The sequence below is a fragment of the Phlebotomus argentipes genome, unplaced genomic scaffold (assembly GCF_947086385.1).
Source record: "Phlebotomus argentipes unplaced genomic scaffold, Phlebotomus argentipes genome assembly contig_10, whole genome shotgun sequence".
In the NCBI taxonomy this organism is placed as follows: domain Eukaryota; kingdom Metazoa; phylum Arthropoda; class Insecta; order Diptera; family Psychodidae; genus Phlebotomus; species Phlebotomus argentipes.
In genome coordinates this window covers 219362-362670 of record NW_026776141.1, presented here as the reverse complement: position 1 = coordinate 362670, position 143309 = coordinate 219362, and the positions used below count along the sequence as shown (strand labels likewise).

Genomic DNA, 143309 nt, shown 5'->3' with positions numbered 1-143309 from the left:
TTGCATTAATTCACAGTGAGTTTCTCTCTTCTAGATTTAAATTAGATTGAAAGAGATTCTATGTGGTAATTTCTGTCCTTTATATTCAAATGACTTTTAACTAATTTAGACATTTATTTCTTTTATTTTCTTGTTGCCTGCCTGATGCTTACAAAAATGTTGTACTGTCTCTGGATCTCATCATCCACAAAATTAAAAATAATATATAAAACTCTTCATCGACACGTCAAAATTCAATGTTGCTCAAAATTTTGTCGGATAAAATCAATCACCGCGTGAAATATTCATGTTAAATGTGTAAATGTTCTTTATTCTTATTGTGCAACACTCAATGAATTGCCGAAACACCACAAAACTTGTTATTATCACAAAAACAATTACCTCTGATTTCTTCTCAAAAAAAAATTTGTTTTTAAATAATTGGCATTTTTGCATGATGATTGTAATTTTTCGGAAACTTCTTTTATCATAAAATTGATTGGAAAAAATGTCTTGTGAAATTGATTGATGCAAAATTTATTTATTTTTCACTTTTTCTGAATTGGCACTATTTTTCCATGGTTTGATGGTTGATTTATAAATAATTTATTGGCAATGACACGAATTATGATCAACAATAACTACAAATGAAAAAAAAAAAATTGGTAATCTTTGGAATTGACATGCAATTAGAATGCTAGAGTGTTGTTTAAAACGCAGAGATCCTTTTCTGTGCCGACAACTAAAGATGCAAATAGTTCGGCAGGAATTGATGAACATCAGGTATTATCAATGAACCAGAAAATGAACCACAATCCAATGTAGTTTCTGTGTCACCTCTTAATCGCAATTGTTGTTTCTATCGCACTCTCTCATCGTCACTCCTTCTCTCGCATTCTTCTCCTTTATCTGCTCAGGAATGACGTTCAGGAGCTGGGATTTGCGTAGCCTGTGATTATCTTGGCAATTTTGCCATGTATTTCGACACTTATCGATACGAATTGCGTGCAATTCCAAAAAAAAAGTTTAAATCCACAGTCTAAGGACTAAGTAGTCCATATTACTTCACATCAGTTCTATTTTTCCCTAAAAAATGTGTTTAAAAAAGGAATTTTGATGCCCATCGCATCGATAAGTGTCGGTAATTGTCGATAACTTCAATCACTTTACCGCAAAAAAGCAAGTACAAGTAAAAATATTTCTTGAATTTTTTGAAATAAATCAAAATCAACAAAATTGTCTGATTTTAATGATTTTGAGTTCCCATTAGAAAGTTCTTGCAAAATGCTATAATTTTATTTAAAGTCAAAAATGGTGTTCCAAAGTTGTTGATGTTAATTTTTGTTGGTATTTCAGTAGTAAATTGTAATTAAATCCCAGCTCTACATTTTTTCATTGTCACTTCTTCTGTTCTTATGTCTGTCGGTAAAAATCATCTCCCTTTTTTCTTTGATTCACTCTTCTCATGTTCTTGTGTACTGTCTCTCTCTCTCTCTCAATTGGTATGAGCGATCCCAATATTTTCTGCATTCAAAATTTTTGGAGTAAATCTTCCTGTCCCCAAAATTCGATTGTTATATGAAATTCGCCACATTTTTTCACCATTTTTATCCTCTTGCTTGTAGGTGGAGATGATTGGGTGGCAAGTGATCGATGTGATTGCGCTAATGTGTTTTTGTGTGGTGCATTTTTCTAGGAGCGCGGATCGCGATCTTCCGTGTCGAATGAATCAAATGTCCTCCTGGATCCAGAAGTTCTTCCCGATCTCTCAACTCAGGCACTCGTGCTCACCGTTTTGGCCACGCTCGTCAAGTATTCCACCGATGAGGCCGAAACGAGGGTGCTTTATCAGTATTTGGCGGAGGGATCAGTTGTCTTTCCCAAAGTCTTTCCAGTCATGTGAGTATTATATTTGGCAATTGCAGATCTTTTGCAAATTTTGGACTGTTTCGCAGACATTCTCTCCTCGATCACAAGATCAACAGCGTCCTGTCGGGCTCTAGTGATCAGGTGGTGTTGATGGCTGTCCAGAGCATTATCCAAAACATGCTGGCCACTGAGGATCCATCACAGCAGCAGCTTCACTTCCTCCAGAGCTGTGGCTTTGGCGGTTTGTGGCGCTTCGCAGGACCTTTTACCAAAGTATCATCTTCATCTGTGTTATTGTGTTATGGTCTTTACTGAATCCTTTCCCACTCCTTTTGCAGTACACAATGATGGGAGAGTCTTCGGAGCTGTTTGTCAACTGCTTGGAGGCCATGGTGGAGACTTGTCTGCCCGTCGAGGAGACCACGCCGACCATCCCACCGCCTCGTCCATACAATCTCAGCTCAAGTTTGAGCAGCTTGACTCTGGGATCGCCCACGGACAAGGGTAAACTGCTCTTCGCCACTCCACGTTGACTCTATTCACATCTTCTGTCCTTTCAGCCTTCAATCTCAAGGCTTTCTCCTCGGAATCCCTGGACAATGATGGCTTTGCGGGCAGCGTGAGTTCCCTCAGGAGAGCGTCTTGCAGCAAAGCGCGCTCGGCAAAGCATCGACTGGCCGAAAGTCCGCCACATGGATTGGGCTAGAGATCGTAGAGATGTTTCTTGTTTTACTTACCGCGTATGTGGAGACGATTGATGTGATAAATGGATTTGAATGTGGAAGGGAATTGAACGTCCTAAGAAAATCAGGGAGAAGAGAAGGATACTGTTTTGACTTTATTATTTTTAGAGAGAGAGAGAATATCACTTACAAGTTCTGTTTCTATAATCTCTATTGATAGAAAAATATGTAGGCAAAAAGAAGCAGCGATTCTAGTACATTATTATAGATGTAATAATTGTGATTATGTATTTAATGAAAGGAAGTGAGAGGGATAGAGAGAGAGATTTATTGGGGAGTTTATTTAAGAAATGCAGAGATAAAAGCTTCATATACACATCAAATTTTATTAAGTGTGACTTTGTGGAAAATCATTAACAATTTGTTATTTGTTGTGTTTTTCTGTAAACATGTTTCACTGTATCATCTGTGACATCTCTTTGCATAGGTCCTTGAGAGTCTCTATATGAGGAATATTGAATAAAATTTATGGAAGTATTAAAATTTCGGAGTTTTGCAACTGTCGCAGTGTTATAACAGTTCTTGCAGTTTGAATTTCCCCCAAACAGTTGCCAGCGCCACTGCCAGACGGCGGCGAGCAGTGTCGTTGCGGTGTGTCAAATTTGCTGTGGAGAAAATTTTGCTGCGGAGTACTTTATTGTATTTTTGAGGCATTTCCGGGTGACGGAGAGTGGATACAGTGGACGAGATGGACAACAACAGCAACCACCCACCGGTGAGGGGTGGTTTTCGCGGCCGGGGGCCGTACAGAGGCTTCGATATGCGCGGCCGGTGAGTATCTCATGTCATGGCTCCCATCTTGGCGTCTGTCTAATCGGTGGCGTCTCTTTTTCTCCGCTCCGCAGTGGCCGGGGGCGCGGTATGGGACGCGGCGGGCCAATGGGCGGCCGCGGGATGCCGCCCATGATGCGAGGACGGGGCTTTATGCGAGGTCCACGCGGAATGGGGCTCGGGCCGCGCGGAATGGGCCCACCAAGGTCATCGCGTGGCATGGGCAGGAGTCAGGGCCCCGGCGGACCTCCAGGTACGAACGACGAGGACGCGGCGCCCAGGTGTCTCACCACGGTTTCGACCTTTGCAGGCTCGAACAATACGGCGGCGCCCGAGGATGGCTCACCCATCCAGACCACCACGTCCGCCGGCTCCGCGCGGGGCGGCTTCCCGCGGGGCCGTTTTATGCGCGGTCGTGGCTCTTTCGGCGGCCCCGGGGCCCCCAACAACACCACAATTCCCGGCACGGGACCCGATCCCAAGCCCTTCAACCGCTCAGACGGCGGTAAGCCGCGCGGCTACATGGGGCGCGGCGGCTTCAGGGGCGGCTTCAGCAGGCCCATGCGGGGCAGCAACCTGCTGACGCCCCAGGGCAATGGAAATGTGGCCCCCGTGCCGTCGCTAAAGCGCAACGGGCCTGGAGGCATGCCCGGGCCCAAGCGGGGGCGCTTTGACTCGGGCCCACCCGCGCGAGGCTTCGCCCCAAAGCCCAACTACGCCCAGTCAAATCCCTCGCACATGAACCAATACAGCCAACCGCAAGCGGCGCCCAAGTGAGTATGAAATCTGAGTGTTTGTTTTGCTTTCTTTTGCTTTTCTTGCTTTTGCTTCGCGTCCTGAGCTTTGAAGACGGGTGAAAAGAGTGATAAACAGCGCGATTCTTATCTGCAAGTGTCTCACAATGAGACAGCAGAAATTAACACACTTTAGAAATTTATCAATAAATCGCAGTCTTTGGGAAATTCTTTGTGGTAAATAATAGTTACTAATGTGAAAAGCCACAAATTATTATCTCTCCTCGCCTTTCAATGCATGAGCGACAAAGAGAGGAACATTTCGCCTGTTTCGAAAAGTCTTGCTCGACATCCATCTTGTGCGGAAATTAATTGAGATTATTATCATTTAATCAATATCACAGAGTGTTTCTCGTCTCAGCGCCAAAAAGAAGGTGATTTTGCCGAGATGAGAAGGAAGCAATGGCAATAAATACAAGCACAGACTTTAAGCTGAAATATCTGCCAATTAATTTGAAAGCCACTTTGAGATTTTGCTGCGATATTATTGCCTAAAAATAGCCCAACACATTCTGCGAATGGTGTTGATGATGAATTTCGATGGAATGAAGAACGTGCCTGAAGTTCCTTTAATATTCAACACTGGATTGTCGATGAATGAGAAATGATTAATATTTATGAGTGAGGGGGAAAAAAAGGTGGCAAAAGTGTGATATTTGAGAATATTTAGGTAGATGTTTAAGCGATTATTTATGGTAATTGCGAGTGTCTCGCCTAATCCGGACAATGTCGGGAAAATCCGCCTAATTGAGCTATTGGATGGAGTGTTTTTTCTTTCTTTCTTTGGCGCTTGATCATCATAAATCAATACTATTGAACGGCGGGCATTTTTGACAGTGATGATTAACGTGTGTTTATTTCACAGTCACCAGGGATATTCGGTGCACGATGGAAATCACCAGCAAGGCATGGATCCCTATGCGCAGTCTTATCAACAGGCTCCGCCGCAGAATTACAGCAACAACGGCTACGCCCAGACGGGCTACACTGATCCGAATGTGCAGAGCACAGGCTATGCTCAGACCACCGGATATGAGCAACACTATCCGGACTACAAGTGAGACTCTAAATCGCTTCTTGAGCAACAGATTTCCAACACTGACAAATTCCCCTTGATTTTGCAGCAATTCAAACACGTATGGCACGCAAGACAATCGGTATCAGTACAACAACACGCAGGACTACCAAAGCGGAGGCTATGGAACGACTACCGATGGCTACAATGCCGCTCCGCAAGATCCCTATCAGCAGTCTTCGTACGATGACAGAACATACAACACGAGTTATGGTGAGTTTGAAAGTGATTTCACTAAAGTTTTTGCTGACAAATCTCTTTCGTTTTCCTTCAGATACCACTGCATATAATCAGGGATCGTACCAAAATCACGCCACTGGCTATTACTAAAGGAGCCACTTTTTGGCCACAGCGAGACGATAGAGAGAAAATCATTGCTGAGAGAAGAGAATTTTACAGAGGACGCAAGAAAGGTAAGATAGTCATGTAAGCGAATACAAAAGAAAAGAGAGGAAGAAAAGGAGAAAAATAGGGATTAGTATAGAAGTTTACTGGTTAATATCTTGAGTATGAGAAAAAATAAAACTTACTGACAAACAAAGAAAAAAAAACAAATAAGAGGGATATAATAATGAGAACACATACATATTAATCAAAATAAAAAAAGAAAAGGGACTAAAAAGATGAAAATGAAAAGAAGAATTATTGAAAAAAGGCAGAAGTAATGGAAACTTTACAAATGAATAATAATTGAATTGAAATGATGTTGAAAATACTGCACGATTAAATTCTACTGAATTTTGTACTTTCCGTACAGTGAGTTTTTTTCGTTTTATCAATAAGATTATTGAGAAAGTTCTTTACAACAAAATTAAGGTTTTAACTTTGTGATCTCTATAATTATCAAGATTTTTTTTTCTTTAATAGCCAAGATGAAAAAGTGACTATCTTTCTATATCAAATTTCTTTAATGACCAAATTAATGTTTTTATTCACACGGACACAATTATTAGACCATTGAAAAGTATCTTCAAACAAGGAGAAAAAAAGAGTATGAAGAGAGAAAGATTAATAATAATAATAATAATTAACTAGATAATATTGAAGGAAATATTGAATGATAAATTGTTCTCCAAGTTTATTCACAATTTATATATTAAACGCAAGGATAACATTTTAGTAGGAATAGTGAAAGATGAAATAAAAGTGGAAAATAACTTAGAGTTTCACTACAAGATTCGGAGAACAATATTTTGCGCGGAAGAATCTTCGTGAGTTTGAAAAAAGAAATTAAAAAGAAAACAGGTAGAAAATGGCATGAAAAGAATTGCAAATCACATTTAGAAAGCTCTTCGTGATTGTCAAAAGATAGCAGATTGTGAGTAGTAAAAAAGTCCTTTTTTAGGCGCATTTTAGTGACAACCTTGACTTTAACCATCATTTGTAATAATTGTAATATTTACCTTTATTCACGAGTAATTTGTATGTTTATGAAATTCATATGTGTGTGTGTAGAAGATTATTGGACAGATGCACTATAGTTGCTAAATCCTACCTTATATATATATACTTACAGAATATTATTAGATTTTAGGGTTAGGATAATTTTTTTATCAAACAAAACAATGAAATCTTCAAATTCAATCCGCCGTGCACGATTTTGCACTGGTCAAAGACAGGAAAAAATGTAGGTTTTTGAATGCTTTCAAACAAAAATAGGCAAAAAGTTTATATAGCATTATAGACTCAAGGACTCTGTATGTGTGTGTATTTGTTAAAAAAATATATATTCTGTGGCATTGATAATTAAAATGATATTCTGAGAATTCTAAAAATGGCATTTGATGAAGCTGCTGGTGAAGAATTGAGAGAGAAAATATCTGTGAAATCAGAGAAAATAATGATGTGAATTCTAAAGTGTTTTCTTTTACAGACAAAAAAAGGCTGATGAAATAACAAAAAAGTATATTTTTCTTCAGATGTTTAATTTAAAGTGTGTGTTTTTTTCTTTTAAGATAAAAGATTGTCTGAAACGTTGAGCAAAATAGTTTATGATAAAAACGAAAATATAATAAACTTTATAGAATGATGAGAAGAAAGGAAGAAAACTTGATGAAATCCAACGACAACAAACTTTAAGTGACGAAGAATAATGTTTGTTTTATCATAAATTGTATTTGCAAGTTTTGGTGCATTCTTATCTTGAGCACACTTTTGAATTTATTATATGTGAGAAAAGTTCCTTTTTTCCTTTATAAATGTATATTTTTTATTGTTTCTTTTTATGATTTCAAAAGAGTTTTTAGTTATTTTACAACAACAACAAAAATTCCTACCATGGAAGGCTAATAATAATAATGTAAATGTTGAAAAAAAAAAACTAATGAAATTTATTTATTTCAGAAGGTATTGTACTAAGAGAAGAATATGGTTAGAGAACGACTGAAAGCAATCTTCTAAGAAGCTTTACAATATATATATATTCTCATATACAGAAAAACAACAAATTATTCTTTTTCAGAAATGACTAAGCAATTTTTGAATGAAATGTCGAGAGAAAGAAGTGACTTTTTTAAGAGAGGACGAAGCATAGTGTGATATTCACAGTGATTAGTGAAAAATAACAATGATAGTTAATTATATAATGTTTTATTTGTTGCGATTTCCAAGAAATTTCCAAACTAATTCGTTAACGAGAATGATTAGGACATTCAGCTGAATCTCATGATGATTTTTTTTCTTTTCTTTTTGCAATGGTTGAAGAAGGGGGAAGAAGAGACATAATAAAATTTATTATTTATTCATTTTTAATATCGAATTTGGCAGTGTTGGTAAGTTTTTGATTGGTCAGAAGAGAAGAGAGAAGAGATGTTTAGCGATGAAGAAGAATGAGAAGCGAGAAGGCTTTCTTACCTGTGTGAGAGGAGAGAGAAAAAAGAGAGGGAGAGAGAGAAAAGGGAGATTAAGAGAAGAGTTGAAAGTTGAAAACAGAACAACTCAAAACTATAGTGCACTAAAATGAAAAATAAACTGAGATGAGAGAAGAAATCTGATGAATCTCTCTCCAGACAATAATGAAATGGAGAGGAAAACAAGACGCAAGTAAATAAATAAGAAATCTGACAGAGAGATGATGAAGAAGGGTAAAGAAAAAAAAGATGAAGAAAAGAGGAGACTGAGAAGGGCAAAAAGAGCTCTCAAAATGAAATAAATCAACACTGAAAAGTTCAATTAAATCCACAAAAATTCCGGTAAGTTTAATTTTATTGAAATTGTGTTTTCTCTTAGTTTGTAAGGATTTTTCAACGCACCTCCAAAGAAAGGCAGAAGAGAGAAAAGCTGGTGGTTTTTCTCTTGTTTTTCTCGGTGAAAATAATGCAAAGATGCACGCCGAGAATGTTGGCGAGGGTGCTTGAGAAAATGACCTCGAAAAAAGTGATGTTGGCTTCGGATAAATTCACATAAATTGCTGCTGAACATGAAGATGATGATGATGATGTCGGAGCCAAAAGAGGAGAAAGATTCGTTTATAAAAATTGCAAATAATTGAGAAGATTCCGTAGGTGTCGATGGAGGATTTTGATAGGGAAAGGCAATCGAGATAATTTAATTTCTCTCTTTGGCACTTGATACAATTGAATAATGTCCGCACTTCCTCTTCTCAATTTCCACACAGCGAGCGAGAGAGAGGAATTCTTCCTTTTATGCATTATTTTATATATATTCTTGTTAACAATTTCTTAATGAAGTGAAATGTTTTCGATTCAGAACTGAGAAATTATGCAAATTTCTCTGATTTCTTCAAGGGCGGCACAAACAGGATGAAGAAATGAGAATGAGAGTGAAAAAGCAAAGGAAGAAACATGTAATAAAAATGTAGAAAGACTAAATTTTCAATTTGTTAATTTCTTAAAGCAAATCTTAAGTAGTTGAAAGTATCTTTTCACTGACTAAATAGCAAAACATTGAGATATAATCAATATAGTGAAAAATAGTAAAGAAAAATGAAATCCAAAGAATGTGACACTTTATTAAATGCAGAAAAAAGCCAACATCACTAATAGATATGAATACTAAAAAATACGTAATTTTCGTAAAATAATCCATTTTTGCTTTCATAAAAATTCCTCTGTATTAAATTTCTAGTGGCAAAACAGTGGGAAAAAGTAATAAAAGCTTCTCATGCAGGAAAAATAATAAAGGTATTGAGAAATATAAGAAAATTTCACACGTTTTTAACATTGAAAGGAAAATGCAATTGAAACTTTTCCAAACCAAAAAAAGCACCCAGAAAAGAAGCATGAGTGACAATCAGAAAGTAAATATATTGAAGAAATGATAGAAGAAAGTCTTGAATTATTTGTTAAACTTTCCATAAGGAAAAATTCGACTTTCCAAAGAGTAATAAAAGAAGCGAGAGAGATGGAAATATTCTATTGTGAGAATGAGAATATTTGAGGCCAAAACTTCTTGTATATACATATAATACGAATGTTTTCCACGTGGAAACTGTGCGCTGTGCAGTTTCCATCCATTTATTATGCATTTTCTAACATTGCGCTTTCTTCTCCTTTTTCTATATTCCTCCCCACTGACAGCGCCCGTCTTGAGATGCTGCTGAGGAGTGTCTGCAATCGCTGAGGACTCAACCTCCCGCGGAGGCGACCAGTGACACGACGAAGCAGATGGTCACAGAGACGTCTTGGTGAGCGTCCGAGGCGCAAATGAGACTCAGTGAGTGTAAATAAGAGATGAATGGAGAGAATTCAATTGAATTTTTCCGCTGAGAAATTGAATTTCGTGCCATTTTCACCAAATGTGACCTCATCAAGTATTCCAGCTCTTGCGGATATTGAAATTATCTCCCACTTCAATCAACAAAACTGCAAAACTGATACGGTCATTCATTTTGCCCATACAATGTCACTATCTGTGATTTCTTAGGCTGTGATAGAGAGAGAAAAAGCACTGAGACTTTTGCGGCATTTTGCCAATAATAAATTTTGCAATCAATTAAAACTCTGTGTGTGTGTATTAATAAATCATCTTTTAGATCATGTAAGCAAAAGCCAGTCATGGAAGTGCGCGCAAAATTGGCGCGAAAAGCTGATGGTGGAAAATTGTCGCCAGTGTTGGTAAATATTTACAAGATTATCGCACAGCCTCAACATGGGATTTAATTGCGAGACAAATCACAAACAAAACGCGAAAAGGCTCTCAATTGTCCACTCTGCGCGCCACCCACATTTTACGCCTCTCCACACGACAGACAGACATTTGCTGGCTGATGCTGAGATGCAATTTGCCGGGGAGAGAAACTTGGCGGCATTAATTGAAAATACAACACATTAAGTTTGCAGGGTGTTTTATTGAACACAAATTGAGAGCAGAAATCGTGTGATTTTCCGAGAATATTGGAGAAGAATTTCACACTGAAGAACCAAATTGTCACTCGCTGGATGGCGCGGCGCTGAGACCACTAATGAGGATGCGGAGTGTGATGCAAAATGATGGCATTTCAATTATTATAATGAATGTGTCTAGGAGAGAAAAACACACAGCCTCAGGTGGATTTGTTTTTCTCACTTTCCATCATTCAGCCAAGAGGATGGCAAGTAATCAATTGATTGTGCGAATTCTAACTTCTTTGAGGAATCTTAATGGTCTCAATTAAATAATTAAATATTGATTTTTTACATTGCAAAATAATTGAAACTTTTTTTTTTAATATTTAAATAAATTTTAATCATATTCAAATATTTTCAGAATATTTAATAAGAATTTAAATTTATATAGCAAAAATAGTTGTAAAATTTGGCACACTCTGGATTTGGACACATAAAATTAGGAGGAAATACAATCAGAACTTCAACATGTCTTTAAAGTTTAAAAAAATCGAATATTTAATTTTTTTGACATAATCAAAGGAAGAGATTGAATAATATCAAAGGTAAATGTCTGAAATCGCGAGTGACTTCCTCCTTGGCTTTTCTCGAAAGCTCAAAGAGAGAGCAATAAAGCTGTGAAACGTCACAAAGGGAGGAAAGAAAGAGGAGCGAATGTTAAGACCGTTAATAGTTCAAAATCCCACGTCTTAATTTGATGAGATTTATTGGATTTTGATAAACTTATTTCCTCTCAAACTCTGTTGTATAAGCCATTTAATGAGCTTTATTCTACTTTAACCGCTTTAACTAAGGCTTTAGAGCACAAAATGTTTGCTGTGTGGAATGTCTTTGTGCCACTGAATGGCCCCTTCGGCACCTCGCTTTTGCCCGGAGGCGGTGTAAAATTGTGGAGCTCGCCGAGAGCCGACAAGCAGATTCTCTTAACGATAATCCTCTTGAACAATTAAAAGCATTTTATTGATGGAAATTTCAAGAAAAAGTGTCCAAGACCGGCCAGAAATTCCCTCCGCGCCAGATCTGGCTCACCAATTACCGACCCCTCGATCGATATTTTTTGCACGTTTTCGCTGGAACGCGAGTGATTTTTTTGTTGTTGTTGTTGTTGTTGGCCGATATAAAATATGTCAACTGAAATATTAATTTCCTCCTCACTCTCCGAGTGAGTTTATCCGATTGGCGCGCACGGGGTGAAAAAAAAAATTGTGCAGTGTGGCTTGAGGAACTGTTAATATTTCAGAATCACTTGTTTATCCGAGAGGTTTATTTTTGGTACCAATGCGGCGTGTGTGGGGAAGGAAAGGTATATCATATTGAATAAATAAAATTATTAATGAATTTGTGAATATCTCGATGGCGCCGCTTTTTGCTCGCGCTCACCAAAATGCACATTGTCTTGTCATATGAATCAGTCATGGTGGATTTTTTCATCGTCGTCATCGTCGTGTATTTACCTTGTGTTTTTTCGGGAGGGGGCGACGATTATCACCGACGAAAATCAACATTCCGGATTCTCTCTGCTCACGTCTTTCATTTTATGCTGTACACAGAGATAAATATGTAATTTTATTTACTTTTCAAGTCATTAGAGAGATTCTTTTTCTCGTATTATGTTTTCTTGCCTTGTAATGCGATGTTTGTTAATGGGGTTTCTTCATTCAATCTGTTCTTCCTAATATGAAATCATTAATGCCCCTATCACAGTAATCTTTTTAGTGTCTCTTTTTGGGAAGTTCATTTTTCTTAAGACTGTGGAGGAAAATCCCAATGTTACTGAAAAATATTTAGAAGAGAGAGAAATGAATTGATTTTTGCTGTAATCAATTAAATATTCTTCTGCAGCAGAAGTTATTCGAAATGATTATCATATTTTGCTAAATTCTCAGAATGTTTCTTCCATATTTTATCTCATCGCATTTTTACGTAATTGAAATTTTTCTGTGAGATTTCTCGGAAAACTCCAATGCCTGTCTAATTGACAGATATTAAATGAATTTTGCCAGACATTCTATGAATGAAGTCATGCATTTTCGTCATATATTTGATATTGCAGGACTCTTCAGAGGAATTATGTGAGAAATGCATGAAAGTTTCAGAGATATTTTGCACATTTTAGTGGCTTTTTTGATCGCAAATGTGAGCGTTGCAGAATATTTGCGTGAAAGTTCAGCTTGTGAACTTCTTTACTACAACATGGAATATAATTGATAAAAGTTATCGTTGAATATTTCTCTGTGTCTCATGCAGATTCCTACGCTGTTGAGGGATGTTTTGCGGGCTTTACAGAGCGACGAAGAATTTGTAGGAATTTCGCCTTGCGCGAAGATGACACAAATTTCATATCAGCGAAAATTTTCAGCTTGAAAGAGTGCAATTTTCTCAGGGCAGAAGAAGAAAGTAGCTGACAAGGAGGAAAAGTCGCACAAAAGTCCCCAGGGAGAGCAGGAATATATGTAGGACTTTTCATCTGCAACTTTTGCAATTTGCTGTTGAATGTATAAATACTTTGTTTCTAATTTAATTAATTCCACGCCTGAGACAGTTTGCAATTTTTTATCGTGTTTTACTATTTACTCCGGAGCTTCTAATATAAGCCAAATTGAAATGTCGCCTCTGCACGTTGCTGAGTGAAACGACAGGATCTGTTGCTCTGAGCTCTCTCGTTGTTTCCTGGGTGAGGAAATTCATTGGCACACACATTTGGGGCGCACAACCCTTCCACATTTCGCCTTCGCTTGGGGATTAAGTGTGTAAATTTGGGTGTCTTTGGCATGGCTCAGAAGAACAATAATTTAATTATGTGCAAGACAACACACAAGGAGAAGTGCCTCAAAACGAGCTTCGCACACCCAGGACGCTGGGAAGACAACCTAATCCTAATTTAATGCTGCAGCACCGGAGACGTGAAGTGGCTCAGTGCCATTAATTCACCCGAAAAGCAATTAACGTTCATTTATCCTGCATGGGAATGAAGATGTAACGCCTGCATATTCCCTCTCGTCCTTGCGGAGAATATTCATCTGATATGGCGGGCGGCTTTTGACGAGTCATGAGCGGTATAATGACTAATTCAAATGATATAGTCATAAAAGCACACCCAAGAAAGGCAAAAAGTCGATTTATTGACACTTCCTGTCTCACATCCTCTTCTCTTGCCAGGATTTGCCTTTCGCTGTTCGGCGTGGGTTTTCGCGCAGCGACCTCGGAAGGCAATTTCAGTGTCTCGCCAAAGGGAAGCTCCTTGTTAAGTAATCTATACAAACTCTGCAGCGTGTTGAATAAACTTTGAGCTTCATTGCAACACCACATAATAACCTCTTTAATGGTGAATTGAGCAAAAACTATGTCTTCTTTTCATATTTATTGGCATCTAGTTGGAAAAATATGTTTTCCTGCGTGCGCTTGAAAACATCTCATAGCATTTTATTTTATATTGAGTGTCTTCAAAGCCTCCAATGTTGAATATATCGTCATTTTGGTGAGAAACACACCTGTCGCTGAACAACAGAGAATTGAAAGTTTCACCAGTTTGAAGAAAAGACTGGCTGAAGAGACATAAAACTTGGGATTATCCTCGGCACTCCTCCGGCAAATCCACACTTCAGCCATCCCTCCTCTGAGTGTGAGCGAAACCTCCGCAGCGGATCAGTGCAGGAGGATTTGAGTGGCAAATCCTCAGCTCTCCCGAAGTCATGAACCTGAGGACGGCGGAGCACTCACTCTCCGGCCACACATGACGCAATTGCTGGCGCGCGAGAGCGCGAGAGGAGAGCGGGAGGCAGAGAGACGTCACATGCCGGAGAATATCGCGTGGAAGAGTATGTCTCAATGGCAGTGCGGCGGCAACAATGAATGGATCTCTGTGTGCGTCCATCTGCTCACTCTCGCTCACTCTCGCCGGCCACGAGAGGCGGCGGCGACCGGTCTCGAGATCGCGCTCCTGCGTTGCCGCCTCGAGCCTCAGTCTTCGTTCGGCAGTGCTCTGAGTTGGTTGTGACCGCGCTTCGCTGTCGCGGAGTGTGACTTCTTGTGCTCCAAGAGTGTCTCTGTCTCTCTTCCTTTCCCTGGGATGCCGATGCTCTGCTAAGGGGGGAATTCAAGTGAAAAGTCCATCAAAAGTTTCCCCATAATCTTCAGTGCGCCACTTGTGAAACATTGAGTGGCGGAAAGCGCCCAATTTGACGCGACAAAATCGTGAATATTGACACAGAAATTTTGTCTTCTTATCCCGCTCCGAAAAGCGGAACAGTGACAATTCCATCAGTGGTGTGTTTGCCAGACAATCACAAATTCCAGTGGCCATCAAAAATTCATTCACCAATTCAGCGGATTTCATTACTAATTCACCCAAAGTGTCTCCAGCTGGAAGGTGCAAAAGGGGCAATTTTTGGCCAGCGAAACTGTGCGGAATTCTGGGTGTGTAATTTGTAAGTGGAGAATTTATATGTAAATAGAGTGTGTTGTAAAATGAAAAGAGATTAGATATCACCAACGATATGGCCACATTTGGTGAATTTTTTATGCCCATATCAACATTACGAGACTCACACTCAAGTGGGGACAACAGATGGTTATGAAAATTGCAAGATTTCGCGCTTCAATGAGGAAATGCCAGGATTTGAGACATGCAAAAATTCTCGAAACACTTCGTGACATGTGTGACAAGCGCAGATTTTTCCTTTCCTTCGTGCGAAAAGAGATTTTCTGCCGATGGGAAGTGTATTTTTGGCACATATGTGTATATTTTGGGATAGGTCATAAAAATGCAATAAATTGATTTTATTGTTTCAGAGGAAGAATTTTAAATGACTGGAGAAAATTAAAAAATCTCCATAATACATTGTAATCACATCACTATATTTCCAGCAATTTCCACAAATGAGCCAGTGAAATATTTAATTAATTTATAATGCAATATTTAAATGCTGCGCTTGAAAACAATAATTTCCCATTATGCGATGTTTAATGACCGAAATTACAAATTTATTTACATTTTATCGTCAAATTGATTTGATAAGAGTGGGTTTTCTGCATTTTCCAACACAATTTCGGGATGATTTTTCGTTATCTGTCTATTTTTAATTTTCGTGATAAAGATCACGCAATTGCGAGGAATGTTTGCACGATGAATCATGAGGTGTGCGTGTGTGCATTTGAGAGACAATATCAGAAGACTACCTCAAGTCTTCTGCTGCGGAGTCACGCTTTAGGGTTCATTGGGCAAAGTGCCCTTATTGGAAGGCCAGGACACTTAAGTGGTGTTTGTTCAGCAAACGGCAATATTTGCCCACCAAATTGAGCATGAAAGAGGAGGCAAAAGTTGCAGTCGCCCTCGAGAGGAGAGATCACTTGAATTTCACGGTGCGCTGTGCGGTCCAAAATCAATGGTGGAATCAATTGAATTATCTCTCATTGAGCTGGAGAAAATTGATCCGCAGAGAATTTATTAGTGTGGCTCCACAATTTCACCCTTCCAGGGTTCATTTAATCCCAGCCTGTGCAGTCCTTCCGCTTGACGGCCTCCTTTGGACCCCTTTGAGCACCGCCGGAACGACACAGAGGCACGTTCGGGGATGCCTTATTTATTGGTGCACTTAGGGAATTCCATATACCCCTTAAGATATCCAACCCCTTCGCCAGAGTACAATCGGACGCCGTAATTCACGGCATCCGAAGGAATCAATTGACCATTGTTCATTCCAATCACCATTCAGAGGCTGTCCCCAGTCGCCCCACACTCGATCGGCCATTCAAATGACACCCCAGCGCGCGCCCCAATCTGGGGCGGTGGGGGTGGGGATGCGGTTTCAATTTCATGAGTGAAATTCCAATTCCCTTCTTCCCTCTGGCATATTTTATTGCTGCCATTTGAATTTCACCGTCGCATCGAATATTTATGCGAGGGATGTACTTGAAAATCAATGGTTGCACAATTCTTCTGTCCCCACGTGTGCGCCCCTCGTCACGAGTGAAGCCCCAGAAAAAGGGTCACCATGGTGCAGAAGAGGAAGAGACTTCCTTCCTCCAGCACAAACACAGTCGGTGATTGGAAAACTTTTCAAAAAATACACACAATTTTTCCGGCACATTCTCACATTTCAATTGGAAAGGATGTATCTTCTTGGGCTTGTTTCCCATCCAGCAAAATTTGCACATTGATTGAAATATAAAACTGTGAGAGAAGAGAGAGAGAGATACAGAAATATCGTGAAATTGAAGATGCTATATTTGATTTACAGCGCATTCTCTCGGCCCATATTTTACTCAAATTTCTAATTGGTCGCTTCCCAAACATGGAACTCAACAAGAGAGCTCTTGTGTTTGTTTATTTAATTATTGGGAAGTATTTTCTGATACACTGCGTTTCATTATCATCTCAGCACCCAAGAGAAAGAGAGAACCGACGAGGCTTCTTGACTTGGGAAACCACACTCAAATTAATTAGTCAGCAACACTGATGTAATTCATGATAACTCAATCGCGGATAAATTAGATTAGACACTCTGCTCAAATTGTTGTAAACGACACACACGTGCAATGCTTATCGCCAAGGTGCAACCACGTTCTATTTCCTTTTTTGTGTGGTTGTGTGTGAAAAAAAAACCGTCAAATTGAGTAAGAGAAACACAACTTCACCCCCGAAAAACTTTGAAAAAGTGCTTTTTCATGATATTTTCCCAAGCAATTAATCCTATTTGAACTCGCAATTCGATGAAGTGCTCCAATAAAACTTTGCAGTTTCGATGGGAATTTTAAAATTCTACTCTCGAAGAGGGAAAATCTCAATTGAAAAAAAGAGAGCGCGGGTAATATTGCTGGAAAGCGCGCGGGCAAAGGGAATAAAAACGTAAACACGTACCAAGAGTAATTGAAAATCATTCTCTCAACCATACACTCGTCGGTGATTTTCTCTCTCTGACTCAAAGCGCTGCAATGTTGAGAAAAAGTTTTGTATGGAAGAATTTTTGCTGAATTATTCCGCGAGGGTCAATCATTGAACTCTTGCTCTATTTTCCATCCGAAATAATTGCCATTGATTATTCTGCACGAGAGTTGGAAGTCGTTCAGCTCACCGGGATGAATATGGATGGGCGCGCACAATGCGAGATTTGCCACGGAAGGCAGCATAGGAAATTGAATTAATGGCGCGAAACTAATCCAATGTGATCACTGTTTTTTTTTAACGGCCAAAGCGTGTCAAGATCTGATGCTTTGTTGGGGTGGAGACTCGATTGAAAATCATATAAGCTCGTGGTGACAATTTGCCGTGGGTTTGGGTGTCAGGCAGACAAACAGTGTGAAGAGACAACAATGGCATCTTATGTGGATCTTGATGGATTGGCGCGATAAACGAGATGAAAATGTAATGAAGATCATCGAGTGATTTACTGTGCTTCATTTCGTCTTTCACCTCAATAGCGCACAGTCATTTTCTCCGTCTTCCAATAACCACACTGAGTTCTTAATTAGATTTACCGTTCGACTATCTCTTCTCATTAGGTGTTAAATATATTGGGCCTCAATTTTAATTACCATCCCAGGAGAAGACACACAACAGCATTTTTCTCTCTGCCGGTGAGGAGTGTTTGTGTGATTATACGAATCACATCCCACTGCATTTGATGGTAATTTATTCCACTGCCCAAAAACGGACATAAAATCCAAGATTTATCTGTGATGAACCCTTTTCAGAAAAACCCACCACAGAATTCTATGAATATTTTCTGGGTGCGTTTCGGGAAGAAATTTCCACCCTCGCGCGCTGTGCAAACACCGGAGCAAAGATAAATATAATTCACATCGTATAAGGTTTTGTTTATGGGAAAATCAATGGGAAAGCCATAATTTGCATTATGTACTTTAGAGGCCAACGAAGGACAGTTGTTGAATAATGCATTCCAGCAAAAATAGGGTGGCATAAAGTCCGATTTTAAGCACATCAACCACATTCGAAATGCATTAAATTCGTCATGGAACATTTTATATGATTGCTCTATTTTTTCGCTGCCACGCGCTGCAATCGTGAAATTGCATTACTTTCCGCATGAAATTTTAATGGACGAATTAATGTGTTTGATGGTCCTGAAAATACTCTGTATAATTGGTCTCCAGTTACATTCTCTACATATAATGGAAAAGAATAGAGATCCGAATTGAATGAATATTAAATAATAAAAGGACTTTTTCACATTTCAAAGCATACAATTGGTTTAATTTTAATGTGTTGCAAAAATTGTTTACACTTTTGGGGTGAAAGAGTGAATTGTTGTATTTTAGTTGGTAGTTTTGTTAGTTAGTTTCGCAGCAAGTAACATTTCCTATTGTGTCATAGACGATTTTCCTACAATTTCAATATTCATGCAAATGACGGAAAATCCTACATATTGCGATAAAACTCTGCCATATTTCGTTATTCAGACCTTTTGCCGAAATTTGAGATTAAAAAAATATCCAGTGCAAAAGGGTGACTTTATTGCTTCTCCTGCAAGCCACGCAAAAGATCCGGGAGGGCAATATATATGTGTATTAATACTGAAAAGCGGGCAAAAAAGAGAACAACTTTACTGGGCGAAAGAGGATGAGTAAGAAAAAGGAGGTGAGACGAGTCTGTGGAGATCATTCATTGAATTTGTATGGATTTCAATGGAAAATGACCGTCAGACGCGATGTGCATTCAGAGGCTGGGCATTCAGTGTGGTGGCGAGACGGAAAAAATCGTATTTTGGTGGGATATTTCGGGACGAGACGGCCGAATTGCAGTGGCGAATGGAGGTTGGAGAGCGATGTTTGAGAATGTGCTCAAACACGGAGATGAAAAACATACTCATAAGACGACCTTAAAAGGTCGTCTCTCTTGAGGTCCTCCTTGCTCTCGTGCTCGCGCACAAAAGTCCATCTCTCTGCAGAGACGAGAGATGTGGTCAGGAAGGTAGAGACACCAAGCGAGCGAGCACAGATATGCTGAACATTGGGTGAGTCGCGCGAAATTGCATCGCGAGACGCCATGAAAAGTGCAGAGGAGAATCATAAAATTTCAAAGCGAAATTTTCTGCCTTCGCTCTCTCGTGGCGCGAAGAAGTGGAAGACAACTCTGGCACGGCGACATCGCACACAAAATAAACAATTCTCTGCAAATTTACTGAAATTTGAATTTTTTCCACACGGATTTTCTATGAGCACAGCAAACATTGCTCGGCTATTTTTAGCATCGCTAACAGGAACCAATTCATATTCCACATATTGCACATATTTCCAAACACTGCCGATATACTTGCAGAAACAATCAAGAGGCTTGTAATTTATTCAATTTTCGCCTGCATGATTAATGAGTCACCCCAATCTGTCTGCCTCTGGGCCCAGGAGTAATACGATAGCCAAAGCCAAAAGTCTGCAAAACCTCAAGTTAAACCGAAATATGTCCCCAACAATTTGCTGCAATACAAAACCCGACATGCTGTTGAGCAATATTCTCTCTCTCTCTCTCCGCCCCTCAAAAACTTTAACGTTTCCAGTGTTATTGCAATGCAAAGTCCGTGAAATCCTTCCGAGTCACGACAAAGTTGGAGAACTGCTGAAATCTCTGACCATGCATCAGAATAATCCGACAGAATTTATGGGAATGTTTTGAAGATGTTGTGTGTAAACGATGAAAATGTGTTTATGAAGAGGGATGAAATAAACAAACTCTCAGGGATCTAATCTATGATTATAGTGAGAATCTCTCATCGCTAGAGCACCTCAGAATCCCACTTTAGCCAGTTCTATCGCGTAAATTGTTTAAATTGAGCTGCCAGACGGAATGGATGGACAATTGAAGAGGCCTCAAAATTCGTCTCAAGCTGTAAATCAAAGCTTTTTGTGGTGCTGAGACTCAATGAGTCGTTAAATGAGTTGTTTATCATATCGTCATGTTGATTTATAAATATTTAGAGTCCTTCAAGCGTTTCAATCAAAAAAATATATATCTTCTGAAACACTTTTGGATATGCGAGGAATATTTTTTTATGATATGGCTTTTGAGTCTTCTTTTCTTCCTTTGAAATTTCATCTGACATTGACATTCCATCGAATTGCACAACAAAGAGCATTCTGGGCGATATAAAAAGACCTTTTTGAGAAAATGTTCTATGACAGTGGATTCCCAATAAGTCATTACGCTTCCCTGCATGTCTTCACCAGCCGAAGAATGGCACTTTTGCGAGCTCAAAAGCCGTGGAGGACAAAAGTCTGCTAGAGAGAAACTCCGTGTATATTTACTCTATGCGGCGTGCAAATAAATATGTCAATATTAGAATTTTTAATAAACCATCAGACGAGATGAACGAGGTGTGTGCGCCCGAGAGAGTGAGGAGTCGCACGAAGGAGCCAGTAAAACATACACGAGAATGATGATGTGATAGGGAGCGAATTAATGTGCAAATGCAAATTTGCCGCCATTCATACGTCAAGAATTCCACCATGCAAAATATTTATTTGCCACATGAGCTTTTGCAGAGCGCGAGGGTGGCCGGCGTGCGAGCCAAGCGATGTTTCGGGGGAATGAATGGCACACAAATTGGTACTCTTGCAAATTAATTCTGTCACTGTTGCACCATCAAATCGATCTGCTCTCTGCATCGTCGGACAAACACCCTCAATTTGATGGACATGCCGAGCCCCAAGGGAAATCGACGTGTTTTCGGGGCGAACACCATGTGAAATGGATGGTCTCTCTCCTCGAGGTGCATTTTCCCCTGTCCAGAGTTGCCAAGAGCGCAGATGTGTAATTGGGGAAGAAAATGCACCGCAAAGCGCCGCTACTTAATCTACAAAGTGATCAACTCTGCCGCGCAAATTGGTGAAACTTCCTGCGGCCTTTGATGCAACATCGCGATGACCAAAGTCGCATTTGCCCAGCAATTCTGTCTGCGCAAAGGTGCATTTGTTACGGTGAACGCGCGTGGAAACTGGTTCTTGCAGTCCACGCGGACTTGAAGATCGCGCGCGCGCGCGCGCGAAGACGCGGGCAAAGGAAGATCCTGAGTTGGGGTTCACACCTTGCCAATCGCTTCGTCACCCGCAAATCAAACACTGTGTCACACACATAACGTCAAACGATAAATTTCCGCTCACGAGATTTTGTATTCATGGCCAGAGATAAGCGCCTTTAAATTTAATAATTCCATTGACAATCGCGGATTTTTCTCGTCTGCCGAACTGTAAATTATGATTCTCTGCGGAGGAGATCATGGTTTTAGCATTGATTATTGATAATTGATTGTGGTTTGATGATAGAGACGCAAATGAACAGCTCTCTTGGTTGAACTATTGGCTAGTTTAGAGATTGGAGAGGAATTCATTAACTTTGACTGAGTTTCTTGCACGTGATTTAAGCGCACTTTAGACTGAAATTTATTGGCTGTTTTAAATGCAATAACATACCTTTTAGTTCGACAGCTAATCCCAGTTGGTATCCGGAAGTCAGCAATATAATTGGCAAATAAACCACATCAATGGTCACAATTGGGATTTAGCATAAGAATAGAGCCCAATCAACGGCATCAAAGGTGTGTGTTTGACGATTAAATGAGCATAAATTCAATTGTTGACTGAAAGCACATTTCCAGCGCCACACACAGACTGAAATCAATAATCATTACTGTCGTGTAATCAATTGAGAGTGATTGAGTGTTATTTGAATCCTTGGGAAGTCATTTGCAATGGAAATGTACACTATCGAATGCGTTTCATTAATTGAAAAATTTGCTTTTATAGTAAATATTTGTTCACTTGAACTTCGCGTCCACTTGCGATATTCTCCATTCGCCATTTGTTGTGCGACACATTTTTCACCGTTTTTCTATTAATCTTTTGTCCATGCAATCAATTTCATGTCACACACTGTCAACTAATGAATCAATTTCAATTGATGCTTTTCATGGGGATTAATTGATGATAAATTGCTCTCTTCTACAATGGCGATGAGGCGATCAATGGAGGCAATTTTGCCGTGCTTTTCACATAAATGCCGCTTTCCTTGGATTGGGGCTTCATGTGTGCGAACTCCAGTTCTGGAGGTGCAGAATTAATTTATTTGCCTTTTTATTGGTTTTCGTTTCGGCACCAGAGAACCAGTTTAATGAAATTTAATTGTTACATACAACACTCTTTATAGAAGAATCATTTCTCCGACCGTTCACTGAGAGTTTCTTGGCTTTGCCGTCGCACTTTGGAAATCCCTTTTAAGTTGGCAATTTAATGAACAAAGCAAAAGTTGCGGAAGAAATTCAATTAGACTAATAGGAAAATTCCTTGGCGATGAATTTTCCCAATATAAATTTCAAATAAATCAACAAATTGAGGAACCATTCATGCTCCTTTCAATTTATTCCTTTTTCATAGTCGCTTACAAAGTCAGAGGGAAGATCATTTTCGCTTTTATCAACACACGCAGAAATTTATAAATAACATATTTTTGTGCATAAACCATCATGTGGAGGGAGAAAAGTTGGAAAATTTCCCTACACGTCAACTTTGTTGCTCCTTCCCTATAATTTTTCCGAGTGAGAAAATGTCTTGCGAAGAAGCGCACAAGCTGAAGATGTCAGGAACAATGTGGGAATGACTTTTGAACGTGACTTTCCAGCGGAATTGATAATGAGAAATGTGATTTTGAACTTGTCAAGCCGTTTTTTGTTCCCCAGCAACTTTGCGGTTGCTGACTTCCTCGTCTTTTAGCGAAAAGTGTTGCAAATGTACACAAATTTTAAGTCACGCAGATTAGAATCTTAGCACATAATTGTAATAAATTTCATAGGAGTTGCTTACATTGTGAAGATTTTGACGCACACGCATCTTTTGATCTAGAAAATCCCCGAAGAGGAAGAAAAACATTCCTGTTCTTGATGTCTAATTCCAAACACCTCCAAGAGTCGGTAATAGTGAAGTTTTTGGTTGAGCAGGAAAAGAAGAAGTGACCAAGGAGGAATATGTCGGATATAAATTAAAGCGCCTTTTGTATTTTATGAACTACATATATAAGAGAGCCCGTCTTGGGCAAAAAGTTCACTTGAGTGATTTTCCGCGGCGGAATCGAGAGACAATGCCGCCTTGCGAGCGGGGGGAAAAAATAGAACAAAGCAGCATGAAGTGGCACGATCGAGCTGATTGCTGGCCAGGGCAGATGAGACCGTGAGGGAGAGTGTGATCTTGAGAGTCGTGGGCCGTTGCCCAAGACTCGCCGGAAGATGTGGGCATCGGCAGAATGGCTCTTTTGCTATTGAGAAACACCACAGCAATTTTATTCTTTCCTGTGTGCTGTCCGCAGCATCTCTTTGTGATCAAACGCACACACAAATTCTCGCTTTATAAGTCGTGTAAGTTAATTTACGATTCCTATTTATTGGTGAGACACTCTCGGCTCTGGAGCGTCAGAGTGTCTCGCTTGTCTTGCCACTCTCACCAATTAAATTCTCAATGGATTCACCAGAGGAACAACAATAGCAATTTCATTGAGCTTCATCAACACTCTCGTCCGGAAGGCTCGGGTGAATTATTGAGGATTGACCCAGCTCGAGAGATTGATGTGAAGAGGAGAAAGGAAGGGGCATGTCATTGAGAACTTTGCTTCGCATTTTTTTCGCAATATTCCAACTGTTTCCTGTGCGAATTCCTAGTGTTTTTTTTCCCCTACAAACCTCTTTTGGATTCTGTTGCCTCATGAGCAATATGCAAAGATGGTGTGTGGAAATATTGCATGGAGAGGAAATTCCAGGCGATTGCAGATAAGATGATTTGTACCACAGTAGCTATATGATTGGCCTCTGTGATAGTGGATTGTTTGTGCCGCAAATTGAGGTAGTTCCCTTCGCGTGAGCCTCATGAAGTATTCACTCGTGTCTGTGCGTCCAGTTCCACCTGGAGGTCTTTCACGATTTGTGGTGGCGATTTCGGGGTTGCTGGCGAGAGGGTGTGGGAGTCTCTTGCCGCGGGATAATCGCGCAAATGCACCCATAAATGATCTGGTCACGAAGTGCTCCAAACATCCTTTTTCCACCTCCGTGGGTGCTCTTACCTCAATTGCTCTCCACGAAATGAGATAATACAAGTGAGATATAACGAGACAGAGATGAATATAAATGCCCCATCCGAGAGTTCTTCTGGTCCAAAAGATGCAATCGATTTTTTTTTCCTTCCTCCAACCCATAAGACACTCGAATGTTGTTCCACCCGAGGCGGAATCTCCGGCAAGGCTCCGCAATGCCGTGTCGGAGGGTCTAGGAGAGAGAGAGAGAGTGTGAGGAGCTTAGAATGGTTGAGAGACACCTGGCCGCTAATGGGGGTTTTGAGGTGTTCGCGGAGGCGGTTCCGGGCCTCCAAAGATGGTGACATACAAAACGATTTGTGGGATGAATTAATGCCGAAGTCCGTTAAAATCTCTCTCTCTTTCTCCATCTATCTTGTCTCACAAACTCACTCCCAATCAATCTCAGTTCAAATGTTTATAGACTCTCTTCCTCGGCAATTTAACGCCCTTCATTCCGTCAGACCGATGAGCAACCGAAGAAGATAAATAAACCAACACACAACAGAATTTATCCGGCGCGGAAGACAATCCAAATAGCGTCCGAAAAGTGTGAATGACGCCTCAATGGATTTGTACAATTTCATTCATAAAGAGTCACACTCTTCTTGGGTGTTAAAGTTTCTTAGACAGACATATAATGTGAGTGGGTGAAGAAACACTTTGCCATCGCAGGTAATCCAACAGCAGCTGCTCGGCGGTTTCTCGATTTCTGGGTGAGGCTCCGATCATCCGGAAACAAAGGCAAACTGGGTGATGTTATCAGGATTAACTGCCTTTTTCCACGCACAGCAAATATTTCACATTATTACCATAAATTCTGCACAATGCGAAGGTGCAACACAATAATTTCTTCATACAATGCAAGGGGAAACTCATGATGGCAGTGTTTGTAGAATGCAATGGTGGGAATAATGGTGACAAATTGTAAAGAAATTGTGTATCATTGCAACAGATGTGCTTTAGTGCCACAATTCCGCCGTAATCGTTTAATATTTGAAATCAATGCTCGCTCGTTTCAATATTGGTTTTCACTTAATCTGCCAATGACATCTGAATCGATGACAATTTAATCTCCCTGACAAATTATTAGATTAGCGCTGACTTAAGTGGGATTAAAACTAGTCTGAAATTCTGTGCACAATCACAAAAAATATGTACTTTAAACGTGAATATTTTCTTAAATTCAATACCCTCAATATCGGATCGAAATTTATGAGTCATTCAAAGTTTCCTGTTCATTTCCGTTCATGTTTTTGCGCAGATTGTCATAAATTGAGAGGTAAAATTGCTACCCAAAGTGATCCTGATCTTCATCAATTTGTACTCAATGTTCGATTCTTCGGTAATTGGATTATCTTGAGCAAATGCTCTTTAAAGTTATTACAGCATTTTCCTTTAAGCTCTCTTGAGCGTCCCTCTGGAAATTCCTTGTAAAGCCCGAGTTGCCGTGCATTTTCAGCTGAAAATTCCAACTAAACGAGAAGTGAGGTAAACACAAGCTACATTTGTTGGACATGGAGTGTTGTGTAAAAGTGGAGAAAAATGAAAGCACCACATTTTCATGTGGTCACGCAATTGATGCCATGAAATTCCTCCACTCTCGTTCGACCAAATGGATTTTTGCAGCAGTGGAAAGAGCAAAAACCCGTGCACAACATTTACCCTGGGTTAATTATTTAATTCTGCACCAACAAATTTGAAATAGAACAAAACCCAGGATGTTTTTCTCACTTTTGCACTGCAAAAATCCCATCAATCTTCTTGGTTGGGGGTGAATTGGTGCATGTTCGCTAATGATTGTGTTGTCTGCTTGCTTGTCTGGGCTGAGATGTCTTCTAATGGAAAATTCAATAGAGACTCTCTCTCTCTCTCTCTCTCTCTTTCCCACGCGAGTGGCTTTCAATACCATTCTCCACCCTCCGCTCCCAATCGTGAAGGAGTGAAAAATTGGAGCGAAAAGAGTGAGGAAAAGAAATTCTCTCCACTTCATGGAATTTCCTTGATGAAAATTCCTCTCAACACATTTATTGGCTAATATTTACAGAACACTATGAAATCTACGTCGAACATTTTCAGATAATATTGTACAATTTGAATGATAAATTCCAGAGATTATTTATTCCACTGAGCGCGCACACTTTTCCACGAGTGATTGAGAAGGAAGAATGGATGCCTAATTCCGATGTGATTGATGACTGGGTGCCTGTGAAATTTGTCCGTGGGCGAGAGAACGAGAGGGAATCCATGATTCTGGGCTTTTTTCCTTCCGCGCCAAATCAATGAACAATAAATCAATAGTAGCCACCAAAGCGGGTGTGACTGAGTTCGGCGATGAAATGCTACATTTAAATTTCTCTGTGACGCATTTAATTGACCACCGCACACGAGAGGGTGTGGAAAATCGCCAAACTATCCCGGTCACTTTGCCCTGTGTGAAAGTTCAGCTCCGGGGTGAGTTGGCAGAATTAATTTAACCATCAATCCTGACCCGAAGCCAGAGGGAGAGTGAGAGAGCGAGATCACCTTCCCAGTCACTTGCAGACGTCATTGACCCAGCCTGACCTTACGTCTCCCGCACATTTGGTAGATTTTCGGTGGTGAACCTTCAGTCTTTCACACGTAACGTGTGGGTTTAACAATTCACAATTAATTTTCGTGCAGAGCGCAAAAGCTCTCCACAAAATTCGAGTGATTGACAAACATTCAAATGATACACAGAGTATAATGTATATTGTTTCACGTCAAAAGCAACATCAGAAAATGCTTTTGTGATAGAGAGAGTTTAAGGACCTTTTGGAGTCCATCAAGTCTGACACAGAAACGCTTGCAAGTGAGCTTTGTTGTTTTCCTGAAAATTGTAATTCTACACTCACTTTTCTTCTCACAAAGCTCTTAACTCTTACACATTAGGAAGATCTTCTTTTCATCACCACTCGGCACAGATTGTGGAACTCATTTGTAGCTAATGCTACAACGGGATGTCAGTGGAATTTTTAATTATGCTGAGTGTGGAGGATTACTTGAAGTGGTCTTCGTGTTAAACTGATTTTAAATGATAGCAGTAATAATAGTAATCAGATAATAACAATTCTCGGGGTTCGTTCTTTTCTTCCACAATGAAATGAGAACTGGTTTCAATCCTCCGGCTATGTTGGAGGTTCAGTGAAGCGTTTTGCAAAAGGTCTCATTATCGATCAAAGAGTGTATACTTATGCTGTTTGTTGTCAGAGAATTCCAATATTGTGAAATTCATCGTTATTAGGGTTATTAGTGTTCAAGGAGGAAAAGAATATGGCATTTGCATAAAGAATAATGAATAGAAAGCACTAAAAATTCAACATTCTTTCGACGATTTCCTCAATTATTCCATCTGAGAATGACTAATTTTCTTGCGTTGAGCGTCTTCGGGGTAATTTTGTGTTAAATTACTTCATCTAAATGCATAAGATGTCTTAATCTGTTCTCCCAAACACTCTTTTCAACTTAGCACACACTCTCAGCCTATCAATTACCATAGATTTTCACCATAATCAAACCACTGAGTGACATTTCTCAAGTCTAATTTTAACATTGAGCTTTTCACAAATTTAATAATTCACTTCGTGAGGATATTTTGGTTTCAGCTTTCCATTAAAGGATAATGTTATTCAAAAATATACGCAAACCTTCGCGATATTTATCCACCGAAAATGGAAGTGAAGCTTTTCCAGTTGTTTTATAAATAGAAATTCCCACGATACCATGTCAATTTGAAGTCTCTTGCTGAAAACATATAGTGAAAAGAGTGATTTATTCCAAATTAAATTTGTGCTCTTTTTTTTGTTTGTCTTTTTTTGTCAGCCAAATTGCAAGCATTTCGCTGAATATAATTGAGGTTAAACCTGTTGGATTTTCCCCCAATGAAAACTATTTAGAATTCCCGAGACGCAGAATTTCCTCGCAATTGTTATATATTTGGTGGAAAAGCTGCCGGGAAAAAGCACAAGTTTGAAATTCATACCTGGAAGTTGTACATAAAAATTAATTTTCAGCTTATGCCTCTCACACTCTCACATTTTTCTCTCTCTCTCTCACACACAGGCCGAGGCGCTAAGCGAATTTTCAACTTTCCCGAAAAAAGGCAGCGGCGAGGAAGAGGAGCGTCCTTTCACCCACTCCAAGGCGGTGTCCTCGAGCTGAATTGGTGGGTGGCATGAGGTGGAGAATGTGGTGCGCCGTTGGAGGGTTTTTTGCAATTTTATTAAAATTGCTGTAAAAGACGAGGAAGCTGCCAACAAAGGCGCGAATACACAAGAGCCACCAGGAGAACCTTACTTTCTCACTTATTAACTTTCCAACATAGCGTGGAATTTCCATCTCAACCCATTCTGGGCAACTATTTTCCGTGACGTAATTAAGTAGACAAAGTGGAGGCATATGCAAGAGACTACCATCCGTGAGACACCGAATAATTCATATAGTCAGCAACTTTCGTAAGTAAGAACTGAGTTGATGGTATCTTAGTTTTGCTGTTAGTCTGCAAACATCGCTCAGCAGTGAGATTGGTCGATTGGAAAGTCGTTTTTCATATGGAGTTTATGAAAAATCTATAATATTTTGCAAAGCATATCACAACTTCTGGTCATTTCATTTTCACCGCGATGTATGATAAATTACCAAGCTATTATCGCACTTGGAATAGTGATAAACGCCATAAAGACACTACCAGTGAGGAAAAATACTTGAAATTCATGAGATATCGCGGTTACGAAAAGATTTGCTCTCTCAGTGTGGGATTTTGTAAAACCGCACTTATTCAAAATGTTGCGACTTTTTGCTTTTTCAGTACAAATAAACACTTTTCTGGACACGTAAAACTTTTTGACCACTTTGAATTTAATGCTTTGCATTTGCACAACGCGCTGACTTTACTGAATTTCGAATAAACGAACATCGTTTTGAACGATGAAACGGTTAATCAGCTGACATCACGCCCCGGAATACATTACGAGCTCTCCTCAACTGTTGCAATCTCTTCTAGATAAGCACTCCAGTGACTTCCTTTCAACTCTGCCGGCAATTTGTCAGAAGGGACGTAAAACTGCTTGCCTGGTGAGGAGACGCCTTTTGTGCTCTCCTTCAATATATCGTGGCGAAAGTGGGTGAACTCCATCACGAGATTATTGGCCTCATTTCGTCAGCACGATGAAAATGCACTGGAATTAGTGTTGCGCTCAAGGAGAGAGGTTCTTGTGCTCTCGCGAGGCCACAAAAGCCACCCAACCCCTAAGGTGGTGGTTGTAAAAGTTAAGGAGAGAACATTGTGAGGTGCGGAAGTGACAATTTCGCAATGATGACACGCAAAATTGCAACATTTCTAGTCTTAGTCATTGTGGCGTTCATGCCAATTGGCGAAATATGCGCCGAGTCGCGGGACATTCTTCACGGGCGCACGAGACATCGTGGCGTCCTTGCGACGTCGCCGGGCAGTCGTGTGAAGAAGAGCGGCAATTCCGGCAGCACTTCATCGTATCCGGACTCGCCGCTCAGTGCATTCCTGCCGCCGATATCGCGGGAGCGCAAGCCCAACATAATTCTCATCCTCACGGACGATCAGGATGTCGAATTGGGTGAGTTGCCGAGAAGTCAGCGTCAATCTGGCCATAAATCCTGTACTGCGCCACTCATTTTGCAGGCTCGCTCAATTTCATGCCAAGAACGCTGAGACTCCTACGTGATGGAGGCGCCGAGTTCCGGCACGCATACACCACGACGCCCATGTGCTGCCCGGCCAGGTCCTCCCTCCTCACCGGCATGTACGTCCACAATCACATGGTGTTCACCAACAACGACAACTGCTCCAGCACCATGTGGCAGTCCACCCACGAGACCAAGTCCTTCGCCACGTACCTCTCCAACGCCGGATACAGGACGGGTAAGAGCTGAGGGTCAAATTGCAGAAAAGGTTCCTCTATATATGGCTTTCAGCCATTTCAGCTTGATTTCATCGTTCGCGAAATCTTGGCAACATTCATTTCCTAATGCGCAGCATGAGCACATATTTTGTGCTTGAACGTGACACTTGAAGGGAAATTAGACAGTCAATATCTCTTCCTTGAAAAGGGGGATTATTTTCCGCCTTGTGATGTATAAAATTTTAACGTGGGAGAGGAAAATTCAGGTGCAAAAAAGAATCAATCCTTCAGGAAAAAGTTTTTCCATCGAGAGCTTTTTGGTTCACCGAGAGCTTTAAAGTTTTTCCCATCCAATCCATTAATCTCAGTTTGCAAAGCATCCTTCGAAAGTTTTATTTTCTTTGGCGTCTTCATGATAAAGCTTTGGGAAAAAAAACTTAATTGCGCTGTTTTACAAAATGCTTTTCGCTCTCCTTGATGAGCAATCTTCAATTAATATATTGGATGGAAATTGAGTGTTTTAAACTTCATGGGGAGGATTTAATTTTCTTTCACTCTTCCATTATCATTAATCACGATGCAACAGTTAGTTAATTGGTTCGTAAAGGGGGTTTTGTACATGATTAAATGGTTTCACTTTCTGTGGGTGAAAAATTAAAGTTTGTGTGGAAAAATAGATTATTATGACGGTGTTTGTTGAGAAATTGCGAAAACATTGGACGCATAAAAAGGGATTTGTGGCGGAAAGAATGAGTGAATCGATAACCATTTGAGAAAATTTACACAGTTTTTCATCCTCTCTGAGTTGTTTTTCCCCGGCTTTAGGGCTCCACCTCTCTCCGCTGTCAGATCAACAAGTCTTACCACGGAGTGATTCATGAGAGGTTGGATGGAGTGGTTGAGGAAATTCATTACAATACCCGAGCATTGTCTGTCATTTTTCATTTCTGCCTCCCTCACAGGATATTTCGGTAAATATTTGAATAAGTACAACGGCTCGTACATACCACCTGGCTGGCGCGAGTGGGGCGGTCTCATCATGAATTCCAAATACTACAATTACAGCATCAACATGAACGGCCAAAAGATCAAGCACGGATTCGATTATGCTAAGGTAAATATATCGCCTTTCCGCTGGAGTGCCATTAATTTTTCACCACTGTTGCACGTGCAAGAAACCAAACTCTTCCTTTTCTCTCTCACCCTCCGGTCGCTAAAAGGATTACTACCCGGACCTGATAGCGAACGACTCAATAGCCTTCCTCAGACAGTCGAAGCAGCAGAATCAGAGGAAGCCAGTGCTGCTCACAATGAGCTTCCCAGCTCCTCATGGTCCAGAGGACTCTGCGCCACAATACAGCCATCTATTCTTCAACGTCACCACGCATCAGTGAGTACAATTCACATGGTTGGGAAGCCAATTCTTGGATTTCCTTTAAACACTTTCCTGCTCCTTTTGGCTCCTCAATTTATTGCATAGCCTGAAAATTGTAGCACAAAAGTTCTTCTCTTGACCACAGAATTTCCAAAATTCAGTCTCGAATGTCAATTGGAGCTCTTCTCATCGGAGAGCTTTGTCTGTCTTGCCAAGTGATTTCCATTTACCACCTTTAACCCAAGCCCTTTAACATGAAACATTCCTTAAAATTCTTTGGGGGGAATTTCCATAAAATCGTGTTTTTGTCTGAGCTTCTGGTGCTTTATTCAAATTGTGTGCTGAGGAGTCTGGAAAATGGTTACAGGAAAATGTTCCCCATGTGAGTCTGGAACGGAGAGGTGAAAAGGTCTTTGGGAGACATTGTCAGATGGAAATTGGGAAATTCACATGAAATTCTGGGCCATGATTCATGTGTGAAGACGGAAATGTAAGTGCTGAATAGTTGAGAAACCATTAAAAAATATGACATTTCTCCGAATGCCTTCCTTCTCAACTCATGTTGGGGCGTTTCTGTGGGAGCACCACATGTTTCGTCACATTGCCTCAGGTGCTCTCTCAACCCCCATTCCGAAAGAGTCTTTGGTGGTGAATTTATAGGAGAAGTTTGTGGCACGAAAATGTGCAGGAATGACGATTAATTCGCTCCAAATGGGACAATTAGAGTCACTCTGTCGTTCACTTAATACCATTAGCAAGTGTGCAGGAGTTTTCCTCGCATTTAAGGAGCAGAGTCTTTCGTCTCTCACTTTTTGCCGACAGCATCACACCCAGACCGACGTTCTTGTCATTCACACCATCACAAGGGTGAAAGAGTTCAATAAATACCGCAAAGTGGAAAATTCTCTGTGAAACTTTCCAAAGTCTGGTTTGAGGTATTTTATAAGCGCTTTTTTGGTCAATTTTCTCCATTTTCTCACCAAAAAGTTGAGTGACTTTCCCAAGTCTGGGAGGGGAAGTGAATTGTTCGTCGACAATTGTCAGAAAATAAATTGAAAAGGACTTTTAAAACTGGCAAAACAATCAATATAATATAGATTGATTGTATTGCGGCTAAATATGGAAAGAAGAGAATTTCTTTTCGTTAACAATGAGACGCAAATTTCAGAAATGAATCACTTTTCCCATGACAACCTGAAAAATTTTCCTGTGATGTTGAGTATAAAATCCATTTGTAGTAAATGTCTTTGAAGAGTGTGCTTCAAAGGAGGAAGAAATTGTGGTTCTGCAGAGGAAATCCCAAAGTAATACTTCCTTGATGATCATCATTACAATAGAGATTATGCCGATGATGAAAAGCGTGTGGTTAAAAAAAAAAGCCGCATCTGACGAGTTTCATTGTCAGTTTTGAGCATCTTCCCTCCCAGTCTTCACTTGATGCGCCAATTAAGGAGTATTTCCGTGTAATAAATTGTTGATTTGCGTCTGGCTGAGTGTGTGTGTTTGTGTTTTATATGGGAAAATCGACTCTCAGTCTCGCTCTTGCATGACTTTTTTTCTTCACCCTCCACAGCCCAGAACCATGTTAATTCAATCAGTGAAGAAGTTGACAATCGTCGCAATGAGGTTGATTCATCTCTTTTCCTGAATTGCTCTCGCTGACTCTCTGGCATCATCACCCAGTCTAAGAATGGCAGAGTGATTGCCAGTGGTTTTTTCTTCTCCCTTCGCATCCACCGCACATTTTCCAGTTCTGTCCCATGACCGTGTATGGAAAGTCCATCAATATGTATGTAATTCACGTTCATCAATGGTTTTTATGTTGCCGTTTTATACGCCACAGTGATTCATTTCATTGAATTTGTGGTGGGAAAAAGGCGAGGAAGACATGCGTCTGCCGGTCTCACTGGGATTCTATGGCGTTTTGTGCTGGACACAAAAGAACAAGCCAACCACTCTTGTTTAATTTATTTAACCAAGTTGATGAGTGGAAGTTTAATCTTCGCCGCTAGATTTTCTCATTGGATCTTCTTTGCGTTGGAAATTCACTTTACCCACTAATCTATATATTGATATATCCATAAAATCCACTATCTATAGCACATTCAATTCTGTGCTACACTATGAAATCACCTAACAGTTTCCCACCGTTCCACATAAAATGTAGTGTTAAGATTTTACGCCACAACAAAGTGTTCTTGTTCTTCCATTTATACGTCCCAATTTCACCCTCAAACTCACACCCCAGGAACAGTCGTGAGACGTGACTTGAGACAGAAGGGTCTTCCACCTCGAGGCTCTGTGCTAATGACCACTGATAAAAAATTAAGGACTCCCCACGCGAACTCCCGTATCCAGAGGCGCAATTCCCAAATTGCCACGTGGAGAGAGTCTTGGTGCAAAACTCCCTGTCTGCCTCCCAATTGACCCATTCCGCTGCCAATGGGGTGTTCAAATGGGAAATGTCTGTGACTGGAACCCTTGTCGACCCCAAAATTACTATTTTCGGTAGATGGAATTCTCGTTAAATATCTCACCATTTGCCTCCCAAGGCGTCTTCGGGCAAGATGAAGTGGTCTCAAGGTGGATTTTTATTGGAATCAATTGTGGGATTGTGTGAGCTTTGTCGAAGCAATAATAGAGTAAAAGGGCATTTATGGGATGGTGAATAAAAAAAGAAACACATAGTGAGAAAATCCCGCAAGTCAGACACAATTGAAACTTCCATTCTCCTTCCATTTCCTTTGCATTTCACAACACTCGTCCCTGTTTCTCCCGCCCTTGTCCGCTTCTGAATGTGGCGCACAATGAGGAGGAACATGCTCCAAATGCACAACTTCGCATCTTCCGGCCTGGCGAGGCGAAAGCTTTCACTCCACATGTTGGGGTAATTACAGTGTCACATTTCCAAGGGTATTTATGGCACATGGAGGAAATGTGTCTGAGTCCCCAGTGCTCCTTTGTAACAGCATTGCCCTCAGACTCTCCCTGATTAGTTGAGTTGGCGGAATTTTTACTAGGACTGCGCGCTCTCCTTGGATGACTCCATTCCTCAAGAGTCATCCCTCGGGAGACTCCCTTGGCGATGCGCTGCATTCATTTGCATATACCGCTGTTGCTCTTCATTGTGTGTTTGTGTCATTTGGAGGGAATTGGAAAGAATTTGTAGTGAAATTTCATTAAAAGCCAAGAATAAAAGTTTTATTCTATCCCTTGGGAAAACCTGTAAGTTTTTCTGTGTGAATTTTCTTCCTTTTTGCGACACGCAAGTTGAATTTGTCATCAAATTTTGTCGGGGTGAAAAAGTCGGGAGTCACGCGAATTCTATAAGAATTCCCGGAATGTCTGGCAAATGGGGGAAATTCCTGAGGGAAAATTGAGTCGATTTGTCCTCATTATTGAACCATCAGTCACACACATTTGAGGAAAAGGCGCGACGCTGAAAGATATGCCAACGCACATTTGAGAAGTCATCTCACAAGAGGAAATGCAATAAATTGAGATAATCGTATCGGATTCATCGAGCTACTGCTCGACAGAATTCGATTTACATAATGATTGAGCATCTCCCCATTGACTGCGTCGCACAGTATGTTAATTGTGAATGAAACTCTAACGAAGTCACAACGATAATGGAGTTTAAAAGGCAAAATTCACTCGATTGAACACCTACGAGACACTCTCGAGGAATTCATTCACATCCCCAACTCGACAGAAGAGAGCTGTTGTGCATCTCCAGCCAAGACATTTGTCACTTGTAAATTCAGGGGTTGCAGAAAGTCACTTATCATTTATCGAATGCTTCCCTGAATGATAAAACAGATGAGTTTTTGAACAATTCCATGGATAAATAAAGTGGAGAGAGAAGCATTCATTTCAATTTGGGGATGACATCTATGCATTTGTGAAGGAGGAAGCTAGTCGAAAGGACGATGAATCAACATTTTGCACAGCACAAATTGCAGATTAAGATACCATACAATTGACTCTTGTGCCAATCTATCGTATATTCAAGTCAAGAGAGTGGAGAGTCAATCATGTGGAAAATTGCATATTGGCAATTGTAGGAACATCGGATCAAACTCTGATACTCATGAAAACGCCATCAGTTTCATTAGGTAGTCAGTGGAGGGAAAATTCATCACATTTGCAAAAAGAGCTGAAAGAGGTCAAAGACTGATGAAATTCCATTGTATCTTATTTATTCAATATCGATTCACATTAAACCATCGTTATTGCCATAAGAATGTAATCAGAAGTTCAATTGCTTCACACAGTATTCACACACACATTACACTATAATTAGATAAAAATAAATAACGACGGATTCATTGTACGGAGTGAGAAAATTCTAATTCAGTCGCTTTCTCAGCTCTAAGCTAGACTTCGACTAGAGTGGCAACCTTGATAATATATGCTTCGCAGGAATTTCTCTTCTCAAGACATTGTTTTTTCATCACGTTCCTGTGGTGTTTACAATTTGTCATGATATGCAAAACAAAAATAAAAAATCAACTTTAAGTACTGAAAATTATGGCAAGATAAAAAACTTATCGTGCTGCTTTTGGGGCCATGCAATGGTGTGGGAAATTATCGCGTTTGAGAAGTGAACATCTGGAAGTGCTTCTTGAGATTCAATTGAGATGTAAAACAGGGCAATTAGCCGCGCAATGGTTTCAGCATTTCATGTTAATGCCGATATGTTGCCGTGCGATGTCTCACGCGAGTTGCACGCGACTCTTTCTCAGCACTTCCACTTGAATCTTATGTCGCCATCTCTCGACGGTGAAATCAATGTGGTGGTTTGAAAGAGTTGTTCTCTAACGGATGTATTTCTTTCAACATTGCAGCACTCCAGCTTATGACCATGCACCCAATCCGGACAAACAGTGGATTCTGCGAGTGACTCAGCAAATGGAGCCTGTTCATCGACGCTTCACGGATCTCCTGATGACCAAGCGTCTGCAGACGCTCCAGAGTGTCGATGTGGCGGTTGAGAGAGTGTACAATGAACTGAAGAACTTGGGAGAGTTGGACAATACCTACATTATCTACACTTCTGACCACGGATACCATTTGGGGCAGTTTGGATTGATTAAGGGCAAAAGCTTCCCGTTTGAATTTGACGTGAGAGTTCCCTTCCTAATGCGAGGACCAGGGATTGAGCCGGCCACTGTGTAAGCATAGCTACGCAATTACTTGATTGAATCACTGAGAAATATTCCCAATTTCTAGGGTCGATGAGATTGTTCTCAACATTGATTTGGCACCAACATTCCTCGATATTGGAGGTGTTTCAACGCCACCTCACATGGATGGAAAGAGCTTCCTGCCACTCTTGCTGCACCGGCACAGGAAGGAGATCAAAGAAAAGTGGCCAGACACATTCCTCATTGAAAGCTCCGGACGCAGAGAGACTCCTGAACAACTTGCCGAAGCGAAAGCAGCAAGAATTGCTGCTGCGGCTGCGATGAAGAACAGAGGAAGGGAGATTTCGCTTAAGCCCGGAACCTGGACTACAGATTCTGTGTTGAAGGGGCAGAAGGAAATCATCACGGATCATCACAGAGATTTCCTGGATTTCGGATCTCATGAGTTTGATGATGAGGAGGAGGAAGATGGTAAGCAAGTAAAAGACTACTTTGTAAGGGTTTTACCATCTCAAATCTTTCTAGACATTGAAGATAAGCTGGAAGATGAAGAAATCCTGGCTAGGTTTATTGACAACGACGAGACTCGTAAGAATTTCCGAAAGAATGATTTCAGATCTTTTCTTGATTGAATTTCCTCTTTCACAGCACAACATGATCAATTGGATAACAATTTGCCCGTTGCGCCGTTCATATCGAAAATAGCTCGATTGAATTCTGAATGCTCAGATCCAAATCTGCACAAAGACTGCGTTCCTGGACAAAAGTGGAGGTGCGTCAATGAGGATGGCAGATGGAGGAAACACAAGTGCAAATTCCATGTAAGACGATTAAAAGCTCTTAAGGGCCAAACATTACGAGTCTGATCTGATTGTCTCCTTCAGATGCAGTGGCAGAATCACTTGGCGGAAATGAATCGCATCGCAGCGAGTCAGAACAAGAGGAACTGTGCTTGTTTCGTTCCCAATGGTGTCGTCTATACGAAATTGAAGGCCAATCATCCGACTAGCAAGGAATTCCATCAGACCAGAAAGAGGTTTGCCATCGAAATCCATATTTTCAAGCCTCAATTGTAATGAATATTGTTGGTATTTGCAGGAGTCCTCATTTCCAGCGACACAAGAGATCCATTGATGAGCAATATGTGGAGAAAGTTCCTGATGTCATGAAGAAATTGATTAGGATGTCGCGAAGTGTGTCAGAAATACAAGAATCTCTTAGCAAAGCTCCGGAAAGTCACCGGAGAATTAAGCGTGATGAGTCTATAGATCACATCAGTTCTGTGATTGAGGACATCCAGAAGAATCTCGACAAGCTTGAGGCGAGTCTCTTGGAAGAGAATGAAAGCATACGAGCAATGAACCAAACTGCCCAGAGTGCGAAGAAAGTGGCTGCAAAGTGCTTCATAGAGAATAATGGGAAGGTGAATTGCTCGGATATCATTTATGAGGATGAGAAGAGCTGGAGGAAGAGTCGAGTGCAGATTGATCTGCTGATTAAGGTGCTGAAGAAGCAGATTAACGATCTGAGGGACATTAAGAAGCATCTGAAGGAGCACAGACCATTCAGCGTGAAGGATTATGAGGAGTTTGATCCGATTTCCGGTGAGGATGATTTAAAGTCCTATGATTACTCCAAATTTAACTCCGGGGAGAAATTCTCAAAGCATCGCCACAATAAATCACACCATGTGCATCACAGTTTGGGTCATGAATTCCGCCGAAGGCCTCACTTCCGCAAGGAGAAGGTGTCCAAAGAGGTTGAGGAGGACGAGGAGCAGGGTCCTCTGATAGATATGGCTTGGTACACGACGGAGCGCAATGAAATCCCTCCGGAGAGCAGTGTGGATTCCTCCAGTTCGACAGTTCCTCACCTGGAGTCCACAACAAGACATCACAGACATCGTGGTCATCACAGCAGAGGACGAAATTCCACCAGGAAGCACAAAACGGAGGCGTCTTCAGCTGAGGCTACCTCTACTGTTGGAGGACGCAGGAGAACTACACCAAAGATTGCATCAACTACTCAGAGACCTGAAAGCACCACCCAGAGCACTTCGCAGGATTTCCATGTGGATTACGAGGAAGAGATGAGTCACATTCCCATCTTCTATGTGGGCAGTGATTCCAGTACAACAGAGAAAACTGACACGACTCCAGAGGAGAGTTCCTCCAGCACCACGACAATCTCAGACTCGACATCGACTTTCAGAGAAGAGTCCATCGTTCCCAGTTCAACAACGACAAAGCCTGAGGGAAAGATTCATCGACATCACCATAATCATCACAGCAATCGCTCTCACGCTCAAGAGTCCTCGACTTGGGGCAAAAGAGTGGAGGCTGGAAGTGCGGCTGAATGCTACTGCGATGACAATGTTGAGGAAAAGTGAGCCTAAAATAGTGTTAGAATAAGTAATAAACATTTCATCATCTTGTCATACTTTTCCAGCGCTCCGGATGAGAAGGAAATCGCCCGAGAGACAAGGAGGAAGCTCAAGGAGGAGCGTCAGAGGAAGAAGGAGCGAAAGCGCAACAAGAAGGCTCGGCTGGAGAAGGAGTGTCTCTCCGAGAAGATGAATTGCTTCAGTCATGATAACGATCATTGGCGAACGGCGCCTTTCTGGAATGATCAGCCCTTCTGCTTCTGCATGAATGCCAACAACAACACCTACTCCTGCTTGAGGACAGTCAATCCAACGAAGAACATTCTCTACTGCGAATTCACCACCGGAGAGATCACTTACTACAACCTCAGAATTGGTTAGAGATGAGCAAAAAGAAGGAGAATTAGAATGAGAATTTCAATTGCATTCTTCCAGATCCATTCGAGACGCAGAATCGAGCGTCGAGTCTCAGTGCGGAGGAGAAAGTTCAGCTGCACGATACTCTAGAGCGTCTCAAGGGATGTCGTGGAAAAAGTTGCACTCTCCCAAGGCAACACTCGCCAGCGCTGAGTGATTCCGGTTTTCAATCGACGTCTCGGTCAACAAAAAGGAGAGTTTCCCACTCAGGCAAGTTTTGAAGTGTGCATCAATAAAATTCCGCAAGTATCAACTTGAGTGCGTGTACTTCTTCACAGGTTTGCCCTCGTTACCGGACTATGAAGAAGTTGGCCAGAGAAGACGAACCAAAGGACACAACAACAAGTAATTCCTTGAAACTGCTCTCAATTTCCCGTAAGAACACATTTCTAATTTCCTCTGTTTTTTCGTTCAAGAAGAAATGTGAAACGAAGAACCTGGATTCACCCGGATTCTCCACACGCAAGAAGTCGCTCAAGGCGTCGCCCGTGGAGCTTTGACGATCTCTACAATTGAGCATCGAGGACATAACATTCATAGCATCACACGAATAAATTCAGATAAAAGAAAAAAATACACACACATACACGCAAAATATTGCATAATAGATCGTATACTAAAAACATAGAGAAATCTATTGAGAGATAAATTTCCCTTTTATCCGTGATTTTTTAGCATTATTTATTATGAATCTTTAGTTAGGCAATTTACTTTTCAATTTTTTGATATGACTTTGATTAATTGCGACTTTGCTGTGGTACTTTTGACAGTTCCAGAAACGCTTAATCGAAATTGTACGAAGAAAAAGAAATACTTTTTAGGCTTCTGTGAAATATTGATGAACGTTTTGAAAATAAGAGAAAAAAAAACATATTGTAGTCAAATTCTCGAGATTAGCGTGTAAGATTTATCAAGAGTAAAAATATTAAAGGCTAAAAGTAAATATAAAGTATTTAAAGAAAATTTATTTAAATATACTTCAATAATAGCGCCTAATTGTAATTCGTTTGTTGACTCTTTCTTTTGTATCATTTTACTCAGTTTTCTTGTATTGAAAAGGCAATCGAAGGATGAATTTGTAAACACTTAAGCGGAATATACTCACTATTAATGTCATAATAAAGTAAGATATAGAGAACAAAAGTATCTGTAATATTGCACATCCAGAATAGTGATTGAGGAGGACATAAAAACGATAAAGAATAATGGAACGATTTTTTTCTCTCTCTCACTATCCACTTCCTCTCGTTCAATTTCCTGCCCATTTTCACGTGAGCTGCTCTCTTTCGGCGACAATTATTTCCGCGACAATCGAGACGAAAGTGATAATTTTCATATCAGCTTGTCCGTGTGTGTCGCGCACTCTTTTTTCTAGGTTGCGGTCAAATAATCTCACCTAGAGCCACTTTGTCTCACTCCCAAGAAAATTGTATTTGTAGGTTTGTGGCACGAAAACCACCACACTCAAGATTGATGCCACGTTATCACTGCACTTTGCGCCAAGAACATCGGGAAAGTGAGTTGGGAAAGCAAATTAGAGGCGATTATCACGCCTATGTATTGTGATTTTTCTTTCTGTAGCGTCACAAAAACTCGCCATTGCAGTGCGATATGCTGCAGTCTATTGACTTTTCTTAAATATATTTTTTACAATTGAAAAGCAAAACACGTCTTCTATAAATGGCTCATAGAATACACAGCCAAGTTCAACAGTTTTTTTTCTTTCCTTTATTCTCCTTACATTATGTGCATATATGTAGAATATGTGTGAGAAAGAGCAATTTACTATTTATCACTGATTGTAGTTGCTGCTCAAAATAGCCACGCATAGCAACTATGTACATATATATCCAATATCTTTCTAAAATGTCTTCAGTTGAGAACACAAATTGAATTTTGACCACAAAATCAGATTACAACATTTCATTTGTACTGTAAAATCTCACTCTTATCGCACACTGCATGAGGTTTTTCGTAAGTTTCTCTTTTTTTTCGGCATCTTTATCAGTGACACCACAAATTGGTTTCCTCTCGCAACAACCTCACCCATCAGCAAAATGCGGTGATTTCGTGAGAGTCGCGCTCTCGCGGCGATATGAGGCGTCAACGAACAGAATGTGAAAAAAATAGTGCGTGAAATGTGACTATTGAACTTGTCATTGTCTCAAAAGAACATTTTTTTCTTTCATTCTTCTTTGACTCCCAAACAACGCGCGCGCGAGCAAAACAGATTCAAATCTATCGACATGATGTCTGAACGAGAGCTGCGCGGAGAGAAAGAGAAAAAAATGAATTCGCGCTGAAAAGGAATAAAAATGAGTTGGAAAAAGTGTTTCACAATCAGACACCGTAAAGGTGACTCGTTGCTCAGCGTGGGTTTAGCGGATTTTTCGGCTAGACAATTTTTTGTCGAGGCCAAAAAACAAGAGAGGGAAAGAGAGACGCTGAAGTGAGAGAGAATGATGCCATAGACGATCCCCAGTTCGGTCCACTGAGCGAAATCCTTTTGGCGATTCGAGCGCATCCAGAGAAAAAGTCTTTCTTATACACTTCACTTTCGCGCCTCTTCTGCAACCCAGTGGCCCAGAAATTGGTGTATAGGAACTTGTCGCTGCACATCGCGGCGATTAGCATACTGATGTCACATTGATTGATTGAATAATTGTGAGTAGATTGCGCAAGAAGTCCCACTGGAGAATAAGAAGTATAGAAACACATGTGGGTGTATTTTCATTGTGAGGAATGCCATTAATAATTAAATCATCAAATGGAGCTGTGTGACAAAGAAGTGAGATTGGTAATTGCATGCAAAGTGTCACAGGCTCTTTTTTTGTCTAATCACTGGAATAAACAGCTTTTTGTGAATCTTCATTAATTCAAACATATTGAATCGTTATTCAGCAGAACTGACAACAAGAATTGAAGGATTGGTAGTTGCCTTAAATATACTTCTCGGTTTTTTTCTGCAGTCAAGTGATTTTTAATCAGACTTCCTGGTACATTTTCTTCGAGTGTTAATGAGAATTCGTTCATTACATCTGTCTGCTATATTTTCAATATGAAATGATACATTTTTAACTTTGTTCACAAAACTGTCATCAACTTTCTGCACTCAATTCTACGAATTAATTAAAAAATATTTAATTAGCTTCGTATTGTATCATCTTGTAATTGAGCTCTCGGGTTTTACATTTACTTTTGACAATTTCCTGGAAAACATGCACATTTTGCCGTATGAAAAATACCACGTTTAATTAAAATGTAAGTGTATTGATACAAAGTAATCCTTTCTGTGCATTTTAGGTTTTCAGCGATATACTTTGAATTTTATGTCAATTCATTTTAATTTAAAAATAAATTACAACGTGTGAGACAAGTAATTCCAAATTAAAATCTTAATTGTCAGGCACAATTATCTCCTTCGCAAAACATGCAAATAACACAAGTAACCAGGAGATTTATATCAGAGTGATTTTCGTGCGTGATCACCTGAAAATGCATGTGTTAATTAAGCAAAATGTGCAGATCGAGAGTGAAACTGTGCATTAATGTCATAAAATTGACAATTTGCATCTAAATGAGTCACTTAAAAATAAATATAAGAATTACATTAAAACCAAGCGCAAGAGTGTAACATTGACGCACGAAATTATCAACCACGAATTTTCACAATGTTGATTTAATGCTCTTTATATTCCTTTACTGAAATTTCATTTGTGCATGTTTTCACGTATTCTGATAAATCGCATAAAAGTGATCGTTTTCTCGCTGGTTTCTTGGGCAATTTGTGCCAAATACTTCACATGTCTGGGAAGATAAATCAGTGCAATTATTCCATGTATAACGTCGAATTATCATTTATATTTTCGGGTAAAACTTTCTCATGTGCCGGTGAATTATTTATTTCTTTCACTTATTCTATTCCAACTAGCGACTCGCAATTTCAATTGCAAATAGAACCTCTTTCTAAAATCCTAATTGAATAGTCAACTAAAAACACGGAGGAAGTCTCCAAAGAAATAAATTGGGAGCAATGCCATGGAAGGAAATTCCTGATGGGAAAACGGCACAAAATTGGGCTCCCTCTTTTCCGCCTCTTTTCTCCGTCGCTCTTCTATTCTAATTTATCTGTTGAATAGCCGAATGGAATGGAGTGTAATGAAAAGTGATGTTGACCATTCGGAAGCACACGGGTGAGCATGTGTGTGTGTGTGTTGGGTGGGGTGGGGTGGGAGATAGTGAAGTAAAATTGAGTGATTATGTAAAATTCCAATTTGCATATTAATTCATTGGCTCTCGCACACACACAAGTGCGTGGCGAGTTGCGCCTGAGACCTCGAAGGCCCACATTCTGGAGCAGAGAGTGAGGCGCAATAGACACGTGCAGATCGTACGTCGCGAGTTGCTTCGTGCGCCGCAGCAACTCCCATCCCAAGATCTAGGTTCGAAGTACACAAAGGAAGGGCCGTGTGGTGCAAGTGCTTCTCGGCACCAACACACCAATCTGCCCATGGAGGAGTTTTCTTTGTGCGGCTCCTCTGCGCCCCATCGTGCGCCCGTGAAGGGACAAAGAGCGTGTGTTGGATCCCGAAGGAAGAGCGACTCTTCCCCAGCAACTCGCACTGAATTGCGCAAAACCCCCCGAAAAAAAACCGTATAGTTGTGAAATTTCGAAAGTTTTCTCCGCGCTCAGCTATATAGAAATAATAATGAAAGTTTGGAAAGAGAGATATTTTTGTCTATTTTTGGCCCGTGAGTCCCTCTCACTCGCACTCGAGCTTAAGCAACACCTCTAATTGGAATTCTCAAGGTGACCATGAGTCCATGCAAGAGCGCCGCGCAGGAGGGGAGTGGGAATAGTCAATCAAAATAAACAATCCGAACGCTCTTCTGCTCTCGCAGCACTTGAAGTAATTGCAGCGATGACATGTAGGATGGATCTCGGAGGCGTCCATTGTGTGTCCATTGCAATGGCAGAGATAATGACAGGCAATTAGGCTCGACCAATGTAGAACAGGTGCTGAAGACTCACCAGAACACTGAGGCTGAAGTGGAGCTTTTGTTGTGCTGATTGTATACAAAAGAAAGTCTCAATTTACAGACAATAATCTTCTACATAGCTCCAGATCTCTGTGTAGAAAAGAATTGTTTATTCGAAAGTACAGTTTGGGAAAAGCGATTAAAGTCACTTTGAAATGCACAAGAAATTTCAGGACACACGATAAGTTATTTATAGTTTGAAATTGTCTAACCAATACATGCTTTGTGTATACATAAGTCGCGCATTCTCCATATGTTTGTAATAAGATTTGTGTCACATCAATCACAACATATGCTTTTTGTTCATACGAGCGCCTTTATTATTAGTTACCCAATTACCCTTAAAGCCCTGATTGTAATCACAGCTTAGTTTTTACGGTGAAGCTTAACCGAAAGTCCAAATGATGTCAATTGGGAGCCTAGAATCAGGTGAAAAGATACAAGAGTTCCAAGAAGCGGACACAGAAAGCAATATTTAGATATTTCTGCATTTGTATTGGCGATAAAACAAAAAGACTTCTCAATCTGTCTTAACTTTCGAGTCAAAGTCGCGAGAATTTATGAGGTGCACAACAATAATATCTTTAAAATTACCTCCTAACAGGTTTCACCCTGGATCACTAACAATAGGCCATAACGATATGTTTCTTGTGAAAAAGTTGACCTCTCACTCTGTGGCAATAAATTTAGACGAGCTGTCCGGTTTTAATCTCCGCACACTGAGCATTTTGTATCTCCGAAATTTGGCCTTAAGCTCGTTCGATGCAGATGGAAATAAGTTGCCTGAGATTGTCTAACCTACGGATCAGAGATGCTAATCTACAACGCTAACAGTTAGGGAGAGAGAGAGAGCCATGTTTGAGGAGAGCAATTAGTTGCCTAAGCTAGACCCAGAAGCACAGAACCAGTAGCTGTGGAGAATCCCTGTAAAACGCAATTTTCGCTGAACATGGGGGGATACGCTGTGTGTGTGTCTCTCTCTCACACGATCCCCCATGCGCGCCCCACCACTGCCCTCCTCCTCGCCGGAAAGTGCGAGGAGGCCCTGATTGAGCACCGGTTACTCTGTGCTCCTCTCCTCCGGGCTGCCCAATCTGTCGGCCGCAGGCATTCCTGGAGCTCTGGACGCCCCCGTCAACGGCACTGTGGCCCCAAGAGCGCGAGCAAGACGGATGGCTGCAAAGTAGGTCACAGCGGAGTGGCGCCCTCTGCAAGTGCGAATTCCGCGGCAGTCCGCCAATCAGGACACCGAGGCGAGGGTCACGTGGTTTTGTTGTTCTATATCAGCTGTGTAGCCGGGCGCGCTTGATGGTATGCAACGGCGACAGAGAGTTACTATGCAGGCCAATTGCAACACGACCGAGCGAGACGGAAGATTGAAGCAAGCTTGCACCGACGTCGCCAGTGTTTTCAATTTTTCTGCCCACCATCGCACACACAGATGGCTGTGCGTTGTTCTGCGTAGATTCAGAAGTGGGATGAGGCGAACGCGTACTATCGCATGGCCACCATTTCACCCAACATGAAACCCCGGAAGAGTTTATAAATTCGTGATTTTCTCGTCATCTCGCTCATATTGCTTCACTCTCGGGTTGCGTGTGCAGATATGTGGAAGGGAGACGGCGCGAGGTCGAATGAATAGGAGCATTGGTTGGTTTCTAGTTGGAATATTGTGGGTAAAAATTGCCGCGAGAGGGGACATTTAATTTATAGTGTGCAACAAAATTTATGACAATCTATAGACATCCATTTGTGGCAAAAGAAGGGACAATGTATGAAATCCGGCTGAGGCAGAGATTTTTTTTTCCCAATGATAATGGTGGTCGATTGCTCGCGGTATCCTGAATAGAGGCCATTTCATTTGAATGTCGAGTGCTGATTCCGGGTAATTTAATCATCGCGCTGCGGCGGTGAATGGAGTTGCAAGAAGAGGACAAAATGGAGATTTATTGACAGAAATTTAATCAAAAGCAGTGATTCTAATATGAAAAGAATTCTTTATTGCTTCCCTGGCCTCTCTATCAATGAATTCACTTTGCAAGAATGTGTGTGCAAGCATTCTCCATCTCGCTCGCGAACAGTTAATTCCTTTGTTGTAAATGCTATCTGTAACCTGTTTCTATCTTTTTCCCATCAAGCTAGGCGTCTTGGGTGTGTTGGTGTGAACTATTTTTCCTTCAGAAATGCCTTCAAAAAATACCTCTCGACACCTTGTTCGGGGAATGGTGGTGGATCTGTGAGTCTATGAGCCTTGCAGGACCTGCCGTCCGTGTCCTAGATGTCATCACTGGTGCTGAGCAGAGAGGTAAACAGTAGGAGCTACGCAATTAGGCATACTTGTTCAGCCCTGCTGTGTAATTGTGTAATGTTGCCACACATCGTCACAGAGAAGGCCTCGCGCGTCCCCCACCACCAGCGCTCCCCCACCACTCTATTACATCACCTTCCCCTCCATCTGCTATCTCTGTCAGCTGATCAGCTGTGGCAGCGTGCGGCTGAGACAGCAGCAAAACATTGGTGTTGCCATCTCTGTCGTCCGCAAGCCGGCCGGAGACAAGGCTCGAAACGTAAAAAGTTTTGCGCTCAGTCGTTGACAGAAATTCGTGTTAAAAGGTTGTTATCAGAAAAACCGTTTACTTGAGCAACACAACAGTCACAGTGTGTGTGTGTGTGTGTAGTTGTGAGCACAGACACACCAACACGGCATATATATAAAAATATTTGTATTTCCATCCGTGCAATTGAAAGTGTCTGATGGTAGTGTTGGGCAACCAACAGCTGCGTCGCTGAGCCAGTGTAGTCTCAGCACTCAATCTCGCACTTCATTCACATCTCGACACTCGGTGTGTTCAGATCGGTGTGTTTTGTCCCGGTTTTACAGAGCAAGGCTCTCAAATAGACCCAGTATTTGGCATAGTGAATCCGTGTGAGGATTGCACAAGGACCACCAGTAATTGGGAAATTATGGTTTTTCGCATGTTTATGGCGGTTCACCGTCCACACTGTTGCGAGTATGGTGCAGGAGCTGTGACGAATCCGTGCGACTCTGTGACCAATCCACTGCTAAAGTTCACCCAATGCGAAGATATCACGCACTCTTGGAATTCGCTGCCACCAAGTGAGGTGCCCATTTGGTAGTTCTCCTCAGTTTTTCGTTCAGTGTGTCATTTCTTTTCTGTTTCGTTTCGCATTCGGCAAGGACAAGGAGTGTGTTAGGATCCCTGTGTGATCATTTAGGCGACCAGTCGCACTGCGAACAGACTCTGATAGAGAAAAAAGGCTATATAGAAGCTGCTGCTGAGGTCAGCCATATAAAGTGTGTTCACACGCAAAGTTTTATAAACTGTTCTTGGAAGTGAAATACTCTGTCAAGTATTTCGGACTGAAGTTAGATTGGCTTGTGCGGAGAATAAGTGCAAGTTTTGGTGTCTTGTGAGAAATTTCGTGTAAGATGTCCACAGGCAAGCGCCTAGCTAAGCGTTCCATAATCGGTACCCGTGTCTGTGCACCCGGCACTGACGGACTCTTTTACTCCGGTGTCATACACTCGGTGCGCACTCCTGCGAACGCCCAGGAGAACAACAATTGCATCAACTTGACGCCGAACACCAAGTACTCGGTGCGCTTTGATCAGAAGCAGGACCTCGGTCGGCGTGGACTGAATCGTGAGTTTCGGGACACTGAATTGATCGGACCGGGCTTTCAGAGTGTCATGAATGTACACTTGCGCCCAGGCCAGAAGGTCTTTCTCACCTTCAACGGACGCGAGAGTGCCGGCGAAGTGATCACACATGACAACATCAAGGACGAAGTGAACGTGAGGATTACACCGCTCGGACAAGAGGTAAAATCACACAGCAATTTTTGTCTATTTTCATCGATCACCCGCGCGCGCGATCGCGCACGGATGATCGCGCGGGTCTTCCTCAGGCGCGCGCGGCGAAGAACCGTCAAAAAACCGGCTTCGATCGCGCCCACACATTAATTTTCAAATCACATACCATTGCCCAACGCTGTGCTCTTACATAAATTACGGTGTTAGACTTGGCGATCGCACACAGGCGCATTATAGACTATCGTCAAAGTCATACTAGAGCGCCAAGGATAAACCTTTCACTCCCCTTCTCTCTTGGCTCCCAAGGGAAGTGCGCCCAATCATTCACTGCTCTGGGGATGACTGATCGATACGGAAGCCCCACAGACATGCATAATCAACTAAACGTCGAAACTGTGCCATTATTTATTTTTCGGACACACCGCTAAGTATTTCCGCAAGCGTGACCTGAATACCAAAAAATTCCTCCCCGCGATCTTCTCCATGATTCTTCACACATCGAAAGCGCAAGGTGATCGCGAGTTGCCATATGAGTCTGTGCTGTTGCTGGACTACCGTTTGGAATTATTGACACTCGTGGCCTGTTTTTCGGCTGGGATGTGGAAGAGGTGAAAAATTGCCAATTAGCTGTTGTGTCTTAAGGTGTGGGCATGTGTGAGTCGGCAAAAAGTGCCGGTTGGCTGAGCGACTCGACGGGCAAAAAGAGACTCTCAGCAATTTCCAGTGCGGAAACTTTCATTTTCTTCCAATCACCTGAAATGTATAACCGCCGAATTGGTGGAAAGCCCAAAAGAGAGACACACCGAGCACATCACAGACACTTTCTTGTGCACAAAATTTGCCATGTCAGCTCACATTTCCACGGCCATTCCCTCGACGATCGCGCGAGAGTGGCGCGCAAATGAGAGGGAATATTTGGCAAATTGAAAATGCGCCGCTCGGTTACATAAATCCATTCAATATGGGGGTCCGTTCACTAGACCCGGTGGCGGTGGGGAATTCCTCCCATTCACCGGCCGTGCGATTCCTAGAGCGCTCTCTGGCACTCAGACAATGAGCCTCTTTATGCCGTGTCGGCTTTAATATAAATGCAGCATTTATATTAAAGCTAGTCCGACATGGACTTAAAAGTCGGCTCAAACTTCGCGGTGGCGCATGCGTGTGAGCTGTCAAATTCTCATACACATCCTCACTGAACGTCATTCGTGACTGCGCGTCGCGTTGCGACATGATTCGATTTCAGTTTAAGCGCGTGTGTCCCGGTATCAACGCCATGGACTAAAATAAAGCCGAATATTGTTAAATGCTACTTTAATGATAAATTTAGCATTTAACTTGGCCCGGCATAAAGAGGCTCAATGTCCCATCCGTGACACAATTTGGCTTTTTATGGGTCTGCGAGACGCGCGCGGAGAGCGTCGAGGGTGGTGAACATATATGTTGTGCCGTTTCGCAATGCGTTACGGTGAACAGGGTGTGATGTAAAGGCATTTGATGTGCTCTGCAATTTGTGGGGCTTTGCGGAATGTGACAAAGTCTATTTCAATGCAATGAGCCATTGATTTTCTCACAAAATTTGGTAACAAAGTGAAATTAAAGCGCCATAACTTGGGTTTTATGTTTAAAATCCTATAAGATTTGACCCAATTTTGAGAAGACCTCGACCTAAACTATTGAATAAGAAAACATGGAAAAATTGTCTTGCTATTGATATGTTTTTTTGAGAATTTATTGAGCTGGAGAGCTCAGAAATACGAGAAGTGACGGCGCACCCTGTGCAGAAAATCAGAAGTTGGATGGCAACACCTCAAAGACAAACGCGCGAGGATGAAGAGTGTCGAATTAGTTGATGCCTGGAATGCATAAGTGAGGCGAAATGAGGTCATGGCATGGTGACGAGCTCCGTCGAGAGGGGCAAAATGTGCTGATATATGTATATACCTGGGCGAAATGCGACAATCCGATTCCGAGCGGTGAAGCATATTTTCTCAGTGGAATGCCGAGGAGTGAATGGAATTTGGTGGGATTACACAAAAGTGGCTCTAATTGAAATTGCGTGAGAAACTTTCACTGTTTCGGCGACCAACCAATACCATCTTTCTCTCGCTCTATTGCAAAAAAGACGGAGAGGGAGTGGAAGATATGAAGAACTTCCGCATATTTAATGGTACTTGACGCTATACCGGAGTTTCCACTGAGTGAGCGAGATGGCGCGATATGGGGAAAAGTGTGGTAGGAAAATCCATCCTATTGTCTTCTTTCCACCACCGAAGCCAAGTGCTTCGCACAGGGATGAACCTGACCCAATACCCTCCTTTGGCTCTGCACCATTTGTCCTTCATTCTCTCGCTCTCCGCCATATCCTCATGGCTGTTCAGCTCTCCAATGCGACCTCATCCGACTTTGATTAATATGATTAACACAGCGCAGAGTTGCAGCACACTTTGTGCGCTCTGTGATTAATGATGGGGGGCGCCGTTGTTAGGGAAAAGCACCCGTAAAATTTAACGATTTCCCCTGCAACAGAGGAAGGTCATGAGTGGAGAAGCCATGGTGGGATGTCATGAAAGCTCTTTTTATGTGCCGCACCTCCACATTTCTCAAGGGTGGGCAACACAACCCCCGTCCCATCTGGCGCGCCCCCACTATTTACCCAACTAACTGCTGGAAAATTTTCCTCACTTCCTCTCTCTCTCTCGCTCTCTCGCTATCGATGTGTGTGCTGTGCTCCAAATCGAAAAATCCAACAATATTCTCTAATACTGCGTCGCAGAGAGAATCACCTTCGGAGTGCGCGGCAAATTTGAAAAGAAATCATTTGATTAACCCTTTTTTGCAAGTCGCCTTCTGATCTCTATCTTTGAAACTTTCTCTCCATGCTGTTCTCCATCTCTAAATGTTTCTCTCACTCTGTGTTTTTTTTTGTTGATAATTGCATAACTGGGCGATAAATATCCGAATTCAAAAAAGGTGAAAATAAGTTTGAAAACTAAATGAGAGATCCAAAAATAGACTAATTTATTTCAGATGGTGTTTAGTGGAGATATACGAATGCTTAAAATTGGAAAGTTTTGACCAAATGGGAAGATTTATGGAGGATGCGAGGCTATTTCGGAGATATGGTCATGCTCAAGAATGAGTCCAAAGGTTGATGCTTTTGAATGTTATGGCGCTGATACTGGGGGAAGTCCCAAAATCAGAGGCATTATCGATGCAAAAGCGTAACGGGTTTCGGCATAAATCTTGATGATTCGCCCCGAAAGTCTTGTCAATAGTGTAATTTTCGGGAGATTGTTTACACAAAAGATACTTTGGAAAGAAAAAAAAATAATTCGCTGAAACGTGACTTTTACTGAGAATTTTATTATGCTTTTGAGTTTCAGAGGAGACACAATCTTATCTTCAATTCTTGCTTATCTTAATTGTTGTGCAGCTTTAAGTTGTAAATTTCCGTATTACGATAAATAGACAAATTTATTTACCCGTAATTTTTTTCATTGAAAATTCAGCAAAAGTTCGATCATTTCACCCGCCATATTTGCTCTGTGTTGAGAGATGGAGTGGAAGAAAGAAAGAAAATTCCCGATCAATGAGACAATCGCTGGCCAGATACTGACCCAGAATCCCGCCAGACACTCGCCATGAGCGGATCCTCTTGACTCCTCCTCGCCTCACACCCAAATAACAAGCTCATGAGGTCATGTGATGCGTTCTCTCGGTTTTTACATCACAACACTTGCCGTGATGGCAGATACTACGCAAAAATGGACGCGCAAGCGCTTCCCCACCTCCTCTCGCGTGTGAGGTTGCCTTGAGAAAAGCTCCCCGGAAAGCTTAGAGTTGCGTAGTGTTGTCGCGACACAAGTGAGTAACTTTGTTGGTGCCTCTGGCTCCAAAATATACGCCACACCACGACACTCTGGCGCGTAAAATGCGTATCGGATTTGGGCGGGTGGCCGGCGGGGGCCAAAGGGGCGGACGGGGGGCGCATGTGTACTCCTATGGGGCTTTTTCATCAACACACACATCGTGTGGATCGTTAGCCCCGCTGCGAGCGCAAAAAAAATATCGAGATTCCCAAGCAGGCACGCATTTTTGGGGCTACACGGGCCGGAGTGGTGACGACACGACCTCAATTGCGAAGGCGTATTTGAGTGTTTGTGTGGGGGGATTTTCCGATTGGCAAGTGTGCTTTTTTGTTGTTGGCGACAAAGCGGAAATGGACCTCTTTGGCCACTTCTTGCCAACACAACCCAGAGATGCTAATGCGATGGACTAACAGTTGGAACGGCACGTTTTCGCGCCTTTTTCTTGTCACTGAGCGCCCAGATTCACTTGTTTTCCTCGCCTTACTTTGCATATTTTCTCACCTCTCGAAACGGCGCGCGCGATTCACCTGTTAGGGAGGGTAGAGTGAGAGAGGGAGACAGAGAGGTGCACTGAAGAAGTAAATGGATACAGTTCCGCCTTATGAGGTTTTAACCTAAAAACAGAATAAGACCACTTGATCAACGGTACTTTAAAATGTGCTACGCTACGCTGTGCTGTTGTACATGTGTGAGAAGAGATTTTTATTCTTATGGCTCCAGCCGCGCTGAGACGAAGAAAAGAGAGTCCCAAGGCGCGCGGAAGAGGTGAAAAATGGGAGGGCGGCAGAAAATCCCAATGAGAGTCATTTTCCCTTCGCGGTTTGCAACAATGGAGGTGAAAACGTTTAACCGGTGAATTTGGGATGCGATGATAAACAACAATTGAAGTGGTGTGTGAGCCGGCAACATTGGCGCAGATCGCGGAATTCCCCTCGTTTTCGAATCACAACATCGCGCGCGCGAGAAAAAAGAGCCATAGAGAGGAGGGAAAAACAAGCAAAATGAGAGAAGGAAAGAAAAAAAAGAACACACGCACTCAAATACACAGTAAATTGTAAGTTGTTATGATGTCTTTATAATTTCATAAATCATTTTCCCGCTAAAAAGATAATTATACAATGAAGCCGGGCAATGATTGTGTGTGTTTGTGTGCTTGTGCAGAGCAATTTTGCCCTGACTTCGAGGAATTTGCAATTTCTTTACTCAGCCATATCAGAAATTACTATTTTCTCTCTCTCGGGCCTCCGATGTAATGAAAGGCTTTTCAAATAAAGTGATGAAATGTCGGGCAGTGGAAATTAAGACGATTTGACATGATGAAAGAGAATTGTGTATCAAATACGTTGGAGGTCTTTCAACGGAAATTCCCACTAATTGATTTCCAACTAAGTTTGGTGATTTTCTGTCTTAAACACTCCAATAGAAAAGCCAAATAGGGAGGCAAATTGTATTTGTGAAATCTCCCAAGAAGATGCAATTTGATTACCGATTTCGCATGAATTGTTCGATGAATCAGACAAAATTGAAATCTACCGGCTTTTCTACGCCCTTTTTCAATTTCACTCGCATGAATTTCAAGTGTAATCTCTCAAGACATCGTTCAAAACAACACCCGGAAGAGATTTCTGAGATGGGCCGTAAAATTTCAGTCCACATCACGTGGCTTTTTGTTTCCACGAAGAGCCCAAGCTGAAATCTGCCTCTCGCGCTGCTTATCTTATCACTCGAACACGCTAAAGAATTGAGGGAACAATCGGAAATGACGTCACGGGCTGATAGTGCGACTGGAGGGAATTGGACAAAGAGCGAGGGAGTAGCGCCGACCTTGCTGGCGCAGAATGATAACAGTCCGAAATACAGTTTTGGCAAACAATCGATTAGGTGAGCTCTCGACACAAACAACACATTATCAGATCATTCTGGGTTTTTCACTGCTCCCACCGCGACGTGGAGCGGAAGTTTTGGGGGGTGTGAGGGCGAAAGGTGGGTTGTTGCGGTGCAGGAATATCAATGTGTGCACCTGCGATTAAGGGGTTGAGAAATGCGAGATCGCGCGGACATGGCGGTGTTTTTGCCAGCGATACCGTGACATCATCCTTCTGATGATGATCACTGGTAAACAGCATCAAGGAAACGCGCAGTGTGACTCATCGGAATTGTGTTGATCGTGGGCACTATATAGAGGCCCCCGAAGACGCGGCGAAAACCCCACGTCCCCGCGGTGATTCGCAGTAATTTGTAAATTGCGTATGAAATAAACATTCCGCCGCTATGCAATGCCTCTAATGGGGAAAACAATAAGATTTCGTGTGACGACTGTGGCGTAAATTGTCTCGATGCCGCGCGCATCGTGCAACAAGTGAGAAGAGAGAGACTTGAGGAATATTCCATCATTGAACGTGTGCCACACTGTATGTTATACTTCAATTGAGCTCAAATGAATTGCTCATTGTTGATCGGCGTGGCGAAGGATGATCGAGAAATTCTCAAGTGCCTCGGAGCCAAGCAATGCTCCGTTTTTCTCTCGCTGTCCATTGGTATTTGTGTTGATTGCAGTGACTCCCTTTTGGCGTGCTAAAGACCATCATGCGCTGAGTTCTTGGAAATCTGCAATCGCTGAAAGGTGATCAAGCGTAATTAGCTGCACCATGTCGCCTTTAATATGCACCATTCAGACTCGCCAAGAATAGAGATTTTCTTCCTGGCAAGTGGAACATTTCAATTGACCCCGACTTTGCCAAGATGCCTCTCTTGGACACTCCTTCACTCCTATCACAACACAGTTGAGGTGAGAGTGGAGAAATGGAGTTTTGAATTTGTTGTAATTGCAAAATTCCGTCACTGGTCGATTGGCATGACGCAACCGCGATGCGATCTTCGATCACACGCCCTCGCCCGAAAAAACCCAGAGAAATCGCAGCGAGAAAATGAGCTTGAAAATGGCAGAGTGTTCAATGGAAAAATCCCCCCTAGAGGCCACACAGTGATTGTGCGGCTTTTCTCCCGGGGAAACGGCCTTGGTGCTGTGCTTGACGATGATTAAAAGTCGCGCGCGATGACGTCTCAGGCTGCGCCGACACTTGGCGGAAAATCTACTTCGCATTAGAGGAGAGCTTTTAATGTGAGTGGCCACTTTTATCAGTCCCCGGAGCGTGTGTATTGTGTGATTTGCGTAGAATCTCTGTGTCACTGTAGAACTTTGTGTGCTTGGGGACTTCTGGCGGCATCGAAAATTTCGGGTCATTCAGTTTTTTTGCGACTCGCGAAAGAGAGAGTTGGCAAAGATCGCCGTTTGCGCTCGCAAACACACAAATTTATAAAACTTGACTCTTTTTGGACTTGTTTTACTTTTTTTTGCATCCTCAAGACTTTTCGCTTTGTGAGATTTTGGGTGCAATTTTTCCAACCCGGTGAAGGTGAAGTGATTTTTCCCTGAGACTTTTTTTTGTACACTTGATGAGAAAAGGTGGTGTCTTGAAAAGGAGTTTCAAGAGAGATTTTCACGTAAGTCAATACATCTTTTCTATCTTCTTGGTGATGAAATATAAATAAGTGTTTTCCTCACGCTCGGTATTTTCCGGTGTCGATGAGAGGCGCGCAACACAACTACAAACTTCTTGGGAGAACCACTCGAGCATACAGAGAAAATTGCGTGGAGAATTCACTCTTCTTGGGTGTGTAAATCGGTCGGTTTTTTTTCTTCTTCTTCTGAATAAATGTATAATATGTGAGATGGTGTTGGGCAAAAGAGGCACAAATACCGACGATGATCATGCGGGGAAAACGGCGCACGATAGGAGAAAAGCGCGATCTGCGGTACTAAAAGTGCGCATTTATGGTTGGAATTAAAACCCCGTTATATACAAATACGAATGTGAATGATCATAGAAAATATATACGCGCGCGATAAATATTGAAGATGGGAAAAAGAAAATTGCCACGATACGCCGTAGTTCCTGCTTCACGTGTTCGCGGATGGTTTGGGCCGGCTGAAGAAACCGTTCTCGCGCTCTGTGTTGTTGTTGAGGAGGAGAGGCTTCAGCCCATATGAGAGATGATCACAATCACGCTCAGTGTCGCGCGGGGGGCGCACGAGGAGCGCGGCGATGGAGCGACCAGAAATTATTGGGCCTCTATTGTGTCCCATTACCTGACAATCCGCGCCGCGCGCGCTATTCACGCTACTTTTCTCCTCTCTTTCAACTTTCTATTTTAAAAGCACCATGCAATTCTTCGCTGTTGCTTTTTTCTTTCCTCCTTCCTCAACAACAAAACTCTCTTTTGCACCGGATCGAGTTGCGCTCGCGAGACACAGGTGCGCGCGAATGCGCAATCTTTTAATCATATGGCTCGGCCGATGGGCAGCGCGGCGCAGAAGTGGGGCCGGGGCGCACACAAAAACGCTAATTCACTCTGTTTGATATCCAAATGGCAAGTAATATTGCGGCGAGAGAGATACAATTGGAAGTGAAAATTCGATTTTCACAATTTGATTTGCAACTTCTTTGTTGCCTTTTGATAGCATTCGCGGCGGTTGGCCAGAAAGTTCGCCGTTCTGCGCATTCTATGAGTGTATTTAGTTAGCCACAATCTCAACCGGCCACCTACTTTATCGCAAACCACCCATTTGACAAAAGACTCTGGCGATGTGCTTTCTTCTATACATCGTGTCTCTGTTGCCATTGCACGGTAAAATGTGGCACATTACGCAAAGTGCGCCTTTCTTCCACGCGAGCAACCTCGAAGATAAGAGGAACAAATAAAATTGACAAATTGTCTGCCACACAAGTGGCAACTGCAAGAGCCCTACTTGTGAGATCAGCGAAAAGTGCGCGTCTGATTAAATTCATCAGTCATTGATTTGAGCTCACTCTGTGTGAGTTGTTGATGGAAAAAAAGGCGCCTTTGGAGATTGCAATCTCTTCAATATATTGCATTTGTGCACATGCAGAGGTGCTTTATATAGGAGCTTTTCTTGGATCGATGCACACGTGAGGTGGAGAAAAATTACGCCACTTCGTCAAGACAAAATAGAAGCCTGCAAAACCGGCATTTTGCACGGACTTTCTGGTGCATTATTCAATCGACGAGAGAGAGAGACGCCAAGTTTTGATTCGACTTCATACAAAAAGAAAGAAAAAAAAAAAAACGGTGGGCATCTGAAATTATATGGCACACAAAATGCCGTGGCAGAATTTTCAAAATGCCATATCGATTTGACCAAGAGTCTCTCAACTCGGGCTGTTTTTGCACTTTCACTCATTTTGTATGAGGTGAGGAAGTTCAGGTTCCAGAAAAAGGCCAACACAAAATGACGAGAAACGCCAGAGGACTCAAAATTGCATAAAATCGATCGCGTTGACCCCAATCGCGATAATTTGCGCGCTCTCCTCCCAAAAACAAGACACACCATCAGGGGCGACACACGGTGTTGTGACCCAATTGGCGCCGACCTGTTGCACTTCTCCTTCCCGGAGACTGAAAAAGCTCACGCCGAAAGCTCGAGCACAGGCAAGTCCAAATCCACACTCGGTGGGCACTTAATTAGTCGACGATGGTGAGCTTAATTGGACATGAAACGCACATTGGAGCGAGAGAGAGAGGAAAATTTTCCACTATGGAGGAATCGGTAGCATTGAGATTGGAGCTGAAGAAAAAACAGGCAACAAAATTGGAAAATTGCACTCATGTAATTGACTCAAGGCACGCAAAAGCATTTCTCACCAAGATCACACACAACACCGTGTTTCTGTAATGATTTTTTCTTCGCTGCGTGTACTCCACTTAATGCCCTCGTCGTCCCCCTTGGAAATTTGATAGCCCCGATGATGAGTGGCGAAATGGGGAGCCAAAAGTGCGTGTGATTGATCGATGGTAAAAGTGAAGATCAGCTGGAGATTGTGAAGTTGGCGAAGGATCCAGAGAGAGAGAGAGAGAGAGCGTCGAAATGAGTCCTTTCACGATCAGAATTGGGGAATATATCGACACGAACTGAGAGAATGGAGAATGGCGATTGGTTAATTAAGAAATCTTGAGTGATCTTATGTCAATGTCTCAATTTTGGAGCTGCGTAGAAAGGAGCGAAAGAGAGAGAAAGGGCAAATCGAACAAGTCCAATTAATAAATCAATCAATTCTGGGCGAAAGAACCTTTCAAAGATTGTTTTTCGGTAGCCAAAGTGCATCCCACCGCTGACACCAGTGTCAGGCGAGTTCAAAGCTAAGATTCAAGATCTACGCCTTGTCCAGTAGCTCTCAATGAAGGCATTCTTCATATTTAAAGCATCTTCTGTGGCTCACACAGCGAATTAATGTGTGTTGGGTCGTAAAAAAGGAAATCTCTGGCAAATATTCCTCCTTGATCACAGCTTTATTGGCGATATATTTCCTCAAACAATGTCGCACGCATTAAAAATTAAATGTGCAATTCAAATGTTACCTACACGGCATCAATTAAATGGCAGTTTATGAGGCAATTAGAGAGGTATTAGATGGTACTGCCTATTGCAATTGGTTCCCAACATTCTTGTCATTAGTTCGCCGTCAGATGATCATCAATATATAATTTTCTCTTTCGCCGTATTTTCTACCATGGCGCGCTCAACTTCCTCAATAAACTTTTATTTTTTTCTTCTTCTTCTTCTTCTTCTATGCCACTTTTCACTGGGTGATTTTTTTTCTGCACAGTGCAGAAAAGAGCGCACTTTCAGCAAATATACACTTTCGATCCATTTGAAATTTTATTCATGTTATGCACTTTTGTGTGCTTGACTGTGAAAGTGAATTCCGGAATTGAATCAATTTCCAATTAATTAGATTGGAGGGACACAAGAGAAGTGTCTCGCCGCTGTGCAGTCAATTGTGGACTTTGTCAGGTGATTTCTCGGTATTTCTCATCTGATTGAGACAGAGAGAGAGAGAGAAAAAAGTCAATTGAATTTTTAAAATGGCACTTTTTATGACTATTATTCGCCTGGCTGGATAACATTTAATGGACTCGGCAAAGTAAAAGATCAATTAGTTCTCCAAGTGAAATGGATGGAAAATTCATGCAATTTTGCATTGTTCTGAGAATGTCAGTGTATAAAAATCATATTTTCCACATGGAAAAATAATTAAATTACACTCCTTGACACTTCTTGATGATGGTCAGTGCGTTGGTTTTGGAAGAAAAGGCTTCGCGCGAGGTGGGAAAAAATAGTACTGAAGCGAAGCTTATGTCTCTGCTTTGGTGCGTTTTACAAGGGAAAGTTGGAAAGTGATTGCGTAAAGGCAGACACACAAACAATTCCATTTAAAAAATATTTATATATCTGGCAAATAAATAATCACCGTAGATTTATCAATATATTCCTCGCTTTGCTTTTTTCCCCGCAAGCGTGAAGAATGAGCAAAGAGAGATAGTGAAATTTTGTGTCACCACAATTAATAAAAATGCCAATTGAGAAACATATCGACGGGGAATTTGCCTCTTTATCAGAGTCCCCATTTTATTCTTGAGCGGTTGAACAGATGAGTGCAGAAAATAATGCAGCAACTAGAGGCACTCCTTGTCAGTATATTGCAGCCGGAGAAGTGAGCTTTTGCTGGGAGCTTCGCGGGGAATTTGATGTGAATCATGTGGCGATGTGCCACCATAATTGGTGATGTGAGATTCCCTCGGAGACACTGTGACCTCCCTGGAGAGGTGATCTTTTCTCACACGATCGACCTCCACAAGTGCTGATTGACCAAAAAAGGTCTTTCTCCCCGCGCACGGCGATCGAGTGATCTTGATACATCTCAATGGTGGCGGCGATCATTAGGAAATTGATCATGTGGAACGGCGGAGTGATCGTGGCCCATAGGCTCGAAAGTGAAAACATCGTTGTGTCTCATCCGCCGGGGCGTCCCACCGGCCGGCGCGCGGCTCTGATGTGTTGTGCCGAAATGCAGCTGAGACTTGGGGATATTCATCACAGGCGGTGTGCTTGTTGAAATAGAAAATGTGGGCGGAAGGCCGCGGCTGAGTCCTTGGCTCACTTACCTTTTTCATATATCTACTTTTTCACGCTCGCTCTCTTGTACAATTTCTCGATCGAGCGCAGCACCACTATTGCTCAAATGCCCAAGCACTGGATGGTGGAATAGGCACACCTCTCTCCCTCCACGACGCCATCAATCTCCGCGAGCGCGCGATGTCGAAAATGCTGGTGAATTCCACCTAGAGAAAAAAAAAGTCCACATCCAATTGTTGATCGCACCAGAAATCAATTCTCTAGCCACATACAAACACACACATATTCGCCCCATGGTGAGCGCAGTTTAATTAATTTCAATTCACTCTCCCTCGCGAACAAGGTGAAACTCATCAAAATTTCTGCATTGCACGATCATCTCTCCTTGATATACAAATGCAATGACAAAGTTAATCTGCATTCATTTCGCCTTTTCGTGCCGCTTCAAGACCCATCGATAGACCTAAGCTCAATGATGAGTGCGAAGCCAACAAAAGACGCCCATATGAGTTTAGTTTTATCATGGCGAGAAGCAGGAAATGACATATAGAAAACCTTGATTTTTTCTCTCTCTCTCTCACTCACTCTCTCGCCTATTTTCAATTCCTCAACGCAAGTCATTAGATACGAGGTATGGTGGAAAAAAGCCAGCACTTTGATCAAAGTGGCAAAAATATCTGAAAATCGCGGCAATTGCGCTTGCCGCTCATCTGTATTTCATTGCAGAAGAGTGCAGGCGATCATTTCCGCTAACCCCAGAAGATAATGAAGACTTCCGTCTGCATAGCTTCTTAAAGACTTTTTTTTGTTTTGAGGAGAATTATGGGTATTAGTTTAATGGGTGATTTGCGGAAGAAGCAGGAAAAAAGAACAATTATCCAATCATCCTTTACGTAAATCTCTTAGAAGACCGTCTTCAGTGTTAACTATATACTGATTCGTGAACTGTGGCATAGGCTTGAGAAATGCAAGATTGAAAATTTATGGCATTTTGACTAATGATGTGTATCCAAAGTGTATAAAATTGCAACAATTGCACGATTGATTGTGCAATCTGTGCACAACGATGGAAATTGTGTGCTCCTGTTGGTGGAAGACATAAAATTCAGAGAATGAGCTAAAGTGATGGCAATTATGGCTAATATAGCGCCGTGCTCCGCTGATTAAAATACCTCTAAATGACTGGTCTTGTTGCGCAGAAATTCACACCATTTTTCGCCGACATTCCCTCGATTGTCCATCAAGTTGCGACTCTCGATGTGTAATGAGCGCGCGCGAAGACACTGTGAAAATCCCCCACGGATTGTGACTGTGCTTAATTGTTCTAGAGTAGGTCTAGGTGGCCGCAATAAATGGGATTTCTTCATGGCCCAACACCGGCTTCTCACCCGGAGATTTCACTCGCTGGGCCTTTACGCAATGACTCTGCACGGTGTGGAATATCTCACGCAGGATCATTTGCATTTTGCCCGTCCAAAAAATAATTCCTTATCATCTGCACACGGTTGCTTTTGGCCAAAGAGATCAGTATCTTCTTTTCAATGTGTGTGCGCGCGCTCAATGTTGGGAAAGTGATCTCATTGAGAATGCAGAGAGTCACGGTGAAAATGATCCATTGATGAGGCGGATGGCAATTAATTAAAATTCCATCTCGTATACACAAAAAAAAGCAACGATCTCAGGATGGTTATGCAATTGGTGTGTGGCTTGGCGGTGTAGAAATGTTGAAATTTTGAAGGCAAACACGGAAATTGAAACCTGTAAATGGAATTGACACAAATTCGAGGCCCAGGTGACAAAATAATCTCCGATTTTTTTTTGGCAATTCACACACAACGATCGAATAGTTTTTTCATGCTTCAACGCACACAACACAACACATAAAGCTCAATCACCCACCTGGGAAGTGATGTGCGCGCGATCATGATCTTTCGATTTCGGGGGAATTTGCATCAATTGAAGATTAATCACATCCAGGGGATTCATTAATTTTCCCCCACACGGACAGATCTCAGACATGAGACTGGGATTTGTGTTTGAGACTCTCTTGTGCTGACCTTCCCGACCGAGAGGATCAATGGGTTGGTGCAGAAAAAAAAGATCGCCAATCTAATGGACACAAAGGCACAACACTCGCTCGTGCAATTGCACATGGTGAGTGAGAGAGAGATATATTGCGGCTGGCTTGGAATTTAGGTTTTTAGGCGCTTTTTCTATTCGACACTATACGCGCTTTTTTACCCATCGCTTGATTTTGCTGCCAAAGCGAAAGTTTTTCAAGTGTTCGCTGTCGGATCAGCATAATAATTCCATCGATTTTATAGGCAGAAAGTTGATTTTGTCTGACTCTAATGAATTTCTTGTCTACTTTAATCGCCCAATTAGGCGATGGCACAGAAAAATGACAAAAGAAACGAACCCCAAAACACGATCGAGCGATCGTGAATCGTGATTGGGGTTGAAAAGAGTAGCCGCAATATATAGAGTGAAAATTTGCAAGAAAGAAGAGTGTTAAGAAGGCAAATTCCGCGTCGTTTGGATTATGCAAAGTCACCTAATGCATTTAGAGGAATTGCTATTTCTTCACTTTCAATGCATTAGAAATTCAAGTTGATTCCATAGAAGTCTCTCAATGCAAATTTATTCTCTCTGTCAATTTTACACTCCATCTACTTTATGCAATACATTTTCATTTCTCTTGTGCCCCTGCGGAGAAATACACGCCGCACACGGATTTCGATAAAGCCGTGGAAAATGCCAATGTGTGGCTGTTGAATTTTATCAAATGTGGGACAATTTTGAAATACGCTGATTTCCGGCAGAATTGCGCAAAAAAAGGAGAGCGAGAAAGAGAGAAAATGAAGGCGCGATCGCAAGTGAGAAAAATGTCACAATAATCCTCAATTCATCGTGGTTGATCTTGAGTGGTTGATCATCTCTAGAGACTAGAGAGGTTGGAAAATCAGATCACTGTAACTGTGCTTTGTTAATTAAATCCCAATCGAATGATAGCAGAGAAATCAGTGTCTCAATAAAAAGACATCACGTACAGGTGCTTGCATAAAACCTTATAAGAAGTTCACACAATTAGCGCAACCTGAGTGAATTAGCAATTGATATGGGATATTCATTATGTGGAATAATGCAGTGTTGAGTGTGTTAAGGAGAGTTCATAAATTTTTTATGCATACTGGCATGAAACGCAATGTCGATAGATTTGCAGAGAAGATCGTGTAAATTTCAGATGTTTCATAAATATATTTTAAGGCAATATCTTTTCCTGTTTAAATCCCATAAGATGTGTCTCATAATAATGACGATGTTGACTCACTTTGTCGGGGCAATTAAATTGTCACTTCAACACCTGAAAGGCTCCGCATTTCGCGAATATTTCGCAAGAATCTTTCGCATGGTGATTCCTCATCGGTATTCCTTGCGAGGTCGCATCTCGCGGGGCGAAAGCATAAAATGTGCCGTGTGTGGCGTATGAGGTGCATATGATGCATGAAATGCGTTTGCAATAAAGTAAATCATCTCCGAGTGATCAGAGAGCACACTTGCCACAACTGAGCACAAATGCGTAATGTATAACAGCGTGTCCGTGTTAAGAGAAATGAACAAATTACAATTTTCTCGCAATCTTGCGGTGTGTGTTTTCTTCAATTGCATTCCGGTTCTCGATCAGCACATCGCGTCGTCTCAATTGGCGATGATGGTTAATGCATTGCAGGCGTGTGTTTGTGGTTGGAAATTGCCAGATTGGCGCACAGATGACCAGGCAAGTTCCAGTTCCCTCTCTGTCTCTCTCGTGAAGATGTTTGTGTACGTCTTTGACTCATCACCTGAGATGCTTCGGCGGGGTGAGATGATAAACCTCTGAACTGGAGAACCGTTACATGAGCTCGCGGGAGATGTAGAAGATGAGTGTCATGTGAAAATGCGCGCGAGGATCACTCGCGATCGCGATGACACCAAAGATCTTCTTGGTTGGCACTCCTCAAGCCCCTGCGGCGGACGCAGATGCACCGCGCGCCTGTGTATCACTGCACAATTTAGCCGTTTTATTTTCATTGTAAACAAATAATTAAAAACTTTCACCGGCCGCGCATGAAATTTCCAATTCTGCATGCGATCGTGCGTTTATGTGCGATTTAGCATGAACCTAGAGAGAGACATGACACATACAACCATTGTACATTTCTTTTCAATTTCTTTCCAACAAACATCTCTCCTCCTCGGCAAATATTTTGCCATTTGCCCATCATTTACCCATTCCTCAGGCCAACTAATTGCCTCGACACTCTATGTATGCGGCCTCAAGTGATACCACCGACCAAAGTGCACATTTGCTGTTTGCTCAAGACACTCTCTCAAGCTGTAGACAATGTGTAACTATTTAGTCACTATTTTTTCCTCCATTGCGACAAACTCTCTTCCACCCGCGTGAAAGTCTCACCATTTCTGGGCATAATGAAATTGAATGAAAAGAAATGCGCCTTTTTTGTCGCGCCTCCTCCGCCTTTCCAATGTAGATCAAATTAAACACCGAATTCGATCTCTGTTCTCAACCATAAAAACCCTCCAAAATGGACTTTCTTTGTTGTTCAATCTCAAGAAGGCCTTTTTTGTATGGTCACAACACTGACTCACTTTCCGGCTTAGTCACTAATGACAAAAATTCCCTGCATTTCAGCAATTTTTGTGCAAAAATTCTCTTGAGATGATGAGGATATGACGAAATTGAAGGCTGGTCTCACTTGGGATGACTTTATCACGCTCATGACGAAATGATTCGTAATGGTTGCGCGTGTTGTGCAATGGTGATCTTCACTTGGGCTGCAATATAAAGTCAATTTGACTGCAAATGGACAAATAATGGCGTTTTTGATTTCATTAAGCACAAGCACGTGAAGTCAATAGCTCTCTATATATCGATAAATTCCAGATGACTTCGCCACTCTTGAGATAAGATACACGTAAACAGAAGAAGATATTCTTCTAGTTGACGCAGTGCAGTAGAGTAGAGTTTTTTTTTTTCTTTCTTCATGCAACTGTGTGGGCTCTAATTGTGGTGTTGACAAAGAGTTTTTGAGGAGACAAAGCCACAACGTCACACTCGCCTTTTTGTCTTCACAATCATACACATGACGATCGAGCGCACTTTGCATTGTGAATCATAGAGAGAATTATTTTTTATTTTCTATAATTCAGCACAGGGAGTAATTCCTGCGATGCACTTCTTTATGGATACACTTTGCCCGCACTATTGTGGGGAGACAAAAGATCGCTATATAGAGGAGTTAAACACGTGTTCGCGAGGGGCGAGCGCTAATTCATTCTACTTTTCTGCATGCCGACTTTGACACACTATCCCGGAAGTTTAATACACATTTACTCCATGAGAGACTGTGTAATTTATATTAATTAGATACAACGTTTCAAGTGTTCTTGCGCTCTGGGTCTCTCCATGGCCTGCAACTTTATGATCGACACAATCGGCAAGATTCAAATTGATACCTAAAAGCGTAGTGGCGAAATATCGCCTCAAAATTGAAAGTTAATTGCCGTCTATCGCCACTTTTTGGCGCCTAATTGGGTATTTCGGACCGTAACTTACCCCGAAGGTGCATTTCAAATCGATATGCAGACACTTTGTGTTTGATAAATGACCGATATTTGTGGTTGATTCTCGAGTGAGAGACAGAGAGAAAGAGAGTCGTCAATCTCACCAGATGGGATTGGCTTCTGTTGGTAAGTCGTACAAACTCAAATAATAATAATGGAGCCTATTTACACACTCTGACTTTTTGCTGCACTGTGGAGTACTCCATAATCCCATCACACGCATGCATATTAGGAATTTGGGTCATCATCACTACCAATTTAGATTCATGTTCAGTGAAACATACCGGCCAAAAAGGGTGGAGAGTTATTTACAATGGTGGCAACGCAGCGCAACTGTGAGAAGATCCACTCGTTCCCAGAATCAATGGGATCGCTTTTCATCCAAAGTAGAAAGTAAAAGTCTGGAGATGGTTTTCGGGAAAGCATAGCTCAGAATTTACGAGATTGATCATAACTTTGCGAAAACTTCTTACATTTAATAGGCATTATAAAGATATGGGTTTTGCATATCAAAAATTGCGCAACGTCGTCTAGAAGAGAATCCCATTAGACAGTGAGGTCATGCCAATCAGCACGGAACTCTATTTGATGCCACACATATTCTCTAATTTATTGGGTGGAGCCCTTTTAGCATTGAATTCCCACTCGAGTGTTTCATTTTATTCTTCACTCACTCTTGGCTGAAAATAAATTCTTCTGAAAAAGGCACCATTGTCGGAAGTCACTCAAGGTTTGGCGTTTTGTGAATAGGCGAAAAATAAAATGTAGTCACGGTGTTTGTAGTTTTTGGACGCCTGTGTTTACGAAATTGTTCCATCGCAAGCGCGCGAAAATGCGAGGCAGCAAAGGAAAACGAAAGCTCCATTCATTTCCATATAAAAGTGTGAAAAGTAAAAATTGTGAATTCTTTTTTACCACCATCGCAGCGCTTAGTTCAACAGTGCCATTGGGTCAAAGAGTGTCGTAATAGATACACAACAACTAAGCTCTGTACATTGGCTCATATTAATTTCGCTCTTTTTTCTGTCATTACTCTTGATGTTTGTTCAGCGCAAACAGACACCTTTTCTTCACATACACAGAGGTGCACTTCGAGGCCCAATGTTGAGTGTGTCTCTGTGGAGGGGGAGGGGGTGGGGGTGGAGGAGAAAAGGCCGCCCAGGAAGATTGCTATCGATCACGATCCTCGACACTCCCCGCGGCATGTCGCGCGAAATTTGTCGTGGAAAGTTGATAGCATTGCGTGTGAGTCACGGCACGCGATGCCGAATCTCATTCCTCTCCCCAGGTGGATATTTTTAACTTTGGCCACTTGCATCGGCGAAGGGGAGGGAACGACTTGGTCTACACCGGCCGGCATTGCGACCCAAATGCCGATTTAATTTTGGCTTTCACACTCCTCCATTCCCCAAACACTTTCCACCTCAAGATCACCCTACATTTCAGCTCTCGCGTTCACTGGATCGCATCGCCAATAGGCACACAGAGACTCTCATGGCTGTGTTATGTGCTCAATTCGGGGAAAAGGGCGGTACTTTGTTGCGGTTCTCTTGTAATTCTAATGCAAATATAGAGCTATGAAAGCTGTTTGTCGTTATGCAATAATATTATGATTCCTTACGAAATTCTTCCTCTCTCTCTCCCTCTTTCAGGCACATTTGGAGCTGAAGAAGCGCTTGGAGGAAGTTCGCCTCCTGGAATCGAGGAGATCAGCACGTTTGGCGGATCAAGAGCGCGACACGGACTTCGCCAGGCTGGCCGACATGGCGGGCGATCGTCGCAGGGCATCGCACAGCATTGATGTTCCACTTGGATTTGCCCAGCAAAACAATGGGTGAGTGGCATTTGGAAATATTTCACTCTTGGCGATGTCATTTTTTTCATTATTACAATTCCCCATTGCCATCTATTCACTCTTGCTTATGCAAATTTCCATCTGAGAGCGAAGGAACAGCGCACACAGAAGTTGTGAAAAACCTCAATAGAAGGTCATCCGGCCATAAAATAAATTCCAAACACACGCATAATTACGCGATGCGATCTAGTGATTGAGATAATGCCATCGCGTTATGATCTGTGTGCGGAATCCCTCAGTTTTTTGTTGTTGTTGTCGAAGGATCTCACGTGAAAGTTTCCCTCGAGTCGTGAAGGTTTTGCGGAAAAATAGCCCATAAATTGAGCTGGTGGAAACTGAGTGAAAAGAACTTTGGACACAAAAGCCACACAAACAGTGCGTTTTGACTTCCCACTTTGACGGAAGAGAAATACACACAATTTCATATTTATTCATTAAAATTTTTAATTTATTTAATAAATATTTTTTTCACCATTTCATCCATTCGACTGACTCGCGTAATTATACACCTCTCTCCGCTTAATATCTAACATTCACATTTTCTGCGAGTTGTGAGAGATACTTTGCATCTCTCCTATGCCTTATATTTAATGTTCAGCATATTGTAATTATGCTAGCAGAGTGAATAGGGTGGAATGGGAAGAGAGAAAACCATACAGAGATGGGCTTGATAGAAAAAAAACTGCTAATTTGTGAAAGCCAAGGGGCAGATATTATGGTCGAAAGAGATGTACAACTTGTTTTACAGAAGTGTTAGGAATTGGCAGAAATTTTCTAAGAAAAACTTAGATTTAGAGTCTAAAAAGAGTGTTGAAGATTCTGTAGAGGAAATGCGGAAGTATGAAGAAGTGGTGTACAGATTTAAAGCATTATCTCCCCCTTGGTGAAAGCCACTCACTGTGTGTGTGTGGGACAGAGAGGAGGAGGTCAATGTGAAAAAGATGCCAAATCACAAGAATTTTCCTATGAATTCCGCGAAGAGGAATTTCTTCTGTATGCTTCAGTGTCATCTTCTAAATATGCGCTCTGCAAGTTGAGTTGCTCTCGCGCCTGGCTTCTGAATCCGCATTTTCTCTGGTGGTTTTTATTTCAATTCTCAAGATCAACTGGAAACAATTTTCTGATTTCATGTAATTAAGCCAGTGATTTTGCTGGATGCTTTTAGCTCGCATTTGTGGTGAATGTCAGGGATCCGCCGCAACCACTGATCTCGGGCATCTCCAACTCGGGTCTGCCTTATTTTGAGCCGTGAAGGAGAGCGCGAGTGAGCAAAAGAGCGGCGGTTGCATAATAAGCCACCGCGAGAGGAGAGCTTTTGGTAGCTGTGCCAATATCGCTGGTGACATCACCAACCCACACGCACTCACATTTGCATATGCCCAGTTGTTTATTCACGCTACTCGCGGCATTGAATCTCTTCGCGGTTCCTCCCAATAGACAAATAATAAAATAATGTCGGGCACGAAACTTTTAGTGTGTGAAACTATTTCAAGTTTAGAGAGTTTGTGGCTCATTTTTTGCCGCCCTGCGATCGAATGTTCGGTTCCTGAATTGTTTTTTTGTGTCCGTCGCGCGCGCACCATCTCAAGATCACGATTTGTGAGGAGGAAAACTAGTTTGAAGTAAGAAATTTCAATTTGAGCATTGCTGATATACTATATATATTTTGGGCGTTTGCCGTGCTCTGTGTGTGCAAATTTTCTATTGAAAAAAAGAGTGCTTTAACACACCTTTCCGTCCAACCAACATTAACTGCACACAACAAATTCAACACGACCTTGGCTAACAAAAAACCAACTCTTTTTTGCACGTCTGAGTCTATAAATTTTTACAAATATTTTCTCCCTCTCCCAAAGCGTCTATTTTATTTGCAAATTTGCATAAGCTCGATTTGGCAAAAATATTTATTAGCAGTTTGCGAATTTTTTCCTCAACACTCCGGCGCGCACTCCAAGGCGAAACCACGAATGTTTTCATCAATTCTCCTAGCTTTTTTTTGTGCGGAAGACACGCTGTCTTGTAACGCTATTTCGAGATGCGGCAGAGGAATGTTCAATAACAATAATAATTGAAAATTCTCATGTCTTTATTTACTTGCGCGCATATGATTGAGTCTCGGTGCAAATTTATTACACGATGTCATGAGCGAAAGAAGAGGTTTTCATCCAGTTTCAGAGGAGAGATGTTGGCTTGTTTAATTGCAATCTCAGGGATTCTTGGTGGTCAATTTTCTATGATTGATTGCCATGGAAATGTCTATAATAATCCCCGACAATTATTTAATTTATATCTCCCCATCACTGTCTATAATTTCTTCTTCAAAATCATATAATCGTAAATTCTACACACTGATGTGCTGACCAGGAGGTACACAAAAAAGAAGAAGAAAAAGAGTCAGCACAGTGTCTTCAAGGAGAAACTCTTTAAAGACAATTTCATGGGCAACTCCACATAAAGTTGGGCGCGAATTTTGTAATTCTGTGTTTACAAGAAAAACACCCAAGGATGATATTAAATTGTGTGTTTTCCTCCAATCCCACCGTTTATTTTCACAACTATTTTTGAATGTGCTTTTCTTGAAACAAACCTTTCCTCACCATAATTCACTTATTTGCTTTAGGAGAAAGAGAGAAAGAAAATGGGTTTTTTCAAGGGAATTTTTCGACTGATTCGAAGAAAAACTGCGGCATAATATAATACAGTCGTCAAGAAGAGATGAATTGCGGAAACCTCGGCAGAGAAAAACCTGCAGAGTTAAGGAGTTTGCAGAGGGAAAATATGTCCAAAAAAAAAAGTTGGCAGATTAAATGTGAATAAAAATGCAAGAAACCGATTTCGAGCACTCAATGCTCACGGCGATACAAGAGCTACAATCTGAGGTAATTTCCATTAATTGCGGAGTGTGGCCAAAATTGGCAAGTTGTGCCGCGGCGTTGGCAGTTCTGGTCGTGCTGTGTGACTGTGTTGGGGACAATACTTTTGAAAAAGTTTCTGCAGAATCAGCTGCGCCTCAAACACAGGCGCTGATCTCGTCTGACGGCGTCTGTGAGTGTGTGTGCAAAAAAATTCGCAAACATTTTTTGGGTATGGTCAGGGATAAATAGCAAGACGGCTTATTCACTGGGCGAACAAACGCGCACACGGGCAGAAAATTGGCACAAGTACACATGCGAAGGCGAATCACTGCTTTTTTTCGCATTAAGTGACGCGTCAGAGATTAAAAAGCCAAATAAACATCACCAAAAGCCAGACGTTGCATGGGTGGGAGAAAAAATGACTAGAAAACTATACAAATTGCAGGTAAATAGACGATGCCGCTCCGTCGAGACGTATTAATATGTGCTCAACTGGACGGATTTCTCCTCGCTCCTCTTCTGCCAGCGAAAGGATTTTATGGTGCCGATGTCTTGACTCTGTTCGCCACACTGTGCACTCGTCGTCGGTTTGTCACTAAATTGGAATGTTTAAGGGTGTTTTGTGGGTAATCACCGTTGAAATGCAGTGTGTCTGCTCTCCGTCAGGCAGAAATGGCCAACAAACAGCGTGATGGGGTTGAACGCTGGGCGAAATGTTGCACACAATTGACGAAAGAAAGGTCGCTTGAAGGTGATTGTGCAGCACACAAAGGAGAGCGAATGTGCTCCTAATATTTTCATCCCTCGTCTATGCACCAGACACGCCGCCATGAGAAAATGAGGGCAAATGGATTGTGGGTGAGAGAACAACCCTCAAGAGTTGTGCAGCATCCAAACGTCCCAGACATACCCAGACGTTTATGGGCGTTCTTTTTCCATTGCCACGAAGAGAGTGAGAGACAGAAACTTTAGTGGAATTATGAGATTTTTCCACTACAAATGTCGCGCTCAGACAGTCAATTTTTCAATTAGCATTTCACCCCTTTATTTTGGCGTGTATTCTCCAAAAATCACTGAATCGTGCCCGGGAATTTGCGATGGAATACAATAACAAATGCGCCGTGTATTTTTGGACATCTCCGAAACTAAGAGTGATGATGGAAGTAAACAAAGACTTTTTACTCAAATTGTGCTTCATGAATTCCTTATTAAATCACTCGATGGAAAAATAATACTCCTCGCAAGGCAGATAAGCTCTTGCCCTTATTTAAAAATGCCTCCCAAGTAATATAATACCGTGAAATGGAGTCTAAATTAATGATACAACCTGAAAATTTGACTGGAGGTGGTTTTTTTCGCCAGCGCTCGAGGGGAAAATATTAATTCCAGGATACAAAGTACGTTAATACTCGAGCTGAGCAAGAGAGCCCAACTGGTTGAACCAGTCACAGTGAGGAGATAAATTAATATTTAGGCATGAGATTACCTTGAGCCCTCAAATCACATCCAATTACACACCTGACATTCTTTTTTTCATATATATTTCTAAGACTTCCTCAATACAGTGCGGGAAAAATGTGAAAATAGTGGTGGAGAGGAGCGAAGGAAAATGCTAAATTGAATTTTAACTGCGAGGAAGGTTAAGACAAAGTGAACTTCTCGTGTGCGGAGATTAGCTGATTGGAAAGCAAGGGCAAAGCGGCTGTGTTGTCTTGGGTGGTGGGAAGAAATTGCCAGAAATTATCGTGAAAATGAGGAGAGAAGCTTCGCAAATTGGACCTCTGGTTGGCAAATCACTTGCGACAGAGATTAATGGGTAATTGATTGTAGAAATCAGAGGAGATTCCGGATCGATCCAATCACTCTTAATTATGCGCTTCGTGAACAATCATTTTTGCAGTCAACAGGAATGATTTAGTTCGAAAAAGTTGAGTGAATTCTGCGGTGTGTTTCAATTGTAATTCGAGACTTTGGGATTTTCCTGTTATACTCGTTCAATTCCCAAAATGGCAGCAATTTTGATTTTATTTTTAGAACACACAAATTGCTCGTGTACAGCAAAGTGAGTCAGATGGTGAAATGATAAAAAGTGTCCGGAAGCGTAAAGATTCCCGTCTGCAAGACGAGTGAATTCGTGAATCAGAAACAGATTTAACAGTGTCTCGCTAACTCCATCGCGCAGTTTAATAAATGCTAAAGAGAATGACGAATTTATGTAAAAAATTCCACACACACGTCAAGTCATATCAAAGTGAGGCATTTGGGTCATGTAGGAGAGTGAGACATAAAACAGGATCTCAGTATTTTTGGCCCATGGTTGTGTGTCCCTGAAATTGGAAGAGAAAAAGAAGGCACTTTTATATGATATTCAATGTCTTGTATTTGCGCACAAGCAAAGAGAGGAATTTTATGCAAAAATCTTGGCCGGCACAAAAATGAAGTAATTTTAGGCATTCCAACGCTATTTTCGCGCCTTCCATGCATTTTAACGTTGGAGCGTAGAAAACATGGTTGAATAAATTAAGGAATTTATGTCATGACACCGTTGAGATATCAACACAATTTAGTTTCATAATTTGGCCTAAATTTTTCATCGAATGAGGCGCGAAAAAGAAGCAGAGAAAAGCTCGCAACAGCACAGCACACACACCCGTCAAAAATGCCCACTTTACAGCCACTTTGAGAGGGAAATTTAGTTGGCAAAATGCATGATGTTTAACTCCAGACACTCGAATTGACTGTGCAAGAACTTCCGTGTGTACATTAATCTTGATGTGTGTGTCAGGATTTTATGCAAATTGCCGTCATACTTTTCACCTCTTCATCGATTCACCACGATATTTGTCTTATCGCGCGGCTCATATTTTTGCCCAAATTTACGACTGCTTAAGCTGCCGAAAAAGGAAAAGTCACAAATTTCGCAATGACGTGCGAAGATGTGACTAGAGTATTAAGTTTCTATAAGTTCTTTTTTATCTGCAATCCCGGAAGTCGTGTGCAGTTTTTTTTCTCTCCTCTTTTTCTCTCACAATCAGAAGGTCAGTTGATACTTGGAAGATTTACTGATCTCTCTGTTGACAGATGTCAAACGCTTTCGCGCTCTCACGTTTCGGTGTTAAGCACAGCTTGATTTGCCAATGATTTCATCTCAAATTAATCATTCACCTTCACATGTTGTGCCAGACATGCTCATCTTCTCTCATTAACTCCGCCACCGCCATGTAATTTCCAGTGACGAAATCCCCCCAAGAGCCTTCTCCATATGTGCTGCAATTTGTAGTTATGTTGACGTCTCGAACAGCATAGAAAAAAGAGCTTCATTGCGCTCCTTGGACAAACACTCTTTCAAAGCGTGCACATTGTTCACAAACAATCAAATACAAATGAGCAGAGAGAGAGACGCGCTCAACAAGTTGCAGAAAAGAGGCAGCGCGCGAAAAATTTTATGTAGAAATCCTCCCAAGAGCTATTTAACGCCGGCTCATGGAAGTTTTATGAAATTTCGATGTTGTAAGTCGTGCACAAGAGGCTGAATCTGGACGGGAGCATGGCAAGAGGGAGCGAAAGAGAGAGAAGCACAATTTAGCCGTTGAATTTTATGAACAGTTACGTAAAGTGAATTGAAATTAAAAAGTTTTCGTTGTGTTACTTTCACTTGTTTATCGTTTTTATGTGCTATTTCGCTAGCGTCTCTCTCGCCGTCAACCATATGGGCTCGAGTATGAGGAGAGATAGCCATTAATCGAGAGTGGAGAGGTGCTTTTTGTCATCCCACAGGGCTTAGCTTAGTTGAGGCTTGTGTGATTGCGCGAGGCTCAAGTTAATGGGCTGTGTGTGAGCTTTTTGAGAGCGCGCGTGAGTGAAAGGAACAAGGCTTTTTGGCTTTCGGATGGTGAACCAGGAAGCTTTCCACAATGTGTGTCTGTGTGTGATTGTCGTTTGCCATTGGGTGGACAATAGTCATTAAAGGCGACAAAACAAACTCGTCAATGACGTATTAATTCGATCTAATCAACACTGAAATGGCCGAGCAAAAACAGGCTCAAATGGAAACCTCAAGTTGTCAACATTGAAAATATCAAATAATTAGTTAGCAAGTAGCCTTCACATCAATATGAGACACACCACAACTTGAGATTTCGCTACTATTAACCATAGCGAAATGGCATCCAATTTCGGGTGTGTTTGCTCAAGAGCTTTTCGGGGCTCGATTGTCGCGACACAGAGCCCAACAAAAAAGCCGGCTCGAGGAGAAACAACAACTCAATGTATCATGGAATTGCTAAAAAGGCTGACTTTTTAGCATACTTCTGCACACACACTTCTTTTGGGTGTAATTTAAATATTTTTCGCGCTCCAACCTGAAAAACACTTCCTAAAACTGCCAGCAAACGCGCCTATTTGAGCTTTTCCTAGGCCCATTAATCTGTCCAACACTCCTCGGGCCCAAATGTGTGTTATTTACCACGAGTCGGAGGCTCTTTTCGCACGTTTCTCTGCCATTCGTGGCACGAAAAGCATCCACAAAACAGGCCACAGTGGAAATGATGACGCCGCGATGATAAATAAAATAGTAAATATTATTTCTCATATGGTCTCAGCACACGCCATTCCCAACAAAATACGACGGGAGGCGAAGAGAGAGGGAGAAGGAAGGAATTTCTGCCTCAATTGGACAGTGTTTTGGGAATTTGAGGGCCATCACTGAGGGGTTAATAAATCATGCCTATATTCACAGATTAATATCGCAATTTTCACGAACGCCTAATGATTCAATGGTGAAGACTTTAGAGCCCCTCGAAGTGTTGTTGCTGATGGTGGAATTTCGAGACGTCAAACTATGTTTTATTGGATGAGCAAATATGGGATGTTTTGATGGATTGAAGTGAGAAGAGAGAATGAGGCGAAAATACGACGACACACGATCTCATTGAGAGTTGGACTGAAATTTCAGACAGAAATTCGCGTGCGCATATCTTTTGGCACTCTCGTATGCGCAAAATAGATAAACTGTACATATTATACGAAATGCTCATTGCGACAATGATACTTTGGGCCGCGCGATCACGCAGCTAAATTTACGAGTGAGGTTTTGGAGGCAAGGCCGCCGCGCGTTGGTAAAACAACCAGTAGTTGAGATGTTGATGATGTTTTGTATCCCAGGAAGACAGTGGTGGTGTGCAAAAAATGTGTTTATCGTCGCTATGTGACGTCATTTGGAGACTTTTCGCGATGAATTCAAGGCGAATGGAGTATAAATTGTTTTTCCACTCAACTTCTTGCTCTGGGATTTTTGTTTTGGGCTCTTTCGGCAGGGCAACTACTCAACACGGTTTCCGTGATTGCGACTACTCTCTAATCGCGCGAAAATGCGAGGACAATGGTTCTAGTTAGGAAATTGACTTGGGCATGCATTATTAGAAAATGCACAGTGATATTTCGTGTGCTTCCCTATATGCGGGAAATCAATTCGATATGATCGTTAAGAGACGTGCGGTGTATTTCCCTGCTGGAGCATAATTTCTGCTGCAATAAAATCTCATTTTGTATTTATTGTCTGGTGCAACAATGCAATTTGTTGTCTCTTATGTGCGCTCTCATCTTGAGAGAAAGAGAGAGAAAAAGATGGTGAGGAGATGAATTTGCTGTTGTATTGCCTATCGGCTTTTTTTCTTCTTCTCGATATGCCTTTTCACAATGGAAAGCAAAATACACATGAGAAACGTAACAGAAACCTGCCCATCAGGTGTGCAAAGTAAATCGTGCTTCGAGATTTTCATTTTGACTGCCAACATAGCACAAATATGTACAAATATATAGTGCCTTTTAACACATGTTCCAAGTGAAGTGTTCAATACAGGCAAACGTACAAATAAGCCTGGTAGCAAGAAGGCAATTCCGTGGCTTCGTTAGTTAACGATGAAGAAATAAAATTGAAGTTGCGAGAAAGAGACGTGAAATATTGGTTTGCTGTCAGAGACACGGAGGAGAGTGAGAGAGAGAGATGAAAAAAGCGACGTAACACACTAACCCACTTTTGGTCTTTTAAACACCCAAGAGTCAAAGCAATATATATATTTTCAAAAGTATGCTGGATGGTTTAATACAGTGAAAAAAAACGCAATGAAAGTGTTTCGCTGACTATTACGAAATAGACACTCTGCGAGCAACATTGTGATACAATGGATGGGAAACATGGATTCTGCACTCTATATATGTATGCAGTCAAGTTGTCAAGCGTCTGGCTTCACAAAATTCACACTCTCTTCCTCCGCTTGCTGTTTTTTAATTTCATGTGTCAATAGAGTCCATTTTCTCACCAAATAGACCAAATTGATGCAATGCATCTAATGGAATGTTTGCCTCTTGTTTGTTACAGATCACGCAAACGTCGCACTTCCTACTCACAAGATGACATTTACAACGATGATGATCCCATGGACGAATGCAATGCTGCTCTTGTCCTCATGAGCCTCTCCTGTTCACCACATTCTCCACGTACAGGTGAGTGATGTGTGTTGTGTGGCCTCTAGATCTCTTTTACCTTACATTGTGTTTAGCGTTGAGTTATTAGGAGATCTGAAAAAGTAGGAAAGGTTAGGGCTTTGAGGACTTTCAAAGCTGTGCAACCTTGGAGCAAAAGGCCAAAGTAATTTACCATAGCCAAGGTCTGCAGTCCTGCAAAACCTTCAACACAGTGTACTTGATCTGGCGCTTTCTCTGTTGTGCAGTTGTCTCCCAGTGGCACTCTGTATTTGGCTCCAGTCCCGGGAGCACCAGCGGGGCTTCCTGGTCATCATCCGGCACCTCGTCGCCACCATTGAGCGATGAGGGCGCTCCCAGTAGTACAAACGGACGCATTCGCACTACATCCCTTTCCACATCTGACGAGGGCATCGTCATGGACTACAATGAGGAGATGCCGCGCAAAAAGAGGGTGAGTTTCACACTTTCTTCCACCTCAAAGCCATTGATGTCCCCATGAACTGTTCCATTTCCCCAAGGAGATGTAAAACGCGCGCGCGGCCAGCATTGGATCGAAAAGTTATATGGCAATTTAGAGTGCGCGCGTGGAGTGTCGAAATAGATGCCTTGAAACGCTTTTCTGGGTGCCTGCAAAAGAGCCTTATGTCGAAATCCACCGTCTTTTTTACTTCTTACCATGCCAATATGGTGATCGTGCATTTTGTATAGGAGCGATTTATTAGCAATTTGTGGTGTCCGATACATAAAGTAAAAAAGATACATTAGTTTGCAGCACTAATTAGGTCTCTTATTTATTCATTGCCGAGGAAAAGTTGAAGTGTCTCTCTTTTTTTCTTCTAATTTTATTTAATTGTATCGCGATCATTGAGAAATTCCCTATGCAATTTCTTTGGCTTGTGCAGCGCGCGCGCGCATCCGCCTCGGCAAAATTTTAATTGTTTAGAATAAAAGGCGTCAAGAAAGTGAGGCGATTAATTGAAATCCCAGGGCAGCGTGAATAATTGAAAGAGGTTGCAAGAATAAAGACGTGTCGCATGAAATAATCAAGTATAATTCTAAGAGAGTCATGTGGACAAAGGATGACCCAGTTTCGGGCTGTGGCCTAAGAAAGAGCCCACAATGGGCTTTGAATGGAGTGTCAAAAGTCTTAGATAAATAGCACTTTAATCTTGTCATATGTGAAATGTGATGATCATGAGACGATCACTCGCGATCTTAGTTTGCTTCGCATGTTATGATATATCTTGCCTTGTTATTTTTAATGACGATGGGAAGAGAGACCCTTTTTTCTTCTTTTTGAATGGCGCTTGGATGTTTGAATATTTTTGCCTTTTTGCCATTTGAAATGTTTGTCGTAATAAAATGAAGCTGTCAAATTGCGCAATTTGAGCCACACGATATATCTCTCGCGCATTCTCCCAAAGCCGCATCCAAAGCGGTGCAGCTCGCGCGCGCGGATTCTTGTGTGAGCAACAGAGACGAGGAGATTTTTGTATATGAAAGCATAGTAAAAAGTGATCGTTGATCATATGTGACTGTATGTACCGAGAGAGGTTTTATTTATAAACAGCTGGTGGTTCTATGCTGGCTCTCCTCGCAATCTGTATCGCGACTCGAGCATATATTCATCATTTCTGAATGTACATAACACACCCACAGGCCCACCCGTCCTGCCCCGTCGACACCACCAGCGACTGATCTCGCATCATCGCGAGATCACGTGATCATGTTACAAAATCAGGCTTTTCCTGTGGCAATTCTCTGGTTGGCGCTCACTCATGAATTTTTCACCATTGGCCTCTCGCTCGCACGGCGAGAAAGAGTCGCGCGGAGGCGCTGAAAAAAGGCATCAAAACACTGGGCAAAGTGACATTGTAACAATGTTGTGCAGGAGAGTGAGAGATGCCATGCAAAAGTCGGCCTCTCGCTCGCACTCGCCATCGCTCCAACGATCATGCAATTAAAATTGTAGTGTAATTGCTGAATTGGAAAATGAGTGGCTTGTTCAATCGATCGTGAAGGTTGCCAATAGCTCTCATTGTACCATTTTCTGCACTCCTATTCTCATATTTCGCGGTGGTGCTTGCGAAGAGAGGGAGAGAATGTCGAAAGTCGACGGAGCTTCCGTCGTGCTGAGATTTCTAGGTGGCTAATTTGTTGAATATCAATGATAAAAATTGCTAATAATTCGCTTAAAGGGTGCAAAACAGACGATCGATTTGAATTTTTGAACTTTGCGTCACAGAGAGCTTTTGTACTTGCAAAAACCTATCATATTTCTGCCCTCATTCCACAGCCAATCCTACACTTTGTGACCTTTCTGATACCCCTTCTCCGCCACCCTCCATGTATTACACGCGGAATTAGCAGGCAGAACGCCGCCCAGAGTGCAATTTCTACAACACAGCACAGAAATTTTCCGACATTTCCTCCTGTAATGCATTAGGTGCAAAAAACAAGTTGCATGAAAATTCATACAAGAGCAATTACGGGTGAACAAGGAAAAAAAAAGCTCATGGAAGAAATGTCGGGGACAATGGAGAAAATTCCCGGAAAGTCTGTGTTGAGTTTTTTATTTTTCTCTGTTGCTTTTTCAAAGCCTATAGAGAGAGTGTGTTTGAGTGTATGTGGAGAGATGATTGATATTGTGAGGCTAAATAAACATTAGAATTATTTTAGTAAAAATATTCCATGAGACACGAAACAAATGCGACTTGACTTGGGGGAGAAAACGTGACTGACATTGCATTACACAGTCTCGTAATGGGCACAAACACATTGATATATCGCGCAAGAATTAAAGTGGATTCACGTAATTGTGAGGGGCGATATTTCTTCAGGCACGAACTTTGTGTGCCACGAGAGGGTGGATATTTCTTTTTTTCTCTCTCTCCACTTTAGAGCTTTGGGGCGGGAGCTTTTCGCCAGTGGTCGCGCACACACCTTGCTGGACAAATTGTCTGGTGAAGACCTGCTGACGACTTATTTGCAGGAGCCATTTTTTCATGCTCAAAATACCTTCACATTTGATTGCATTTCGCTGCTGAAAGAGAGATGAATTTTCCGCGTATGGCTGAAAAGCTCTTCTCGACACGAGACCTCGTCGACACGTGATTGCAAAAAAGTGACTTTTTGATACACTCTAGCGAGTGTGTGTTTGCCGCTCGTCTCAATTATTCCCCGTGCACAGACGTGATGAATAGCAGTGTTGTTTGGAAAATATTATTATAATACACTTTTGAGGCACACTATCGTGTGTTTTGAAATGATACACCTCTCAATTGGCGTGCTTTTTTTTGCTGGCTGTCGTGTCTTGCAAACAGTGTGTCTGGGTGGAAAAATGAAACAACACGAGAGAGAGAGATGGGGTTTTTTTGTGTTATTGTGCGCTATTCTCTCGAGAGGAGCAGCAAAATGTAATGGCAATTGTCAAAATGCAGAACCTTGACATGAAGGTTAATTGTTAATGCGTTTCACGATTAGAAAGATCAGCGTATACAACAATTGCAGCAGGGAGCTTTGAGAGCGCGATCACCATCGCGCGTCGAAGGTGAATTTGATTTTCTAACAGACAGAGAGAGTGTGAATAAAGGGAGAAGCAATTATCTAATTATTTCAGTTGCAAACTGACGAGGTATATTTTTTGCTTCGTCGCTTTTTCAAGTTGTGAGCTCTTAGAGCAAAATGAATTATTTATGCAACAAGTGTATACATATGAATTCTAACGAGCGTCAAATACAAATTGAATGCAAAAGGTGGAATTTGTGAGCTTTGCTTATTCCTCTCTCGCTCTCACAGGCTATTTCGACCCACACTTGGCATTTAAAATAGCAGATAATTTACCAAGGTCTCTCCTAAGAGCGTAAATTACATCCAACAGCAATCTCATGATGACGCTTCGGCGACAGTGGCACTTGGCAGAGAGGAAATTAAGTGCAAGAAGGAAATAAAATGGCTGTAAAGTCATGAAGCTCAGATTTAAATGATTTCAAAGCCCCAACATCAGATGAAAATTTGATTGAATGTTGCTGGCAAAATTGTGATTATCATTGTATTAGAGGCGAAATATGCGGATATACAAATGCGCGACAATCTGTCTAGAATAATTAAAATTCCACCATGTTTGGCATGAAACCAATTTTCTCAATGCATTTATTCTTCTGGTTGAAAATTGATTCTCTCTCTCTGGCTGTGATTTGTTAAACCGCATAAGAGATGCATTGGGAGAAGCTCACAATTTTCATTTGATTGACGATCATGGCGTCACATTTAACTACCGCATTTTACGATTATTTTTGTGGCACACCATAAGGCACATAATGTACTCTTATCGCGTTTTTGCCGGCAAAGTACGTGAATGATGGATTGCGCAATAAAAGTGTTCTCGCCGCGCGGCAAATGCAAAAATGTCCGAGTGGAAGTCATCAGGCGATCAGCTGAGCTAAGTGCAAGTGCAAGGTGATCGCATGAAAGTTCTATTGTTGGCACTCGTTTGCAGAGAGAGTGAGAGAGGGAGGGAGAGTGTGAGATGTCTTGAAGAAAAGTCTCGTGGTGGAAAATTTCCCAGCGCTGACAGGCGATGCAGGATTGCCAAGATCATAAAGACTAACACCCAGTATGACAGATATTCTGTGGTGAGAATGCATCTTTCAAGGTTGCAAACACACGCATTTGGGCTAAAATTACTCTACGGCGATTCGTGGGAAGATGTTCGGGGCGAAAAACGGAGATGTCTCGAGAGAGAAAAGTCATCAATTATTGACTTTGTGCACGACATTGAATTTGAATTTGTCCGTTGCCACGTGTTGCACCTGAAGAGAACAGCTGTGTTGTTTCTTTTATTTTCTGCAAATAATATTCCTGCACGCGGCAGTGTTGACAAAACATCAACCAATAAATGCGATCCACTAGCTTCCGTTCGAGACACGACAAGAGTGAGCGAGAGAGAGAGAGAAGAACAACAATCGCATGTAAACATCATTAAGCAGAGATGGAAAAAAGAATCATCCACAAAACATATTTATTTGGAATGATCCGCTGTACAAGCCCCAAAGAGTGTGTTTACAATGAAGTGGCGTCATGTGATCACAATCGATTGATCTTGTGGTCTGTTCTCCAGACAGTCGCAAATCTCCGGAAGTCTGATGAGTGCTGACTCTAAAGCTTTCAACGGCGGGACAAACATGACGTTTCTCCCTGGGATGATGACTTTGAAGTGGAAAATGTTGGATAATTGCTGTGATTTTCCTCACGATCTCATGAAGCACAGCTTCATTGGAACTTTCCAGACAACCTGACGCTCGGCTGGGAGCTTTTTTGCCTTGATCTACGCGTTTTTCTCACTACCCACACGTTAACATTGTATGCTATTGAGACAATAGTGCGGCTGCTTAATTTATAGCGCCTTGCGCTGAAAGCTGATTTATGAATTCCAAAGATCTGCACGAAGGAGACGTCAAAGGAGATGTCTGGATCACATGATTTTTTAATTTAACAATTGAATTATGTGAGATTTTACCATCTGAAATTGAGCCTATGTTAGTGGAAAAAACACTCCGATAAGATCGGAAAATTCTTTGCGTTGGAAAAATGGTAATTTTCACCTTGATTTGCATTTACGTGCTTACAAAGAAGCGAAAAACTTTTTCTATTGTTACCAGGCTAAGGATCTGTGGTAATAGGTTGATTTCAAAGTTCGCCGATCGCATAGATTCAGGTATTTTTTTTTATTATTGTGTTGTATATGAAATTCCAGGCAATAGTTTGCAAGAGAGCGGCGGCAAAAACGAGCATTTATAAATGAGAGAGAATTGAGATATATAAAAATATACTTGTGTAAATATTTGATTAGCGCCTGTGTGGCAATTGGCTTTTGTTGTGAATAAATGGAATATTATCAATTGCCATGGCATGACAAACGCGTCTAGACTGAGCTGAAAAACCATCACTTCATGGGTATGCATTACATATATCTGATGATTGGTCGTGAAAAAACGACCAGCGACAGAGAGAGAAAAAAACGTGTGGACGGAGAAAAGGACATTAATTATCTTACGTGCAATTAGCAACAGACAGACATTGGGTCAATGCCACTCTCAAAAAATCATTTTAATGTATTTGACCTGAGGCGCATTTTTACGCGTCTTTTGTACTTTCGTTCGAAGCGCCCTGAGCTTTTTGTTTACTCACGAGACTCGCCACTGAAGAAAGCGTGAAAAAGTGCGCGCAGAATATTCTACAGAGACAGAGAGAGAGAGAGAGAGAGAGAGAGAGAGAGAGAGAGAGAGAGAGGGAGAGAGAGATGCTTTGACATATATATTTTTGAGACACACTCTCTCTGTGTTCTGATGGTTTTGCCCTCCAGTGGAATATATGTCTTGAGCATCTCATGGGCTTTGGCGTAATTCAATGGAATTAATTGAATTCACTCTCGTGATAATTGAACTCCACAAATGGCATTTTGAACTCTGTAAGCACTCCGTTACGCACTGCAAATTTTTCACTTAATCTCACTCCACACAATCAACATAAATATAGTGTTTGATCCAGAGGAATAACAAAGACCGCGCGTTCACCAGGGGATTACCAATCTGGCGAAGGAGTGTCTGAGTGAGATGGAATCACTAATCGCAGTCAGAGGACAGCGTCAGCCAAAGTAATTGCACTGCATCGATGGAATCCGCCTAATCGACATCTTATCAACGCTTGGTGATTATGTGAAGTTTGTGCGATCTTTTGGATTTGGGAGTGTATAAACCCCTGAAGCGACCGCTTGCCTTTCATGAATAATTGTGAATGGGAACAGTAATGATGGTGGATATTTCTCTATATGGTGAGGACTACTGAAAAAACCAACTGAGGGGACCTACGCCCATTTTTTCTTCTCCGCACAGAACTCAATCGAACATTTTTCTCGATACAGTGTTGCTCCACACAATGATATCTCCGGCTGTACGCTTTGCTCTTTCTGTTCCACTCATGACAATGGACATATTTCAACGATGAGATTGTGATTAATTTGTCTACTCGATAGTGACATAGCGCCGACCCTTTCCACCATCATTCGGGGAAGCTTTATTTTTCACGACGCACAAGCTCTTGTGTATGGGCCAAGTGAAGGTTACGCTCGTCGACACGTGCAAAGGGAGAGAGAGCTTTTTTCTTCCATCTCTCACTTGTAAAGCTCTTGCGCATTGTGCGTTGTATCCAAGCGGAAGAGAACATACGCAATGGGTTTGTTTGGCTTGTGCGTGTGAATTGATTCACCGAAAAATCCATGGAAGTGTATTTGCTTTGCTGAATATTCCCCACAACACAGTCTCAGCGCGAAGGTGAATGGAATCATTATCGCGCTGAGCCAGTGATTTAATTAACCCACAATATTCCTTATCACTGAGGTTCAAGAAGGCATAAATTTGCTGGCGAGTAGAGAATCTTTATGGGTTGAGGCACTCCGAAAAGCCGCGCGTCTGTGGTGTACCTTACGCGGTCAAAGAGAGGCCAATATATATGTGGTTCTTTGTGACACAGCAAAAATAACACACCAAATCGCTGCATACATTTTAATGATATTAAAAATAAACCGGCCGGTATTCTTAATTTCTTTCTCTATACATCGCGGGCTTCATGCTTGTATATTTCTCTGTTTTTTTGTGCCTCTGCTCTTACGGTAGCACAACACACTCTGTGTGTGAAGAAAACGGTCTCGGTGAACCAAGTGTTTGTGAAGGAATTTATGTGTGGCGTTGGAAAAAAAGGCCAGAAGAATAAATTTGCAGTGTATGCTATAAAATTTCTGTCTGTGGTCAGCTGTTGATAAAGCCTGTGGGGTCATCGAATCCAATCGAGAATGGTTCTGGGCGGGAAATATATGTATGTTTTGTTTCTCTGCCCGAAAAATTCTCCATGACTCCTCGGCGTTGCTGGGCACTCTCTTGTGTTGATGTGCGGAGGTCGTTTCTGGAAGATCCACATAACGAGAAATATAGGAGAAAAATCTAATAAAGAGACTCTCCGTAGGATTGTGATCACGTTAGGGTTCAAGCACCTCAATTTCATTGGAATCAGCAAGAAAAGAGCGAGTGAGATGGGGGAATAATCGACGAGCCTACAAAACAACAAAGTGACTCCCATCTTCATAGCGATCGCGATCTTCATCTCCGTATCTTCAACTGTTGCTCACCACACAACATTTCTACTTATCTATTCATTCAACTTGCCTCTGTCGGCAATTTTCATGGATACGCGCTCTCCTCGCTATCAAGAGAGAGAAAGACACAATATTTATCAGAAAAAGTTGAACTTTTCGTGTTTTCTCCACCGCGAGACCGTTATTCTCTGATTTTCTTTAAATTTCACTAAATTCTCGTTACCCACAAAAGGCCTTCTCAATGCTATTCCGCACACTACTGATGAAATATTTCATCAAAAGCCGAAATTTCTTTGTTCACAATGCGACAACCATAACTCTTCTCGGTGGAGTCAATTTAACAAAAGACAAGTCATTCGACTCCATAAATTTCTCTCCCTCAGGAAACTTCTTAATACCTTTGACAGATTTTCCGAAACGACAAATTTGGGCGAAGAAAGTTAGTAATTAGAAGAGAAGTTATTAATAAATTTGCTTATTAATCGCCAAGAGTGACTTAGGATGCCTCATCATAAATCCGAAATGTTGTTAATTTGCCTAATTGATTAGGCAGCAAAGCATGTTTGAATGCCTCGAAGCGTGCGACTATTTGAGCTGCATCGGAATCGTTATCAGTTTGTCACTCGCACGAAAAGTGACTTTGATAAGTTTTCAAGGTAATTCACATTTCTCGTGATATTTACAGGCGAGGTTCTCATGCAAGAACATGTCAACTTTAACTATGTCGTTCACATTTCCACTCACCTTCTCTCTCCGCGTGCATGAATTTAGTGCATTGTCTGTCAGGTGTTTTTGAACTCTCAGAGTTGATATTTTATTTTATTTCTCTCTTTTTTCCTGCAACCGTCTTTTATGGACGAATGCTGAAAATCCTCGAAGCAGTATTCATATTTTTCCCCACTTTTTCCACCATCTCTCTCTCTCTCTCTCTCTCGTGCAGTTCCCCAATTCAAAATGGTATATTTATTAATATTTCTCTCTGGCAGTATTATTTCATGAATATTCTGAATAAATACCCACCATCTCTCGGTGTGCAAAGTTCAGACTCCAACTCTCGCGCCCTGTGTTGTGCAGCGCGAGCACGAAGGGGAGTCGTCGTCCTGAGACGAAACACTTCACATGGCCCCATTCTCGTTTCATTGAACCTCCCAAAGGCGATTGGGAGTCTCTTTCGGGCGCAGACGAGAGAGCCGCCCCCGCACGCGGGGCCGCCATCCCCCGGAGACGCCACACACTTCGCATCACTGTCGCCGCGAAATGCGCCGAAATCCGACTGAAGTCAGCAGTGCATTCGGCAAAAAATCCGCTTGTGTGCATCTGACCAAGGGGGAGATAATATGACTAAAGTCGTCAACACTTGGCAAGAGTGTCAGGAAACTGAAAATTAACTGAAATCTAACTGACAACTTCATACCTGAGGTTTTTCAGAGACAACTTTATGCTTTTGCATCTGGCCGAGGGGCTGAAAGCTATGTGAAGAAGTACTTCTCAGATGTCTATGTTAAATGAAATACTTGAAAATTCAGAGCAGATCCCCGCTTTTGGGGGAAATTTTCCTAGCGAAAAGCACTTTACAAAGCCACGCAATCGACCTTCAAAAACTCAACCACCCCTCGAAATTCCCTGACATTTTTCAAGTGCGGATGAAAAAGTCGGCTTACCAGGAAAATTCTGTGGAAAACTCTCGGCGAAACAATGAAGGCAATTTTAAGGGAGCGTGGCTGAGTCTGTGAAAAGAGCGCGAAGAACAAAGGAGGCGAAAGCCCTCCTCCAAGATGATTAGGGAAATGGGAGTCTCTCGCAAGTTTTATCAAGTCACTGGGATTTGTATGCTCTTGAAAATGGGGAATTTTTTCATCGCGGCGAGGCTCGTGTGGTGCTTATCAGAGGAAAACAAGAGGTCCATGAACTGAGAGAGCCAAAAGCCTCAATCCACATACACACAGGAGGACTTGAGTGTGTGTTCGAGAGTCCTCTAAAAGTTGCACGCCGCGGAATCAGAAGTGCCGCAATGTCGTCGTGTGCATATATTTGCGAGGCGACTAAAATGGCATTATGAGACAAAATATTTGAGGAAAAGCGTCTGATTTCGGGCGACAGAAATAGAGCTGAAAAGAGTTTGCACAGTGCAAAAACCTTGGGGACAACACACGGTGGCAAAAAGACCGCGAAGATCTCGGTGCGGTTGGGGAGAAAAAAAGCCGGCCAGTGCATCGGCTTTATCGCGCGTTCATTTTGCCCGCGAGAGCAATAAAAGCTTAGAAAGCGGAGAGATAAGGGGAACATACACCAGCCACTGATAATTTCCAACGCCATTAAAGCCAACACAATGGCTGTGATCGATTGATACGCGAGCTAATGCCAAGTTCAAGGACGGTTAAGCGTTGCGGCTGCCATGAGTCCTCCGACCAGAACCGCAGAGGCGCAGATTCGCATCTGCTCGCGCACCTTCAGCCCGAAATCGTACATCAATTTCACGAGTCATAAAGTGCATGAGACTCCGTGACGTCACTCGGGTCATAAACAAATGCTCGCGCGCACATCTCAATATGCAAATGCCCGTGATCGAGAGCGAGACGGCGAAAAAAGGCGGATAAGGAGAAGAGACACAAAGTTCAACACACCCGTTTGAGGCATCGCCCTCCGTGGATGATTTCGGTTTTGCTTCTCCTATTTTGTTTTCATTCCCCCCATCTTTGTTTTGGTTATGTTCTTCTCCTTTTGCCGCGTGTGTGTGTGTGTGTGAGTTTATTAGGGACAGTTCTTGCCTCAATATCGGCCTCTATCTGGCCTCATATCAATGCCTCTTATATCGTCGCTACAGGAATTACTAATTCGTAAGCTTTCCGCTGTAGCTTTGAGTGAGACGCGCGCGATCAATGCTTGCTTTTTCTTGAGTTTCATGGAAATTTATTCATTTCCAAGAACGCTGCAATTTGGTGACTCAAACTTCTCTCAATGCGACGGTTGAACAAGAGACCCAGAGATTAGGATTATTCGGGAAGGGTTCGGATGCTCGTTAAAATCTATTGAAAGATCAAATTCCTTTGTGGATGAGTTGCAATTCCTGCGCGTTTCGATGCGCCATACACGATTTTAAGGAATTTAAACCAAACGACGATATACTTAAGGATACTCAAAACTTTAACTATCTCTTGGGTCTCTTCTTCACCTTCTTTGTTCTGTCCCTGGAAGTGAGATCATCGGGCAAGAAGATGGATCACACGAGTGCAAAATATGAGAAAAATGACTGTGATGCTGCCAGACTCCCTAAAAAATGTGTTTTTGTGTTGGGAACGATAAAAAGTGTCAGATTTGGGAAGAGTGAGAGAGAGATGCGCGCGCTGAAAAGTGCCCAACCTCCGGATTCACCTTTTTAATTCGGGGAGAGAGGGAAAGAGAAAAAAGCATTGCCCTCACGGTTGTGAGTCAAGGGATCGAAATAAATGAATTCAGCCGGCAATATTGCAGCTGAAATGGCTCTGGGAGATTGGAGAAAGAGAGAGGTAGAAGAAGAAGAAATATACACAGTGGAGAAAAAAAGTGTCTTGTAATCTCTGAATCGCTTTGGTGGTTGGAGAAGTCGTGAAGGCACGCTGCTGAAGCTCTCTTTATCATGGGGCATTTATAGGAGGCACACACAGAGAGCAATCACGGTCATCGAGGACATTAAATTTTATGTCATTTATTAATTTCACCTGGGTGAACATTGGCGACACGAAAACCAACAAAACTTTTCTTTAACTGTCCATTGTCTGGCAATATGCAGAGGTCTTGTTTTACTGATTTTCTGGCATCGCGCGCGTTCAATAAGGAAATTCAAGCTTGCTCTTTTGGGCCAAAGGATGCTATAAATTATGGAAATTATAGTACAGAGCGAGAGAGAGAGAGAGGAGTGAATGGGTTTCTTTTCTCAATATCACGGCAAATTGATGTTTACTGGCTGGCTGCCTTCTTTCTGGGGTGGCCTGATGGCCGGGCCGCAATTACCAGCGCCCGATCAATGCGACGCGCCTGGTAATACCACACTGGCGACCTCAGGTCCATTGCAGAAACATCAATTATTCAGTTGCATGCAATATGCAGGTCCTATGCAAAGTTCGCCAGGGCGCGCACGAAAGGGAGGCCGCGCGCACTCTTGAGATTGTGCACCTCAATCCTCCTCAACCTCCGCGAAAACCGTTTTGTGTGTCTCCTCAATGGGTCGCGGGCGCGCGTTGGGCAAACAGAGGCAACAGCGCGCGATTGTCAATTGTCTTTTGCCTAGGCTGGGGAGCTTTGGGTGAAAATACAATTCTCCTCTCTTGGGAATAAATAAATTATAGTGGTTTTCAGTTTCGCGCTCACCGGCCGGTTTCTTGGTAATCGATTTTTTTCCTCCATTCCACCATTCTTTGGCGCTTTGGGTGTGTGTGTTGTGGCAATCACACACACACACACACACACACACACTCCAACACATCGCTACACTCCGGAGAGCCACGCGAAGAGAACACGGCAAGAGGCTGAAAAGTATCTTATGATGGGGAATAAAACGACGGAGATAATAACGGTGTTTATGGATATTTTTCAATTTATATTTTTTCATAAACTGACATAAAACACCTTCCTTCGGAGGGGATTTCTCGTTGAGTTTCTTGGCTTGCTTTCTGAGCCACTTTTGGGCGTTTGGAAGTCACTCTGGATTTGGAGGGGCACTCAATTGTCACTGTAATGTGCCCATATCGCCTAACATTGCCAACATTGTGCATAGTTATTTTGTGTGCTTGTCCAGTGAGTGAATCAGCAGGAAATCGACCAACACAGGCGCGAATTGTGCTGCACAAGATTTGAGTGTTGGGTGTTTGAGATTCAGCATGAGAGCGAACGAAAAGGCGCGATATGCCGGTGATATGGCGCACGAGCGAGATGCAGAGAAAACAAAGCGTCATCGAGCTGTTGATCCTATGCTTCGCATACACACTCACGCGGAAAGCCGAGGGTGTCTCACAGTGAGTCAGAGAGAGGAGTGCTGGGATTTCAGAGGAGGGACAGGGGAGGAGGCCTCAAGATTCCACCTCAGCATCTGCCATCAATGCACACAGGTCTCTTTGTGGCTGGTGGATGGAACAGCTGACAATTGGAAGGTACACACAGGCGAGATTGAAGCCCAGGGTAAACCTGAACGCACAGAGGGAGAGTGAGGTGGATGATGAAGGGGAACGACACAGTATTGCGTCTCTCGAGATGGCTTCACCATGCCAACAAACTCTGTGCCAAGGGGGCCCCAAAAAAGGAAGAAAGACGCCTCACCCATACACTGGCGGGCGCGCGGAGTGCAACCAAACAAACCCTCTCTCCTCTGGCCGGGAGAAGATTATTGACCTTTTTCCCGTGGAGGCACACATAACGAAAATAGTGAATTTTATTCTTCGACGCGCGAGGCAAAAAACAAGACCTATCCGGAGATGGAATCCCTTCTTATATTGTTGATTCAGCAACTGAGGGAACAATTGAGATTGAAATATTTCTCACATTGGGTTCTGATGGTGGCGTCATACGGCCAAGTCAGGGCCAATTGATTGCGTCGATTGGATCTCAATTAATTGGATATTCTAACCAGCTCATCGCCTGATCAACTAAGGTTTCTCACATTCTCAAGCTCATTTGAGGCCTTCGATGGCCTTATTTGGCGGCGGCACTTGTGATTCAAAACAAAATCAAAATGCTCTCGCAAAAATAGACTGAACAACAATTAACCCGATGTGTTTGGTGAGTGAGTGAGAGAGATGAAAGAGAGCAATAAAGTAATGGTGCATCAATAGTTCCATGCGAGTCCACAAACACTCTGCAACGATATTCCATGTAAAAGAAAGTTTCTAAACTGCGCGCGCGATGCCGCGATGTTGGTGTATATAGAGTGGAAATGTGTGTAAATAAGGTCCATGAACTTTTCGAAATATCCAACTCCTATAGGGCTTATTGTCGACATTATAAAATTGTATAGTATGGATTCTCGCATATGTCGATGTCTTTGAAATGCATAGTGTGCTCGAGAAAAGGAGTAGCAGAGGGGGTATGTTTACCATTTTATTGTAGCTGCAATTACATGTCTTCAATACCTGAAGTATATTTCCATCCCATTGGGCCACGAACTTACCCTTAAGGCATTGCGATGTTAGTTTTTATTTCCACTGCACGGCATTTTGAATTAATGCGTAGATTTTCTATCATTTTCTCTATAGGGTTCAACTTCCTTTGTTCGCCCCAAACGAATTATGTTGTGAACCGGAGAGAGAGAGAGAGGGAGGGAGAAAGAGGAAATCATATGGCTTGCGTACCCCTCATGATTCCATCAGGACTCCGGCTTAAATGTTTCTTTTATTTTCCCTCTCATCTTCCTCGGGTGCGTTTTGCTTTCTTTGGGGTTTGTCTGTCAGTCGATGGTGCCAGAAAAACCCTTCAGTTCAACTTGTGTCCGACGCACACATCGCACAATTGATATGCAAAGACATCCAGACTTGTTGACTTGGAGCGACGATATTTTCTCTCGGGAAAAGATAAACAGCGCGCACTCCCAGATTAGTCACTCGACTAATTCAAATTTTCTCCCAGTTTCACACGTCACACTTGATGACGTCACAGTTGAAATGCTCGCGCGGAGGCTCTCAAGGGTGTCACCCACGCGTTCTGTTGGGAAGACACACAAACAGCCAGTGAATCAGAGCCGGACTAAAAATATCCGGTGCAGAAAACGTGCACAAAGACCAAAATAAGACACATTCAGCAATTATTTTGATGCGCGAACGAAGAGGAGGAAATTCCTAGTGATTCTGCTTGAGATTCTGCCTTGTGGTGGTAGAGGAGGAGAAAAAATAGTGGATTTCTCGTTACTCAATGGCGTCACACTTTAATTGACCGGTTGGCAAAGTTGATCAGCGCATAGATTTATTCGGAACTTTGTCTGAGCTTTTCAAGCTTCCATGGAATTCTTGATGCTTTCCATTGACTTGCAAGGATAGCGTTGGGAGTGCGAATTTGTTCTTTTCCTCGCATCCTAAACTGCAAAAATCCCTCCGTCACAACTCTGTGACCACCTGAGTCAGTTGTGCGCGATTTGTCGGGGGCATGTTGGGGCCGAATGGTGGGACAGTGTCAGAGCCAGATTAGACACATCGAAAACGTGTTCTGAAAGCCGCACGATTGCCATTCTTTGTCTCCGGGTTGCATCACGGGTTGGCCTGTGTGTGGACACATAATCAAGGAGACACACTGAAACATGGTAAACAACTTGGCGCGCTCTGCACTTGTTGCTAACTCAAATCATATTAGGTGGTTTTTCGCTTCTTTGTTGCACGGCCATTTAAAACTTTAGCAATAAATCCGCGTGAAAATGGAACTTAATGCCTCTTCTCCACTATATTGACCTTCTCTCTCCCCATTCAACTTAACCTTCTCCAAGGGTGATTTTCTCACGACACTCTCACGCGGAGGGTGTTTGTGACAATTTCAAAATTTATGGCATTCTCCTCAAGTGGCACAAATGGAAATTGGTAGATATCGTGACCGGTGTAAGTGTGGTAAAGGAGTGAAGAAAAAAAAGAGCGCAGCGATCGTAAAAAGTGAACCGTCAATTTGTCTCTTCGGCAGCTATTTTGTGACATACAAAATACACACAGAAGAGCATTCAAATGATCGTTAACCTTGATATTCAGCGTTGATAGGAGGAGAAGAGCGCGCAGAGAATGAGATTGTTCTCGTGTGTGTCAAGGAAATTGTTTGCCAGTAAATCCGATGGAGCACATCTTGGGCGCGTGGGGGTGTTTATTGAGTGATAAGTGAAAATAAGGCGAGCTTCGCACTGTCAATTCTCTGGGGAAATTAGATTAAATGGTCTTCGTGGGTGGGCGCGATTGATGAATCGATGAGCTTCCGTATGTTGCATTGTCACTGTAGATGATTTGAATGGGAAATGAAGGATTCTCGGGTTGCGGAAAGTTGAAAAGCTGCATGGCAACGCCTTCGAGATCTTCGATATGGCGACTTATTGATTGGATGTAATGAGTTTTCGCCCCCGTTCAGGATAATTTAATGATTGTGAGGTCATAGCGTCCTACGCTAGGCCCAGCGCGCCATCACGCAAAGGTCATGGAGGTCAAATTTGACGCGTGACGCGCTCTGTGCGTTGGTCGCAATTTTGCAAAATACACGAGACACTCTGTGCCGGTCGATCGGGGTGGAAGCCTTTTGGGCGCCAACGAGGGTGACTTCGGCGTGTCCACCCACTGAGTGCAGAGAGAATGACATGGGACGAGATGGAAAACCCCTGCGATTCTGCATCGAGGGTGGTTTTTTCTATTATTAAACCACACCAACACACGAACGCCTGCAAACGCGAAGGAGTGGGTGGTGAACAGCGCGAGAGAGAGAGAAAACCCTTAGAGCAGACGACGACGACGTCACAGCGCGTAGGTGGACTGTGGATGCGTGTGGGAAGCGCGTCTGCCGAGGGTTTTCCACTTGTGACGCAATATTGGGGTCTGTGGAGCGCACAATTGGGAGTCGCCGCGAGTGAGAATTTACCTGATGGCACGAAATCGCACTTCCAGTTGAGCGAACTTTCGAAAAGAGACCCACCACGGTGGCCAATTAGCGTGGTCTAATATTATATATTTTCCGTGCGGATCATGAGCGCAAGTGAAAGGGATTTTGCTGGGCGAGAGAAAGATATATGAATTCTCAAACACTTTCCCGTCCAAGTTAGACGCAATTTCATAATTCATTCTAGTGAACTCGAATTTCTTTCGCTTTTGCGTCTCACATTCTCTTCCTGTTCGAGGAGAGGAAGGGTGGGGGAAGGGGAGAGTGGATTAAGCTCGTGGGAAACTTCACGGAAAGCTCATGTAAAATTCAGGGTAAAGTTTTGCCTTGAGAGTCAATTGCGGCACTTGAAAGTTCTAGGGAAATTTCGGGAAAATCCTAATGCAATTGCAGTCTAATTAGTTTCACACGCTGTGAAAAGTTAAATGTTGTCAGTTGAAGTGAATTTTTCATGTTGTTTTGCCGTGTATTATAGCAAATATTCTACTAATGATTGCCTTGATAAAAGGCTCTCCTTCCTCCTTCTTAATTTATTATATATTTTCTGAATTCCCCTCTCTTTTCAATTCCAAGAATAAACGCTTCCAACAGGTGATTACGTTCAGCATGAATTAATTACTTCGGCATTTTCACACTTTTTGCTGTGAAATATCCACTCTACCTAGAACACACTCTGGGCGAGAGAACAAAGAAGACGTCATACTTCGAATTCCCTATTCTCGAGAGCGCGCGGCCCCCTTGCCGAATCTTTTCTCCCCTACAAATAAATCTAGCGAGGGACTCATTGAGGGAAAGTGCAAAGTGGGTAGGTTCATTGTTGAGGCCTGTTATTTTCACTGGTAAATTCAGCCGTGTGTGCGTGTGTGTGTGAGAAATTCAATGCAATAATGTACATGACAAGAAACAGCGAGGGGCATGGCAAATAATTAAAGAAGCCGGGAGTTCAATGAACGAATAATGTAATCCATTCGATTCTGTACACACATAAACACTCAAAAATACTCCACAAGGGAATTTGCTAGGGAGAAATGAAATCGAATGGGAACTGATGGAGTGAAATTTGATGATTTTTCGGCATAGAGCCGGATTGGAGTGTGTTATTTGAGATGAGAGCCCTACCAGGGGTAGAGCTTTAAACCTAAGCAGATGTAGAGCTTCACTGTGGAATTATGAGGCAAAATGATCTGAATATCATGATTTTCAACATTTGCCGAACTTATGATATGGTGGAGCTCCCCATTTCTGTAGGTGGATAAAAAATGGCGCGCATTTGAAGGAGTCTAGCTCAGTGTATCTCACTGTGAACCATGGTATAGCCCGCAGAGTTTGTTTGACTTTCTCTCGATTGGAAAAGAGGCTCTCCCTTTGTCATTCCCTCTCAGTTTCATGTTGAGTTTATGCTCAATATGTAACACACTCTCTGTTTGCGCTCTTGGAGCAGTTGTGCGCGGATGTAAACAAAAACAAAGCCACGCTGTTGCTGGATAGCCGTGTGCATCGACCGGCTTCGTGGTACGGCGCAACTCCGGGCATGGTGCTCCTCTCTCTTTCTCTCGTGACCCAGTATGCCGGGGGAGAGCCTGGGTTGGCCATCCCACACCCCTCCCCATCTCAAGGGTGCAACCATCAACATTTTTCTTCCCTCTCTCTCTGTGTGAGTTTCACGCGACATGCGCATCGCGGCCATCGCTAACCTTACGACGTAGTAGCGATTCTCCTTTTTCTCACCATCGCGGCACTTTTCACCATGGGAAACCCAATGGAATTCGAGACACTGGCCGAAAAAAATAATGCGACGATCGATTCCAAGGGAATTCTCATGGGCAGTGAGTTGAGACCTGGGGAAGTCCATTTCCACTGCTCACTGTGACGCGGTGGGAAAACACCCCAAGTCAGGGACGCAAGGATAAACAAACAAATGGATGACTCTCGACGGAGCCTTCTTGAAAGCAGGAGCCCTTGAGGAATTCTCTGAGACTGACCTCGAAGACACTTGACGACGTTCTTTCTTTCTGAGAAAAGATGCAGTTTTTCCATGAAAACTTTTATTTACATAATCTAATCATATTAAAAGTAATTGATATGCACTGCATATCTTTTTCAGTTTGTGTTACAAAGTTTCTTTTGATGAAATTTTGCGCCAGATGACTGACCTAATTTGAAACTTTATCTTTTAGCGCCAAGACAGTTTTCTTCTCTCTCGAAACCATTTCCTCTGGAAGTACAAATTAGAACACCCTCAGAACATCACTTCTCCCTCGATCAAACATTCATTTTGGCCTTTTCGTGTGCTGCCCATGGGCAGTCAACCCCCAGTTCGGTCACCTTGTCCTAGATTGTGTCCCGCGAGATGTGTCGACTGTCCGGAAGAGCTTCGCAACCGCCTCATCGTCACCTTGATGGTGGCTTTTTGTGACAAAATGAAAATGACGTCACAATTTATTTTGATTTTATTGCCAAAAATGTGTCATGAGCAAGGCATCGATTCCGATGTCGCCCGACGGCGACATGCTCTCCTTTCGGTTTCACTCGGTGTGACGTCAATAAATCCCATCCGAATGCTTCGCAACAAAGGAGAGCCCGCGCTTTTCCGATGCGCAATTGCTTCTGCTGTATGGGTGAGCATCCCCCGGCTTCGCGATGTGCGTGCGTGTGCGCGTGTGTGTGTGGCTGTTTGACCCCGACATGGAAATCGCGAAGCCTTCGGAGCTTTCGGTGTGCGAATGTGTTGAGGCCAAACAAAGCGCGCTTGTCCTTCGGCGTCAGTGTGTTGGTGAGAAAAGTAGGTCAAATGTGCAGGGTGGCCTCTAATGTTGGAAAGCCCAAGAGTGGGGTTGCCAAGGCGAAAAGCCGGCAATTTGTGTGTGTTTTTTGTCCCTCCACCAAGGAGAAAGCCACCCTCACCATCATTCTTCATTAGCGTGCTCAGAGGGTGTGCGATAACGGGGAGAATTGCCTCGCACCTGGATTTCTGACCGCGTTTCACGATCATGAGAATATCTTCCCTCTGTTTTATTCCTGGCTAACCTTCTGGCGGTGGCCATTTCTAACCCTATAATTTATTTTCCACCACTTTACTGAGCGTGACGCGGAAAGTTGAGCTTTCAGTGTGTGACTGTTGGCTCTGTGATGGGAATTAATCTCAATTTGAGGCCATGTTTGGAGATAATAGAGAGGCGGAAACAATGAAGCGTTATCGCGAGCGCGGGAAATATGAGTTGGGTATTTGTGAGGGCCGGGAAAAAGAGTCGAATGGGGGAGCAAAGAGATGAAGTAACATAAATCTTGTGAAATAGGTCATCGAAATGAAACGAAACCACACCATTTCCCGGTGTCCCGGCCACCCTTCTCCCGCATCAAGAGTGTTTATGCGAGGCTCACAGAATCCATTCAGGGAGGGAGAAAGAGAAGGAGAGAAGAATTGGCAGGAAGGGCACACATTTCATCCTGATCTATTTACTTTCTGGATGCCGAGAAGTCTCTCCTGCTCGATCCTGTGCCTGTGCTGGGCAAAATGGGCCACAATGGAGCGATGGAGCGAACCTGGACAAGTGCGCAAAAGCGCACCGGCAACCTATCCGATGTCGAGTTCAAGCCGAAAAGTAGGTTAAGAGCTTCCCCAATTCCTGTGACCCAATTTCTAAGCCCGCGAAGCTCTCGCGTTATGTACGAAAGCTCCTACATAGATGTCCTATATACATCCCGCATCGACCTGTGCGGCGGCAGTAATGAAGCATTTCTCCCATTTAAATTTGCACCCCTGATTCAATGGGTTTTCCAACTTTTTTTTTCCAACTATGAGTGATAATTAAATTCCCTCGAATTCGAGGGCCGCTTAGCTTTTTCACAGGAATTTCCCGTCGTCACACATTGACAATAAATGGTAGTTTTTTTTCTCCCAGGGTTTTCTTTCCGGTGAAAACGAACATGGAAGCTATTAGTGGAATTGGGGCTGAATTGCTTTTGGCTTCCCGGAAAGTGGAGTCATTTCTCAAACAATGCTGCAGTGTGATCATTCACTGTGAATTGCAGAAAGAGCGCCGCAGAATTGAATGTCCGGGCCAAACCACTGGCTGTGCAGTGAATTTCCCGAAAGGATGCATTTGTTGAATTCTCTGAATAAAGGTCATGTTTTTTTTTTTGATAAATTCTACACCCTCTCGCTGTGTCATAGCGAATTTGCGTCTATCTCAAATTTGTGCACTTTGGGCGTGTGCGACATAAATTTATGTTGACTTTTAGACCCAATTAAACAAAACCCAGTGACGAGATATTCAAGAGTTTAGAGACGCGCAAAGTGAGATAAAGTGATTTATTCTCATCTATTTCTCACACTAATTGCCTAAGATGTTTCTGCTAAATTCTTAGTTAATTTTTCTGTCACTTGAATCACTCATGACTGCTATTACTGTCCTCAGTGGGCTTCTTGGGTGCCTAAATACCACTTTTTTTCGCCTTCTCTGGGCGGGTAAAATTTCGTGTGACCTACATTGAGTCTGATGTTTGCCCTTAAATCACTATTTTATTGCTGGACACATGACATCCTATCGTCAATGTGGGACAGCTTCATCCCTGGGTTTTATCCTCTGTGCCTCGTGTACTGGTATATATTACTTCTGTGGCGGAGGAAATATTGCCATATCGGCGTGAGCAAACAAGAGCGCGCGCGGTGCAGCATTGGAGCGAAAAACAGTGCATTTGGGGCATGTTCTAGATTCGCCAATATTTACTCAGTATTTACTTTGGGCCCATGTGCACGGTTTTGGGGTTTGGCCTCATGATTTTGTACACAATGTGCCACCGCGGAGCGATCCGGGTTGCTCCATTTCGCCTCCCTCTGACCTAGCTCGGGCGCTGGTGGAATGTAGGTCAGAGTGTCGCTGAATAAAAATATGACATATTATAGTTCTGTTGCTAAACGCCGCACTTTCCAACAAATTAATCCACCATGGTGACTCTCACAATGGCGTCTCGTGCGAAGATGCTCACACAGAGTGTGAGTGATTAAGTAGAGTGGCATGAAGGTAAATATAGCCAAGCCGGCCGGCATTTCATAATTCCCTGCGATTTAGTGCTAAATTGCGAAATTCTCCCTCAGAGCAAAGAATCCCATTTGGCCTCTTGCAACATATGGAATGTCGTTTGAAATTGTCTGTGGTCACAGTTTCCCATCGTGCGCCGCGAACTAGAATTGACAATTACCTCAATTTATTTGAATTGATGTCTTTGTTGCACTTTATCTCTCAAGAACAAACTGAAAAAGTCATTATTCGCCATCATCGATGACCGACATTTTCCATGCTGGAAACCTTTTATGTTTCATATGTGAATTTATGTGTCAAGCTCACGAGAGACTTGCTGGAAAAATATCACAGATTGTGAAGTTGGAGAGAGAGACTCTAGATTGTAGATGAGAGAGTTTTTGGTATACATTTTCCAAATATTTGCTGACGCTTCTGATTGTGTTGCTCCTTTTGGAATATTTTCCACAATATACAGATAAGGAAAGATTGATAACTGTGTTGAGCCCTTCTTCTCGCTCATGAAAGCATGAATCATCTAAAAAGTTTCTTTGTCTCTCTAATCTTCTAAATAAACTTTGTGTCCTCAATTGTGATGTCTTTTGAGGTCTATTGATGAAAAATACAACATCATTTTGTCAATGAAACAATATTCTAACATGATTGTCAATCGAGAGAGAGCATCTCTGTTTGATAAATTAAATTTTATTGTCACTGAAATCCCCTCAAGTGATTCGCCAGCTTAGCGAAATATCCCGGAAAATCTTGCGAAACTCCTGGCATAGCCGGAGAGTTTATTGGAATTTGATTGAAAGATAAACAGGAGGAAAGCTCATTGAATACCGATAATTCCCTCGAACTTCCTACTCCATCCACAGCCGATGGCCCTCAGAAAGCTCCCCAGGAAAAAAAAGAAGGCGCAAAAGTAGGTCACCGAGATGCTGAGCTTGGCGTGTATTGCCTTGTGGGAAAATTGTTCCGGGAAGATGGGAAACACAACCGCTGAGTGTTCGCTATACTCCTTCGATAAATGGCATTTTTCGGCGATGTGTCGACAGTTTTTGAGCTGACGGAAGTGCTTCTGCCGGGATGTTCATCGATTTGCCAATTAAAATGTGATGGGACAGTGATGGGGAATGATTCGGGGCATTTATTGATCGACGACACAGAAAATGGTGCGAAATGAGGTCGGGAAATGCGAGAGAGATGCTTGTGCGCGCTTTCGGCAAAATGCTCCTGCCCCAATTTCTATCTGCTTGTACACATATGTATGTAGAGTGCTTCCCTAGAGACGGTGAAGAGCACGAGGCCTCCGGGAAGGGAAGAACCGGGTGAGAATGGGACAGATGGAGGTGTGTTTTATCGTTATCACCATCCAAGTGTATTTAATGTGGTTCTGAAGGCGAGATCTAGCCTAGATCTGCCATTTTTTCAAATCATTCTGGGCTTTTTGGGTGGCAAAAATTGAGCTATGCTATAATCAACCCCTGGCGTGATTGAATGTCTCCACGGGCGATGTAGAATGGCGTTGACCTACATTTTCAAGGCGGAACGCACGGTGGAGCATCGGGTGGAGGGTGATATAATTTGTCGACCCAATTTCACTCCGCCGAACTGTGCGAGCGCATATGCAAAAGTGGGTCAAATCGGATGCACATTGATGATGAATGGTGTGAGAAAATGCAGATGAAAATCACGGGCCGTAAGCTAAAATGGCACCTGGGAAATGGAACACTCCAAATGGATTTGTCAGGGCTTCAAACTGAAAGTGTCCTCTTTCTCTATTTGCAGGCAAATGGACCGCTGTTCAAGTGTGTTTGGAAGGGATGCAACGTCATCCACTCAACAGTGTCCCAGATTGAAGCACACATTCGCAATGCACATTTAGGGTAAGTGGCCAACATGTCATTTGCAACCTCAACATTGTACCACAAGTGATCGCTCAGAATTGCTGCAACCCTTCACATGACCCAGTGACCTTTTTCGCGGCCCAAGAGTTCTCAAGCCGAAGCTCGACCATTCCTGTTTTTCTTATTCCTAAGCGGTTTTCCCAAAAGTTTTCCAGGGGAAAGTGGCAGTGACTCAACAAAGGGATGATGACTGAACATTTTGAATTGTGAATCATCTTTCAAGGGCAGAAAGAGAATTTGTCAAGTCATTTGGAGAAATTGTATTCATGTTTTCTTAGTCTCATGAATATTAGTGACTTGAGTTGTAAAAGCTCAAAGAAATGGGTTGATTTTAATTAAAATTATAGGTTTCAAATGCTCCGTCACGTGATATGATATAACTCACGTCCTAAGGTTAGTTGTTTGGTTTTGCAATAAAGCATTAAAAATGTCTGCAAAGGTTAACAAAATTGATATTCAAAATATGATATTTTTCTTATGGACTACAAAAATCTTCACCGTTCCTTTAAATATCATCTTTCTCGCAAAAATTGACGTGAAAAAGACCATTTGACCTCCCCTTGGCATTTCACACCGAAAAATTATTACTAACGTGACGAAAATTTACATACAAAATATATTTGATGGCATTTTCTTTGCTGTTTTCTCGAGACTTTCTCGCTGCATGAAGTGAATAAATTGCTCTCTCTCTCTCTCACTCTGTTGAATTTCATCAGGTATTTTTATGTCTTTTCCAAAGCATTTTGACATTTTTTAAACACACCATGACTCCATCAATTGGATTTCCATTTTTTTGCTGGCGCCATGAGATTTTTCGCCGTTTATTTAAGTGCAATTTAAATCCATTGATTTTTTTTTGCGGAAGCGGATTTTCTCTCTGACAAACATTGCACTTTCATTGCGAGAGTATATTTTGGGATATTTATAATTCTTTGTCAACTTGTTTGCGAAGGTTTCTCTCTATGAAGCTTTTATGAAGACAGCAAATGAAAGCCTTGAGCTTTTGAGAAAATGTTCTTTAATCACTGCAAATCAAAGCGCAATTGATCTTCAGCAATTTACATGTCACAGAAGACAAACAAAACACGTATCGCAAGTGGAGGAAGACGATCGTCGTTTAAAGTGTGTCCAGTGGTGAGACATCCGAGGAAGGTAAACAGAAAAAAGACACGGACGGGGAAAAAAGAAGTAAAATATGGTGAAAATAAAGAAGTTTCGATGGGTCTCGCGATTGTAACTGTAAAGTGAGAGAACCTGTTACTTTTGTCGGATCATCGTTTCACAATATAACAAATCGAAATTGAATAATCAAGGCAATATCGCGAGGCACCGGTGTGGCGCTCCGACTGCGAGAATTGATGCGCGCTTGTCGTTTGGATTTGCATTTAAAAGGATCCTGTTTGCTGGGGCATTATCTCAGAGTCGCGAAGCACACCTTTGCAAATGAGACTCTTTGTCTCTTCACTCTCCTGCTGGTCACTGAGCAGTATTGGACGTCGCGGTGTGACTCTGCACTTGGGACAGAGAGCTGAAAATGTGTGCGATTTATCATTGAGATAGCACAGCATATATATTAATTCTCGATTATGCAGCCTGGGAATAGGATTTGCATAGTTGATTGTTACTGAGTCTGCGAGTGGCGGAGAGACATGGAATATTTATTGTGCCTTGACACAGTTCTATCCTCTTTCACGGTGTACATATTCAATCGATATTGACCCTCAAATGGGCTCCTCAATTCCTCATTGGCTGGCTCTCTCACTCACACACTATTTTGACTTCTATGGTCAACTGGAAGGCCTTTTCGGGTCACCCTCTGAGATGTTTAAAAAAAAATCTCTTTCACCTCAATTTAGAGATCTATTTTGAGGTTGATTTTCGAGAGAATCTTAATTCAAACAGGTCATAAATCTTGTGACTTTTTCTCTGCTCCACTTTTACAACCACCAGAGGCTTAATTATCTCTAGGATGACGGAAGAGGTCAAAGGCAAAGTACTTTTCAACCAGTCAGAAACTCAGACCAAAAGTGGGAATATTTAAGCGAAAATTTCACGAAAAGTTTTTCATCCACTTCAGCATCTTGGCATTTGAAGGAAGAATATAGGTCAAACCATTGCACATAATGTATTTTCATGTAATTCTGGAGCAGGATTTTATTCGCCACGGAAGAAGTTACTGCTTGAACGGAATTCAGTCTTTGAAAATAAGCATTAAGCATTTTAAAAACTAATATTGAGATGTCAAATTAAAGTGTTGACAATGAACAAGGAAAATTTACAGCATTAGATAAAATATTAATGGCTAGATAATACGTTTTATAACTTTTGGGAAGTCCTGAAGGCCAGAGAATGTGAAAATTCTCTTTCAATTGCGCGTTTCGTGTTGGAAAATCCCAACAAAGATGCCCATAAATCTATGTCTTCCCGGCGGTTAATTGGGATTGATTTCTCCTGTTGGGTGTTCTGCAGCTCTCAAGAAAAAAATGAAAAGTAACACACGCAAGTTGCGATGGTGAGGCGCGCAAAAAAGCACAGTTGAAGAAAGTTAGAAGTTGAAAGAGAACTTGATAACGGTATGTGGGAATTACTTTTATTTTTCTTCTTGCTCCATCTCCTCGCTGGTGCCGTTGTGCATGTCATCTCAAGTCGTGTGTGTACATTTTCCCTTCTCCCGTTCCTGCTCATTTTGTATGGTCTATAGAGAGATGAGGAGGAGGAATTGTGTGGGGCTTTCTTGGGCAGCGCGCGCAGAAGAAGAACTGTGAACGTTGTGTGAGTACAGGCAATAGTGCCAGAGCTAGAGATCGCGATCATGGGCAGAGCATAAACAAGCCACCGAGTCATGACAAGAAGTGGTCGCTTGAGCGCTGAGATTGTATCCTCTCGTGGTAAATGGCACCTATTAGGGAGTTGAGAATTGCTGGGATGCTGCATTTGCCGGGTTACTAATTTCTGCTGTGTCGCCGCACTCTTCTTGCAGGCCAAAGAAGCCACGTCAATCGTTGGACGACGATGGCACCTTCAGCGACAGTGATCACGAGGAGGAGTTCTACTACACAGAGCTGGAGGACGAGGAAGATACCGCTGCTCCCAGTCCACCTTCGCCGCCCACGCTCAGTCATCGCGATATGGCAAGACCGCCACATGAAGATCCAGAGTATCAGCGCCAAATCGTGGGCAGCTTCAGGTGAGTCACTGTCCAAGGCTTTTTTTTTACTCTCTCTTTGGCTATCGAAAGATTCAGTCCATGATCTCGTGCAATTTCACTCGACAGACAAGGATTCCTGTCCCTGCAGCAGACTCCAGTAAAGCCACCGCTTCCCATCGGCCATGCCGGACCCATCAGTATTCCCAACGCGATTCTGCCACAGCACAACTACTCGTGGTCTCACCAGCAGAGTCCGGTGAGTCGATCACTCCCCAAGGTGGTGAACCCTTTCTCTTACTATACGCGCTTTCATCTCAAGAGACACACCAGCCAGAGATACTCCAAAGCCTCGATTGGAGCCGCGAGAGCACCTGTTGATTCCCTCTATTTTTGGCGCCGCGAAGCAATTAATCTCCAACTGTGGCCAAATTGCCATCCAACAAATCTACCAGTGATTTGTCATGAGCCCTGAAAAAGGCCCACAATGCGCGCGAGAGAGTCCAATTCTCCCAAGCGCGCGCGCGATTAGGCCATGAATTGTGGAGATGAGCGAAGGGGATTTATTTGAAATTCAATGTTTCACTTTTCGTGGCTCTTGCGAAAATACTTGGTCAAGGCTTGAAAGAATTAAAGACGTGTGTGTGTTATCATTTTCATCAATGAATAGATGAGCCCACATTTTATTCGGCTCTCATTACTTCACCAGAAGGTTATAAACGCCAGAAATCTGAGCCGGCAAATTAATTGAGGTTGTCTTTTGGAGTATCGATGGCGTGTGTTTGTGCGGGGAAATTTGCTGGCAATTCATTGTCAAATGATTGAAAGGCATTTTCCTCCGCCTCTTGGGTTATATATTGCTTTGAGAAATCTTGTGGACAAGGGTGGGTTTTTATGCATTTTCTCGTCTCTTTCGCATCGATCAGGCATCACCGCAGAAGCACGTCCGACTGTCGCCGCGTCCGTCCACGTCGTACGCTCCCTACCCGTCGCCGACATACACGAACGCCATCACGGCGGTGCAGCACAACGTGAACATCTACATGCCCGTGAATCAGGGCGCTGTGGTGGCTCACAATGCGCCCGCCGCTCACCGATCGCCACTGTCGCCGAATCGGCGCACGCGCGGCGAGAACAAGAAGTGCCGGAAGGTGTACGGAATGGAGCACAAGGATCAGTGGTGCACACAGTGCAAGTGGAAGAAGGCTTGCAGTCGGTTCGGGGACTGAAAAAAGGCCAAGAAATAATTTGCCCAAAAACAGACAACGTCCCATCGAATTGCGCGCGCAAACCCAGGGCAAGTTATTTAGTCAATGCATCAAAGACCATCCACATCTTCCCCCAAGCAAAATGAAAATGATTTCAACAAAAAAAACAATCCATCGATGAGCTCAACAGTTTCAGGAGGACGACTTTAAAGAGATGGACAATACGGAGAAAATATTTCCATGCCACGACTTGTGCGATTGAGAGTTGACAAGGGAAAGCGTATTTTAATGGAGAAAACACAAACTTTTAGCCGTGATGCGGAAGAAATTCATTCAATTTTAAACTTCTAGGAACAGTATAGGAAGCTTATAGGATGTCAATAATTGAGTTTGAATCTTATCAAGACGTACAAGTAGATTTGCAAATGTCTGTGGAATGCTTCGTAGAAACCTCTTCTTCTGAGAAATATTTGTGGTGTAGAACAGTCGATAAGATATCCACTGTGTTAATTGGTAGATGTGTGAGAAAGTCTCAATAGAAGGCATGATTAAATTTGTAAAAAGAAAAAAAGAATTATATCTCAAAGAAAATTGAAAAGATAAAACTCATAGGAAGTGATAATGATGCTAGAAAGCTTCACTTTGTTTAACATTTTCTTCTATATAAGATTTCTTTTCCTTTTTGCAGCAAGCAATGTTTTACGGCACGCCATTTTTCCCTCAATGTTTGTGCATTAATCAAAAGTGAAAGTAAAGAGAAAAAAAGGTAAATAGAAGTTGTCAAAAGAATGATTATGATGTGAGAAAAAATAAATTGATATGTATCGTGGAAAAAAATATCTCTACAAAAATAGAAAAGAAAAAGATATCACGTAAAAAAAATACCTAAATAGCATAACCCTGATAAAATATGTAAACTAATAAAGAAATATCTAGACAAACCAAAAAAAAAGAAGAAACAAATATTGTGAAGAGGAAATATTTAAGCATGGAAGCAGAAATATATTTTTTTAAAGATGGAGCAACATTATTTTTTGCATAAAACAAAAGGGAACCAGAAGAAAAGATTTATAATAAAAAAAATAATAGAGAAAAAGTGTTATTTTTCAAAACACCAGAAATTTTATAGTGGCAAACTCAAAAGATTCTATTTAACCACTGATGAAAGTGCAAAATAACAGCAAAATCTTTTCCAACAACCATACAAAACTCATATTCCGGAAAGTTGAAGTTTCGGAAGTAAAAAAGAAAAAGATAAAGAGAAATTACAGCCCAAGATCACAAAATCACGATCACTGTTTGTGGCAGATTTAAATAAAGCAAGGCAGTCAGTTGATGTTTCGAGATCGGTCAAATGTGAAATTGAATGAGAATATTAAAAAAAACAAAAATGTGAAAAATTTGAGAAGAATAAAAAGGGGAAAAATGTGAATTCGAATTAAAGAGCAGAGCAAAAAATTTCGGCAGTGTTTGAAAGCACTTAAATTTGCTAGTTTGAGAAATGGAGGTTTCAGTAATGGCAGAATAAGGAGACAATTGGCAAAATATTTTTCATCGTTCTATCTCTTAAAGACGTACGACAAAAAGAAGTCCAGACTATTTTATGAAGCAGGAGTAAAAAAGAAACAATTCGATTGAGGATAATTTGAGTAAAGAAAGTAAACTAGAAAAGAAAAGATTTTAACGAAGAAAAGATTATAGAAACAATAAAAATCGATAAGGCTGATTTAGTTGTTACGTGTTTTACCATATCAATTTATTGAAAATGATGAGAAAATACTAGTAAAAGTGGAAATCTTGCAAAATATGTAAAAGTTTTTATCAAATATTTTTATGTTGTCAAATATTAATTCCCTCGTTGCGTTAGTATTTTTTTCACAAAATGTGTTTCAAATGATTTTTTTTAAATGATTTTCGATACCACCTAAATATGAGAAAGTCCCCGTCTAATGTGGCTAATATATATATAATTTTTAATCATAAAGTGACCGACAAATTAAAAAATACTTTTTACAAGCATCGTCAATTTTTTTGTCAATGTTTTTTTTGTTATTTAATTTTTGTGTCAAGTCGAAAAAGAGTAAAATTAATTGTTATTGAAGAAACACTGCCAAGACTTAAAATCAATCTGGTGCGTACTTTAAAAAAAAAATGAGAAAAAATTTATAGTAATAGAAGTGAATGAGAAGAAAAACTTTAATATTAAAACAAAACGAGATGAGTAATTAAAGAAAAAAAAATCATAAAATAGCATTTTTGTCGGCAAACAATTCGAATTTATAAAGAAAAAAATCAAATAAGTGTTTAACAATCGCGCGAAGAACCTACAAAAACAAAAACAAGAAAATACGATCGTGAGCAACACCACACAACGTTTTGGCCCCTTCATCATTTTCTCGTAAGACGACTAAAACCAAAATCTTACAGAGGAACTCACGCAAGTTCACTGCAAATGAGAAATGATCTTCAGCCGAATTGAGGGTCGCAGAGTTAAGTCCTCGATCGGCGCAATTTCTTACTATAAAACAAGAACTAATTGACTGATGTTGTCTTTGCTGAATGAAACGTGAACTGATTGCGTTTCCATGACAACAAAGTGTATGAGAGATGAAAAACAAGAAATAAATATAAAAGACTTATATTTTTGCCTATTATTGTACAAAAAAAAGTGGGAAAAAAATTAAAAAGAAGATGAAAAAGAGAAAACAAAGAAAAATACTGAAGAAGATGAACCTACAAAAAGAATCGCCATCACACAGGATGGCACAATTGAGATGATTATAGAGGTGTAGAGATTTAATTTTTAATGTGAGACACTCTGCAAATATCTGATGGAGAAAAAAAAAAAAATATATATATATATATATAATATTAACTATTACTATTAAATTATTGAATAAGAGATAAGTGAGAAAATATGAGATATATACAAAATATTCAATATAAATTTTACTAATAGTGTTTAAGGACGTAAAGAGAGAAACTGAAAGAGAGAAGAATACAATATAACAATATATATATATATATTACTAATTCTTAAGAAGAACAGAAGAAAAAACATATTGATAATAACTTTAAGAAACTCAATGGATCTCTATCGTTAAATACTTTCAATGTTTTCCACTTTTTTTCCGAAGCAAATGATAATTGAGGATGGAATATTATTATAATATATTTAAAATATAGAGAGAAAAAATTATTGATAAACATATGTGGACGCGTTACCAGAGGAGGATATTAAATTTAATTTTTAATATGGTTGTAAATGTGACAAACTTTTACTTTACGGTTAGTTTTATTATTTCTTTTGTAAATGTTAGGAAAACTCTTCCACGATCACAAAGCGCCCCTTCCCAATCACCACAGCTGGAAGGGTGAGTTTCTTTCGGGGTTCACTGTGAAATCCAGGGACTCTGTTGTCCTTCAGGATCAATTTCATAATGCGATCTTTATCACGAAAGCGCACGATCAATGATCGCGTCTGGAATTCACCCCGAATGACAATGTCGCACGCGATCAATTTGTATTGCGATCATCGCGATGGCCATGCAAATTGATCACCCACGATCAATGGACTGCGATTGATCTTTAAGGTGTGCCCTTCTCTTCTTGTCATCTCTCGCGATCTCGCCGGCGATCTTGTCGGTGATCTTCAGAGGTGGCCAGCAGAGAGGGCCACAAAACGCGTAAAAGCCTCACGCAATTCTCTTTGCATTTTGTTATTCTTTCTGCGCTTCTTTCAACACCCATTTGCTGATCTTATTTCCTTCGTACGTGATCAACTTATACGAGAAGCAATCGTGAAACAATGCGTGCAATGAAACATGAAGAATTCTTGCATCTTTTTGAGTGAATGAGGGAGATTAAATTGTGGAAAAGATAATCCTCGAAAAAAAAAATAGACAAAACACTGAACTTGAACTAAATTCTCCTCGGAATTCACGTCACGCAAATTGCAAATCGTGTAATAAAAGCTATAAATGATGATTTTCAAATCAATTACCTCTACATGAATATTGATGTGAAAGAAAAAAAAGAGCAAAAAGAACACCATAACTCTGAGAAATAATATTTGTAATATTTAATGGATGAAAGAACGATATATAAAAAGATGATTGAAGATAGCAAGAAGAAAATAACAAGATGAAAGCACTTAAAAGTACATGAACAATCTATTTAGATGCAATATAAATTATTCATATTATACACTTATTATTAAAATAGTAATTATTACTTATGCAAGATGGTGAAAATACAAAGTGAGAAAATTAATAAAAAATGATGATCCTCTACTGAATGAACCATTTCAATATGTAAAAAAGAAAAGAAAACTCTTTAATTATTAAGACACCCAGAAGAAAAAGAAGGAGAAGAACTTTACAAAATTGAGGAGGAAGTTTATTGCATAGATGAGTGTCGTTGAAGAATAAAAAAAAGCAGAATATTATCTATTAAATATTAATTATAACTTGATAGAATAACAACTAATAATATACACGAAAAAAATGGAAAATATCTTATATTTCGGATGATGAGAGACAATGGAAAATTAATTGTATGAATTTTATGGCTATAACTTTTAAATTTTACTTCTTACATAAGGTTTAAATTTTACAAGACAAACAAGAAGAAAAACAAGTACATCAAGTTACAAATTAATTTTAAGACGATAATCGTGGTGAAGAAAATCCTAGAAATTTGTTAAATGACGGCATTAGTTTTGGCGCTTGTTTTACCCACAAGAGAAAATTCTCGGATTATTATTTTTAGTTATGGTATTCATTTGGAAATTTGATATATATGAATATATTTCTTTTCGTATTTATATAGTCCACACACTCTCAAAAAGTCGTATTTGCAATTTTACTGCAATTCATGCAATTTCCCTGTAATACTTTTATATATTATACAATATATATTTGCAATATTTATTTACTTACTTTACTTGCATATTTTTTTTCTTAATTTTCACACACTTACAGCTTGAATGTCGCAACGTAAAGTACATTGAGAGAAGGTTACACAGTGACAGTTGGCTTTGTAGAAATGTTTGGCGGCAAAGAGTTATGAAAATATTGTTGGCGAAACATTTTTGCAGAAACACCCTGTGTTGAGTTGTTTCATATTTTGCAAGGATGAGCATCATTGATATAATTGTACTATATTTATACAATTTTTTGATGATAAAGAAACAAAAAAACAAACAATTGAACGACAAGAGCGGAAATATTGTTGCAAATATTTGTATGTTAAATATAATTTTGACGTTCTTTTTTGCTATTATATATTTAAAAAGAAAAAATGGTATGATAAAGAAAATGTAAAATAAATTTATTATACATGATTACTATTTAATAAAAGAAAATCTATTGATGATTTATTTCTCAAGAATACATTTTTTTTCTTTTTCTTTCCTTCAAAAGCTCAAAAGCCACTCTTTTTTTTGTTCTTTATGTTTCGCGAGTCCCTGATTTTTTTTATGTTTGCTCTTGAACAACAGCTGAGTTGATTATGAGAAATATTGTTAAGATTTTCTTCCGATAATGTAGCCATTTGTACCTAAGATTTCTTAAAAATACCAACATTTTTACAATTTAAACAAAAATTTCACATCTTAGCTGGTAAGTGTTTGATTGTTTCTACTCTTACATCATCGTTTTAATTGCCTTAATGATAACGAAAAAAAATGTTCACTTTCTGGACGCCAGGAGAGCTTTAGGTTTAGGTGTCCTCGATCGGAGTATTAGTGGTTAATAGTCTTTAAGTGGAAACTCCTCATTTCTACCGTGTATTTTGTAATAATTTATTGTTTCGACACTTTTCCACTCTGTGACAGTCATTTTGCCTATTAATCGTTTGTAAATAAGATCGCTTAATATTTAATCTTGAGTGTCTCATTTTCTCATCTCAAACAGTAAAATTCTCGAGACAATAAAAGATGTTTGATGTTTCATTGTTTCCACCAATCACTTTGGTGCGTCTCTTTTACAATTGTTTCATCAACAATATTTTTTATCGTCTCTCAAGCTCAATGTCAGAAATCTTCTCAGACTCACAATTGAGTATTTTTCTTTAATTGAAACATATTTAAATCTTATTAACTATATTATTGAGAACATAATGCACCGAAAAAGGCATGAAACAGTGGCATATTTCTTGTACACTTTACATTATTATATAGTTTATTAATAAGGGATTCCCAATTGATATATACTTCTTTTTTGTTTGTAAAATATCTTACTTTAATTATTGTGTTGTTTCCTAAAACCCACATCAAGACATGATATAAGAAATAGGTAAAAAGATAGTGTGAAGATAACAATTGTACATATTACAGAAATGATGGTATATAATTGTGATTGCTATAGACAAAAGGCTTCAGGATGTAAACTCACAACAGTACAGAAATGGCGAATGATGAGTTTACGGACTGGCTGACATAATAATTGCATACAGAATAAAGAAACATATAGGACGAAGGTGAGGCGATAAAAGGAAATAATTAATTGTTACAGAAATAGTTAAAGGCAAATATTCTTGAGCAAAACACTCACTCTCACACTCTCTAAATTGAAGATTGAAAAAATACTTTTTCTTTGGGGTGCGACGAGAGAGGCTCAAAGTTTCCCGCCAAAAAGCACAAACTGAACTCTTGAACTGATTGAAATTATAAAGAAAATCGAGGTATTCAGACTTTTCTAACCGACAAAATCCTTCAACCTGCTGTTTTTTCTATTTGTAAACACATTCTATATATCGACAAACTGGTAACTCTACATAGAACAAGAATCACCGCCAACTAGTGGTGGGAAGACCTTTGACCTCTAATATCTTTCAGATAAAAAAAATCAAGGATAAAAAATTCACAATCATTGTCTCATGCCAAGAATTGCGATGCTCGCATTGCAGCTTCTTGACTTGAGTTTAGCTTAAGAGTTGTGTCTCGAGATATATTCCATCTCTAAAAAGAAAAGAAATAGGCATTAAATATATAGGAAAAATTATTCAGTAAACAAATATTGATAAACAATACAAAGAAATAGTTCAATTCTCCCAAATAATATATGTAATAGAAGAAGAAAAAAGATACCTAAAAATGAATGATGAAAACCATATTGATAAACAATCGTTGAGCTAAGTGTTAAGAATGTATGTAAAAACCAAGTCCTCTTTTCCAAACAACAACACAAATCACACTTAATCACTAGAGATGACAAGGAAGACATAAAAAACCTACAAGATATCAATAAAAAACATGCCACTTGAACCATTTAAATTTCCAAATATCACATTTTTACCTTCTAAGCAATTATTTCATTTAATTATTTCTATTTTCTTTTGCATTATCATTTAAGAAAAAGTCGAGAAGAAGAAGTATCATTAAAAGTTGCATAGAATGTCATCACAGAGAATACAAAACCTTTCTCGATTGTTGTTAAGTTTTTGTATATCAAAAAGATAAAACTCTGAAGTAAAAAAATCATAAAAATTATAAAATAGCTGACAAAGAAAATGAGAAATTGGAACAACAAGAAAAATTTTTGATATTTATGACACAAACACCAAGAAATAGAAAATGACTAGAAGTTATATTTATAGTGTTTTTATTAAAAAAAAAAAATGAGAAAGAGAGAAAAATGTAAAAGAAAAACTAAAGATACTTTATTGATTTACATACAAAAGGAAGAAGAAGATAAAAAAAATGAAAGAAACTATATCATAAACATCTTTCTCGTTTGTATTTTACAAAACAAAACAATGCATATTCGCATTAAAACATTACATTGTAGTGAAAGAAGAAAATAACTATCGGATAAGAGAAGTACATTGTAAGGCAAGTTTAGTGAGATGGTGGAAAAACACACACACAGAAACACTAAAAAAAACATAATGAAACTAATATTTATTTATAAGGTGACAAAGTAAAAGAAAATCGATATTATTGCAAGAAAAATCAACATGTGAGTAATTTCTTTGAAAGATGAAAAGAAGAAACTATATATTTCAAAAAAAGAGAAGCAAAAAAGTGAAGAATATATATTGAGAAAAGCTATAAGATGTATGGAAATAAAGTATATTAAATATATGAATATATATACAATAAAGTCCAATTCGAAGAATAAAAAAACTCTCTTTCAATGCAATTCCACTTGGCCGAAAAGACATTTCAATGCGGTTTCCAATGAGTCAACAAAGGTAAGTCAATTTACTTAATTTCCTTAACATCACAATTATTATCAGCAAATCAGAGTAATAAAAATCACAAATTATTTGTCTCTTTCAATGTTTATTTGTCATTCAAAATAATACACGTTTAATAATTTATTAGCAACTTGCACCTTATCGTCCTATTAATATCCTTTAATGCTTTCTTTTTATTTTTGGTGTATACGCGTGTAAAAATTTATGCAGTAAAATACAGTCCAATACTGAGCCGGATTCCGACTCGTGTCCGATTGTGGTAACTGATAAAGTGAACAAATGCAGCTCGCGGCGGAGCCTGAGTCTATGGCGATTGCAAGCACATGAGAAAGTATTCCCTCGTCAGGGAATTCACAGGGAGATTCTTCTGATACTTCTGCAGCTCCTGCAGCGTCTGTCGTCCGCCGGCACGCTTCACGGCCACGTCCGTGATGAACTGCCACGAGTAGAAAGTTGGCAGACCAGCGATTGTGGCCGCCAATTCGGCCTGCGCTCCGCACTGTGGACACCAAGTCACTCTGTGCGTGAGCAACTGGTCGAGAAGATAGAGAATCCTCTCGAATTGTACCGTCTTGAGACGCTCAGACACTTTCCTCACAGTCGTACAATTTCCCGCTGCAAAGAGGAAGTCTTCCATGTGCTCAAAAGGGCCCTCCTGGGCGCGATAGAGACACCACAAGCCCAGCAGGGCAGGCACGCGACGAGCGAGAGATTCACAGCGCTGCTTGTCTTGTCTGGACCAGAGGAACTGAAACAGAATCTTGCCCAGATCCATGTGTTGACCCTCGTGCACGGTGATCAGAGGAAATGAGCAACTCTCACACTTTGGCGCTCCTTCGTCCTCATTCACCACCATGAAGCCCTCCAAGAGGAATTCCTGCGCCTTCTCGTCCATCTCCCAAATCAACTCCGGCTTGATGTAGTCCAAATACAGGCCAATGCAATTCCTGCGCGCTTCTGATTCGCTTTCGCCTAAGGAAAATGGAGAAAAAGGATATGATAAAGAAGTGTCTTGTTTATTTTTATCAGGAAACTCACCATTTTCAACCATGACGCCCTGGAGTTTTCCCAGCAACGCCGAAATCTCCGCCAGTGTGTACTTGTCGAAGATCTCAGCATATCTCTCCACCAGCCTGATATTGCCGATCCTGGAAGACTTGTAGATCATGTACAGATTCCTCAGCAGCTTCTCCTCATCCGTGAGCCTGGGATAGACCATCTCGGGGCTGGTCTTCCTGTTGAGCACCATTTTGCGCGTCACAATCTCCTCGTCAGTCGCCAAGGAGTTCGCTGAGAATTCCTCAATCTCCCTGAACACCGTGCGTTGGCCATTCTGGTGCTCCGCCGGTGATTCCTGCTTTGGCGTCGTGTCAAAGCTTGCCAGCAAATTCAATCCCATCTTGATATTCTTCCCCAATTTGCTCTTTATCACCGTGGCAATCACATCTTTGATGTTCTTCTGTGGAAATTTCATCTCATCAGCATTTGCATTCTCAGTCAAATCACGCTTCGGCGTGGAAATTATGCTCTCCAAGAGATTCAGAATGTCATCGTGCTTCGTCTCCCGGAGGAATTCACGAAATTTGCCCACTTGATGAAGATTCTCTCGCACCCTAACATGATTTTTCACGTAGGACATGTTTCGCACCATGAGTTCCAGACACTTTGGGAAGTCTTCAGCCATCAAAATGTCCACGATATGATCACAGAGCTTCGTCACACGCACAACAAACACTTCCATGCTGTTGAGGAAGATGTACAAACTGTTCCCAACGATCCGAACACTGTGAATATTACTGAACTCATCATTCCACAGTACGAAATTCTGAGTCGGGTCAAAAATATAGACGCCACTCGACGTGTTGGCGACAATCAATCGATTCTCCATGCATTGCAGCTGGTGGAAAGACAGAATCTGCGCAGGAAAATCCACACTTGCATCCTCCTCTGTTGTGGCATTCCTGATTCGCGCCGGAGGAATGGCCAGAGCCTCTCGCAGATCGATGGTCTGCTTGACATTCCCATCGAATTGCACTTCCCAGAAGCGTGTCTTTGGTCTGGCGCAGAAAATCTTCCCAGTCAGATACTCGTCTTTCTGAATACCCACGAAGCACGCTCCGCCAGCACCATTCCTCGCCTGCGAGCCGATCCGCTTGAACTCCTCGCGTTCCGTGTTGCACATGATGCTTCCGGACGTGGTGGTGACGAGCAGGAGCACGTCGAAGCTGTCAATCTGCAGGATTGGCGACGTGAGCAGCAGGATTTCCTGTGTGTGCATGTTCAGGAGAGAGCGATGGATGAACGTGGACACACTCACGCACGCCACGCGTCCTCGATCGTCGCCAAAATAGAGACACTTGTCGCCCGTCGCCCAGTGGAGACAAGTAATCCGCCCCGCGTCGATCTTGATCGCCCTCTCGGGACTGCTCGCCTCACTGCCCAGCATCGTGAGGAAGATCTCACCCGAGGCGGTGGCGTGGGCGATGTACTTCTCACTGCCGGAAATGGCCACGAGGCTCACGGAGCTCGTGCGATTGGGAATCAAGTGCCTGAACTTGCAGGGCGAGCGCTGGAACAGATACAGACTGCCAGATGTAGCACCAAACACCAGACACTTGTCTGAGGCACTGAAGCATGTGTACTGGAATGACATGGAAAGGCCTGGAATTAGCATTTCATTGCAGATAAGAGGAGTCCTTCCGGATGTCACTCACTTTTATTCTGTGGGTGTTGAGCAGACGTTGCTGTATTGTTTCGCTGACATCACAGTAGTCCGTGAGCAAATATTGCTCAAAATTGTCTCCCATCGTGTGAAGGATCAGGAGCTGCGCTCAGGACAAGACACGAAAACACTCTCCTTGGGTGAGATTTTGGGTGGAAAAAAGGTGTAAAACAAGGAGGTACAAAATGTATTGTTTCTTCTTCACCAACAGTCTGGCGCAATAGCCCTACAGATGGTGGGGCGAATGACGTACGGCCTATTGGAAGCCCAGCCGAGCGAGCACCACAATCCTATTGGTACTGAGTACGAATAGCCGAATACTCACGCTAAGACAGGAATATGTTCTCCTCTTTTCAAGAAGATCTGCAGTCGAAACTTGAGTCGAAGTTTACGATGATTATTCTATTCTTTCTTGTGGCTAACATAATCAGTGCCTTTGTCGCTGGCTATTACATTGGGCGTAATACCCCAATAGATGATGTTTCGTGGATATATGCTATAAGGCCCGATGTACTATTAAGATTTGTACTTGAATTTGTATCAGAATGAGAAATTACTAATTTGTGAAAATTTTTAGAAATCGCTCATTTTATTTAATGCAAACACGTGCGTCGTATGGATTCCGTAACGTGTAGAGAGCGTGAGCATAGTCTGCTGGGTTGACATGTGACGTCTTTCATTGTCAATGAAAGAAGTGCAGAAAAGTGTGTTCACGAGTCTGAAAATTCTCACGGGCCATTTTCCCACGGATTTTTCGCGATTTTCCTATCACAAGTGACTTTATATTGAACAGAAGGGCTGAGAGAGACCCCCAGTGTTGTGCAATGGTGTGTTCTGGTCAGTGAAACACGTGGAAAAGTCCAGGGAAAATTTCACTGCAGAGCCCAACTAAATTACACAACACCTTTTTTCTTCGACTGATACACATTTTCACTGAATTTTTCCAACCATTTCTGCCACTGAGCAAATCTCACGTAAGTTTTTCACCACATTTCATGCGGATTTTGTGGATTTTGATGACACAGTTGTGGGATTTTGGGTGGATTTTACTGGAGAAGCGCAGGGAAAAATCGATAACGCGACTCAGTTAAAAGGACTTTGCACTCGAGTTTCATGCTGCAATTGTGAGTTCAAAGTCGATGAAAGCACTTCTCTTGCTTCCTGATCATCTTTTGACTCTTTCGCCTCTGTCGCTGGACTGTTTTTCGTGTGGGAAAAGTGAGGAAATCTGGTGAGAAAGCGCGCCTCCTTTGAAGCTTGTTGCATAATTTTGCGTCTCTGCCAACATCGTCGAACTTTCCCTTTTTGGCGCATTTCATCAATTTCTGCGTCTTGTTTTCCACCTTTTCCACCCACTTTTGCCACTCAGGTTTTCCCGTTTTTCCGGCCACTGTAAAAATGCGTGACAATTTTGCCTCCAATACTCACTGAATGTGCGATAATTAATACAGAAACTGTGATTGTTCGATTCGCACTTGAGATTGTAATGTCGCGCGTCCCATGCAAAAGTCTTGCAAATCATTATCAATTCTTGTGTGTATGTTTTTCAAGTGTTTTTTCGAGTTGAAGAGAAGAAATTGAGAAAGTCAAGTGCATTTTATGTCCTTGTGACGACGGATGATAAGAACAAAGGGGGAAAACAATTAAGCAAATTGTCTTTCTTTCTACCTTCGATTGTTTTATTTACTTTCGTATTGATTTACGTGCACAATCAGGTGAATTCTTGGGCTGAATGGAAGAAAATAAAGTGGAATTTGCATTGAAATTTCTTTGTGTGGATAAAAAGGAAGCAAACTTCTGGAAAATTTATTTGAGACGAGCTTTTAGAGAGCAATTTTGTGCATGTTTTAAAGTCGAAAGAGTTTAAAAATATTCGTAACGATGAAATTCTCTTATTTATTCCCTCAAAGAGGGGTGGAAAATTATGCAAATTTATAGTAAAATTAAATATCTTTTCCTTTCTTTCTATTTACATTATATTCCACGTTTTTCACCCTTTGCAAAGAGCGGTCAATAAAGAGAATGTCGTCGCTGGTCAAATTTATCTTCCTGATTTTTCTATTTTTATCCATGATGAACATCAAAACCGCATTGCTTTTAGCCAACATTTAATTGTGGCTGAGAATGATTTTAGTTTTATGGGTCGTAAATACAAGCATCGTGTCCTAAATGTGTAATGGTTTAGTTGTTACTTTATCCGTTCCTGAATCATATTATTATTAACTTCTGTGCGAGTGAGGAAGAATATTCGATGGCATAACTTCTTTGGACGACATGTGAAAAGTCACAGAGAATATAGATAATTTGCAGCTCAGGCTTAGAAGACGCGATAATGGGAGACGCGAATGATTGGCGGTTGAACTTGAAGGCGCGAGCGTAAAAATGGGGAGGAAAACTTGTATGGCGCGCAAAGCACGTGCTTTAAGCCGTACATCGCATGGAAAATGTGTGTGCGAAAGAAATCTACGACGTGTTGACCTTCAAGTTGGGTAGTCTTTGCGCATAGTATAGAAGTGCTGAGTCCGCTGAGACTGTGTCTTGAGGAGATAGTGGATTTGGCCTATTTGATAAGGTTATCGCTCTGGAGATTAACTAACTTTAGGCTGTGTTTCCTCCGCAGGAGAGTCTCATTAGATAGTGACCATGTCGCAATACAGTGAAGGTGTGAGAGAGAGTCTCGGCATGGCGGCGTCGGAGGGACGAAGCGTCCTGCCGCTCACGCTCATGGAGGATCTGTCGAGCTTGAGAAAGAGGCGCGCATGGAATCCCGATGAGGATTCTCTGGTGTCTGCAGATGATGACATTGATCTCCTGGATGTGGGCGATGATGATGACAATTTCGGCGAAGAGGAGGAAGACGGCGCCGGATGTCCGCTGCCATCCACGCCGGAGGACAATCAGCTGCTGGAGGCGGAGATGACGGAGGTGCTGAAGGCTGGCGTGCTGTCGGATGAGATTGATTTGGGCGCTCTGGCGCACAATGCTGCCGAGCAGGCGGAGGAGTTTGTGCGGAAGGTGCTGGAGGCATCGTGGAAAGTGTGTCACTATAAGAATCTACCTCGCTGGCTGCAGGACAACGATTTCCTGCACAGAGGTCATCGTCCGCCTCTTCCGTCCTTTGGCGCCTGCTTCAAGTCCATCTTTCGCATTCACACAGAAACGGGCAACATTTGGACACATCTTCTGGGTGAGTGTCGCTAAGTTGAGGGCATCGATAACTGTTGCCATACAATTGTGACATGATAGTTTATTGATAAAGAAATACCATTATTAGGTATTTCACTAGTCAGGCAATGCGTTGATAAACACACTCAAAAGTTAGTCATGCATGATTCCATATATATATTGACGAAACGGTGTTTTTGTCGTGTTACTGTGCTTCGCACGAATGTCCTCATGGTATTCCCAGTTTGTGTCAGAGTTCGTCTTTTCCTCAATTTTCCCATGAATAGTTTACAGAGGATTCTTTATTTCTGTTTCTTCATAAATGTTTATCAATCACTTTATTTATTTAATAACCATTCCATGGAAGGAATTCTCTTTGCATTTATTATTATTTACAGAACTGTTACATATTCACCAGCTGTTTTCTCATGATGTTCTTTTCTATGGCATTAGCAATCATCAGTGACATAATATGTGAGGAAAGGTGCCAAAAATGTTGTTTCTACTTAATCATAGATTTCATGATTGACTTTAGAAGAGAAACACAACAACAATAAGAAGGCTAAATGTATTTATTTGCAGTTCAAGACACAAATATAACTGACAGGAAGGCTATAAAACTTTCCATGCAATGCAGAAAGATGCTTTTGTTGGTGTTTTTATTCAGGCAAAATCTTTGTATTTTAGACATTTTACCTTCCTGAACGCCACTGGCAATTAGATAACACTTTTTTGGGTGTTTCATGTGCGGTCATTAAAGCATGATAATCTCTAGTTCACGAATTTATCTGCAAAGATAAGCGAAAAGCCACAGAAAATGTACCGTATAAATTTGCGAATTCATGGATTTAGGGAAGAAGAAAAGAGTGGTTCAGAAAATGTATAGAATGATACAATTGAAGTGAAAAATTGTGCATCGTCACTTGGTACGATTTGCATCTCTATTCTTTTGCAATGATCTCAAAGACATGGAAGGTTAATTCATGGGTCAAATAAGTATATTTCATGATGAAGCGTGTGTGTTTTGTTGGCAACTCATCGAAAGCAAACAATTTGCCTCAGAATGACGTCGATTGGGAGACGTTAGAAATCACATAAATGTATTGAATAAATAAATATTGATTAGAATAATGAAAATATTGAATGAATTCTCTTTTCTTCTCTTTGCAGGATGCTTTGCTTTCGTTGGGGTGGCTTGTTACTTTCTCACTCGTCCCTCGATTGAGATACAGTTGCAGGAGAAATTGATCTTTGGCGCTTTCTTTGCCGGCGCCATCGTTTGCCTGGGCTTCTCATTTGCCTTCCACACACTCAGTTGTCATTCTGAGGTGGTGGGGAAGCTCTTCTCCAAGCTGGATTACTGCGGCATCGCTCTGCTGATTATGGGATCCTTCGTGCCATGGCTCTACTACGGCTTCTACTGTCACTATCAGCACAAACTCATTTACCTGAGCGTGGTGGTGGTGCTCGGGATACTTTCCATTGTTGTGTCGCTGTGGGATAAGTTCTCTGAGCCAAATCTGCGACCACTGCGCGCCGGTGTGTTCATGAGCTTCGGTCTGTCTGGCATCATTCCGGCCATTCACTATGGACTCATGGAGGGCTGGTTCACGCAGATCAGTCGAGCTAGTCTCGGCTGGTTGGTCCTCATGGGACTCCTGTACATCCTGGGAGCGCTGTTTTACGCCCTGCGCGTGCCTGAGAGATGGTTCCCTGGTAAATTTGACATTTGGGTGAGTGTTTTTTTCTCAATGAACATGCGGTTTTTTTCTTCTTACTGTGTGCTATTACTGAAATTGCTACTTTTATATTTTCAGTTTCAATCTCATCAAATATTCCACGTGCTCGTCATTGCTGCCGCATTTGTTCACTATCACGGCATCAGGTAATTGACTTTTTTTCACCCTCTGCATTGTGTGTATTTCTGGCGTTGTAAAGATAGCTTTTGTGTGATGAGAAATTCACGGTTTTCCTCATATATTTTCTCTCCAATTGGACAGTCTATTTAAAACATTGTGCTAATCAGCACAAAGTTCATCAATTTATTTGTGGATATTAATATGGAGGAATAATTCTCCTAGTGAATTGTTATTATGATTTATTGATTTTAATTTATGTCTATTCACGAAAAATCGATTTCATAATTCCCAAAAGACAAATTGTGGGTATTTTCTCTAACATTTATTCTTCATTTCTATTTCTATCCACTCAGCGAAATGGCCATGTATCGAGTGACAGTCGGTGAATGTGCGGTTCCTCATCCAGCTATTGCCTTCTAAAACACGGAACAGACAGAGAGAGAGAGAGAGAGAGAGAGAGAGAGAGAGAGAGAGAGAGTGAAGATGAATATAGACAAGACAAGTATATATAGTATTGAAACTTCTTGAGCATCTTCCTTACTTTCCTTCTACGTTGGCGCGCATGCAACTGTGGAACAAGAGAAGGTAAGATTGAGGATCAGAACAATCAGAGTAAAAACAAAATATATATGATGCAGTGAGAGATCAAAATATACAAAGAAATCAAGACGCTCTTAAAGTGAAAAATAGTTGTAAATTTTTAATTTAAATAGCATTAGTATAATATGAAAGAAAAAATCACTGATTAGAATTTATATACCATATATTTACCTTATATTTGTTTGTAATGGAGAAAAATGAAGTATTTCCTATCTCGAATTCTATTCATTTTTCATTGAAATAAAAAGAGAAAAATAAATAAAGAAAGAAATATTGTAATCTGAAGTCAAAGTAACTTTTTTTTTTGCTGAGTTGAGAAGATGAAGAAAAAATTGGTTCACAAATTATATAATGTTTTATTTGGCTATTGATTTTATTTAGAAGTGGTTAGAGAATTTTTTTTTTGTTGTAAAGCATAAAATGTCTCTATATTTGATTATGTCTCTGTCGAATATTTTGAAGACACACACGTCAGAATCAATTCTCTCTGCTTGAATTAATATTGTTGTCTTCACTATTTGGCGTGGAAAAATCCCAAGACGCATATTATTATTAATTTCTGTTGATGTTTTGTCAATTTTTGGAGGAATGAAACTTGAAAAAATCATAATTTGTGAATGAAATTCACAAAAAAAAAGTCGAAAATGTAAGTTGTTTTGACTGCTTTTCCTCTCAATTTCTATTTTTCTTTTGGCAACTGGTTTCTTTTTTCTCTGGGTGTAAATTTAGTGGAAATTAATTTCGATTTCTCTACACGATGAGACAAGGAGACAAATAAATTTTTCTTGGTTTCAATCCAATAGATTTTTTGTACAATAATATATAGTTTTTGCAAGGATAAAAGTAGTTTCTTTTTTCTTTTAGCATAATATGCTTTCGAAATAGTGTTACTTTGTGGCAGATCCTTCTTGGAAAGTATACCAAAAAATAATAAAAGAAAGAGGAAATATCTTAGTAAGATATTAATACTGTGACAAGAGTAGAAATCCTTACTAATATTATGCAAAATGCGTAGAATAATAGCCAATGAGTCATGTTAGTTAGTGAGAAGAAAAGGAATATCAAGTCCGGTAGTGAAAGAAGGTGGAATTTTGCAAAGTGATCAAGGTTGAGAACAGTATAGCGAATATTTTGGGCATTGTACTTTGTTTTACAATTCTAATAATACCCACTTAATTGTCGCATTATTCATACCTCTAAGCAACACACGATGGGACGTGCGAGTTACCCTTAAGACGAGAGAGAGAGAGAGAGGTTCATATAGCAGCTATAAATAAAAGAAAAAATGCATAGAGTCACTATTATGGTGTGTATCTCACAGCTCAAGAGGCCCCGAAAACAGGAGAAGAAGAGAAATTCATAACACCTCAAGCTTTCACTATTTGATATGACTGTTCATCATTCCACATCATGATAAAACTATCTAAAAAAAAAAGAATAAACTATAGGAAACTCTTTACAAGATATAAAAGATGAAAAAAAGAAACTATAAAAGGACATGCGAGTCATTCGCTGTTCTCTATTCTATCCTTATATAAAAAAAAAGAAGAAGTACGATAAAAGATGGATCAATGCAACTGATTAATTTATTTCCTAATTTATACAATCAACTTGACTTGTAAGTGTATAAATTACATACATTGAAAATAAGGAGACAAAGTGTAAAACAATAAATTTTGATAAAAATTCACCACTGACTCTTCATTTGACTTTCAATTGCGATTGAGGACAAAGAGACATAAACAACCATTGGAGGCAAATTTTTTTTTTGAGTTTTTATTTAAAATACGCACACTCCTCAATAAATTACAATTTACAGGAAATTGAACTTGATTTTTTTTAATGCTTCGCTGATCCTTTTTGGGCGTCTTCTTGACCTTTTTGAGGTGATCATTTCGCGACGCCAACTCATTAGCGACTTATATTTGCAATTTCGAGGACAACACAACACAATATTTTAAAATTCTTAACCTTATCACAACGTAAAAACTAAAGCGCAAAGTTCTGCAATGAAGAAGTGACACTTTGACAGTGAATTTAGCCAAATTGTTTATTGATTTATTCGATTCTATTTGACTCTAAAAGTGTTTTAACGGTGATTTAAAACATTTTGAGTTTTGTTAGAGAAGAAAGTGTTTTCTTCAATTGAGATGCAAATTTATGAAACCCAATCGTGTGTTTGACTTATTGCAAAACATCTATTCGGAAATTTGTCTAAAAGCTCTTCTTCCTTTTGCAAACATTGCGCATAATCCTAAAGCAGAGAACTCTTCACAGCGACAATTACTCCTTTAATATCTCGCAGTGGTGAGAATATGGTTTCTTAAAATCATCGTTTGCCGTTAAACTACAAATATCCTTAAGACACACACAAGCTAAGGTCGCAGACAGACGCGCTAGGCCTTCTTCTTCATGTCCGGTATGTGACCATTTCTCTTGAGCTTCTCGAAGATGGGCGAGGCCGGCGTTGGGTAGTAGTCCTCCTGCAGCTGCGCCTTCCCGTTCACCTCCAGCGAGCACTTGCTCACGTCGTTGTGGTTGAGCTCCTGCTTCTTCTCCTTGGCGTCCTTGGCGCGATTCCTGCTGTAGCTCTTCACGTAGAACGAGCCGAACATGTAGGTGAAGAGGCCGGCGTTCAGTGACAGCAGCGCCGCAATGCTCTTGGGGAAGTTGCAACTGGGCTGGAACTGCACTTGGATGGTGTGGATGAAGACAATGAGGAATTGAACCTGCAACAGAGCAATGTCACACATGTTAATACACTTCGCCATTCAGGTGGTTCTTCTGCAGTGCACGCGCCACTCGTGACAACGACTGACCATGACCCAGGCTGACGGCGCGCATTGGCAGGAAAAGTCATTCAACTAGAGACTTCTTACACACTTTACGCCACAAAGTCATCCAGTTTCGTGGAGATCTCCTTCGGCCAATGCAACTGCATTGCATGGAGGAGATTCATCAGAGGTGGCAAAAGAGCAACAAGCTGAAGGAACTCGTGGATGCAGTTCAAGTTGAAATGCGCATAGATAAGAGATGTTTTGAGTGAAACAGGAAAAGTCACCATTTGTACCGTAATCCCAAACATTTATACTATTTGTATTCTCTCGGTTATCGTGAATTTATTCATTCCTGATTGCCATTCATTAATCTTCTCCAATACTACCGGAGAATATAGGATTTCATGAGTGAGTCAAAGCGATTTTAGAAGCAAGGTGCGGATAAAATGACTAAAATTTGTACATTATTTTATAAAACGTTAGCAAATCGTGAGAATAACTCGATTATTGAGGCTAAAATCAACGTTATTCTGCCACTCAGTGATTAATTTTGGTTTTATCACTCAGAAAATCAACTGATAACATAACTGACTCAGCTAAGCTGTACAAACTTTCGACTAGAATATCTCCCCCTTGGCAGAGAGCATAATTTAGGAATTTATAAACGGATGCTGAAGTAGAATACTGACTAAAGTGACTTAAGAGATAAGAATTCGGGTTTTTCCCTGACTTTTCTGTAGAGTAAATTATGTGAAAATCCTTTCTTGTATTCTTTCTGCCAAGATTTCAGCTTGATCAACTCTGGAAGTGCATTAAGAGCGCCAAAGTGGAGGATTTAGCGGAATGCACACAGAAGAGCTGGATTGCCTTGGACTGGTCTTTTGTCGCTGCTGGAACACACGACAAGAGCAAGAAGTAACAAATCAAGATTCACTTACAATTTGCAGTGTTGTCAGGTATCTCTTCCACCACAGATGTTTCTGGACCTCTGGCCCCATGGCCGCCAGCATGTAGTAGAGGTACATTATCACATGGATGAAGGAGTTTATGAGCCCCAACAGGGTTCCTGTATTGAGAAGAAGGCACACTCTTTATTCATCTCTTGGCTAGTCGTCAGCAATTAAGTGCTACTTTTATGGCTCTTTTCTTTGTTGGTGGAGAATTTTGATTTCCTGCCACGGTGCGCAACAATAAGATCATTTCGCAGAATTAAAATGAAATGAAAATGAGCAAAATTCTGTGTGATTCTCCTTGAGAAATTGTCTTCCCAGATTGTGATTTTCTCCTGTAATTTTACAATGATAAATTCTCACCTCGACATGCCCATAAATATCTTCATTACGGATTCATCCGCAAAGAAATTTATCTTAATGTCTTCATATGTGGGCATTTTCTTGGGGGGGAATTTTCATCAATGCTTGAGAAGACATTGCGACACATCTTAAAGTGTCTGTGGGCAATAAATTTTCATATTTATTTTTTTACACCATCCCAAGACAACACCTCAGAAGTCTCTCTGATGATTTATCTCAAAACACTGACCTTTGCGATTTTCCTAATTAATTTTTTCCCCCAACCCACTTTTTCACCACGCAACAAAACAGTGTTGCGCATCCAACAATTCTGCAGAAGGCCACGCGTTGTGTGCTATTCTGAATTTCCGCTTGAGAATCCGGAGCGAAAGCGAGAGCCACACTATGCCTTTGACCCATCATGTGTGTCTGGATAAATATTTATCGCTCGTGCTCGCAGAATTCCCCGGACGAGTGACTAATTTCGGATTTCGCCACTAATTGACGCGAGATTGGGCCAAGAAAGCAAGAGTGGGTCAAATGCAAGTCTCTCACCGTGTCCTCCAGCGAAGTACTTGAGCCCAATGAAGGCGCACACTGGCATGAGGGTGTGATGGTAGAGGTGCAGGAAGGAGATTTGGTTCTGCTTCTTGCGCAACACGAAGAAGACGGTGTCCAGCAGCTCCACCAGCTTGCACATGTAGTACGTCCATACAGCTCGCGCCATCCTCATCGCCGAGGGACCGCGGCCGTAGTCGACCGGCTGACACCGGAAGTTGTACTCCGTCCGCCAGCCACCCTCCAGGCCCTGCAACGAATCCAAAAACGCACTTTAGCACCGAGACAGAGATGGACGAAGACAAATTTGACTTGACAGACCAAAATAAGAAAGTTAAAATGTCCATAATTTCGGTTTTTATTGTTCGATTGGGATGATTTATAGATCATTGAAAAGGTCTTGCAAAATATCCAAACATAGCCAAACAGCATAATTGGATGCAATCACCGCAAGGAGCGCTAGAGTCGCATTTGATGTTTTAAGAGCAGAGATTTGGAAGATTAAAGTTTACATCCATATCTCTGCTATTCATCAACCGATTTTGATCATCTCTTCACCAAAAGACGTCTTTAGACGCTTTTTAGTAGATTACATCTGCCATTGGTCTAAAACTGGCATAATTCAACCACAAACGTAGCTAAGGCGTTTGCTTGGTTTCTTGGTGCAAAGAATTCTTCATTATTCACCTCTGTTTGCTCACTAAATTAGCGCAAACATAAAAATGTTAATTCAATAGAGAAATGTCGCATATTTTACACATAAAACGCATGCTTGTGGCATTCAATGATCTCGTCCAATGCACCAGGCGTCTCCACCCGGATTGCGTGCGACTCATCGCTGTCTGACTCACGCAACTGCCCGGCAAAAACTCCTACTTATGCACACTTTTCTCCATAATCTGCATGGCGAGGCGACAATCTCTGGCATTCAGGTGAGAATTTCCGCGATGCCAATTGAGTGTTTGTCATCTGGCGCGGAATTTGCGGCTGGACAATGTGTGACTATCTGTGCAAAAACTCACCTCCCAGACCAGCCAAACACTGAGCAGCACTTGGATGGCATTGTAGACGATGAGTGTGTTCTTCAGCTGCAGCGGCTTGCGATCCTTCATGAATCGCGGCCCTGCATAGATGCAGAAGTACAGGTATGTGACCAGTATTGTGAAGAGGGGCCCAATGGAGCCTGACAGAAACCAATCTTTGGTGCGAGGATCTGCAAGTGAAGTCACATGTTATGTTTGTTTACATTTGCATTGCGATTGCCGTCGAAAAGTTCACTGCAAACCAGTTTTCTCACACGGAGAGCCATGAAGTTTAATGTCTTTATATAAATATGTTTTGAATCGATAAACGTGAAATAGTTTTGTTTAAAAGATTTTTTTCACGAAAAGTTGTAGAGTTTTAACCTTTTCGCATGGAATTATTCTGCTTGCGACGCGCAAATTCAACCAGAATTTGCAAAAAGCAACACTTTAGCCATTCTCGGTCACTTCTTGGGTATCTTTTGCGTGGAATGTCAGAGGTGGACACCTCCATAAAGATTGCGACCAAGAGATAAATTGATGGACAAAAAATCATCACAATGTCATCGAAATTGATTTGTGTGATTGGCAGAATTTCTGATGAGAAGCTTTGCCTTTTGTGTCTGTTTTCCACGCTTTATCGCTTCAAAGGAAGCATTTATTTGATGTGCAAGAAATTCTTGCTCAACAGACAATATGAGCCGGAGGCACGCAATCGTGGAGAACAATTATAACTTGCAGTAAAACAGCGTCAGTTTGTGTTCGTAAACTTGCTCAGGGGTTTCCTGATTTAAATTCAGTGGACGTTTTGCACCAGGAATGTTTTTATTCAGACTGGACATGTACAAGCAGTAAAGTTCTTTGGTGAATTATGACTCTGGGAATTTACTATTTCTACTATCTTCCAAATTTCATTGATCTTTAATGCTAAATCACACGCGTAAACTGTCAATGAACTTATGGTTCAAATCTTCATATTGTGTTAAATTTTACAAATCGACCATTTCCGCCAATATATTATTCTAAATGTGTCCCTGAATTTCGCCAAGAGTTCACAGCAAGTTCAAGACACTTGATTAGAAAATCAAATTCATTTGCTATCAGCGCAAGTTGCTCTTTTCTGCCTTCCTTGCAAATTTATCGCAAGTTTTCACTAAATTGATTATACCTTCAATTAAAAAGTCTAATTATATTCTTCGTCTCTCCATTTTCCCTCTTGAATCCAATTTGCATGCTTCCGCCAAATGTATTTCTCAAGCACCAGCTTTTCCTCAATTGATTAACCTCCTAATGTTGAGCGTTTATTTTCATTCTATCGACTTATCTTGTAGGTGCAATTGTCGCATGATCAACCTTGATCAAATACTCAATCGGTTAACATTATTCTGTGTGATATTTCATATTTTACAGCAATTTTTCTCACAATCTTATGTGACAACACGTAAAGTGCACGCTGTAATTATAGAAATTGCAAGTTGAAAGTACAAATTAACCCCAAAAGCAACTAATACGCCAATCACAAACACCATCAGATTTTATCAAAGTCTAATTATTAATAAATCGAAATGGATCAGGAAATACAAATTATTGCATATAATTCAACACTTTTATCGCAATGCGGTTTCGGTGGAAACAATTGTCTGTCTATCAAAATGAAAATTGCAAAGTTCCTGCTGACCATGACACAATTGTACAAAAAAATAAGACATTATTTTGTCTGCAGAGTTTACTCGGTCAAATATAAGACCGGTGTTTTGCTTTATGTTATTTAGATTGGAAAAACCGGATGAATTCTTGCGAGAACTTTTCTCTACAAGTATTTTCAGGTTAATTTATGCACTTTAGATTATTTTTAATTAGCAACTTGAACATCTCTGGAAATGTGTTTGATTGCAATCTTTTCAGGGCTTCAACTATATGTTTTGTTCCACTGGAATGATTGTGCGTTCTTATGTGTAATGTTGTAAATATTGAGTTGACAATTGTTGTGCTTTTGCATATTGATTTTTTTCCATTTGATTTCTATTGAAAGAATTATCAATGAAGACGTGAATTATGTAATTGAATGCAAAATAAGCACGAAGAGTGAACAATTAATAGATTACAAATTGCCATTATAACTACGCAAAACTCTGTGTGGGAATGAATTTTATCTGTGTGCCTCTAAAACTTATTGCTTTTGATGGAAGCATCAAAGTTCATCAAGGTGTGTCCATTTCAATATCGCGCGCGCGAATCTTTTCAAAAAATTTCATGTCGTTTTTTATTATATTCCAACAACAATATATAGAGACAGGAAAAAAAAACATCGCTTCATGGGTCAAGTTTTCCACTAATGTTACCTAATTTCTTCTTCATGTGCTCTCATGATGGAATCTTGCAAAATGATTGTACATGAAAAGTGAGGGACTTACCTTGATTCACCACAAAGAAGTGAATAATTCGATCTATGTATCCCATTTCCTGGACAACAACCTAGAAAAGGTAAAAGCAATTACATGTTAAATCTCATAAAAGACATAAAAGACAATTTTGAGAAATTTTCTTTCATAGCTTTCTGGCAAAGTTTTATGACAAAATTACGAAAATTACCACAAATTTTTTTGTATATAGAAAAATTTTACTTTCAGTGAACATTTTCAATGTCTCAATGTGGGCAGAAAATACGTGAAAAAAACTACTTTTTCACCAGATTTTACAGTAATCAAATAAATCTCTAATAAATCTGTCTATCTGAAGTGATATTTTGGTTTGTTTTGAATAAAAAAAAATATTTGCTCTATATTATCAACTTTATGCGTGGGATATTTCATTAACATTTCAGGTTGTTTCAAGGTTTAACTCAGAAAAAAGTGCGTAAAGAAACGGATTTCAGTCAAAAACGACATTCTTCATGTCAAGCTTCACTCAAATTTCACCTCTTAATTCCTTTGCCAGCGAAATTCACAGATCTTTCGTAACAATTTGTCTTTATAGCTTTATTAGGAGAATCGAGAATTCTGCAAAATCTCACACCATTCTGACTGTCCTCTATTTATGGATATTACCAATATTTCAGCTTATTTGCAGAGTAAAGTAATAAACTAGTCTGGGTCACATGGAGACTGAGAGCGTTCAGTGATCTTTCTCGCTGAAGAAGATTAGCGAAAGCATAAAAGATTGGTCCTATAAGAAAACGAGCGTTTGTGATTTTTGGTCAAAATTCCCCGAAAAATTATTGATCACTGTATTTTTTTATATTTTTATATCTGCACACGCGAGAGGGAGCTTTTATGGTCATGTAGAAAAGCTGCGCGTGCAGAGGAGCACCGTCGAGGTCTCTGGCTATAGTCATAATGTATTCCGGCAAGTCCAACTGCGACTCACAAGGTGATGCTGATCTTTTGGGTGTTTGGGAAGGAGACCGTCGTGGAAGTGTGACGCAAGGTGAGAATTTGTTGATCATTCATCTCGGCGATTATGCTGAGAAACGCAGAGTTGCAACAGACCTTCCACTGTTCTAATAATTTCCTCTTACTTCAACTCGTGACCGAATTTTGGAGCACTCAACCTGCTCGAGTAATTGAATTTCATCTGCGTTGGGCGGGAATTTCGATGATAATTCAGATGGTAATTAATCATAAGCAAATTTCGCAATTAATTGCAATCAAAGTTGAGCATGAAGACTGAACTGATTTGGCATAGAAAACACGTGTAAGTGAAATTCATGCGGTTTTTTTTCTCAATTTGCCAATCAGAAATGTAAATAGATTGACGAAAATTGTTTTTCGTGATTTCTTTGATACTTATTAGCATTCTTCTTGGCATTGCTTTGATTTTTGGGGCAAATCACAGATTATCAATTTACCAATATTGTATTTTTAATTTGAAATATTTAAATTCGAAAATTTTATCTCACTGGTCAATAATGAGCTGTAAATGCGTTGTTTTATAAATATCTTGGTCAACAACACGTGAAATCACCTTGATAACGCACATTTCAATAAACCACAGCTCATATTATTATATTTCACTGGCAAAGACAAATCATTGCTCATATTTCTCCGAAAAATCCATTAGTTGAATGACAAAAGATTTACATTTAATTTAAAAGACAAATAATTATCAAAAATTAATTCTTCTCCCAGATGTTATTGCGTATATTTTGACAGAATAGTGAGATTTTCGTAATTAGAGACGAACTGTTAAGGGACAATTTCACAAGGGAATAATTACAAGAGCACAGGTAGAAATTTCCAGGGAATTCCCGAAATATTTTCTCTTTGCCAAATTTCACTGTGTAATCACCAATCACTCGAAGATCACTTTAAAATCGCTCTGGAACTGTTCCGAGACGGTGTTTTGTGGACAGAGGAATGCAAATAAGATTGTTTGAGCACACTCTCTTGTGTGTATTTGAACAATCGCGATGGCAAAATTAGTTTTTTTCGAGGGGGGAAGTATGAAAAATGATGAGCAAATTTAATGAGTGATTAGCTATTCAACCGGAGTTGTTTTGGCACTGTTTGAATTACTAAACACACAAGACGAATTTATGAGAAGGTGTAAATGAAATTTAATTACTTAATTAGTAATTGGAAGTTATGCAGCGTTTTTGTGCGCTGGATGATCTTCTGCCACGGGAATTTGGGTCTTTTTCGCCTCTTTCAGCTACTCATTCATAAAATCCACCGTGTCAAATAATCACAAGTTAACAATCACTTGGTGTCACACTCTATGTCATGGCAGAGATAATTTTCAACTGACCATTGAGACACTTGGCACTCGAATACTCTGTGCTGATCGACTTGTTTGGGTCTTGGATGGCAAAGTTTGGTCGCCTTTTCGGTTTGGAGGGGGAGTTCAGCGATCGTCAATGTGGAAGTGCGGAAAATTTGTCTTCATTTCCCGTACTAGAATTAGTTTGAGACCTTCAAGGGCGATCCCGTCACATTTCTATACAGAGATCAATGATCACCCATGATCACCGTGATTTCGACTGATGGAGCTGCCTAATCGATCAATTTGTCATCACTCTTTTTTTCCTGTGGATCGGATCAATTTGCTCAGAGTCATTGTTTGGGATGTTGCAAGTGCAAGAAGAATCAGAAGGAGGTTGAGTGTGTTGGATGGAGAAAAACGAAGATGGAGACAAAACAGAAGCTTTCTCAAAGCGATCGCGCGCGCACGATTGTTGGCCTTGTCCATTGAAAAGATAGATAAAGGGGGCCGTTTTTGTGCTGTGAATCCTGCCCGTAGGTGGCAATCAACGCCAATTTGCTGATTGCATAAGAAATATATATGGGTCTCTTGAGAAAGTGTTTATAATATAAAATTTTTTTTACTGTCATCTTTCACGAACAATTCACGAGTGAATGACAAATCTCTAATCATACGGCTCTTTTACACTTGTCACGCAATACTTCTCCGTTCTTTCGTCAGTGTTGAGGGTGGGTCAGGTAATCAGGCAACTCTACTAGTGATCTTCACGCTAAAACACCCATCATTTCATCGATCATGCAAAAGCTGTCTTGCATGATCGATGAAAAACCGCCATTTTTCTCTCCCGAAGAAATGTGACTGAAAAAAATTTGCATAATAATCTCTCCCATGGAGTAATTTTGACATTTTCTTTCGCCATCGAACCTTCTCAGCAGATGATCTTCTCGCGCATATTTTTGCTAAGTCAAAGTTAAGCCACAGCGCGGGAGCTTCACACGCGGATTACAAAACGTGTGATTCGTATGTGATCAGACAAAATTGATTATCGATGGTAAAAAGCGCGATGTAATAGTGGAATTATCCGCAAATCTTCGCCACCCACAAAACAATGGACAATGTCTTGCAGCGCATTATTGACTTCCTCTGGAAGAGCCTTGCGACACCTGCTTTTGGGATGATCGTATAAAGGCTGAAGGTGAGTTTCCCCAATTGCTGAAGATTGTGGGATTATTTGTGTTTTCAGGTGATCTCCTCAGACACGCAAAGTCTGTCGACAATCAGATATGAAACAATTCAAATTAATTGCCACAGTCACAACATGTAATGTGTAGTTCTTTTTTTTTCAAATTATCACCTGAGATAATTACTACTAAAACGTCATTATCTGTCAAGCTTTTCATTGCGATAGGTTTTTAGGTCATTAAGATCACTCTCGTCAGTGTTAATGTGGAATGCATTAATGAGAATAACGCATGGAACGAGTTTGAATTGATGCCGAAATGTATTTTTAGCAGAGAGTCGAGAGATATTTTTACGACTGTATCAAGGAAATTAGAAAGGATCTTCAAATTTACAATTATGATCATGCTGTCCTTTTTCTCTTTTTTCCGATCAATTTGCATTGGACGTCTAAAAAATCGTGGTCAAAAGAAAGATTTGACTGCATATAATTTTACTATAGACTTTAGAATGCATGATCACATATATATTCTTGTCTCTGGCTTCGTGTGTCTTTTCACTCTCCGCAGCGATATCATTGAACTTTCCAATCCAACATTCAGTTATGTGTGCAACATTACATAAGATCCAAAATTCAAGATCACCGAGTGAGACCAAGACATGTGGTCAGCATTTACAATTCTAATTGCAGTGCGTTGCGCCACGACAAGAAACACACCATTTGGCTATCTTATGGCCAGCTAATGGCACACTTTTTATGGCCAACCGATTATTTATTATGCGACAATATTCAATGTCAGACAGTCAGGAAATGGAAAGTGTTTGTTTTTTTCGGAAAAAATACACCCAAAAACTGGTCCACCGTGGAATGTTATCAAATGATCTTACAGTGTGTTATCTCAGCGCGACGCTTGCGAAAAGGAACTCTCAACGACTTCGATGTTTGGAGCATAGATTTTGGGGGCATAAGTCGATGATCGATCGAAGGGCGGCCTTGACATGATTATGTTAAAATATTTCTTGTTTCTCTAATTAACCACAAATTCACTCCTTCGGCTTTCGACTGTGCCGAATTGACATGAGATCAGTTTCAATCAATAGCAAGAATGCCATCTTTTTGCACCTTTCTGGGTGCTTTGTGCTCATCAACAAAAAAAGGCCATTAATTTCTGCACTCGCGAAATGATGATGGATTGAAAGGGGCCGCTCTTGTTGCAAATGTCGAGTGAGGCAATCTAAACCAATTTACCGAGTCTCTTTTCTACTGGACCAAAAACTCTTGCTCTCCATCATTTCCATTGAAAGAATGTGTTAATTTGGTAATTTCATTAGTGTGCTTGCCACTAATGAGGCATTTAAGCGTGGTAAAATTGATTTTAGAGAATATTTACACGTTTTCCTGTCAATTGAGGCTCTTTTGTGGAGGAAATGCAACTCCAATTTCCCACTTTTCTTGTCGTAAATCTGATTTCAGGAAAGATAATTTTGCGGTGGAATGGATTTCACCTCAAAAGTGTAACCCAAATATTGTATGTTTTCGCAAAAAGTATATATACTGTCGCGGTTTGGAAAATGAGGAAAATCCTCTGTGGACCTCGGAAATGTGTCTGGTTTAGTGTGTGGTCAATGCGAGATTGCTTCCTAAAGCGGTGTGTTGGCTAAATTACTGACGAAAGCCACTTGAGTGGAATGAATGTGAATTAGCGAAATTGAAGAGAAGCTTTTGGAATGCCAGGAGATTTGAATATGTAGGCAAAATACGCCAACATCAAACATAGAGAGAGGTTCTGGGCAGTGTTCCTCGTCAGCGCAATTTTCCGTCTACCTCAGAAGCCTGCAGATATTCCGCGGATGAATGGCCAAAGGGTTGGGGAGACTCAAATGATTTACTCTCAGACTGGCAACAGAGATTAACCTGAGTTGGTGAATTGTAAGGAAGATATAATTATATTGTCGTTATTATGAAAATTTATCTATCTTCATTTTTCTAGACATCAGTTTGAACCTTCCTCCGTGTTTCATTGATTAATTAATTTTGATAAATAATATGTGAAATGGTTTCTGGGTGTTTTTAATTCTCAATTTCTCTCTTCATCGCCAGAAAATAATACATGATACTTTATATTACGTGTGCATTTACATGTTTGCCACAATTATTTGCACAGAATCCTTATTTGTACGTGAGGAATATGTTTCACTTTTGTGTGTAAATCGTAATTTCATATTTGCCTACTTCTGAAAAGCTCACATTACGGAAAATCAAAGCTCTCCATGTTGAACAAAACGTGAAGCTCTATATGTATTTTAGTAAAACAATGTTGTCTGTTCTATTCATTGAAGAATATTCTCCGAATTTCTGGATTATTCTTCAGATTTCCCAATTGTTGCTCAAGCCAGAGATTAATTTTGTAAATCATTCCAGGTGGCATTTCATCCTTAAATGAGTTGACTTTGCCTTTTCTCACAAAGCGGAAGTCATTGGCATTTCCTTTGGACTCCTTGTCCAAGTGGCGCATCTCCTCCTCATAATTCACAAGAGGATTCTCTGAAGAAGAGATCAATATTGAGTTCGTAGAATTTGTCAAACTTTCAGTTACTCACTGGAGAACTTTTCAAACGATTGATGATCTGTGAGGTCAATGATTTGTTGTTCTGTTAAGGATTTTCCGAAGAATTTTGCTGTTCTTTCAATGACACTCGGATAATCGTTCTTCATGTCTTCGAATGTGAGAAAGAGAACATTTTCCTCGTTTCTCAGAGTCCAGAAATTCAAAATATGAGAACAATAGGGGGTGTAATTGACTGAAAGGCACAATTGTCGTGTAAGCATGAAATATTCAATTTTTTCTTGAGACTATTCTTACTGCGATTTTCCATAAAGAGATCAGTAAAGTCGGAAAATGTCCCTGAGAATTTCGGGATGGCTCTGTAGTGATGGTAGTAAGAAGTGATGACGTCTTTGGCATTTCTGGCGACGAAGACAATTTTTGGTCTCACTCTCCAAATATCCTTGGGAAGAAGCGCGGCCGGAAGGTGAGTCTTTATGAATCTCGGCGATGGCATATTCTCCAGGGCAGTCAAAAAATTTAGTTTGGGATTCTGCGACCAAGTCTTCCAAAGACATCCATGCCTGAGAATGTGCAGAACATGAGATACTTGAAGGTGTCTCAATTTTGAGCAAACTTACTCGAGGAAGGGATATTTCTTCACGAGACGAAGATCCGTATCTAATTTGATGTCATTGCAAATCTGCCACACCAATTCTTGAGACCATGTGCAACCACACTTGGGAAAGGTAATTAACCAGACGTCATCCGGACGTACTTGGAAATTGTACATTTGCTCAATGTATTTCTCAACATTTGCCGGAAAGCTGAAGCCATCTGTCCAGCACTTCTCAATTATTGGAATATTGTCTGGGATTTCGGTGTTTCTCACGCGGATGAAGTGCGTTTCCTCAACATATGACACTCTCTTGGAAGTCTCACTTGGTGGCACTTTCTCACATGTAATAGACATCTTCGGTCGAATGATGGGAAAACACTGACTTTATCATATAATTATCTCATTGTTAAAAGTGGTTTCACATCTGTTCATTCGCAGAATTAAATCCAAGGTCAATGACAGTGATAACAATATCGATTTTTTGAGTACTTTCTGTTGTTCTATTTGCGTTTGAAACTCGACTTTCTGTCTCTAAATATATAGCGAATAAATTTGAAAGCTCTGGACTTCATTTGGGAGACAAATTTTGTCCACCGCAGACAAATAATTCAGTCACTTTTCTGGGGGAGAGAAATTCTGCTCGTGGAGCACAAAATTACAAGCAGTGACCAAAGAGTTGACAAATATTAAATCTTCTGGTGTGATGACATTTGTGAATGGCTAATGTGTGGTCTGAGAAATTCTCAAAATTCCCAAAATGTTTGCCATATCCAAATAGAGCGTCGGAGACGGAAGTATGTCGTTAATTACTCCTCTGTGTCTGCGACGACGCATTTTCCAGCCGGATCACTAAATTTAATTAATTTCTCATCTCTTTTTTCTTGTGCTTTTCGCCACTGCAGGAATATTTTGGCGACGAGATAAAAAAAAGCGTCTCTCTCTCTCTAAATTATTTGTGGGAAATTATCATATTTCATCATTTGAAATGTGGAAACAAACTGCAAAAGTATCTTCGAAGCAATTTATTGTAAATTTCAATTGGCTCAATTACACCGACACGTGTAGATTGTGTTCGGGTTGAGAAAGCTCTTTTGTAGGTCAATAAGTTAATAATGTCTCCACATGGGGAAAAAAAAACTATTTTTATCTTACAATTGTTCCTAAGAATCTCAGGTGCGTGAAAAACGTGAAGAAGATGAATAAATTCTCTATAATGTACAAGCACATCTTCTAAAAAAAAACATTACCATATAATCTAATAATTTATTCATTGTAAAAGCGTCACTAGATTGATGATACACTCAAGTATTTGTGAATAAACCATTTAATTAATGCCGAGAACAATTATTCACTCATTTCTCAATGTTAATGCATATTTATAAGTGTATTTTGCCGAAGATTTTTACATTTCAACCTCATTGACTTAATTTCGCCATAAAAATCACGGTGTTTTCAGTAGCAACAATTTTATGGCGGTACCTTAATAAACGCTCAATTAATCATTCAATGAAACACAAGTGATGAAGACGTAATTTATGAGTGAAATGGATAACAAAAGTGAATAATTTGTTGAGCAAATGAGTTCTGAAGAAGAATTTCCTCCCGAAATTTCCCAATATTTCCATATATACATTTTACCTGGCAGTTTGTCATGCGAAAATCATGTCAGGCGAATTGTTTTCCATAAATTTTATTGTTCAAATTACATGGTTTCAACTAATTACTTCTCGACTCTTGCAATCTTTGCAAGTGGCAGCAAAGCAGAAACTATTAAAAAACTCCCCTTTTGCTCTCAATTTCTCAACTGTGCTTCCCAGTTGTGAGGAAGATTTCTCAACTACCAAAGAGACAAAGAGTGTTTTTCTCGGAACAAGAATTTTTCCTCTATTGTCTGTGTGGCTTTTTTTTCTTTATTTCTTCGCCTTCACGCGCACACTGTGTAGAGACAATTAACGTGAGTCAAAGGAAAAATTCTTGGGGATGCAGGGGGAGAGAAGAGAGGGAAAAGTGTCAATTTCCAATGGAAATTTGCACGAGGGGAAAGAATTCTCCGGTATTTTTGCGATGCGATTCACCTTTGACCCATTCTTGGCGGTCGCGTCGTGAGTGTGTGAATTTGTGGAAAATGAATGAAAACATGAGGCACCTTTCCATGTCAATATCATGGCATTTAATTCCGCCATACAGTGTCTTTAAATTGATGGAATTCCGCGCACCAGACTTGAGAATACCAAATCGTCATCAACCTTCTCATAAGATTTATCCGCAGATTAGAATTTATTGGCGGAACACGTCAAAAGTGCAGAAAAATTCCCCCCACAATTTCGTGACAAGTGAAGATGCATCAGATGAATCGTGGCAGATTTATGGATAATTTATTCCACAATCGTCAATATTGCCCACACTTTTCCGGGAAGTTCTACACGATTACCAATAAGAGATAGACAGAGAGAGAGAAAAGCATTTCCCACTAACTGTGCTCCAATGGAAACCTTACAAAACGCTCCGACAAGAAATGTGCGTGAGATTGAACAATAATTGCAAGTGTCGTGCTGTGTGGTGATTTTTTATTCCTGCGAAAATGTGTGTTCAAAAAACCCTCCACGCACAGTGACAAAATTCGCATGAATAATAAATTTGCATTACAAGAAAAACAATTAAGAAATATAATTCCCTCCCATCCAATTGATTATATTATGCACAAGTGTGGCTATGGATTTTTGTCTCGTGCCCAAAAATTTCTCACGATTCGCTTAGGTCAGTGTTGAGTGAATAATTTTGCATTTTTTCACCATCAACTTGAGTTCCGATGGATTTCTTCGCCCTATTGTCCCCCCATCATTCCCACAATTATATCAGCTGGCATCGCGCAAAGTGTGTGTGCACCTTCTAATTACTATATTTTTCCCCCATAGAGACCATATCCCACTTTCATGTCCTCAGCCGAGTGGGGTTTTTCGCGAAAGCAAACACAGTGAAAAAATGCTGTAGTCAACAATAATGAAAATGTTCTAATTAGTGTTTGTGAGTTTTCACATTGTCCCCAATTTCCTACAAGTAAACTCCATTTTCGCATTTGCTGAAATTTGCACTTTTCACTCCCAGTCTTCGTGAATGGGTGTGTGATTTATTGGTATTGCTTCAATTTTTATAAATTCTATCTTGATATTTTTTTTCAGAATGGAGACTGACTATTTTGGCATGCATAACAATCTTACTGTGAATTGCAATCTTTTCTAACACTCATAGGAATTGAGAAAAATAGCTCAACTGTTATCGTTTTATGCCATGTGATTAATCAAAGTTCTACTGCTGGGATTTCCATTGAAAGCTTAATCTCTCTATCTCAGCTTCCCTCCGGATTAGTCCATTGACCTTCTGTGATTATGCGTAGAGTTGTGATCACAGATGAAAAAAAAATGCCAGGAAAGTTGACTCAATTCTTAGACTGTATGAATCAACACAGTTGATCTTGACCTTTATCACAGAGTTGGAAATTTCCAACATGTTTTGCTGATTTTCTCCCGCACATCACATCTTCGTGACATGAAAATTTGTAATTGAAAACTCCATCTTCAACTGGCCGTCAATCACAACCATTTCCCATCGCCCGAGGGGCGAATGCAACAACACTTCATACACTTCATTTTGAGTGTGCGGACGCCGATTAAATGCTCAGTTCTGAGAGACAAGAGAGTGAACAAGTTTTTTCCATCTTTAATTTTCTCTATTAATATCACACGAAGAAGTGTGTTTGTGATCTAATGACAATACAAGCATACTTGTCACGTCACTAATTGATTTGAATTGGTAATTTAAAGCCATATCATAATGTGCAATGAGGCAGGGAGAGAGGAATGTTGCTCACTCAGGGAAGTTGTATGGCTGGCAAAGTGCAACTGTTGCACTTGAAACCCTAACAGAATCAGACTCTTCTTCGTCACGATATTAACAAAAGTGTGTTTCCACTTGTGACTTGTGGAAAAATGCTTTTGAACGGAAATTAAGCCCACGCAAATGTATCTTTAGCATCATGCATAGTGTCTCATTAGGGATTTATTAATTCCGAACACAGTGTATGTATTTTCTAGCAACGGTCACCAATTGCATAAAGAGAGAAGAAAAGTGCACAAGAAGTCATTATAATAAATACACCTTCTTTATGAGTCAATTTATTATGGAATTAAAGTGTTTATACTTCTTTTCCATCGCCTCCATTCTATTTTTCAAGCTATTTAACTCAATGTGGACAAAGTACATAGCTTTGTGCCGAATAAGCGACAAAAATCCGGGGGTGAACAACACGCACAATTAAAGCATTTGCGTCCTATTAACTTTCTTCTGTCGCACAATTCAATTCACTGTAGAACAAACTAAAATTGGACACAAATTTACTATAAAACTCTTGAACATTTCTTATGGAGTTGTTCACCCCTCGCGAGACTGCAATATTTTCTCTCTTATCCACTCCGAAACTGTATCACGTCTCTTAGCCCGGGAAACTGCGGCCTTTTGTGTCGCGTCAATTTGACACAATTTGCTCACCTCTTGGTCACCTTCCGGGGCACCGAAAAGTCTCACTTTTACACTTGCATAACTCTTCCAGAGAGCAAATATTTCATTTTAATTTTACTGCTGACAAATTTATCGTCACCAGATCTAATGCTACAGCAATTTTTCAGCCAACTTCCATGACTTTTATCACGGGAATTTATCTCTGTACTCACAAACTGTGGCTAAAGAGCAGTTTAGTGCACAATTTATGTGGGGTAGTAAAAATTCACACAATTGTTGTTGGATATTTCAAGGAAAAATTCACCTAATAGGATATTCCGGATGTTACAGCATTATAATATGCGTAGATTTTGTCTCTAACTTTTGGTTGGAATGTCGTGAAAACGAGTCTCTTTTCTCCTGAAATTCTTATTGTCTTTCAGCGCGTTTTCGGGGCAAATTATACATAAGGAGAATCTTCGTCATTTGGCGACTCAAAATCTGGTTCCTTCAAGCACACCTGTGAGCCACTATTAGATAACTTTTCAGTGTCATTTTCAATCGGAGTTTATGGGCAATTTCAGTGGGAGAAGAGTTTTGATCTTTGCCAGAAAACCTCACCACATTCTTTGGGTCAACAATTATCACTTACCATTTTATTGCTCCCCCTGAATTAATCTGTTAAAATCACACAAAATGAATAAAATTATTCAAAAGAGTCTTCTTCGGCAATAATTCTGCGTCGTTTTTTTTTTCTCTCTCAGCACTAAATTGCGTGAAATTTCTCTCCTGAATTGAGGAAGGTGAGTAGAAATGTGATGGCCACAAGATTTGCTGATGATCACAGAGTGAAATTAATAATCCATTGAATTATCTTGACACTGAAGGTTTCCACGGATTGCCTTCGGTTTTTCTGCCACCCCGATCTTCAATGGTCGAAAAGAAAAAAAGGCTTCTTTGATCTTCTCTATATGATCTTGGACTTTTTTTCACAAGCAGGAAAATTAAACGAAAAATCACTGGCACAGTTATAGATTTTCTCTCCTTTCCCGTCTTATGACTTTAAGGAAAAAACTCCAGAAGACACAATATGTGGATAAATTTAGAGGGTGAAGACGTGTGGACAAAAATCGCGATCCGATCGAGTCTTGAGTCGCAGTGGAACTGAACACACGGCAGAAATCGCGAATTTATTAACTTGGTGGTCAGGTAAGCAACCGCGATCTTGCACCTCACGCCCCGCCAGAACCGCGATCGGACGGCGCGACTTGGGGAGAAAGATATTCGATTGCAGGGAATTTTTCCGTCGTTTTTCTCCTCAAATGAGAATCATTTGGGAATTTCTATTCATTCTTATTAGATTGAAATTTTACAGACAATTTATTGTAAAACAATCTCAGTTTTATTTTAAAGATTATACCCGAAATGTCGAAGTAATTCCAATTTATATTCAATGCATTTCCTTAGATATTTTGGTCACCAATTTGAAAAATGTTCTTTAGGCTTTTGCACTGATTTTCTTCAGTGGTTTCACAAAGAATCTAAGTCACGATTTCCTCTGCAATTATAGAACTCAGTCGCATTATGCACAATATTGCACGCAGTGCTCTACCAAGGGCATCTCTTCGGCAACTTCCTCGTGAGACTCACTGGGTGTGTTCCTTCTTTTTATCTCGCCTTGGGAAAGTGAAGAAATTGCCATGAAATTCACAGATGCGTCGCAATTTTTGCACCGCAATTGACCTCAGTCAGCAGACTCGCGCTTTTTTCTCCTTGTCGCATTCAGTCCAACGTCTTCGTGGTCTTCGTGAGATTGAGCATTTTCAATGACACTTTTTCCTTGCGATAAGTACTTGTGATAATTGCCGAAATTGGAAAATTAATCTATGCTGAGAAGATAAATTGGAGACCTTGTTTGACGAATTAGTGAAATGATAATTTGTGTTGAATTAGAAAAGAAGAATTCAAATAAATTAGAGATTATCAGTCGTTTAAGTAACTTTGATTGGGTGACAAAATTCAATTGCTCAAGAAATTGATGCGGAAATGAATTATTTTGATTGAAATAAATTTGAGAATTACATTGAAGGACTTTTACATATTCAGATGCGATATGAGAGCGGCTTAAGCACACAACAT

The 143309-nt window shown here is 41.0% G+C and overlaps 8 protein-coding genes across 12 annotated transcripts in view; 5 read left to right on the top strand and 3 right to left on the bottom strand.

Annotated features, from left to right (window-relative positions):
- The window catches only part of LOC132255712 (neurofibromin), a 13810-nt gene extending 11054 nt beyond the window's left edge, over positions 1–2756 (top strand). The window contains 5 exon segments of the mRNA XM_059751878.1: positions 673–762; positions 1676–1878; positions 1935–2121; positions 2187–2352; positions 2409–2756. Coding sequence (XP_059607861.1) covers positions 673–762; positions 1676–1878; positions 1935–2121; positions 2187–2352; positions 2409–2554 — 792 coding nt within the window. The 3' untranslated portion in view covers positions 2555–2756.
- A 386-nt stretch (positions 2757–3142) lies between these two features.
- LOC132256139 (collagen alpha chain) lies at positions 3143–7021 on the top strand. The gene is made up of 5 exons (XM_059752387.1): positions 3143–3362; positions 3437–4135; positions 5022–5213; positions 5281–5444; positions 5506–7021. The coding sequence occupies exons 1-5, from the start codon at positions 3280–3282 to the stop codon at positions 5559–5561; spliced, it is 1194 nt and encodes a 397-aa protein (XP_059608370.1). The 5' UTR covers positions 3143–3279; the 3' UTR covers positions 5562–7021.
- Positions 7022–30151: 23130 nt separating this feature from the next.
- On the top strand, positions 30152–40671 carry LOC132262301 (extracellular sulfatase SULF-1 homolog). Of its 2 annotated transcripts, none has more exons than XM_059762752.1 (14): positions 30152–30250; positions 30316–30555; positions 31498–31649; positions 31756–31925; positions 36761–37087; positions 37146–37531; positions 37586–37648; positions 37709–37881; positions 37945–38096; positions 38159–39445; positions 39509–39819; positions 39879–40070; positions 40139–40205; positions 40280–40671. In XM_059762752.1, the coding sequence occupies exons 2-14, from the start codon at positions 30330–30332 to the stop codon at positions 40374–40376; spliced, it is 3603 nt and encodes a 1200-aa protein (XP_059618735.1). In that variant the 5' UTR covers positions 30152–30250; positions 30316–30329; the 3' UTR covers positions 40377–40671. The 2 variants fall into 2 exon arrangements, with proteins under 2 accessions (XP_059618735.1, XP_059617905.1); XM_059761922.1 differs by having other exon boundaries at positions 40277–40671.
- Positions 40672–47555: 6884 nt separating this feature from the next.
- On the top strand, positions 47556–112407 carry LOC132255902 (zinc finger protein 395). Of its 3 annotated transcripts, none has more exons than XM_059752110.1 (8): positions 47556–48744; positions 67878–68059; positions 77315–77439; positions 77667–77872; positions 100963–101060; positions 104062–104268; positions 104356–104506; positions 105153–112407. In XM_059752110.1, the coding sequence occupies exons 1-8, from the start codon at positions 48352–48354 to the stop codon at positions 105453–105455; spliced, it is 1665 nt and encodes a 554-aa protein (XP_059608093.1). In that variant the 5' UTR covers positions 47556–48351; the 3' UTR covers positions 105456–112407. The 3 variants fall into 3 exon arrangements, with proteins under 3 accessions (XP_059608093.1, XP_059608168.1, XP_059608243.1); XM_059752185.1 differs by having other exon boundaries at positions 47557–48744; positions 104356–104485; XM_059752260.1 differs by lacking the exon at positions 47556–48744 and adding an exon at positions 55806–56108.
- Positions 112408–113712: 1305 nt separating this feature from the next.
- Positions 113713–116779, bottom strand: LOC132256360 (BLOC-2 complex member HPS5 homolog). The gene is made up of 4 exons (XM_059752764.1): positions 116684–116779; positions 116351–116493; positions 114675–116277; positions 113713–114608 (listed from the first exon to the last, which is right to left on the bottom strand). The coding sequence occupies exons 2-4, from the start codon at positions 116441–116443 to the stop codon at positions 113941–113943; spliced, it is 2364 nt and encodes a 787-aa protein (XP_059608747.1). The 5' UTR covers positions 116444–116493; positions 116684–116779; the 3' UTR covers positions 113713–113940.
- A 261-nt stretch (positions 116780–117040) lies between these two features.
- LOC132256435 (adiponectin receptor protein) lies at positions 117041–123534 on the top strand. The gene is made up of 5 exons (XM_059752892.1): positions 117041–117332; positions 118979–119545; positions 120694–121256; positions 121341–121408; positions 121736–123534. The coding sequence occupies exons 2-5, from the start codon at positions 119002–119004 to the stop codon at positions 121800–121802; spliced, it is 1242 nt and encodes a 413-aa protein (XP_059608875.1). The 5' UTR covers positions 117041–117332; positions 118979–119001; the 3' UTR covers positions 121803–123534.
- A 734-nt stretch (positions 123535–124268) lies between these two features.
- Positions 124269–142329, bottom strand: LOC132256515 (elongation of very long chain fatty acids protein 7-like). 2 transcript variants are annotated; one of them, XM_059753018.1, is made up of 6 exons: positions 141823–142329; positions 130046–130106; positions 127632–127822; positions 126607–126859; positions 125698–125825; positions 124269–124711 (listed from the first exon to the last, which is right to left on the bottom strand). In XM_059753018.1, exons 1-6 carry the CDS (start codon positions 141823–141825, stop codon positions 124379–124381), a joined length of 969 nt encoding a protein of 322 aa, XP_059609001.1. In that variant the 5' UTR covers positions 141826–142329; the 3' UTR covers positions 124269–124378. The 2 variants fall into 2 exon arrangements, with proteins under 2 accessions (XP_059609001.1, XP_059609083.1); XM_059753100.1 differs by lacking the exon at positions 141823–142329 and adding an exon at positions 130998–131003.
- LOC132261468 (sulfotransferase 1 family member D1-like) lies at positions 135839–137034 on the bottom strand. The gene is made up of 4 exons (XM_059760704.1): positions 136699–137034; positions 136376–136641; positions 136113–136313; positions 135839–136056 (listed from the first exon to the last, which is right to left on the bottom strand). The coding sequence occupies exons 1-4, from the start codon at positions 137028–137030 to the stop codon at positions 135839–135841; spliced, it is 1017 nt and encodes a 338-aa protein (XP_059616687.1). The 5' UTR covers positions 137031–137034.
- Positions 142330–143309: the final 980 nt, after the last annotated feature.

Excerpts from the sequence above, each read along its gene's own strand:
- LOC132256435 (XM_059752892.1), top strand. The coding sequence starts at position 119,002 with ATGTCGCAATACAGTGAAGGTGTGAGAGAGAGTCTCGGCATGGCGGCG. Across the intron at positions 119,546-120,693 it reads CATTTGGACACATCTTCTGG|GATGCTTTGCTTTCGTTGGG; the intron begins GTGAGTGTCGCT and ends TTCTCTTTGCAG. Across the intron at positions 121,409-121,735 it reads GTTCACTATCACGGCATCAG|CGAAATGGCCATGTATCGAG; the intron begins GTAATTGACTTT and ends CTATCCACTCAG.
- LOC132255902 (XM_059752110.1), top strand. The coding sequence starts at position 48,352 with ATGTCCACAGGCAAGCGCCTAGCTAAGCGTTCCATAATCGGTACCCGT. Across the intron at positions 77,873-100,962 it reads AGATGCCGCGCAAAAAGAGG|GCAAATGGACCGCTGTTCAA; the intron begins GTGAGTTTCACA and ends CTCTATTTGCAG. Across the intron at positions 101,061-104,061 it reads ATTCGCAATGCACATTTAGG|GCCAAAGAAGCCACGTCAAT; the intron begins GTAAGTGGCCAA and ends CTCTTCTTGCAG.
- LOC132256360 (XM_059752764.1), bottom strand. The coding sequence starts at position 116,443 with ATGGGAGACAATTTTGAGCAATATTTGCTCACGGACTACTGTGATGTC. Across the intron at positions 116,278-116,350 it reads TCAACACCCACAGAATAAAA|TACACATGCTTCAGTGCCTC; the intron begins GTGAGTGACATC and ends ATGTCATTCCAG. Across the intron at positions 114,609-114,674 it reads GGGCGTCATGGTTGAAAATG|GCGAAAGCGAATCAGAAGCG; the intron begins GTGAGTTTCCTG and ends CATTTTCCTTAG.
- LOC132256139 (XM_059752387.1), top strand. The coding sequence starts at position 3,280 with ATGGACAACAACAGCAACCACCCACCGGTGAGGGGTGGTTTTCGCGGC. Across the intron at positions 4,136-5,021 it reads CAACCGCAAGCGGCGCCCAA|TCACCAGGGATATTCGGTGC; the intron begins GTGAGTATGAAA and ends TTTATTTCACAG. Across the intron at positions 5,445-5,505 it reads AACATACAACACGAGTTATG|ATACCACTGCATATAATCAG; the intron begins GTGAGTTTGAAA and ends GTTTTCCTTCAG.
- LOC132256515 (XM_059753018.1), bottom strand. Across the intron at positions 127,823-130,045 it reads CTTCTTTGTGGTGAATCAAG|ATCCTCGCACCAAAGATTGG; the intron begins GTAAGTCCCTCA and ends CTTCACTTGCAG. Across the intron at positions 126,860-127,631 it reads GTGTTTGGCTGGTCTGGGAG|GGCCTGGAGGGTGGCTGGCG; the intron begins GTGAGTTTTTGC and ends GATTCGTTGCAG.
- LOC132261468 (XM_059760704.1), bottom strand. The coding sequence starts at position 137,030 with ATGTCTATTACATGTGAGAAAGTGCCACCAAGTGAGACTTCCAAGAGA. Across the intron at positions 136,642-136,698 it reads AAGAAATATCCCTTCCTCGA|GCATGGATGTCTTTGGAAGA; the intron begins GTAAGTTTGCTC and ends GCACATTCTCAG. Across the intron at positions 136,314-136,375 it reads TCTCTTTATGGAAAATCGCA|TCAATTACACCCCCTATTGT; the intron begins GTAAGAATAGTC and ends TGTGCCTTTCAG.
- LOC132262301 (XM_059761922.1), top strand. The coding sequence starts at position 30,330 with ATGCCAAGAACGCTGAGACTCCTACGTGATGGAGGCGCCGAGTTCCGG. Across the intron at positions 38,097-38,158 it reads TTCCATCAGACCAGAAAGAG|GAGTCCTCATTTCCAGCGAC; the intron begins GTTTGCCATCGA and ends TGGTATTTGCAG. Across the intron at positions 39,820-39,878 it reads TTACTACAACCTCAGAATTG|ATCCATTCGAGACGCAGAAT; the intron begins GTTAGAGATGAG and ends GCATTCTTCCAG.